This window comes from Somniosus microcephalus, chromosome 2 (genome assembly GCF_052327205.1).
Source record: "Somniosus microcephalus isolate GS21.2 chromosome 2, FLI_Smic_1.0, whole genome shotgun sequence".
Classification (NCBI taxonomy): Eukaryota; Metazoa; Chordata; class Chondrichthyes; order Squaliformes; family Somniosidae; genus Somniosus; species Somniosus microcephalus.
This window is the reverse complement of record NC_140988.1, coordinates 361,780,699-361,924,877: the sequence shown is the minus strand read 5'-3', so window position 1 is coordinate 361,924,877 and position 144,179 is coordinate 361,780,699. Positions and strand designations below refer to the sequence as shown.

Here is a 144,179-nt window from a genome sequence, read left to right as displayed (position 1 = left end):
TATTTTTTGTGCATTGCTCAGGATATTTCATTTCCCTGCTCATTGTAGTCGTTTGTTTTGTCTCAGGTAGATAACTTTTTTTCTCTTTTTTGTGTCGTGTTCCACCTTATCCCACTTTTAGGTCCAAAATTGAGAGTTTTTCAGGGGTTCATCTTTGATATAGCTGCTCTTAAAAGTTTCTCTCTCTCTCTCTCACAGGTTCCTGGTTCGGGTTGTTTATCGTTTCTCTCTGGTTTCTATTCCTTTCTTTTTTTCTTTTTTTTTTTTTTTTCTTTTTTTTCTTTTTTTTTCTTCGGGTTTGTTGTTCTTTTTCTAGGTTAACTAAATTTAGGTAGATCTAGGTATAGCTTTTTTCCTCCGGACCCGGAGTTTTCCTCTCTCTCCTCGCGTCGGTCTCAGGCTGTTTCTGCTCTGGTCCCAGCCCCTCGGCTCGGCTGTGCAGTCCCGTCCCGGCCCGGTGTTTGTCCGAGTTTCTCCGACCCCGGAGTTTCTCGGGTTTCGGGCCCCGGGCTTGCTCTCTCTCCGGGCTTCTGCCCTGGTCCCAGCCCCTCGGCTCGGCTGTGCAGTCCCCGCCCGGCCCGGTGTTTGTCCGAGTTTCTCCGATCCCGGAGTTTCTCGGTTTTCAGGCCCCGGGCTTGCTCGCTCTCCGGGCCTCTGCCCTGGTCCCAGCCCCTCGGCTCGGCTGTGCAGTCCCGGCCCGGCCGAGTCTCTCCGACCCCGGAGTTTCTCGGATTTCAGGCCCCGGGCTTGCTCGCTGTCCAGGCCCGACCCGATCCGGCACCCCTACCTCTCCACTCGCCTCCCTGACTGGCTCGGGCCGCTCCTCCCGGTCTGGGTCGACCCCTGCTGCCGCTCGCTCTCCCTCTCTCCGGTGCCTCGCTCGGCCCGGTTCCTCGGGCCTTTCTCCGGCTTCAGGCCCCGTGCTCCGGTTGACAGAGTCACACACCGTTCTCTCTGGTTCTCGCGGTCGCTCTCTCTCTCTCTGTCCCCGGGCCTCACTGTGTCTCTGGGCCGGTCTCTCGGTCTCGGTCTCGGTGAGCCGGGCTGTGTCCCGGGTGTCTCCGGGCTCTCGGTGTCCTGGTGACGGGTCGCTCGGTCTCTCGGTCTCTCTTTGCTCCTTTTCTCCTTTCAGCCGTTTCCCTTCGTTCAAATTTCGCGCTCTCAGCGCTCTCTCCGGGCTTCTGCCCTGGCCCCAGCCCCTCGGCTCGTCTGTGCTGTCCCGGCCCGGTCTTTGTCCGAGTTTCTCCGACCCCGGAGTTTCTCGGGTTTCAGGCCCCGGGCTTGCTCGCTCTCCAGGCCTCTCTCTCTCTCTCTCGCCCCCAGTCTCTCTCTCTCTCTCTCGCCCCCAGTCTCTCTCTCTCTCTCTCGCCCCCAGTCTCTCTCTCTCTCTCTCCAGTCTCTCTCAATTCAATTCAATTCAATTCAATTCAAATCGCTTTATTGGCATGACAAGGTACATCTTATGTTGCCAAAGCATCGAAAAACTTTCATGGTTGTACACAAAAATACAGATCTATCCATACAGTGTACAAACAGATATATCCCTGAGTGTATAAATATACATTCATATAATTTTTATATACTCTTTTCTTATATTTAGTGGTTGTCCCTCTGTTTATGGCAAGCTGTAACATAGTGTGCCGCTAAGGTTACACAATTTCTCTCTTCCCCTAGTAGGTATGGGAGTTTTTGGTCGTCATTCCAGTCTCTCTCTCTCCAGTCTCTCTCTCTCCAGTCTCTCTCTCTCTCTCTCCAGTCTCTCTCTCTCCAGTCAATTCAATTCAATTCAATTCAATTCAATTCAATTGCTTTATTGGCATGATGATAAGGTACATCTTATGTTGCCAAAGCATCAAAATACATTTATGGTTGAACACATAAACGCAGTTCTATTCATACAGTGTATAAACAGGTATATCCCTGAGTGTATAAATATACATTCGCATTATTTATATATACTCTTTTCTTAGGTTTACTGGTTGTCCCTCTGTTCATGGCAAGCTGTAACATAGTGTGCCGCCAGTGCTACACAGCTCTCTCTCTCTCTCCAGTCTCTCTCTCTCTCCAGTCTCTCTCTCTCTCCAGTCAATTCAATTCAATTCAATTCAAATCGTTTTATTGGCATGACAAGTTTGTAAGAGCCATAAAAGCTTAAGAAAATACTTTAAAATAGTGGCTAAATGGCATAATACAGTTAATTTACCTGACCGACTTATTGTATTAAGAAACCCCCTATCTTCTTGCTCCAGTAGTATAGTCTGACACCCCCTTCATTCTTGCCACAATGGAACAGTCCTTAAGCCACACATGGGTGCAGCCATTTTACAGTTTAAACTGCACGTGGTCGAAAGAGGCAGAAGCTGTGAGGTTTGGAGCAGTACAGTTTTTGACCGTGTTCGTTTATACGTGTTTGCTTTGTAATTCCGTTTGTTAAGTGTTATAGTAAACAGTTTAAAAGACAAAGCTACGTTTGGGAACGTTTTATTTCGACACGCGTCTACTCGTTGTTAAAGGCCCCACAGCTCAGTGGCCTGCCTGTTTGGAAACTAAGAAGCGCCACTACATTAGTCAAAAACTTGCCCCCTAAGAAGGACGGGACGGAATCGTCGGCGAACGTATACATGAATGGTCACGGAGCCAGACGACAATATAAGAAAGCGAAGGTACAGTGACTGTTACTTGCTTTGTTCATTCTATTGAGAAGCTAAATAAGAGCTGCGGGTAAAATGGCCGAGGCCTTGCGGAGCCAGGACCTTCCCTCAGCCAGAAGGATTGCTAGCCAAAAGAGGGAAATAAAGCTCACCCCAAAGGCAATGGAAGAGAGGTTACATAGAAGCATAGGTGCAAGGAAGGCTAAATTAGCTCAGATAACTGGAAAAATGAAGATAATTGATCGCCTCATGGAAGATAATGCTAATATTAAGAAAGCTGAAGACATAATGTATTACGATTTCTCCAAGCTGCATGAAGAATTTAATGTACTCAATGAAGATGTATTAGCACTTCTGTCTGAAGAAGAGGGAAACGATGATCAGCACAACTGGTTTGATCTTAAATCAACCAGCATTAAGGACTATATCAAGGCCACGGAACAGTGGATTTTAAAGATTCGTCAAGATGCTGATACAGCAGAGAAAGATAAAGTTGACGATGAAGTCGGACCAGACGATAGCATTTCAGAGACTTCCGCCAGACCGAGCAAAAATCGAAAAGAAGGTAGCTCTGTTTCTGGACGCAGGTCAGTCGCTTCCACCACAAACTCGTCGCGACGCATGAGAGCGGAGGCTGAACGGGCGGCGTTGATGGCGCGCACAGCATCTTTAGCGGAGAAGCAAGCTCTTGAATGGGAAGAGGCCCGACTGCAGGTCCAAGAGGCCCAACTGCAGGCCCAACAGGCCCAACAGGCCCAACTGCAGGCCCAAGTGCAGGCCCAACGGGCCCAGGTGCAGGCAAAGAAAGAACAGCTGGAGATAAAAACAGCTATCGAGGTCTCAGACGCCAGGTTGAGTGCGTACGAAGATTATGAAGGCTCACGGGATGGCGGGAGCCACTGCCAGTCAATGTTGTCACATAGAGTTGGATCCAGGGCACCTTCAAGAGTTACAACAGAGCCCGAAGGCAATCCCCTGGCATTACAGCGTGGAAGAGTGGCCTCTCCACTAACAGGAGCACGTGATGCTACCCCAGACGTCAGACGGTCTAGACTAGACCCTGCTGATGACCACCAGAGGCCTGAAGACACAGGGAGAAGCCTATACCGAGTGATGCAACGTCAGAACGAAATTACAGAGATGCTTGTAAAACAACAGAATCTGTTTCGACTCCCTCAAAGAGACATACCAGTGTTCCAAGGCGACCCACTCAAGTATAGGCCCTTCATCAGATCCTTTGAACAAGCCATTGACTCCAAAACAGAGAGCAGCAGTGATAAGTTGTACTACCTGGGACAGTACACCAGTGGTAAACCACAAGACCTGGTCAGAAGCTGTGAACACATGAGACCGGACCGGGGATACATAGAAGCCAGGAAGTTGCTGCAGGAGCACTATGGTAATGAGCTGAAGATAGCCACTGCATATATTGAAAAGGCTACCAAGTGGCCACAGATCAGATCGGAGGACGGAGAGGCATTGAACGCATACGTTCTTTTCCTCATAGGATGTCGCAACACCATGGAGGATGTTGAATTCATGGAAGAGATGGACAATCCTACGACTATGAGAATCATCATCTCTAAGCTTCCTTACAGGATGAGAGAACAATGGAGAAGAACAGCCTTTGAGATAATGGAGAGACGGAAAAGTAGAGCCAGGTTTGCAGACTTAGTGAATTTCATAGACAAACAGGCTAAAATTGCTAGGGACCCATTGTTTGGAAACATCCAGGATGTCAGCCCGACTACTGATGGAAGAGTGAAAGCCAAGCCTGTTGAATCAAAGACTCTCAGGAAAGGTGGTTCCAGGGGAAGCAGCTTTGCAACTATCGTCACTCAGGCCGAGGAAGAAAGGCCCCAGAACTCCTCTACCAAAAGGAGCAGCACAGGGACGTCTGCTGATGCCTTTCAGAAGCCATGCTTATTCTGCCAGAAGAATCATACATTGGACTTCTGCAGCGACATCAAAGCACAGCCACATAAGGACAGAATCGAATTCCTGAAGTGCAACGGCCTATGTTTTGGATGTCTCTCTCAGGGGCACCTGAGTAGAAACTGTAAGCAAAGAACAACATGCAGAGAGTGCACTCGGAAACATCCCAGTCTGCTGCATATCCATAAAGAAGAACAAGTCCCTAAGAAGAGTGAAGAAAACAATACCGACGAGACGGTTGTTTCAAGTGCTCTGGTGTCGCTAGAACCAGAGACTTGTGGACTTACTGGGGCTGGTGACAGTAATTGTATTCTTGCCATCGTACCAGTAAGGATCAAGTCTAAGAGGAGTGAGAAGGTTGTGGTGACTTACGCCTTCATGGATCCAGGTAGTTCAGCAACGTTCTGCACAGAATCACTCATGCGACAGCTGAACGTTAGAGGCAGAAGAACAGAAATCCTATTACGCACCATGGGTCATGAGAAGGCAATGCAAAGTTATATCCTGTCAGACCTAGAAGTGTGTGGACTTGAAGAGAAGGACTTCATAGACCTGCCTAATGTTTTCACACAGAGGGAGATTCCTGTTAGAATAGGGAACCTAGCCCTGCAGAAGGATGTGGATAGATGGCCTTACCTAGAAAAGGTGCGTCTCCCATACATTGAAGCAGAAATTGGCCTATTAATTGGAACCAATGCCTACAAAACTATGGAGCCATGGCAGGTGATAAACAGCAAGGATGACGGACCCTACGCCGTCAGGACAGCCCTTGGATGGGTAGTCAATGGACCGGTAAGGAGAGATGATGGCAACAAGTCGAACAAGGAGGAACGACAAAATGTCACAGTTAATCGCATCTCGATCGCAAGCATTGAAGAGCTGTTGATACAGCAGTTCAACGCAGACTTCTCAGAACGCAGCTGTGAGGAAAAGACAGAGATGTCACAAGAAGACCATCAGTTCATGGATTTGATGACAAGGTCTACACAGTTCATTGATGGCCACTATCACATTGGTTTGCCACTGAGAAGACAGACCGCGAAGATGCCGAACAATCGCTGCATAGCAGAGCAACACGCCATCAGTCTAAAGAGAAAGCTGAACAAGAACCCCGACTTTCACGAAGACTACAAAGACTTCATGAGAAACATCATAGCGAAAGGCTATGCTGTAAAAGTGCCTGAAGAACAGTTGAACAGAGACGATGGAAGGGTCTGGTACATTCCTCATCACGGGGTGTATCACCCAAAGAAGAAAAAGATCCGTGTAGTGTTTGACTGCGCCGCCTCATTCAGAGGAACTTCACTGAATGATCAGCTGCTTCAAGGTCCTGATCTTACTAATACCCTCATTGGCGTCTTGACTAGGTTTAGACAAGAGCTCGTTGCCATGATGGCAGACATAGAATCAATGTTCTACCAAGTCAGAATCCCTGATGAAGATGCTGATCTTCTGCGTTTCCTTTGGTGGCCAGATGGCGACGTTAGTCAAGCGATGGTGGAATGTAGAATGGCCGTACACTTGTTTGGAGCCACATCATCTCCCAGCTGTGCAAGCTACGCTCTCAGAAAAACTGCAGAAGATGGCAAAGGCAAAGCACCATCAGAGGCCGTGGAGACAATCTTCAGAAACTTTTATGTCGATGACTGTCTGAAGTCCGTGTCAACAGAAGACGATGCCATCGCACTGTCAAGAGACCTTAGAACTCTGTGTTCGAATGGAGGATTCCATCTGACTAAGTGGATAAGCAACAGCAGAGCAGTTCTAGCTTCTATCCCAGAAAAGGAAAGAGCCACTGAAGTCAAAGATCTGGACCTGAGCCACGATGTCCTTCCTATCGAGAAAGCTCTTGGTGTACAATGGTGCATCGAGTCAGACACGTTCAACTTCAGGATAATGGTGAACGAAAGACCATCCACAAGACGAGGGATTCTCTCCGTGGTCAGTTCCATCTACGACCCTCTCGGATTCCTGGCACCACTCATTCTGCCGGTGAAGCTGATGCTACGAGAGCTGTGTAGAGACAAGAGAGGATGGGATGAAGATATCCCAGAAGGTCAAGCTCAGAGATGGCACAGATGGCTGACAGATTTGCAACAACTTTCTAGCTTCAACGTCAGTAGATGCATCAAGCCCGCGAGTTTTGGAGTTACAAGGACGGCTCAACTACATCATTTCTCGGACGCCAGTGAGGACGGCTATGGCACGGCTACTTACCTCTTGCTGACAAATCAACAGGGCCAGAAACATTGTGCCTTCCTCATGGGGAAATCCAGGGTGGCTCCGCTGAAGCAGGTCACCATCCCGAGACTGGAATTGACGGCAGCGGTTGTTGCAGTTAAAGTTGACCAGGTGATGCGTAAAGAGTTACAGCTCCCATTAGAAGAATCTGTCTTCTGGACGGATAGCACGACGGTGCTGAAGTATATAGAGAATGAGAAGATACGCTTCAAGACCTTCGTAGCAAACAGAATCTCATCCATTAGAGAAGCTACACAATCATCTCAATGGAGGTATGTAAACACCTCATTAAACCCAGCAGATCAAGCCTCACGGGGATTGAAGGCTGAAAACTTCACGAGGAGCGAAACTTGGATACAAGGCCCAAGTTATCTGCTGGAAACAGAGAGATCATGGCCAGAAAGACCAGATATGCCAAGTCAGATTGCTGAAGACGACGTCGAAGTCAAGAGATCAGTCACAGTAAATCTCATAAATACGAAAGAGAACTTCGACACAGTGAACAAGCTTGTTAACCATTTCTCAGGATGGCACCAGTTGAGGAACGCAGTTGCATGGTTCCTAAGGTTGAAAGAGTTGCTGCTACACCGGAGCGGTAAGAGAAAAGAGTACCGAGCCACTATCAGTCAGTCTGAAAGTAACCCTGATAAGCAGAGAATGCTTCTACAGCAGTACATGCATCAGCACAAGACCACATTGGGCAAGAATTCACTGACCGTGGAGGATTTGGCCAAGGCTGAGAAGGAGATAGTTCGCTTCAGTCAAAGACAAAGATACCCAGAAGAAATCGAAGCTCTACAGCGAAATACTCCAATCAAGAAAGGCAGTCATATCTACAAGCTGGACCCTACACTTAAAGATGGAGTACTGAGGGTGGGAGGGAGACTAAACAAATCTGCTATGCCAGAGGAGGCCAAGCATCCTGCTATCCTTTCTAAGGACCTCCGGGTTGCTACTCTCATTCTTCAGCATATACACCAGAGTATTGGACACAGTGGGAGGAATCACGTGCTTGCGAAGCTAAGACAAAGATACTGGATTCCAGGAGCTAATTCCGTAATAAGAAAAATACTCTCTGAATGCATTGTTTGCAGACGGTTACACGCTAGAGCTGGGGAGCAGAAAATGGCAGACCTGCCTGAAGACCGTTTGTTACCAGACAAGCCCCCGTTTACAAACGTAGGGGTGGACTATTTCGGGCCTTTCGAGGTAAAGCGAGGACGGAGCCTTGTCAAGAGATATGGTGTGCTTTTCACCTGTTTGACCATCAGAGCAGTTCATATTGAGGTGGCACACACGCTTGACACTGATTCCTGTATTAACGCCTTGCGGCGCTTTGTCTGTAGAAGAGGACAGGTGTCCATTATGCGTTCTGATAATGGCACCAATTTCGTCGGAGCGGAGAGAGAACTACGGGAAGCGATTGAAGGTTGGAATCAGCTTAAAATACAGGAAGCCATGATGCAAACAGGAATTAAGTGGATCTTCAATCCTCCGGCTGCATCCCACCACGGAGGTGTCTGGGAAAGACAGATACGCACCGTAAGAAAACTACTCAGTTCTGTACTGAAGCAGCAAGCGCTTGACGACGAGGGACTCCAAACCGTTCTGTGCGAGGTCGAAGCCATCATTAATGACCGACCGATAACTAAGACATCAGATGATCCCAATGACCTCGAAGCCCTGACTCCGAACCACCTGTTGTTGTTGAAAACACAGCCAGCCATGCCCCCGGGAGTCTTCAAAAAGGAAGATCTGTATGCCCGTCGGAAGTGGAGGCAAGTTCAGTATATGTCAGACCTTTTCTGGACCAGATGGACAAGAGAATACTTACCTCTGCTACAGGAGCGTCAAAAATGGTCCAAAACAAAGAGGAACTTCATTGTCGGAGACATTGTCTTAATCGTGGATGATTCAGCCCCTAGAAATTCTTGGTTGATGGGAAAAATAATTAAGACCATGCCAGACTCCAGAGGCGTCGTTCGTCGCGTTTGTTTGCAAACCAAGACCAGTACCCTGGAAAGACCGATCACAAAGCTCTGCCTGCTACAAGAAGCAGCGTGAAAGGTTCCTGAACGAAAAAAGTGGACATTTATATTGTAAATACGTTGAACTCATTAGTTTATGACTCTTAAGAATGTTTGAGTAATTGATATGCTTCAGGTGCCTAGTCAATTAGGGGCCGGAATGTAAGAGCCATAAAAGCTTAAGAAAATACTTTAAAATAGTGGCTAAATGGCATAATACAGTTAATTTACCTGACCGACTTATTGTATTAAGAAACCCCCTATCTTCTTGCTCCAGTAGTATAGTCTGACACCCCCTTCATTCTTGCCACAATGGAACAGTCCTTAAGCCACACATGGGTGCAGCCATTTTACAGTTTAAACTGCACGTGGTCGAAAGAGGCAGAAGCTGTGAGGTTTGGAGCAGTACAGTTTTTGACCGTGTTCGTTTATACGTGTTTGCTTTGTAATTCCGTTTGTTAAGTGTTATAGTAAACAGTTTAAAAGACAAAGCTACGTTTGGGAACGTTTTATTTCGACACGCGTCTACTCGTTGTTAAAGGCCCCACAGCTCAGTGGCCTGCCTGTTTGGAAACTAAGAAGCGCCACTACAAAGTTACATCTTATGTTGCCAAAGCATCGAAAAACATTCATGTTTGTTCACAAAAATACAGATCTATCCATACAGTGTATAAACAGATATATCCCTGAGTGTATAAATATATTTTATATAATTTATATATACTCTTTTCTTATATTTAGTGGTTGTCCCTCTGTTTATGGCAAGCTGTAACATAGTGTGCCGCTAGTGTTACACAATTTCTCTCTTCCCCTAGTAGGTATGGGAGTTTTTGGTCATCATTCAAATTTCTGAATTCCGGGCATATCTTTGTGAATTTTGGGTAGAAATTCTCCCTTATGCCCTGATATTTTCCAAGTCTCTCTCTCTCTCTCTCCAGTCTCTCTCTCTCCAGCCTCTCTCTCTCTCTCTCTCCACTCTCTCTCTCTCCAGTCTCTCTCTCTCCAGCCTCTCTCTCTCTCTCTCCAGTCTCTCTCTCTCCACTCTCTCTCTCTCTCTCTCTCCACTCTCTCTCTCCAGTCTCTCTCTCTCTCTCTCTCCAGTCTCTCTCAATTCAATTCAATTCAATTCAATTCAAATCGCTTTATTGGCATGACAAGGTACATCTTATGTTGCCAAAGCATCGAAAAACTTTCATGGTTGTACACAAAAATACAGATCTATCCATACAGTGTACAAACAGATATATCCCTGAGTGTATAAATATACATTCATATAATTTTTATATACTCTTTTCTTATATTTAGTGGTTGTCCCTCTGTTTATGGCAAGCTGTAACATAGTGTGCCGCTAAGGTTACACAATTTCTCTTTTCCCCTAGTAGGTATGGGAGTTTTTGGTCGTCATTCCAGTCTCTCTCTCTCCAGTCTCTCTCTCTCCAGTCTCTCTCTCTCTCTCTCTCCAGTCTCTCTCTCTCCAGTCAATTCAATTCAATTCAATTCAATTCAATTCAATTGCTTTATTGGCATGATGATAAGGTACATCTTATGTTGCCAAAGCATCAAAATACATTTATGGTTGAACACATAAACGCAGTTCTATTCATACAGTGTATAAACAGGTATATCCCTGAGTGTATAAATATACATTCGCATTATTTATATATACTCTTTTCTTAGGTTTACTGGTTGTCCCTCTGTTCATGGCAAGCTGTAACATAGTGTGCCGCCAGTGCTACACAGCTCTCTCTCTCTCTCCAGTCTCTCTCTCTCTCTCCAGTCTCTCTCTCTCTCCAGTCAATTCAATTCAATTCAATTCAAATCGTTTTATTGGCATGACAAGTTACATCTTATGTTGCCAAAGCATCGAAAAACATTCATGTTTGTTCACAAAAATACAGATCTATCCATACAGTGTATAAACAGATATATCCCTGAGTGTATAAATATACTTTATATAATTTATATATACTCTTTTCTTATATTTAGTGCTTGTCCCTCTGTTTATGGCAAGCTGTAACATAGTGTGCCGCTAGTGTTACACAATTTCTCTCCTCCCCTAGTAGGTATGGGAGTTTTTGGTCGTCATTCAAATTTCTGAATTCCGGGCATATTTTTGTGAATTTTGGGTAGAAATTCTCCCTTATGCCCTGATATTTTCCAAGTCTCTCTCTCTCTCTCCAGCCTCTCTCTCTCCAGCCTCTCTCTCTCTCTCTCCACTCTCTCTCTCTCCAGTCTCTCTCTCTCCAGCCTCTCTCTCTCTCTCTCTCCAGTCTCTCTCTCTCTTTCCAGTCTCTCTCTCTCCACTCTCTCTCTCTCTCTCCAGTCTCTCTCTCTCCAGTCTCCCTCTCTCTCTCTCTAGTCTCTTTCTTTCCAGTTATTACATCTTGACCGAACAGTAATGAATAGAGGAGACGGAATGTACCTTTTGATGTGCCTCAATAATTCCGAGACTCGATGTTAGCGAAACAAATCAAGGCTTTTATTAACTTAGAAAGTAACACGTAAGAGATAGAGGTATCTTCCTTCTGGAGACTGAGGCCAGACTGAGCTAGCTTACAAAAGGGGCCAGGTATGGGCGGAGCCCTACACACACAGCACATTCCAGCACATTCCAATAAACAATACAATGAGGACTGGGGGAAGGGAAATGACACTGAAACCGACCACAGTCACAGGCAGTGATGAATGGAATATTTCATCACATTCACCCCTTCTATAGATTTAGTCTGTTCGGGGGTTTGATAGTCCTCTGCGACCGACGTGGCTGTTGTGGTGCCGCGGGTGTCGGCTGGGTGTCCCCGGTAGTCTCCTGGGTCTCTGCCGGGGGTGCCGCCAGGGTTGTTGAAGGGGTAGTTGGTGGGGGTGCCGTTGGTCGGTGTTCTTCCGGGGGTGTTGAAAGAGTAGTGGGTGGGTAAGAGTTGCGGTGATCGTTGTTGCTGCTATTGCCGTGGTTGTTGTCGATGCCGGCTGGGGCGACGTCTTTTATGGACACGGTGTCCTCCCTTCCGTCGGCGTGCCGGACATATGCGTATTGGGGGTTGGCGTGGAGTAGGTGTACTGGCTCCACGAGAGGGTCCGTCTTGTGGCCCCTCACATGCCTTCGCACGAGTACCGGACCTGGGGTGGAGAGCCATGATGGCATGGATACGCCTGAGGTGGATTTCCGGGGAAAGACAAACATTCGTTCGTGAGGCGGGGCATTTGTGGCCGTACACAATAGCGACCGTATCGAATGGAGCACATCCGAGAGGACTTCCTGCCAGCGGGAGATAGGGAGGCCCTTGGTCCTTAGAGCTAGAGTGACTGCTTTCCATACTGTCCCGTTCTCTCGCTCCACTTGGCCGTTACCCCGGGGGTTGTAGCTGGTGGTAAGGCTCGTGGCGATCCCCTTGGACAGCATGTACTGGCGTAGCTCTTCACTCATGAAGGACACCCCCCTATCCGTATGGATGTAGCTCGGCATACCGAACAGGCAGAACAGGCTGTTGAGGCATTTAATGACCGTGGCGCTGGTCATGTCTGGGCAGGGGAAGGCGAATGGGAACCGGGAGTATTCGTCCACAATGTTCAGGAAGTAAACATTGCGGTCGACGGACGGGAGGGGGCCCTTGAAATCTAAGCTGAGCCGCTCAAAGGGCCGTGTAGCTTTGATTAAGTGGGCTCTATCTGGGCAGTAGAACCGAGGCTTGCACTCAGCGCAAGTGCGGCAGTTCCTGGTCAGAGACCGAACTTCCTCAATCGAGTAGGTTAAGTTACGGGACTTTATGAAGTGGAACAGCCGCGTGACCCCTGGGTGGCAGAGGTCGTTGTGGAGGGTCTATAGCCGATCCCCGGTGGCGCTGGCACACATCCCTCGTGAGAGGGCGTCAGGGGATTCGTTAAGGGCCCCTGGCCGGTAAATGATGTCGTACTCGAAGGTGGAGAGCTCGATCCGCCACCTAAGAATCTTATCATTTTTAATCTTCCCCCTCTGTTTATTATTGAACATAAACGCTACCGACCGCTGGTCGGTAAGTAGGGTGAAGCGTTTGCTGGCTAGGTAGTGGCGCCAGTGGCGCACTGCCTCCACGATGGCTTGGGCCTCCTTTTCCACGGAGGAGTGTCTGATCTTGGGCCCTTGGAGGGTCCTCGAGAAGAAAGCTACGGGCCACCCCGCCTGGTTGAGGGTGGCCGCCAAGGCGAAGTCAGATGCATCACTTTCCACTTGAAATGGAGTGTTCTCGTCCACTGCCTGTAGCGTGGCCCGCTCAATATCCTGCTTAATGCTTTTGAAGGCGGCGTGGGCCTCAGCAGAGAGCGGAAAAGAGGATGCTTTCAAGAGGGGGCGGGCTTTGTCGGAGTAGTTGGGGACCCATTGGGAATAATAAGAAAATAACCCCAGGCACCTTTTCAGGGCTTTGGGAGTGTTGGGCAGGGGCAGCTCCCGTAGGGGGCGCAATCGGTCGGGGTCTGGTCCGATTTCCCCATTCTCCACCACGCTGCCTAGTATGCAGAGGCGCGTGGTGTTGAAAACGCACTTGTCCTCGTTGTAGGTGAGGTTGAGTTTTTGTGCGGTTTCCAGGAACCTCTCGAGGTTCGAGTCGTGATCCTGCTGATTGTGGCCGCAGATGGTGACGTTGTCGAGGTAGGGGAAGGTTGCCTGCAAGTGGTGGTCATCGACCATGCGGTCCATCTCCCTCTGAAAAACCGAGACCCCATTCGTCACCCCAAAGGGGACTCTGAGGAATTGGTAGAGGCGTCCGTTCGCCTCGAAGGCGGTGTACGGGCGGTCCTCTGGTCTGATAGGGAGCTGGTGGTACGCTGACTTGTGGTCGATGGTGGAGAACACCCGGTATTGGGCGATTTGGTTCACCATTTCTGATATGCGGGGTAGCGGGTAGGTGTCTAGTTGGGTGTACCTGTTGATCGTTTGACTATAGTCGATCACCATCCGTTTCTTCTCGCTACCCCTTACCAGTACCACTTGGGCGCGCCACGGGCTGTTGCTGCATTCAATAATGCGCTCTTTCAGGAGCCTGCCTACCTCGGTCGCGATAAACCGCCTGTCCTCCCAGCTGTACCTCCTGCTTTTGGTCGCTATTGGCCGGCAGTTAGGGGTAAGGTTCGCGAATAGCGAAGGCGGCTTTACCTTCAGGGTAGCCAGACCGCACACTGTGAGGGGCGGCTGGGACCCACCGTACTTGAGCGTGATGCTTTGGTGGTTGCACTGGAAATCCAGGCCCAAGATCACGCTCGCACATAGGTTCTTCATGATTAATACTTTAAAATTATCGTATACAGTTCCGTTAACGCCCAATTGTACCGTGCAGTAACCCATAATGGTCGATGTCTGGGTTTTATCAGCCATAGAGATGGTACCCTGAGCCGGGACCACCTTTAGGGAGAGTTGCTGTGCCAGTTCAGGGTGGATAAAACTCTCCGTGCTTCCACTGTCAATTAAACATTTAACCCGGCACCCGTTTACCTCGATGTCCACCATTGATTTGGATAGCGGGTGCGGCCTGGTCTGGTCCACTGTGACCGATGCCACTGTAGGGCCCTGATCGATACAAGATGGCGTCCACGCTGTCTGCTCATAAGATGGCGGACCCCACGAGGTCGGGCAAGATGGCGTCCAAGATGGCCGCTCCCACGGCGCACACGCAGCGGTGGCGGGTTTTCCGGCGGTTGGTTTTCCGGCGGGGTTCCCTCTGCACACCTTCCCGAAGTGCCCCTTCTTACCGCACTTAAAGCAGGTGGTGCCTTTCGCCGGGCACAGGTTTCTGGTGTGTTTTGGCTGCCCGCAGAAGTAGCAGTTGGGTCCCTGACGCGTCGCGGCTGTCGTAGGGCTTCTGGGGGGAGAGCGGGGCCCCGCCGGTGTCGGGCTGCCGGGCGGGGAAGATGCCTTCCAAGATGGCGGCGCCCTCGGTGCACACGTGGTGGCGTGGACGGCGCGGGCTGAAGAGTAGGCGTCCGAGTTTCTCTGGGCCACATCCAGGGATCGCGCGGTGTCCGCAGCCTGTTTCAGGTCCAACCCCGTTTTTTCCAGCAGTCTTTGCCGGATGTAAGTGGAGCTGAGGCCTGTGATAAAGGCATCGCGAAGAAGCTCGTCAGTGTACACTGCGGCTTTTACATCTCGGCACTTGCAGTCTTTGCCAAGCATTTTCAGGGTGCTTAGGAACTCCTCCACCGAACCCCAGGTCGCTGTGCGCGAGTAGCGAGCAGATGCCTAGCATACACCTCATTCGTAGGCTGCTGGTAATGCGCCTTTAAGATGTCGCAGGCGGCCAGGTACGTATCGGCGTCTTGGATGAGGGGGTAAACCCGGTGGCTTACCCAATTCCGCAGAATTCCGAGTCTCATCCTCGCAGCGTCCGTAGCGTCTTTGACGGCTGCGGAATTGTCCAGGGAGAATTCCATACACTCAAACCAGTGTCCGAAGCGTGCTGATGCGTCCAGAGCATGTTGATCCAAATCCAAACGTTCGGGTTTCAGGAGTTGATCCATAGTGTTGAAAAATAAGTTAATAAAATTGATGTGCCTCAATAATTCCGAGACTCGATGTTAGCGAAACAAAACAAGGCTTTTATTAACTTAGAAAGTAACACGTAAGAGAGAGAGGTATCTTCCTTCTGGAGACTGAGGCCAGACTGAGCTAGCTTACAAAAGGGGCCAGGTATGGGCGGAGCCCTACACACACCTACACACACAGCACATTCCAATAAACAATACAATGAGGACTGGGGGAAGGGAAATGACACTGAAACCGACCACAGTCACAGGCAGTGATGAATGGAATATTTCATCACACCTTTTACTATTTACTCAGTAAATGGGTGGACATTACAACACATTGCCTCATGGCATAACCCGAAACTGAAAGTGAAAGACAAAGTAAAACCGAGCCCCCCAGCACCCCCTTCAGGTAACACCCGGGAACTGGGACAAACTTAGCAAAACTCAAAACACAACACTCCTTTCCCCCAGATAAAACCCCTTAGTCCTCCAGGCATCTGGGACGGAACCTAACCCGACTTGAGCGCCATTGGACAGGCATAGTCGGGGTGCCACTGCTAGCCGCAGGAAAACCTTCCTCCGTGGCTGATGACTCCGTGACACCTTCTGTCGATGTGGCTTCCGTCGTTGTTGCAGGAAGCAGGCCGTCATTGCCTGGCAGAGGTGGCGGAGACAATGGCCTAGCCTGTGACGTCTCTGTTACTCTCACTGGAGTACGACCCCGTAGCTGGTCTATGTGGCGTCTGTGTAGCTGGCCATCAGGTGTACGGACGCTGTACAACAGGGGACCCGTGGTCTGCTCCACCACGGCAGGCATCCATTTGTCTCCTCCTGCATAGCAACGGGCAAACACAGTCTCTGACGGCTCAAACTGCCTGGCGGTGCCCTGGTGCTTCTTAGCCAGCTCCTCTTGCTTTATGTGCATCTCATCCCTGTAGTCCGGGTGTAGCCGGTCCAGTGCAGTCGCCAGCCGGCGACCCATCAGCATCTCGGCAGGACTCTTCCCCGTTGCTGAGTTTGGTGTGGTATGCTGTGATAACAGGAACCTGGCCAATCTGGTTTGTCAGTCCCCCACCGATATCCTCACCAGTGCCTCTTTTGTGGTTTGCACCATACTCTCTGCCTGCCCGTTAGAGGAGGGGTGATAGGGCGCTGTGGTCACGTGGCGCATCCCGTTTCTGCCTGCAAAAGCCTTGAACTCCGCTGACGTGAAGGCTGCTCCATTGTCCGAAACCAGCACGTCGGGGACCCCATGTGTGGCAAACAGCAAACGCAACGCACTGATCACTGCACTGGATGTCATGGAGCTCATGATAGCCACCTCCAGCCATTTCGAATGAGAATCCACCACTGTCAAAAAGACCTTCCCCTGAAATGGCCCTGCAAAGTCAATGTGGAGTCGTGACCATTTACGAGTGGTCCACTCCCAGGGGTGAAGGGGAGCCTTGGATGGGCTATGGCGAGTCAGCTGACATGTCTCACAACTCTTTACCACCTCCTCCACGTCTCGGTCCAACCACGGCCACCAGACGTAGCTTCTCGCCAATGCCTTCATGTGCACAATCCCAGGGTGTGAGTCATGCAGCATTTTCAGCACCTCCTCTCTTGCGGCGGCAGGAACCACCACACGGCTTCCCCAGAGCACGCAGTTCTTGTGTGCAGACATTTCATGGCGCCTCTGAACAAAGGGCTTGAAATGCTCCTCCTGGACCTCGGAGGGCCAGCCATGCAGCAGCCAGCGTAGCACCCGTGATAAGACTGGATCTTTCTGTGTGAGGCTGCCAATCTGCTGGGCATGGAGTGGGGCCTCCGGAACCTCCTCCAGTAGCAGCACCTCCAGGGATGGTGGCGTCTCAGCCATCGGCCGGTTCAAAGGCAAGCGACTCAGAGCATCAGCATTAGCCAGCATCTTCCCAGGCCTGTAGCAAAGTTCATAACTGTAGGCCCCCAACATCAGACTCCACCGAAGCATATGCGGTGATATGATCTGGGGCATGGGCTTGGAGTGATGCAGGAGCCCCAAGAGTGGCTTGTGGTCTGTGTAGATGATGAACTGTCTCCCTAACAGGTACTGGCTGAACTTCTTTACCCCAAATATGATGGCTAGGGCCTCCTTGTCAATCTGGGCATAATTACGTTCTGTTGTTGAGAGTGTTCTTGAGGCAAAACTGATAGGCGCTTCCCGGCCATCTGGTTCTATGTGACCCAACAGAGCTCCCAGCCCGTATGGTGAGGCATCACACACCAACACCAATGGCTTGTTTTCATCATAGTGTGCCAGAACCTTATCTGCTTGTAGCAGTTCCTTTGCCTGTCTGTAGGCTGTTTCATGAGCTGAGGTCCAGTTCCACACTGTTGCTTGGTCTAACAGCCTGTGCAGTGGCTCTAAGATTGTGGCTTTGCCCTTGAGAAAACAACTGTAGAAGTTTAACAGTCCGAGGAATGCCTGCAGTTCGGTCTTGTTCTTGGGGGTGGGAGCGCTCCTGATAGCCTCCACCTTCTCCGTAGTCGGATGCACACCGTCTTTGTCCACTTGGAATCCAAAGAACTCCACCCCATTGGCAGCGAACACACATTTCTCCTTCTGAAGGCGTAGTCCTACCTCAGTCAGCCAGCGTAGTACTTCCTGCAGCCGCTCATCATGGGCTTCCTGTGTCTTGCCTGTAATCAGTATGTCATCCAAGTAAGGCTGAACTCCCGGAACACCAGCCAACAGGGTGTCCATGAACCTCTGAAAGATTGCCACAGCCATAGACACCCCAAACTGCAGCCTTGTGGCTCGGAAAAGTCCTCTGTGGGTGTTGATTGTCAACAGCTCGGCTGACTCTTCATCCAGGACCAGTTGCTGGTATGCTTGCTTGAGATCCAGCTTGGTGAACAGAGTGCCTCCAGCCAGTGTTGAAAACAGCTCTGTAACTGTTGGTAAGGGATACACATCTGGTAATACAGCAGTATTAACCGTACATCTGTAATCTCCACAGATTCGCAGGCCCCCATCCTTCTTTGCAATGGGCACGATAGGGGTGGCCCAACGGGAGTTCTTCACTGGCAAGAGAACCCCTTGGTTCACCAGCTTATCCAGGGCCTCATCCACCTTCTTGCGCAACGCAAAAGGCACTGGTCGCGCCTTGAAGAACTTAGGCGCTACCCCTGGGTCCACTTCGATTGAGACTGGCAGTCCCCGACAGGCCCCGAACTCACCAAAAACCTCTTCCTAGTTCTCCAACATAGGCATTATGGGCTGTCGCTGTACCGTGTGTACTCCTGTCACTTCAATACCGAGGGCTCAAACCAATCTCTGCCCAGCAGGCTTGTGCCCTGCCCTGCCAGCACATAAAGTGGAAGTGTGTCCTTGACTGCCTGATACTTAACTTCCACATGAATCATACCCAGCACCTGGAGTTGAGCTTGGGACCACTGCCGTAGCACGCCACTGACCTGAGCCATCGCCGGGGGTTCACTTGGCCACAGCCTATTGTAAGTCTCTTCACTTATCAACGAACACGCTGAGCCTGAATCCACCTCCATGCAGAGTGGTGCCCCATTCATGATCACATTTGCCGTGTATCCCCACCGTCCGTGGGGTAGCTGCTCAGCTTTCGTGGTATACACTGTGTACTCATCGTTGTCCTCCAGTGTCAGGGTGTGTGTCTGCGATGCTTGTGTTGGCTCTGCTGCAGCAGCCTGAGCTTTCTTCATGCAGACACGAGCTATGTGTCCTCTTTTCTTATAGAAATGACATGCCGCTGACACAAATTTGCATGTAGTGGAACCATGGAGAGCCCCACAGCGGAAACATTTTCTTCCTGTCTCTTTAGTTGCCTCCATGTCTCTCACAGCAGCAGCTGCGTGTGTGGTCTTGTGCACCTCCTCGGCGGCCTGAGATGGTGCTGCCTCTGTACGGAGCATACGTGTGTTCATCGATGCAGCCTCTGCTGCTAAAGCCTTCTCCTCGGCCAGTCGGAACGTCAGGGCCTTCTCCGCTAACAGCTGTCTCTGCAATGCCGAGTCCAGCACTCCACACACAATCCGATCACGGAGCATATTGTCTAACTGGTCACCAAAATTACAATGTAATGAGCGTTTCCTCAACTCAGCAATGTAACTTGAAATAGATTGTCCAGGCTGTTGTTTACAATTGTGAAAATGGAAACGCTGCACAATCTCTGAGGGTATTGGGTTAAAATGTTTCTGCAGCTTCTCAATCAAATCAGCATAATCCACTTCACTAGGTTTACAAGGAGCCACCAATGAACGCAGGACGGAGTAAGTAGCAGCTCCGCATACACTTAGCAACACTGAGCGCTTCTCTTCTTTGTCAATATTATTGGCCTCAAGGAAACACCCCAGTCTTTCTGCGTATTCCTCCCATGAACTGTCCTTATCCCCAGAGAACTCTTCAATACATCCCAAGGTCGTCATAGTTTTAATGTGCACTGTCCCTTTAAGATCCACGGACTTTTTCTTTTTTTAAAAATTCTTTTTCTCCTCCGGCCAGAGTTACGGTAGCTACACTCACGGTAGTTGCCTGGCCCGCACAATACTCTGTCCGCCGTCTACGTCGCAGCTAGCCAACTATCAAAATGCCGTTGATGTTGCTAGCTGAGTGGCCCGCTCCTCGCAATTTCCAATATTACGGCTGTAGGTTCGCATGTCTATCTCCGTCCTTCTAGAGAGTTCAACAGCCGCCTCGTCGCCAGAATTACATCTTGACCGAACAGTAATGAATAGAGGAGACGGAATGTACCTTTTACTATTTACTGAGTAAATGGGTGGACATTACAGCACATTGTCTGCAAGGCAGAACCCGAAACTGAAAGTGAAAGACAAAGTAAAACCGAGCCCCCCAGCACCCCCTTCAGGTAACACCCGGGAACTGGGACAAACTTCATTGAAGCAAAACTCAAAACACAACACCAGTCTCTCTCTCTCTCTCTCTCCAGTCTCTCTCTCCAGTCTCTCTCTCTCTCCAGTCTCTCTCTCCAGTCTCTCTCTCTCTCTCTCTCCAGTCTCGCTCTCTGCAGTCTCTCTCTATCCAGTCTCTCTCTCTCTCTCTCTCCAGTCTCTCTTTCTCCAGTCTCTCTCTCCAGTCTCTCTGTCTCTGTCTCTCTCCAGTCTCTCTCTCTCTCTCTCTCTCTCCAGTCTCTCTCTCTCCAGTCTCTCGCTCCCTCTCTCCAGTCTCTCTCTCTCTCTCTCCAGCCTCTCTCTCTCTCTCCAGTCTCTGGCCTAGAAATTCAGTTTGGGCCCGCCAGCTGGTTTGCGCCCAAAAGTTAGCGCTGGGCGGGGCAGGCTGCGGTACTGCAGGCCTCCTCCTTCTCTTAAGGTGGAGGTGCCTGCAACGGGGAGATCGCCGCTGGATTGTGCCGGCAAATGAGCCCGGCACCACGGAGAAGTGCCGGGCTCGCGGAAAGCAGCCGGCAATGCCGCGGGGGGGGTGGTGGAGGAGGCCGGGGAAGGAGGTGCGGGCAGGCGGCCGCCGAAAAAGCGGCCGGCCGCACCTCCACCTTTATGCGCCCCACTAAGGCTGCAGTAAGGCCCTGGTCTCCGGATGTAAGTAGCAGCCGCCACGGAGGAGGCAGTGGCAACTGAATATGGGATTCGGGCCGGCATCGGGGCGGAACCGGGGCACTGCGCACACCGATGACGTCATCGGTGCCGGCGCAGCGCTACCGGCTACCGCCGCCATTACCACAGCGCTGAATATCAGCGCGAACTCCTCTATTGGCGCAAAAGCCCTCTTTGGGCGAAAACTGGGCGCAAAGCCAACCGAATTTCTAGGCCTCTCTCTCTCCAGTCTCTCTCTCTCCAGTCTCTCTCTCTCTCTCTCTCTCTCTCTCCCCAGTCTCTCTCTCTCCAGTCTCTCTTTCTCTCTCTCTCTCTCTCCAGGCTCTCTCGCTCTCTCCAGTCTCTCTCTCTCCAGTCTTTCTCTCTCCAGTCTCTCTCAATTCAATTCAATTCAATTCAATTCAAATCGCTTTATTGGCATGACAAGTTACATCTTATGTTGCCAAAGCATCGGAAAACATTCATGTTTGTACACAAAAATACAGATCTATCCATACAGTGTATAAACAGATATATCCCTGAGTGTATAAATATACTTTCATATAATTTATATATACTCTTTTCTTATATTTAGTGGTTGTCCCTCTGTTTATGGCAAGCTGTAACATAGTGTGCCGCTAGTGTTACGCAATTTCTCTCTTCCCCCAGTAGGTATGGGAGTTTTTGGTCATCATTCAAATTTCTGAATTCTGGGCATATTTTTGTGAATTTTGGGTAGAAATTCTCCCTTATGCCCTGATATTTTCTACCAGCTGTGAGGAAGTGCATCTCTGTCTCCACCACTCCCTGACTGCAGTGAGAGCATATCCTGTCCTCTCTTGGTAGCCGGGTCTGCCTGTGTCTACCTTTTTCGATCGCCAGGCTATGTTCACTAAGTCTGTACCTTGTCAAGGTTTTTCTCAGTTTGCTATCCTTTACCATGGTCAGGTAATCAGCCATGTTGTATTGTCTGTTTAGGGCCAAGTAGCAATTGAGTTTGCTTTGGGTTTTTGTTGTTTCTGCCCAATATGACAGCTATTTTTCCTTTTGCTTAGCGACGATTGTGTTGGGTCGAATTCTTTGTGTTACACTGTCACTGTCCTGGGGCTGGTTATTGTTAGTAGTGTTAGTAGTTACTTCACTGAGTCCCAGGACCAGTTGACTGAGGGTATTCTTCTTTATGGTCCTCTCTTGGCATTTCAGGGCTTTGTAATGATAGCATTGGGGGTTGCTCATTTCTAGGTGTTTCCAAAATTTGGTGGCTCTTTTTTGGATAGTGATTATTAATGGATATTGGCCTAGTTCTGCCCTGCATGCATTGTTTACGGTTTTCCTTTGAGTCCGGAGGATACTTTTACAGAATTCTGCATGTAGGACCTCAATTGGGTGTTTGTCCCATTTTGCAAATTCTTTTTGTGTTAGCGGTCCCCACACCTCACTGCCATAGAGTGCAATTGGTTCAATTACTGATTTGAAAATTTTGAGCCAAATGCTAATTGGGATTTCTATTTGGATTGATTTTTTAATGGCATAGAAAGCCCTTCTTGCTTTCTCTTTCAGTTCATTCACAGCCAGTTTGAAATTTCCCATAGAACTGATTTTTAAGCCCAAGTATGTGTAGTTAGTGGTTTGTTCAATTTTGGTTGTTCCTAGTGTGAAATTTATTTTGGGTCCCTGATGTCTGGATCTTTGCTGGAACACAAGGACTTTGGTTTTTTGGGGATTTATTGTCAGGGCCCAAGTCTGGCAGTATGACTCCAGCAGATCCAGGTTCTGCTGTAGACCCTCCTTAGTTGGTGACAGCAGAACCAGGTCGTCTGCATAGAGGAGGAATTTAACCTTGGATTCATATAGGGTGAGGCCGGGTGCTGTAGATTGTTCAAGTTGTTTTGCCAATTCATTTATGTAAATATTAAAGAGTGTCGGTGAGATTGGCGAGCCCTGTGTCACCCCCCGCCCCTGTGGGAAGTATTTTGTTTGTTTGTCTCCAATTTTAACTGCACATTTGTTGTTTGTATACATTGATTTAATTACATCATATGTTTTTCCCCCTACCCCGCTTTCGATAAGTTTCAGGAATAAACCGTCATGCCAGATGGAGTCGAAAGCCTTCTGGAAATCTATAAAGCATGCGTAGATTTTGCTTTTGTTTTGATGAACGTGTTTGTCAATTAGGGTCTGTAGGGTGAAGATATGATCTGATGTTCTATAGTTTGGCAGGAATCCAATTTGGCTTTTACTCAAGACATTGTGCTCCTCAAGGAAGTTTATAAGTCTTTTGTTTATGATGCTACAGAATACCTTCCCCAGGTTACTGTTTACACAGATGCCTCGATAATTATTTGGGTCGACTTTGTCCCCACTTTTGTATATGGGCGTTATGAGTCCTTTGTTCCAGATATCAGGGAAGTAACCGACACTCAGAGCCAAGTTGAAGAGTTTTAGGATAGCCAGTTTCATTTTATCGTCTGTGTGTTTAATCATCTCGCTTAGTATGCCGTCTGCCCCGCAAGCTTTTCCTGGTCGCAGGTTCTTGAGTTTTTCAAAAAGTTCTTTTTCTGTTATTATGGAGTCTAGCGGGTTTTGGTTATCTTTTATGGCCATTTCTAGCTTTTCCAGTTTTTTGCATATTTGGTGTTGCTCTGGCCTTAGTGTGTTTTTCTGGTATAATTTTTCAAAGTGGTCTTCCCATGTGTCTCCATTTTGAATGGCCAATTCGTCGTGTTGTTTTTTGTGTAATGTATTCCAGTTGTCCCAGAAACAATTAGAATCAATGGATTCCTCAATGGAGCTGAGTGTATTCTTAATATATTGCTCTTTTTTGGTTCTGAGTGTGTTTCTGTATTGTGTTAGTGTCTGACAATAAGTAAGGTGTAATTCCTCATTTTCTGGATGTCTGTGTTTTTGGTTTGATATTTTTCTAAGTTTTTTCCTCATGTTATGGCAATCTGGGTCAAACCATTTTTCATAGTTTTTTGTTTTGGGTTTGTTCTTGCGAGCTTTCAAGTTTGACCTTGTTGCCAAATTATCAAAAATATTGTTTAGGTTATTCACTGCCCGGTTTATGCCTTCTTTATTGTGAGTGTATATGTTATCCAGAAAGGTGTCCAAGAGAGCTTGAGTTGATTCATTGCTAATTGCTTTTTGGTATTTTTCCGTGTCGTTTTTGGCCCATCTGTACGATTTTTTGGTGTTGTACAGTTTACTGGGTTGTGTTTCTGTGTTGTTTGTTTCTGTCTTTTTAAGATACATAGTAATTTGACTGTGATCTGACAGTGTTGTTTGTGGTTTGACTGTGAATGCTCTGAAAGAGGATGGGTCCAAATCCGTAATCATATAGTCTACGGTGCTGCAGCCAAGAGGTGAGCAATAGGTCGATCTTCCTAGGAGGTCTCCTATGAACCTATCATTGACAATGTACAGTCTCTCTCCAGTCTCTCTCTCTCCAGTCTCTCTCTCCAGTCTCTCTCTCTCTCCAGTCTCTCTGTCTCTGTCTCTCTCTCTCCAGTCTCTCTCTCTCTCTCTCTCTCCAGTCTCTCTCTCTCCAGTCTCTCTCTCTCCAGTCTCTCTCTCCAGTCTCTCTCTCTCCAGTCTCTCCAGTCTCTCTCTCTCTCTCTCTCTCTCCAGTCTCTCTCTCTCTCTCTCGCCAGTCTCTCTCTCTCTCTCTCTCCGGTCTCTCTCTCTCTCCAGTCTCTCTCTCTCGCCAGTCTCTCTCTCTCTCTCTCCAGTCTCTCTCTCACTCTCTCTCCAGTCTCTCTCTCTCTCCAGTCTCTCTCTCTCCAGTCTCTCTCTCTCTCTCTCTCTCCAGTCTCTCTCTCTCCAGTCTCTCTCTCTCTCTCTCTCTCTCCAGTCTCTCTCTCTCTCTCTCTCCAGTCTCTCTCTCCAGTCTCTCTCTCTCTCTCTCCAGTCTCTCTCTCTCCAGTCTCTCTCTCTCTCGCTTCTCCCGCCAGCCACCAATGGATCCAGTTCTCCCCTGGAGCTGAAGAATATGTGACCATGCTGCAAAGCTGCAACTGTTGGGTAATGAGCATGTGCTGCTCTGGGAAAATGTGTGCCTGCGCATTAAGCCGCAGGAATGGCGGTGTGGATAATCAGCGTTCACAGGCAGCACCTCAGTGTCAGGGTCAGGCCTGGAGGAGGCTCTAGCGCCCAGGTACTGTTGTGTCTGTACCTGTGCCGTTATACTTAAACACAATTAGTGCTCAGAACCCCGAGATTGCAAACATGCTGCTTCTTTATTCAAAAGGAAAGTTCCAGAGAAAGTACAGAACAAAAGAGAACAAACCCAACCATTCATCTGCTGTGACAGCGCCACCGCAGGTGGGAGGAGAACACATAATACATAACATATTCCTCCCCTCTTAAATGAAATGTCCACATTATTCCTCAACAGGTAAATTACTTTCAATGCACTCAACTAACCAAGGGTAGAGGTAGACTGCCTCAAACCCTGACTTTACCCTGAGGTTTATTCTGCCCCAGTCTTGTGGGTAAGTCGCTAAGCCTACAGATCCAAGCGTCTTGGAGGCCGCCGCTCTCTGACAGGATACTGGCGGTCATCGCTGGCTTCCACAGCAGTAGGCATTGACACAGGCCTGGATGGAGAAGGTGCCTGTGTCAGTCGAAAGGCAGGAGTTTGCACAGGTGGAACAGTCTCTTTGACTTCCTGTGTTGGAGAAGAGCACTGTGGCGAAGGATGCTGGTTTGCGATATCATCCGGAAACAGTTCTGGCCAACCAGCTGTTGGAGCCTCTGTGGCTGTCTCTGCTCCTAGCAACAGTTGATCAGTGTGTCTTCTCCAGACGACGTCCTCAGCAGTCTCAACCGTGTAAGACACAGGGCCCGTCTGCGCAATCACTGTAGCAGGAACCCATTTCGGTCCAGTGTTGTAGTTTCGAGCTAGGACGTGCTCTCCAGGGTGAAACCGTCTCTCCTTAGCTCTTTTCTCTCTTCTTTCAATTTGAGCTTGTTGTTGACGTTGGACAACCTGCTCTGCCCTTGGAGGTTTGAGTAAGTCAAAACTTGTCCGCAACTGCCTCTTCATCATGAGCGAAGCGGGGGAAGTGTTGGTTGTGGCATGCGGCTCGTTCCTGTAGGACAACAGGAAGCTGTTCAGACGTTGGTGGATTGAGCCCTGACCTTGCGATGCCTTCAAGGCGTGCTTCAAAGTTTGCATGAACCTTTCTGCCAGGCCGTTAGTAGAGGGATGGTAGGGTGCAGGCCTGATGTGTTGGACACCATTCACTTGCAGGAAGGTTGCAAACTCCTGTGACACAAATTGTGGACCGTTGTCAATTACGAGTTGTTCCGGTGAGCTATAATGGCTGAACATCTCACCAAGTTTCTCAATTGTTTTCTCTGCCATGGTAGACCTCATCACAGCGACCTCTGGCCACTTGCTACGAGCGTCCACAACCACCATAAACATCTTCTCTTCGAAAGGACCGGCGAAGTCCACATGTACGTGCTGCCACACTTCTTCAGGCCAATCCCAGGGGTGTAGGGTTGCCAGCTGTGGAACATTCCGGACCCTTTGACACGGGGAACATGTTTTGGCTTTCTCCTCAATATTTCCATCGAGACCTGGCCACCAGAAGTAGCTTCATGCCATTTCCTTCATCCGAACCATCCCACTGTGGCCTGTATGAAGTTGTTGCAGTACAGGTTCCCTCAGAGGTGGTGGAATGATGACACGGCGTCCCCAGAGAAGACAACCTGCCTGGACGGAGAGCTCATTTCTTTTTGAAATGTAAGGTTTCAAACTAGGAGAATCTCCTGTAGCTCTCCCTCGAATGACATCGTCCATTACCTCAGACAGGACTGGATCGTTGCGGGTGTGCCTTCGCACCTGAACTGCAGTGACAGGTGCTCCCTCCACTTGTCTGAAGTAGAAGATGTCTATCTGAAGAGGCTCTGGGGGAGTAACAGGCAAGGGCAGCCTCGAGAGACCGTTTGCGTTGCTGTGCAAGTCTGATTTGCGATATTTGATGTCGTATGTGTGTCCCGGCAACAGTAAAGCCCACCTTTGCATCCTGCTTGCAGCAAGAGACGGAATTCCAGTGTGGGGCCCGAAGATTGAAGTCAATGGACGGTGGTCCGTCAGGAGTGTGAACCTTCTCCCAAACAGGTACTGCTGAAATTTTTCGAATTTCAAAAACGACTCCCAAGGCCTCGCGCTCGATCTGCGCATAGTTACTCTCGACCTTGTTCAAGGTGCGTGATGCGAAGGCGATAGGTTTCTCTTCACCAGAAGGCATGATGTGGGATATGACTGCTCCCACACCATATGGTGATGCATCACATGCTAGCTGCATGGGTAGCTTTGGGTCGAAGTGTGTCAGGACCTCACATAATACATAACAGGTACCGAAACCCGCTCCTGCGGACATGAAGAACGAGCCTGTGGGACGTGATTAAAAAGACCACCTGTGGACTGGAGCCCACGCCAGTGGGACTGGGCAGCCTGCAACACCTGGTGCGCGGCAGCCTCGAGGGAACTGTGTGGGTGCGCAGCCACACAGCTTAGGGGGAGCAGTGGGTAGCACCCTCACCTCTGAGTCAGAAGGTTGTGGGTTCAAGTCCTATTCCAGAGACTTGAGCATAGAATTCTCGGCTGACACCCGTAGTGCAAGTACTGAGGGAGTGCTGCACTGTCGGAGGTGCCGTCTTTCGGATGAGACGTTAAACCGAGGTCGCGCCTGCCCTCTCAGGTGGACGTAAAAGATCCCACGGCACTATTTCGAAGAGTTTAAATGAATGAGAGGTGATCTCATTGAAACATACAAGATTCTGAGGGGGATTGACAGGGTAGATGCTGAGAGGCTGTTTCCCCTGGCTTGAGTGCCTAGAACTAGGGGACATCATCTCAGGATAATGGGTTGGCCATTTAAAACTGAGATGGGGAGGAATTTCTCCACTCAGAGGGTTGTGAATCTTTGGAATTCTCTGCCCCAGAGGGCTGTGAATGCTGAGTCTTTGAGTATATTCAAGGCTAAGATAGATTTTTGGACTCTAGGGGAATCAAGGGATATGGAGATCGGCGGGAAAGTGGAGTTGAGGTCGATGATCAGCCATGATCTTATTGAATGGCAGAGCAGGCTCGAGGGGCAGTATGGCCTACTCCTGCTCTTACTTCTTATGTTCTTACGTTCTAAGAGCAGGGGAGTTAGCCCCGGTGTCCTGGCCAATATTTATCCCTCAATCAACATCACTAAAACAGATTATCTGGTCATTATCACCTTGCTGTTTGTGGGAGCTTGCAGTGTGCAAATTGGCTGCCATATTTCCTACATTACAATAGTGACTCCACTTCAAAAAGTACTTCATTGGCTGTAAAGCGCTCTGGGACGTCCGGTTGATGTGAAAGGCGCTCTAGAAATGCATGTCTTTCTTTCTTAGGTGGAATCAGAGCTGTGGGGTGTCTACAAATAAATGCGCCACTTGCCTGTTGAGTCTTCGATCTGCACCCACCAGGACTCCCGCAGAACCTCCAGTCAGTGAAGACCCAGGGCCAAGCCGTAGCACTAGCTTCTGACAATGCCCCGGCATCACTAGCGAGAGGCCCAGGAACTCCCGTAGGAGGCAGCATAGGCCGGGAGGGGCAGTGGACTCCATGCATTGGGTCACCACCTCCTTTTATCCCCTGCCTATACACCTCCAGGTTTTACTTGGCTACTCACTACCTTATGCTTGTTTATTTGCCTTCCTTGCACAATTTGGTTCAGTGAATTTTCCTCCCCCGCTTCCCGTCTTAATTCAGGCACAGGAAGGCCACCCGCCTCAGAGAAGGGGGGGACGGGACCTAATTTAAATGGTGACATCATCGGGATGCACACACCATTTTAACTGTGGGCCCTAACTGAGCGTCTCACAATCCCGAACCCACCAGCGAAAACTGGCTACAGGCAGCGTTCTGGCCACAAGGTGCCCAGATAAGTTGATGTAAAAAAAAACTTTTCCCACATTCCAACAGTGACCACACATCAAAAGTACTTCATTGGCTGTAAAGCACTTTGGGACGTCCTGCGGTCATGAAAGGCGCTATATAAATACAAGTCGTACTTTCTTTACTTTACTTTTATAGGTTCCTTGTGGACCTCCTGCCCCTGCTGGTCCCACAACGATACCTTGGGCCACTTGTGACCCGAGCTTCCACCTCTCCCCGCCCCCCCCCCCCGACCCCCAATTGTGAACCTTATGGATTTCCCGTCCTCCCACTTCCCATTTCTGTGGGTCTCCAGCAGCTGTCTGACCCTCCGCCCCCAAGAATTTTGACTTCCGCCCACCGGTGGTGAGGTCATTCCCACCGGGTTCGCGCGGGAGTCAGCATTTTGACGTGCAAATGATGCCCAGGAGTTAAAATGGGCCAGAGGGGCTCACACTGAACTCTTAAATCTGTGTCCTTTGGTTACTGACCCTCCTGCCACTGGAAACAGTTTCTTTCAATTTACTCTATCATAACCCTTTATAATTTTGAACACCTCTATCAAATCTCCCCTTAATCATCTCTGCTCTAAGGAGAACAATCTCAGCTTCTCCAGTCACTCCACATAACTGAGGGAGAGGAAAGATTAGATGCTTACCAACTCTCTACTATTTAAATTTTGCGAAGTTTGCCGGTGTCTGGTCCTGATTCTGTAAAGTACTTGAATTTGGCTTTGTTGTCTGAAAGACAAATGCCTACAAGATTATGTTTTGACCAACTTCTGAAATGTTACATATCTTCCTGTGTACACTGTAAATGGGTTTTATTCGCTACCACAGAAATGGAGAGTTAAACTTGAAGTAGAAATATAATTCATTGACCTACTGTTCTGTTTGGCCAAAGTGGTCCTTTCTTGCTTTGTAATGGTGCAGGTAACCTTTTTGTTGCTAGTGGAATAATTGATTTGAATTTATTTTTTTTAGGTTTATTTTATCTACTTCCCTTTTTCAGGCCCACCTTCTCCTCCAATGCTGTGTAATGTATTGTATATCAGTCCACTACCATAGAAAATCAGGGAATAAAGGGACTCTTGACTCGCTATACCTGAATAAAATAAGAATTTTCTATGGAAAGAAAAAAAATTAAGGCTAAAGGGATCAAGGGATATGGGGAGAAGGCAGGGACAGGGTACTGAATTTGGATGATCAGCCATTATCTCATTAAATGGTGGAACAGGCTCGAGGGGCCGAATGGCCTACTCCTGCTCCTATCTTCTATGTTACTCTATGAAGTCCCTCAACCTTGGTACCATTTTAGTAAATCTCTTCTGCACCCTCTCAAGGGCCTTGATATCTTGCCCAGATTTGTACACAACAGGCTGAGGCCTAACCACTGATTTATGAAGTTTCTTGCTTTTGTACTCTATGCTGCTATGTATAAAGCCAAGGATCTCGTCTGCTTTTTTAACAGCCTTCTCAACTTGTTCTGCCACCTTCAAAGATCTGTGTGTGTGAATCCCCAGTTCTCTCTGTTCCTTCACCCCCCTTTAAAATTGTACCATTTAATTTACATTGGCTCTCCTCATTTTTCCTTCCAAATTGTATCACTTCACTTAAATTTCATCAGCCATGTGTCTGCCTGTTTCACCAGTCTGTCTGCGTCCTGCTACAGTCAAATAGCAAAAAAGTTTCTCGTCTAACTCAGGTGAGCTTAACTTAAACATTTTTATGCCCCACAACAAATGGCTGCCTCTCTTCAGCTGCCACGCTTTGATGGACAGGGGCATCTGTTTTCCAAAAATAAATCCACTGGCTGCGGTCCCCTTTCCGAAGGGGGAAAGAGATAATATGTACGACATCACAGGATTAATAAAATACCTCAGGCAAATGCCTCTTCTGTCTTTTGAAAAGAGCTGATTCCTATTACCACGATTCTTTGTCAGCAGTTACAGGGATGCAGTTCTTATAAATGAATCTAGGCCTAACATTTCAGTGGGTTGTGTTTCCCCATCCTTCCCCGCCCCCTCTCTGATATGGTACAGGCTGGATGAGGCAGACCATTTATAGAGCTCGCTTTCAGGCATCTGAAGGTGTCAAGATAACTGGAGATTAGTGCCCAAGGTTAAAGCCCGTTCTGCTGTGCTCTCGCTCATTCCCTCAATGACAGCTGGCGATATGGAAAAAGTAGAAATCTTCAACACGGACGGCAAGGGCCGGGGGCTGAAGGCGAAGCAAGACTTTTTGAGCGGGGATGTGGTCTTCGCTGAGCCAGCATATGCTGCGGTCGTGTTTGACAAGTAAGTCAGTCTGTCTACTTATTGCGCAAGACAACCCAGTTCATGTTGCGCCATTTTAGGCAGCGGGAACAAGTTTAGGATCTTGTATGGGTAGTCCTTATTTAAACTTGGAGTTTAATACAACAGCACTTGTGCTATATTTCATTTATTATTGAATGCCTAATTGATTGAATTCATTGCGCTAATTCTTCCAGGATGTTCCCCTCCTAATTTTCTCTCCTGTTCTCTTGAAGCCTGGTTCTTTGTTCCATGGGAGTCCTCCAGTAAGGAACGACTTGCATTTATCCAGCGCCTTTCACGACCGCCGGGCCTCCCACTGCGCTTTACAGCCACTGAAGTACTTTTTGATGTGTAGTCACTGTAGGAAACGCGGCAGCCAATTTAAGCACCCATAAACAGCAATGCGATAATGATCAGATAATCGGTCTTTTTAGTGATGTTGATTGAAGGATAAATATTGGCCAGGATACCGAGGAGAACTCCTCTGCTCTTCTTTGAATATTGTCTTTTACGTCCACCTGAGAGGGCAGACGGGGCCTCGGTTTAACATCTCATCCGAAAGACGGCACCTCCGACAGTGCAGCACTCCCTCAGCACTGCGCTGGGAGTGTCAGCCTAGATTTTTGTGCTCAGTGTCTCTGGAGTGGGACTTCAACCCACAACCTTCTGCCTCAGAGGCGAGGGTGCTACCAACTGAGTCATCTTGCCCAAGTGACCTGTCTTCATGCGTGAGCTGGTGGGGGCAATCGTATGGGGCCATTCTATATTGCCTTGGGGAGCTACTGAGCTCAGTGACTGCTCTTAGCAGGTTTTCAAAGTGGAGATATTTCTTTAGGGACTAACTTTCAGAATTCTGTCCATTATTCTGTGGCAACCATAAATGAGTAGCTTCTTATAATTTTGCTAATTTGTTATTAGGATGCAGGCAACATTGACAAAGCCTCATTATTTATTTATTGCCCATCCCTTGTCGCCCTGAGAAGGTGGTGGTAGCTCTTCTCCTGTTGAAATGCTTGTGGTGATGAGATCCCTATAATGGTGTTTGATGGGGAATTCCAGGACTTTAACCTGGTGATGACGAAGGAACGGTGATATATATCCAAGTCAGGACTGTCGTGACTTCGAGGAGAACTTGGAGGTGATGATATTCCTCTGATTCTGCTGCCCTTATGTTTCTTGATGGTTGTAGAGGTTGTGGACTGGGACGTGCTGTTGAAATGAGGTGGGTGAGTTGTTGCAGTTAATCCCGTAGATTGTACATACTGCAGCCATAGTGTGCTGGTAATGGATGGGCTGGGCGTTGAGTCCAGTGGCAGGGCTTGCCAGTCAAGTGGACGGCTCTGTCCTAGATGGTGTCGAGCTTCAGATGCTGTTTCCACAGCGCCCATCCAGGCCAGTGGTGAGCATTACATCACACTCCTGACTTGAGCCATGTAAATTATGAGAGGCTTTGAGTGGTCAGGAGGTGAGCCATTTGTCACAGAGTACCCAACCTTTGCTTTGCTCTTGTAGCTGTGTTGTTGATGTGGCTGGTCCAGTTCAGCCTCTGGTCAATGGTGACTCCTCCGGGATGTTGATGGTGGGAGACCCGGTGATGATGGTGCTGGGGAAGACCAAGGGGGTGGGGGGGAAATGGTTAGGCCTTCTCTTAGTTCGAGATGACCATTACCTGTTGCGGTGTGAATATTATCTGCCACTTGTCAGCTCAAGCCTGGATGTTGTTCAGGGTCCTGCTGTAGGTTGGCGTGGACTGCTTCATTATCGGCGGGATTGTGAATGGAGCTGAACATCAGTGGAATCATCAGTGAACAGCCCCATTCCTGACCTTCTGCAGGAAAGGTCAGTGACGAAGCAGCTGAAGAAGACACAAAAAGCTTCCCAAAAATGGTGGGGAGGCAAGGGTCTAATGAGGGTGAGGAGCTTAACGTAATTAATATAAGTAGAGAAAAAGTACTAGAGAAACTAATGGCCGACAAATCCCTTGACCTGACGGCCTACATCCTAGGGTTCTAAAAGAGGTGGCTGCAGAGATGGTGGATGCCTTGGTTTTGATCTTCCTACTGCTGCTCGTATTTCTTATGTTCTTATGTTCTTATGTTCTTATGAGCTGAGGACACTTCCCTGAGAAACTGCTGCAGTGACATCTTATGATTGGCCTCCAACAATCTCAGCCATCTTCCTTTTTGTCAGGCTTTTTTTCCCCTGTTGGAGGGTTTTCCTTTAGTCTCCAGTTGACCTCAGTTTTTGCTCGGGCTCCTTGGTGCCCTCTGCAGTCGAATGCTATCTTGAGGGAAGCTGGCGTTGAGCTCTTGCATCCCTGTCTGGACCAAAGCTGTTACAAGATCTGGAGCCGAGAGGTTCTGGCAAAAGTTGAAGCAAGCGTGAGCAGGTTATTGATGAATGGACGCTGTTTGATGCCACTGTTGATGACTTCTTCCATTACTTTGCAGCTTCCTGAATTAAAAGTGCTTTAACCGGAGAATTTGGAGAAGCTACTTAAATAATGTGAAGTATGGAACACAAGAGTTAATAAATTAATGAAATGAATAGGTGGGATTCACAGATTCTCAGATGGTTGAAATTAAGTAAATAAAATAAGGTACAAAAGTTGGAAATATAATGAATGAATTAAATAAATGCGATTGACAAATTAAATATGGCCATACCATAGGATGGCTGAATTATGTTAATAAAGTGGGCACAGAACACAGCAATTAGTAGATTGATTAAACAGGCAGGTATCAACATTTAAAAGTAGACATACTTTAAATAACACCAATAAGTAAAGAAAATTTGAAATGGACCGAGTAAAGTCTATTACCCAGAATCAGGATTGGGGGAAATTAATTAAATAAAGTGGGATGACATCTCACTTTACCAAATGGAAGAACAACAGGTTCAATATCTTTATATTATTTTATAAAAATTCTTGAGCATACACTTGGGCAGGGTTAGGTTTGGAGGGGATTGGCACCCACTTTACTTACACCTGAGCTGGGCTGAGGATTTTCAGGCTTACATCTTTATCATTTACACAGAAATTTGAAGTAAAATTCTAAATATAAACTGAACTTACCTCAGAATCTGCCCGACGAGTGAAACCAATTGACAAAAAAAAATGTCAGATGGAATTGGGAAGAGACTCTTCAGAAATTCTTTCCACAGAGCCAACTAGTGTCAAGAGCTTGCAACTACATTGTGATTGCTGAAGGGGAACTTTTGATGTCGCAATTTCCAGTGGTAAATCTCCACACAGAGCTATAATCAAAAATTATGACAGCAGGAAGTAAGGATTTTAGACAGGAAGTGTACGCCCAAGAATTAAAAAAATAATAATTGATGCGCTATCAATTCTAATAAAAGGCTAGGCAGAGTTCAGAACAACAGGCTTTTATTAACTACTGAATTGCACTTCAGACAGATCAGGACTATGCCTCTAGTGGACGACCGAATGCCAGGAGCTGCCATGCGGCCGCTCTTATACTCGGTAGCCCAGGGGCGGAGTCAGCTGAGGCATAGTCAGGCACAACAGTGAAACAAGAGTGAACGACAACAACAACAACAACAACAGTGAACACAGTGAACTACAGTGGTTTACCACATTCACCCCTCGTTTAAAATTAAGTCCGGCGGGGTGAAGTGTATCAAAAGTTCGAGTAGGCGAGTCTGTCGGGCGGCCTCGTTTGCCGTCGAGATCTTCGTGGCGACGGTTGCGATGGTACAGCTTCCCACGACGCGTCTTGAGCGGGGTCCAGCACCGGCGTATCGTCCCCTTTGGTGTTGGGTGGGCGAGTGGGCTCCGGCTGGTCCTGGGGGCGCGGCATGCTGTCTACTGGGGTGGAATGGACAGGGGTGAGAATTGGGTCTACTGAATTTTGGGCTGTGTCGGAGGGGGTCGTGGTGGGGGGCAATGGTGGCGGGTCAGTGGACCCCGAGGGTGCCAGATCTCTAATGGAGACTGTGTCCTCCCGCCCGTCCGGGTATGCCACGTAGGCGTACTGGGGGTTGGCATGGAGGAGGTGAACCTTCTCTACCAGGGGAGCCGTTTTGTGGGACCTTACATGCTTCCTCAGCAGGACGGGCCCTGGGGACGTCAGCCAGTGTGGTAGTGAGTTACCGGATGTGGACCTCCGGGGAAAAACAAACATTCGCTCATGGGGGGTTGCGTTGGTGGCTGTACACAGCAGTGACCGGATGGAGTGGAGCGCATCGGGTAGGACATCCTGCCAACGGGAGGTCGGAAGGCCCCTAGATTTTAAGGCTAGGAGGGCCGCCTTCCAGACCGTCGCGTTCTCTCTTTCAACCTGTCCGTTCCCCCGGGGGTTGTAGCTGGTGGTCCGGCTTGGGGCAATACCTCTCATGAGCAGGTACTGACGGAGTTCGTCGCTCATGAAGGACGAGCCCCGGTCGCTATGAATATAGCTGGGAAAACCGAACAGAGCAAAGAGGTTGTGCAGGCATTTAATGACTGTAGCGGTGGTCGTGTCCGGGCAGGGGATGGCAAAAGGGAAACGGGAGTACTCATCAACTATGTTGAGGAAGTACACATTGCGGTCAGAGGAGGGGAGGGGCCCTTTAAAGTCGATACTCAGGCGCTCAAAAGGGCGGGTGGCCTTGATCAGGTTTGCTCTGTCAGGCCTATAGAAGCGCGGCTTGCACTCTGCACAGACTGGGCAGCTCCTGGTCATGGTCCTGACCTCCTCGATGGAGTAAGGCAGGTTGCGGCCCTTCATGAAATGGAAGAACCTGGTGACCCCCGGGTGGCAGAGGTCGTTGTGGAGGCCCCGTAGTCTATCGATCTGCGCGGTGGCGCATGTGCCTCGCGATAGAGCGTCTGAGGGTTCGTTGAGTTTCCCTGGCCGGTACAAGATGTCGTAATTGTAGGTGGAAAGTTCGATTCTCCACCTCAAAATCTTGTCATTTTTGATTTTACCCCTCTGCTTGTTGTTGAACATGAAAGCAACTGAACGCTGGTCAGTAAGCAGGGTAAATCGTTTTCCAGCCAGGTAGTGCCGCCAGTGGCGCACCGCCTCCACAATGGCCTGTGCCTCTTTTTCCACAGAGGAGTGTCTGAGTTCGGAGCCCTGGAGGGTTCGTGAAAAGAAGGCCACGGGTCTTCCCGCCTGGTTAAGGGTAGCGGCCAGGGCGAAGTCGGATGCATCGCTCTCCACCTGGAAGGGGATGGACTCGTCTACCGAGTGCATGGTGGCCTTGGCAATGTCATCTTTTATACGGTGAAAGGCTAAGTGGGCCTCCGCCGTCAGGGGGAAGGAAGTGGACTTGATAAGTGGACGGGCTTTGTCCGCATAATGAGGGACCCACTGGGCGTAATAGGAAAAGAAGCCCAGGCACCTTTTGAGGGCCTTGAGACAGTGGGGCAGGGGAAGTTCCATCAACGGGCGCATCCGGTCAGGGTCAGGACTGATGACTCCGTGTTTCACCACGCAACCAAGGATAGCGAGGCGGGCTGTGCGGAATATGCACTTTTCCTTGTTGTACGTGAGGTTTAGGAGTTGGGCCGTGCGGAGGAACTTATCAAGATTGGCGTCATGGTCCTGCAGGTCATGGCCGCAGATGGTCACGTTGTCTAGGTAGGGAAACGTGGCCTGTAACGCATTCTCGTCGACCATCCGGTCCATCTCCCTCTGGAAGACGGAGACACCGTTGGTGACGCCAAAAGGAACCCTGAGGAAGTGAAAAAGGCGGCCGTTTGCCTCGAAAGCTGTGTACTGGCGGTCCTCAGGGCGGATAGGGATTTGGTGGTATGCTGCCTTGAGGTCAATGGTCGAGAAAACGCGGTATTGCGCTATCTTATTAACCATGTCGGCTATGCGGGGGAGGGGGTATGCGTCCAACTGGGTGTACTTGTTGATAGTCTGGCTGTAGTCGATGACTAGGCGCTGCTTGTTGCCAGTCTTAACGACTACCACCTGGGCTCGCCAGGGGCTGGTACTATCCTCAATAATCCCCTCTTTCAGGAGCCGCGTCACCTCAGATCTTATGAAGGATCTGTGCCCGGTGCTGTATCGCCTGCTCTTTGTGGCGATAGGCTTGCAGTCGCGGGTGAGGTTGGCGAACAGGGGGGGGGGGGTGATTTTGAGGGTGGAGAGACTACAGGTGGGGCGTGGCGGGCAATTTAAAAACTGCTGGTTGCAGACAGTGAGCGGGGGAAGAGGTCCACCGTATGTCAAGGTGACACTCTTAAAGTGACAATGAAAGTCCAACCCCAGTAGAACGGCAGCGCAGAGATGTGGCAGGACGAATAGCTTTACATTTTTATATACGGAGCCCTTCACCGAGAGGGTCACTACGCAGTAGCCGCCGACGTCTGCTGAGTGGGATTTCGAGGCCATGGAGATCCGATGGCGCGTTGGCCGGACCGAGAGAGAATAGCGCCGTACTGTATCAGGGTGTATGAAGCTCTCCGTGCTCCCGGAATCAAAAAGGCAAGTTGTGGCGCGGCCATTTACCTGGATGTCCATCGTGGACCTGGCTAGCTGATGGGGTCTGGATTGATCCAGCGTGATGGAGGCCGCTGTGGAGTCGGTAGCGTCGCTGTAGAACCCCGGTGAGGCGGCGGTGGGTGAGTCGGGGGCCCGTTGGCAGAATGGCAGACAAGATGGCGGCGTCGGAGAGGAAGGACAAAATGGCGGCGCCCATGACGATCCCGATCCCCACGAGGCTGGAGGGAGGCAAGATGGCCGCTCCCACGAATCGCACGCGGCGCTGCTGGAGGTAGGGGTCTTCTGGCTTCTGCAGACGCCAGCGTAGTGTCCCTTCTTACCGCAGGCAGAGCAGACTGCGTTTTTCGCCGGGCAGCGCGCCCTGGGGTGTTTGGTTTGGCCACAGAAATAACATTTCTGGCTCGGGCGGGACATCGCTGCAGCAGTTGAGGCCAGGGCCCGTGGCGGCGCTGCGTCCCAAGGTGGCGGCGGCTGCGGCATCCATGAGGCGGCCGCGCGGTCCGGGGAGTAGGCCTCCATGTTCCGGTGGGCTACGTCCAACGAGAGGGTGAGTGAAATCGCCTTCTTCAGGTCGAGCTCGCTACTTTCCAGCAGTCGCTGCCGTGTGTGAGTGGACCTGAGGCCCGCCACGAGGGCGTCCCGGATGAGCTCCTCCGTATGTTCCGTGGCTGTTACTTGCTTGCATTCGCAGGCTCGGCCGAGTTCCTTCAGCGCCCGTATGTATGCTTCTGTGGGTTCCCCGGGCTGTTGTTTGCGAGACCCCAGGAGATGTCTTGCGTAAACATAGTTGACCGGGCGTGCGTATTGCTCCTTCAAGATGTCGATAGCCCCCTGGTAGCTCGTAGCGTCCCGGATAAGGGCAAAAGCTCGGTGGTTTACTTTAGAGTTCAGCACCCTGAGCTTGTCGGCATCGGCGGCGACGGTCTCGCCGGATGCAGTCAGAAAGGACTCAAAACAGTGCAGCCAGTGCGAGAACTTAGCAGTTGAGTCCGGTTCTTGCGGGTCGAGTTCCAGGCACTTGATCTTAAAAATCTGCAGCATCGTTTTTTTTTTCAGTAGTTAATAAAATTGATGCGCTATCAATTCTAATAAAAGGCTAGGCAGAGTTCAGAACAACAGGCTTTTATTAACTACTGAATTGCACTTCAGACAGATCAGGACTATGCCTCTAGTGGACGACCGAATGCCAGGAGCTGCCATGCGGCCGCTCTTATACTCGGTAGCCCAGGGGCGGAGTCAGCTGAGGCATAGTCAGGCACAACAGTGAAACAAGAGTGAATGACAACAACAACAACAACAACAGTGAACACAGTGAACTACAGTGGTTTACCACAATAATATAGGCTAGCAATTCATTATAGCCCAGGAATGGGCGGTATCTTTAGAAAAGTTTGAAAATTAGCGCCAGACGCTAATGCTTTAGGCTGCATGCAAAATTCATTCTCACAGCTCAAAGAAATGATTGGGGTGCTAAATCAAGTCTTAAAGGCCTAGCTCAGTGGCGTTACACTCAAAGGATGGACCAATATTGGGTGCAGTCTAATCTCAACTCATCATTGCCACAGGCTTTTCCCAGTACTTAAAAGGGAGATTCATTGATACTGCAGCACCTCATTCTCAGCATTGCTGGCTGTGCAGCTGCCTCAGCAAGGAGAAGCACAACAAGGAGAAGGAGCCGGAGGACTGAAGCAGGTGTGCTCATGGCAGATCCACCTCAGTCAGGTGGTCAGGGTGATTGAATGCTTCACCAAATGCTACATACCACCATCTGTACTATAAGCTTCACACACTGCCCAAAGCACCAGACCCCCAGCGCTCACCCACCAACAATCTCTACCGGCCGACACTCACACCCACATCTCACGCCTTGCACACAAATGACAGCTATTCAACTATGGCAGGCACAAGAGTCATTAGTTATTAGAATGAATGTGATGTGTGTGATATGTTTATGCTTAAATTTATTAATGGAGTTTGCAATATTTTGTGGTCTCTCTCATTTCACCTTTGTGTCCAGGAGGACGCTGTGCTATGGCATGACACAGGGATGGTATGATGGGCATGTGGTGAGCAAAAGGGATCTGGTGTTTAAGTCATCCTGGTGTGAGACTGGAGGTCTGTTTGGAGGAGGTGGCAGAGTTCTGTGACCACCACCTTGGTGATGCGGAGCCATCTAATACACTGCTCCTCGCTTAATTGAAGGTAGGAGAAGTGCTGCCAGAATACCCTCGGAGAGTAAGGCCTCCTGGTGAGAGCCCTGATGTCCCTCCTCATCCCTCTGTGCACATGTTCCCGTATTTCTCGCTGCCTACGCTCCCTCCGCCGTAGATCCTGGAGGGCGACGTGGCACCAGTACGGCCCCCATTAATGTTGCCAAGTGTAGCAGTTTGAATCTTTGAACAATAGATGCAGCTACTTTGCACTTGCCAGAAGACTGCTGATACAAAAGAAGCTTGAAATTACTCATACAAACTGCTCCACTGGGTGAAACTGGCAAGAAACCATTGAAACTAACCTGCCCTGACAGCTGCGAGTGATTAATTAACGTCGCTGGAGCCAGCTTCCTGCAGCTGCACGCCAGCTCTCCCTGGTGCTGTCTGGTCGAGGCGCTAAGGTAAGTGGCGACAATTAATTTTCCAGATCGGGTGCTCAGTGAGCGTCACTAACGTCACGATCTGCCTGGTGTTGAAGTCCCCGGCGGTACCTCATACCGGCGGTGCAACGGGGGAGGGGGTGGCCAGATTTGCCGTGCGGGACTGGATTCGCTTCGTCCCGGCGCTACTGCAGCAACGCCCCGTTACCGCCATCTGCAGGCGCTAACGGGAGGTGCTAAGCTACCGAATTTTTGCCCCATTGAACCTGTTGTCCTTCCATATGGTAAAGTGAGGCCTCTGCAGGCTCCAAGTTTTCCTCCCACGAGATATATGGCAGCCTAGAAAATTAGCAAAGACTGGCCCTCTGCTTCCAAAAGTTGCACAGCCATAAAAAAGCCAGCAGCTCAAAAGCATCTCTGAATATCGGCCTTAATTCAGTGGGTAGCACTCTCGCCTCTAAGTCGGAAGGTTGTGGGGTCAAGCCTCACTCCAGAGACTTGAGCATATAATCTAGGCGAATACTTCAGTGCAGTACTGATGGAGTGCTGCACAGTTGAAGGTTTTTTGGATGAGACGTTAAACCGAGGAGGATGTAAAAGATCCCATGGTGCTAATTGAGAAGAGCATGAGAGTTCTCCTGGTGTCCTGACCAACATTTATCTCTCAATTTCAACACCGCCAAGAACAAATGATCTGGTCATTTGTCTCACTGCTGTGTGTAGGACCTTGCTGCGCACAAACTGGCTGTCATGTTTGCCTACAGTGACTATACCTCAAAAGTAGGTCACTGGCTGTAAAGTGCTTGGGGCATACTGAGGACCTGAAAAGCACTTTAAAAACATAAGTTCTTTCCTTCTTTATATGTCAAAACAACAGGGATTTGAGGAATAGTTTGAGATCACCAAGCATGGAGAGTTGCTCAGTGTTGAGGCTGAGGGAAGTGAGAAGGGAGGACGTTGACATAGGGTTGGGGGGGGGGCAGTAAACGACGAGGGTTTTTAAAGGGATGTGTGAGGGATGGAAGAGAATGAAGCGCTCCAAGGAGGAGACTCAATAGGGGATATACGGTATTGATATACAGTGGGTTGGATGGGCTGGGGTTGGAAAGTCTAGTGAGGTAATTGGGTTCTGTTTGGGACAAAGGAGAAAACTGGCAAGTAGAAGGAAATAAAGACATTATAAACCATTTAAGAGTAGCTTAAATTAGACTTTTGATGTCAATTTTGTAATAGTATGAACGCTGGTGATTGTGGTAATTTTAATTCAATTCTGGTTTTTTTTTCTGTTGAGGCAAGTGTCATCATTTAGACCAATAACTGGAGTGCTCCACACATGATGCTGCTCACATTAAAGGATTCTCCTACGTAACAACAGTTGAAAGCTATCAATGGTATGAAAAGCAGTTTGGCACGTTTTAGTTGACCTGAGAGCATTGTCAACCGCTGTAACTACGTGTTGGCCAGATCAGGGAATGGTGGCAGGTTCACTTGCCGGAAGGACATTGGTGAACTATGTTGGCTTTTCACAACCATCCATCAGTTTTCTAGTGCTACAGTTTGTAACATTTGCATATTGAATTATCATTGGCCCGCAGGCATCTGTAAGGAATACCTATTATATTCACATGTGATCACATGCTGAGTTGTCATTGGCCTGCAGGCATCTGTAAGGGGTCCTAACTCCATCTTGTCCCCACTGTGCTGTATGATTGAGATCACAGACCTGATGCTTCATAAAAGAGTTTAAACTGTAATACTCCATTGTCCTGCAATTTATTATTTTTGTACAAGGTGCGCAAAACAAGACACAGTTTACCAGATTTAGCAAACGACTTGCCATGGTGGGATTTGAACTCACCTGCTCTGAGTTGCGAGTCCAGGGCCATAATCACTGCCCTACTGCGCCCGTGGGTAAATATGCCACGCAGACTGGCACTGAGCCAAGCGGATCAGGAAGATCCTGGTGTTGCTCTCCGTTCTGTGCCGGGTTGGCTGATGTGTGAAGGGCGGGTCTTGGGTGAGGACAGGACTGGGCAGAGCAGTGGAAGCTCCACCTTCAAACACACTGCTGACGCTGACTGTCTGTGCTCCCATATGGACAGGACACTTGACTGAGGTACCGGGAGGTGGGGGTGGGGTTACCGGACCCGTGGAATTAAAACCCAGCCAGAGTCAGCACCTTCAGGAGAGGAAGGAAGACATTTGGAGGGTGGGGGGTTCAATTGAAGGTGGAAAAAAAGGACCGTGTCATTAAATGCGTTTAGCATGTGGCGAAACTGAAGGGTAACATTGCACAGAGAAATTTTAAACTTTCTTTGCTAAGAGCTGATAGATGATATTTTGATGGAAGGTCAAGATGAAATGTCGAATGGAGTTCATGGAGTTGCTGCCATAAGGGAATGCCATCATCTTGTATAACTATTTAATGCTAATTGGCCACTTGTCATTGAAACCCCCTGCCTCAGTGTCCTCTGTTCAGGAGCCGTGTTAGTGCCCTTTAGTGTCAGCCGTGGCTTAGTGGTAGCATTCTCGCCTCTGAGTCTGAAGGTTATGGGTTCAAGTCCCCCTTCAGAGACTTGAGTGTGTAATCTAGGCTGGCACTTCAGGGCAGCTCTGAGGACGTGCTGCACTGTCGGAGGTGCCGTCTTTCAGATCAGACGTTAAACTGAGGCCCCGTCTGCCCTTTCGGGTGGACATAAAAGATCAGATGGCCCAATTCGAAGATGAGCAGGGGACAGCTGAGAATCAGGCTAAATATAGAAAGTTCTGAGCAGAAGTGAAAAAGAAAATAAGAGGGACAAACAGAGGGTATGAGAATAGAATGGCAGCCAACATAAAAGGTAATCCAAAAGTCTTCTGTAGGCATATAAAGAGTAAACGGGTAGCAAGAGGAGGTGTGGGGCCAATTAGGGATCAAAAAGGAGACCTACGCATGGAGGCAGAGGGTATGCCCGAGGTGCTAAATGAGTACTTTGCATCTGTCTTCACCAAGGAAGAAGATGCTGCCATAGACATAGTGAAGGAGAAGGTAGAGGAGATACTGGATAAAAATTGATAAAGACGAGGTATTAGAAAGGCTGGCTGTACTTAAAGAAAGAAAGACTTGGATATCTATAGCGCCTTTCATGACCACCGGACGTCTGAAAGCGCTTTACAGCCAATGAAGAACTTTTGAAGTGGAGTCACTGTTGTAATGTGGGAAACGCGGCAGCCAATTTGTGCACAGCAAGGTCCCACAAACAGCAAGCAGATAAGTGTCCAGGACCAGATGGGATGCATCCTAGGATGCTGAGGGAAGTGAAGGAAGAAATCGTGGAGGTACTGGCCATAATCTTCCAATCTTCCTTCGAAACAGGGGTGTTGCCAGAGGACTGAAGAATTGCAAATGTTACACCCTTGTTCAAAAAAGGGTGTAAAGATAAACCCAGCAACTACAGGCCTGTCAGTTTAACCTCGGTAGTGGGGAAGCTTTTAGAAATAATAATCAGGGACAAAATTAACAGTCACTTGGACAAGTGTGGATTAATTAAGGAAAGCCAGCACAGATTTGTTAAAGGCAAATCTAGTTTAACCAACTTGATTGAGTTTTTTGATGAGGTAACAGAGGGTTGATGAGGGCAATGCGACTGACGTGGTGTACATGGATTCCCAAAAGGTGTTCGACAAAATGCCATATAATAGGCTTGCCAGCAAAGTTGAAGCCCATGGAATAAAAGGGACAGTGGCAGCATGGATACAGAATTGGCTAAGTGACTGGAAACAGAGAGTAGTGGTGAATGGTTGTTTTTCGGACTGGAGGAAGATACACAGTGGTGTTCCCCAGGGGACGGTACTAGGACCGCTGCTTTTCTTGATATATATCAATGACTTGGATGTGGGTGTACAGGGCACAATTTCAAAATTTGCAGATGACACAAAACTTGGAAGTATAGTGAATAGTGAGGAAGATAGTGATAGACTTCAAAAGGACTTGACAGGCTGGTGAAATGGGCGAACACGTGGCAGATGAAATTTAATGCAGAAAAGTGCGAAGTGATACATTTTGGTAGAAAGAATGAGGAGAGGAAATATAAACTAAAGGGTACAATCCTAAAGGGGGTGCATGAACAGAGAGACCTGGGGGTGTATGTGCACAAATCATTGAAGGTGGCAGGGCAGGTTGAGAAAGCATTTAAAGAAGCTTACGGGATCCTGGGCTTCATGAATAGAGGCATAGAGTGCAAAAGCGTAGAAATTATGATGAACCTTTATAAAACACTGATTTGGCCCCAACTGGAGTATTGTGTCCAATTCTGGGCACCACACTTTAGGAAGGATGTGAAGGCCTTAGAGAGGGTGCAGAAAAGATTTACGAGAATGATTCCAGGAATGAGAGACTTCAGTTATGTGGATAGACTGGAGAAGCTGGGGTTGTCCTCCTTAGAGCAGAGAAGGTTGAGAGGAGATTTGATAGAGGTGTTCAAAATCATGAGGGGTCTGGACAGAGTAGATAGAGAGAAACTGTTCCCATTAGCAGAAGGGTCGAGAACCAGAGAACACAGATTTAAGGTGATTGGCAAAAGAACCAAAGGCGACATAAAAAAAATTTTTACGCAGCAAGTGGTTAGGATCTGGAATGCACTGCCTGAAAGGATGGTGGAGGCAGACTCAATCACGGCTTTCAAAAGGGAGTTGGATAAGTACCTGAAAGAAAATAATTTGCAGGGCTGCAGGGAAAGGGCGGGGGAGTGGGACTAGCTGAGGTGCTCTTGCAGAGAGCCGGCACGGGCTCGACAGGCCGAATGGCACCAAAGATGTGCGGGTTAGGTTGATTGGCTATGATAAATTGACCCTTAGTGTTAGGGGGATTAAATACATGGGGTTGCAGGGATAGGGTGGGATATGTGTTGGCGTAGGGGTTACGGGGATCGGGTGGGATATGTGTCGGTGCAGGCTCGATGGGCCGAAATGGCCTCTATCTGCACTGTGGGGTTTCTGTGATTCTGTGACTCTGTGCAGTAACCATTCTGTGATTCTATGAATTCACCCTAGTGTCCTGGCCAATATGTTACGTTTCCTACATTACAACAGTGACAATACTCCAAAAGTACTTCATTGGCTGTAAAGCGCTTTGGGATGTCCTGAGGTCGTGAAAGGCGCTATATAAATGCAAACTTTCTTTCTTTCTCAATCAACATCACTAAAACAGAAACAAATCTGGTCATTATCACATTGCTGTTTCTGGGAGCTTGCTGTGCGCAAATTGGCTGCCGCGTTTCCTACATTACAACAGTGACTACATTTCAAAAGTACTTCATCATTGGATATAAAGCGCTTTGGGAGGTCCTGAGGTCGGGAAAGGCGCTATATAAATGCATGTTCTTTCTTTCCGACTGTTTTACCTGCCAGTCTTTGTTTCCAATCCACCTGGGTCAGATCTCTTTTCAACTCACCGAAATTAGCCCTCCTCCAGTGGAGTACCTTCACTGAAACATGCTCCGCTTGGCCTACTTCATTCCCCAAAACTAGATCCAGCACTGCTTCCTTCTTCTGGGCTGGAAACATACGGCTCAAGAAAGTCCTACTGGACATATTTCAGGAAATTCCTTCCCCTCCTAACCCTTTACACTCTTCTTTCCCAGTCTATATTAGGAGAATTGAAGTCCCTGATTCTCACTACTCTATTTTTACATCTTTCTGAAATTTGCTTGCAGGTTTGCTCCTCCATCTCCTTCCTACTATTTATTGGTCTATAGCAAACACCCAGCAGCGTAACTGTTCCTCTTCTGTTCCTTAACTCGAATCAAATAGATTCTGGCTTTGAACGCTCAAGCACATCATCCCTTTCCAGAGCTGTAACAGCAATTCAATTCAATTCAATTCAATTCAATTCACATCGCTTTATTGGCATGACAAGGTACATCTTATGTTGCCAAAGCATCGAAAAACATTTATGGTTGAACACATAAATGCAGACCTATCCATACAGTGTATAAACAGATATATCCCTGAGTGTATAAATATACATTCATATAATTTGTATATACTCTTTTCTTAGATTTAATGGTTGTCCCTCTGTTTATGGCAAGCTGTAACATAGTGTGTCGCTAAGGTTACACAATTTCTCTGTTCCCCTAGTAGGTATGGGAGTTTTTGGTCGTCATTCAAATTTCTGAATTCAGGGCATATTTTTGTGAATTTTGGGTAGAAATTCTCCCTTATGCCCTGATATTTTCCACAAGCTGTGAGGAAGTGCATCTCTGTCTCCACCACTCCCTGACTGCAGTGAGAGCATATCCTGTCCTCTCTTGTCAGCCAGGTCTGTCTGTGTCTGCCTTTTTCGATAGCCAGGCTATGCTCACTAAGTCTGTACATAGTCAAGGTTTTTCTCAATTTGCTATCTTTTACCGTGGTCAGGTATTCAGCCATGTTGTATTGTCTGTTTAGGGCCAAGTAGCAATTGAGTTTGTTTTGGGTTTTTGTTGTTTCTGCCCAATATGACAGGTATTTTTCCTTTTGCTTAGTGACTATTGTGTTGGGTCGAATTCTCTGTGCTACGATGTCACTGTCCTGGGGCTGGTTATTGTTAGTAGTGTTAATAGTTAATTCACTGAGTCCCAGGACTAGTTGACTGAGGGTATTCTTCTTTATGATCCTCTCTTGGCATTTCAGGGCTTCGTAATGATAGCAGTGGGGGTTGCTCATTTTTAGGTGTTTCCAAAATTTGGTGGCTCTTTTTTGGATAGTAATTATTAATGGATATCGGCCTAGTTCTGCCCTGCATGCATTGTTTATGGTTTTCCTTTGAGTCCGGAGGATACTTTTACAGAATTCTGCATGTAGGATCTCAATTGGGTGTTTGTCCCATTTTGCAAATTCTTGTTGTGTTAGCGGTCCCCACACCTCACTGCCATAGAGTGCAATTTCTTCAATTACTGATTTAAAAATTTTGAGCCAAATGCTAATTGGGATTTCTATTTGGATTGATTTTTTAATGGCATAGAAAGCCCTTCTTGCTTTCTCTTTCAGTTCATTCACAGCCAGATGAAAATTTCCCGTAGAACTGATTTTTAAGCCCAAGTATGTGTAGTTAGTGGTTTGTTCAATTTTAGTTGTTCCTAGTGTGAAATTTATTCTGGGTCCCTGATGTCTGGATCTTTGCTGGAACACAAGGACTTGGTTTTTTGGGGGTTTATTGTCAGGGCCCAGGTCTGACAGAATGACTCCAGCAGATCCAGGTTCTGCTGCAGACCCTCCTTAGTTGGTGACAGCAGAACCAGGTCATCTGCATAGAGGAGGAATTTAACCTTGGATTCATATAGGGTGAGGCCGGGTGCTGTAGATTGTTCGAGTAGTTTTGCCAATTCATTTATATAAATATTAAAGAGTGTCAGTGAGATGGGCGAGCCCTGCATCACACCACGCCCCTGTGGGAAGTATTTTGTTTGTTTGTCTCCAATTTTAACTGCACATTTATTGTTTGTATACATTGATTTAATTACATCATATGTTTTTCCCCCTACACCACTTTCAATAAGTTTCAAGAATAGACCATCGTGCCAGATGGAATCGAAAGCCTTCTGGAAATCTATAAAGCAGGCAAAAATTTTGCTTTTGTTTTGATGAACATGTTTGTCAATTAGGGTCTGTAGGGTGAAGATATGATCTGATGTTCTATAGTTTGGTAGGAATCCAATTTGGCTTTTACTCAAGACATTGTGCTCCTCAAGGAAGTTTATAAGTCTTTTGTTTATGATACTACAGAATACCTTCCCCAGGTTACTGTTTACACAGATGCCTCGATAGTTATTTGGGTCAACTTTGTCTCCACTTTTGTATATGGGCGTTATGAGTCCTTTGTTCCAGATATCAGGGAAGTAACCGACACTCAGAACCAAGTTGAAGAGTTTTAGGATAGCCAATTTCATTTTATCGTCCGTGTGTTTAATCATCTCGCTTAGGATGCCATCTGCACCGCAAGCTTTTCCTGGTCGCAGGTCCTTGAGTTTTTCAAATTATTATGGGGTCTAGCGGGTTTTGGTTATCTTTTATGGCCAATTCGAGCTTTTCCAGTTTTTTGCATATTTGGTATTGCTCTGGGCTTAGTGTGTTTTTCTGGTATAATTTTTCAAAATGGTTTTCCCATGTGTCTCCGTTTTGAATGGACAATTCGTCATGTTGTTTTTTGTGTAATGTATTCCAGTTGTCCCAGAAACAATTGGAGTCAATGGATTCCTCAATGGAGCTGAGTGTATTCTTAATATACTGCTCTTTTTTGGTTCTGAGTGTGTTTTTGTATTGTGTTAGTGCCTGACAATAAGTAATGCGTAATTCCTCGTTTTCTGGCTGTCTGTGTTTTTGGTTTGATATTTTTCTGAGTTTTTTCCTCATGTTATGGCAATCTGGGTCAAACCATTTTTCATAGTTTTTTGTTTTGGGTTTATTCTTGCAAACTTTCAAGTTTGACATTGTTGCTAAATTATCAAAAATATTATTTAGGTTATTCACTGCCCGGTTTACGCCTTCTTTATTGTGAGTGTATATGTTTTCCAGAAAGGTGCCCAAGAGAGCTTGAGTTGATTGATTGCTAATTGCTTTCTGGTATTTTTCCGTGCTGTTTTTGGCCCATCTATAGGATTTTTTGATGTTGTACAGCTTACTGGGTTGTGTTTCTGTGTTGGTTGTTTCTGTCCTTTTAAGATACACAGTAATTTGACTGTGGTCTGACAGTGTTGTTTGTGGTTTGACTGTGAATGCTCTGAAAGAGGATGGGTCCAAATCCGTAATCATATAGTCTACGGTGCTGCAGCCAAGAGGTGAGCAATAGGTCGATCTTCCTTGGGAGTCTCCCATGAACCTACCATTGACAATGTACAGACCCAGGCTTCGACAGAGCTGCAGGAGCTGTTTTCCGTTAGCATTTGTCTGTTTGTCGCAGTTATGCCTATATGGATGGGAAGGGATATCGAAGTGGTTATTCCCGAATATGTAATTGTTCCCCTGATTATTGGTGAAGTCTGGTTCTTCGCCAGTTCTTGAATTGAGGTCACCACAGATCAACACGTTCCCCTGGGCCTGGAATTGGATAATCTCCCTCTCAATGTTGGAGAAGGTGTCCTCTTTAAAGTACGGGGATTCCATCGGGGGGATATAGAGTATCTTTGATCAATACGGCCACCTCCTGCCTCCCCCCCCCCACCCACCCACCCACCCACTTTTATTCCTTCCCTACCCCTTCTGATTACATTATAGCCAGAAATGTTACGTTCCCTTTCCTATCCTTAGAGTGTCAGCCGTGGCTCAGTGGATAGCACCCTCGCCTATAGCAGTCCGAAGGTTGTGGGTTCAAGTCCCACTCCAGGGGCTTGAGCGCAAAAATCTAGGCTGACACCCCCAGTGCAGTGCTGAGGGAGTGCTGCACTGTCAGAGGTGCCGTCTTTCAGATGAGACGTTAAACTGAGGTCCCGTCTGCCCTCTCAGGTGGATGTAAAAGATCACATGATACTATTTTGAAGAAGAGCAGGGGGGGGTTATCCCTGTTGCTCTGACCAATATTTATCTCTCAACCAACATAACAAAAACAGATTATCTGGTCATTATCACATTGCTGTTTGTGGGAGACTGCAGTGGGCAAATTAGCTGCCGTGTTTCCTACATTGCCACAGTGACAACACTTCAAAAAGTGCTTAATTGGCTGTAAAGTGCTTTGGAACATCCGGCACTTGCTTCTATGTATTTCTGCCTTCCAGGGTTAATATACTCCATTTGAGTGCTGCATCTATCCAGTGGAGTGCTTACACAATAGCTTTCAAAATTGAGAGACTCTGAGCCTTGGCAGGACAGGTAATTCCAGTCACATTAATGCTGAAACTTGAAACCATTTTTGACAACATGTGAACTATAATTAGGAACATAAGAACATAAGTGGGCCATGTAGCCCCTGGGGCCTGTTCGCCATTCAATGAGATCATGGCTGATCTGTGACCTAACTCCATCCACTCGCCTTTTCCCCATATCTCTTAATGCCTTTGGTTAACAAAAAGCTATCAATCTCAGATTTAAAATTAACAATTGACCTAGCATCAATTGCCGTTTGAGGAAGAGAGTTCCAAACTTCTATCACCTTTTGTGTGTAGAAGTGTTTCCTAACTGCACTCCGAAAGGTCTGGCTCTAATTGTTAACTATGCCCCCCAGTCCTAGAATCCCCAACCAGCGGAAATAGTTTCTCTCTATCCACCCTTTCTGTTCCCCTTAATATCTTGAAAACTTCAATCAAACCACCCCTTAACTTTCTAAATTCCAGGGAATATAACCCTAGTTTGTGTAATCTTTCCTCGTAATTCAATCCTCGGAAGCCAGAGGGCAATTAGGGATGGACAATAAATGCTGGCCTTGCCAGCGACGCCCACATCCTAGGAATGAATATTAAAAAAATATCATTCTAGTAAATCTATGCTCCATGCCCTTCAATTATGTGCATGCCTAATTTACAGAGAGGGATCAGCGATAGACAATGGTATTTCACATTTCACATTGCTGACCACCTGCTGAGATACATTAAACTAACCACTAAACATTCCACTACCGGTTGCTAAGTGATTGGAATAGTAAACGCAGAGTGTACTGCAATCATTACTCAGGAACAATGCCCAGACTGCAAATACTACCGTTGAATTTTATGTCCTAAAACTTGATTTGTACACTTTCCACGTGTGAATAAAGGGGGCTGAAGGGATACAGGAATGGGCTGGATGAAGTTGATGAGGACAATTTGCTCACACGGATGGTAAATGTCAGCTGTGGCTCAGTGGGTAGCACTCTCGCCTCTGAATCCGAAGGTTGTGGGTTCAGGTCCCACTCCAGGGTACTTGAGCCCATAAAGCTAGGCTGACACTCCACTGTAGTGTTGAGGGAGTGCTGCACTGTCGGCAGATGCTGTCTTTCAGATGAGACGTTAAACCAAGGCCCCGTCTGCTCTCTCAGGTGGACGTAAAAGACCCCAGGGCACTATTCCGAAGAAGAGCAGCGGAGTTCTCCCCAGTGTCCTGGCTAATATTTATCCCTTAATCAACATCACAAAAACTGTTTATCTGGTCACTATCACATTGCTGTTTGTGGGAGCTTGCGGTGCGCAAATTGCCTGCCGTGTTTCCCACATTACAACAGTTACGACACTTCAAAAAGTACTTCATTGGCTGTAAAGCGCTTTGGGATACCCGTGGTCGTGAAAGGCGCTATATAAATGCAAATCTTTCTTTCAAACTTATAAAGGAGATAGGCGGATGACTAAAAGCTGGATCAAAGAGATGGATTTTAAGGAGGGTCTTAAAAGAGGTGAAAGGCGGAGAGGTTTAGGAAGGGAATTCTAGAACTCAAGGCTTAAACGGCTGAAGGCACGGCCGCAAATGGCGGGATAATGGGAGTGGGGATGTAGAAGAGGCCAGAGTTGGAGGAATGCAGAGTCCTTGAAGGGTTGTAGGGCTGGAGGAGGGAGAGGCAATGCCATGGAAGGATTTGAACATGAGTTGTGGGCACTGAATCTCAGGAAAGAGATATTGGCCTTGGAGTGGTAGATCGTAGATTCACCAGCATGGTTCCCAGCCCACCAATGCCTCGCTTTTAAAATTCTCATCCTCCTGCTCAAATTCCTCCAATCCAAGTCTGACCACGTTACTCCTAATACTTGCACAGCATTGCCAGCTCAGGCACAGAGCAATCTGACACACACAACCCTCACAACTTCCATTCAACAAAATCTAATTCAATGATACACTGTTGAGACAATTTAGTGAGGCTCTGCTGCCAGTGTGAAGCCTCGCTAGTTGCTAGCGTGGGTCGGAGATGGGGTTCTAACACTATAGCCCCAACTGTCCAACCCGTGCTAGCTGCTGGATCACAGTCCAGCATCGACTCGATTTTTAAAATTCTAATCCTTCTAGGCTGGCACTCTAGTGCAGTACTGAGGGAGTGCTCTACTGTCGAAGGTGCCGTCTTTCGAATGAGACGTAAAACCGAGGCCTCATCTGCCCTCTCGGGTCGACATAAAAGATATCATGCGATTATTTCAAAGAAGAGCAGGGTAATCCTGGCCAGTTTTATCCCTCAATCAACATTAAAAAAAACAGATTATCTGATCATTATCACATTGCTGCTTGTGGGAGCTTGCTGTGTGCAGATTGGCGGCCGGGTTTCCCCACATTATGACAGTGACTATGCTTCGAAAGTGCTTCACTGTCAGGAAACACTTCTTCACTCAAAGTGGAAATCTGGAACTCTCCCTCCAGAAAAGCTGTTGAGGCTGGGGGTCAATTGAAAATTTCAAAATTGAGAGTAATAGATTTTGCTTTTCCCCACATTATAACCGACTACACTTCAAAAAGTACGTCACTGGCTGCAAGGCGCTTTGGGAGCCCCTGAGGCCATGACAGGCGTTACATAAATACAAGTCATTCTTCTTATTAGAACGTAAGAAGTCACACAACACCAAGTTATAGTCCAACAGCTTTATTTGAAATCACAAGCTTTCGGAGCGCTGCTCCTTCGTCAGGTGAAGTGGAGAAATGCATAAAGACACAGCTTATATAGTCAGAGAATAATGTCAGATGTTTACAGGTAATCTTTCCAACTGCCATTTATCACACCTCGGCAGAGAGATAATCACAGCAATCAAAGGTGTGAATGGTGTCCCAACAGGTCAGTCAGGAAAACATTACATCAAAGAACAATGAGGTGGGGTCACAAGGGGTCAAATGTTGCAGATGCTGGGGTCTGTATGAAAAACAAAAAAACAGACAAAAAACATTTTTTTTCTGGAATTCACAGCAGGTCCGGCCGCATCTGTGTAGAGAGAACAAGCCAATGTCGACTCGAGTCTGGATGACCCTGCGTCAGGTGGGGTTACATGTAGCATGACATGAACCCAAGATCTCGGTTGAGGCCATCCTCATGGGTGCGGAACTTGGCTATCAGTTTCTGCTCAACGATTTTGTGTTGTCGTGTGTCTCGAAGGCCGCCTTGGAGAATGCTTACCCGAAGATCGGAGGCTGAATCTCCTTGACTGCTGAAGTGTTCCCCGTCTGGAAGGGAACACTCCTGCCTGGTGATTGTTGCGCGGTGTCCGTTCATCCGTTGTCGCAGTGTCTGCATGGTCTCGCCGATGTACCATGCTCCGGGGCATCCTTTCCTGCAATGTATGAGGTAGACAACGTTGGCCGAGTCACATGAGTATGTACCATGTACCTGGTGGGTGGTGTCCTCACGTGTGATGATGACATCTGTGTTGATGATCTGGCATGTCTTGCAGAGGTTGCTGTGGCAGGGTTGTGTGGTGTCGTGGTCGCTGTTCTCCTGAAAGCTGGGTAATTTGCTGCGAACAATGGTCTGTTTGAGGTTAGGCGGCTGTTTGAAAGCGAGTAGTGGAGGCGTGGGGATGGCCTTAGCAAGGTGTTCGTTGTCATCGATGACATGTTGAAGGCTGCGAAGAACATGGCATAGTTTCTCCGCTCCGGGGAAGTACTGGACGATGAAGGGTACTCTGTTGGTTGTGTCCCGTGTTTGTCTTCTGAGGAGGTCTATGCGATTTTTCGCTGTGGCCCGTCGGAACTGTCGATCGACGAGTTGAGCGTCATATCCCATTCTTACAAGGGCGTCTTTCAGTGTCTGTAGGTGTCCATCGCGTTCCTCCTCGTCTGAGCAGATCCTGTGTATTCGCAGGGCTTGTCCATAGGGAATGGTTTCTTTAATGTGGTTAGGGTGGAAGCTGGAGAAGTGAAGCATCGTGAGGTTGTCCGTGGGCTTGCGGTAGAGTGAAGTGCTGAGGTGTCCGTCTTTGATGGAGATTCGTGTGTCCAAGAATGAAACCGATTCTGAGGAGTAGTCCATGGTGAGTTTGATAGTGGAATGGAACTTGTTGATGTTATCCTGTAGTCTTTTCAGTGATTCTTCGCCGTGGGTCCATAGGAAGAAAATGTCGTCGATGTATCTGGTGTATAGCGTTGGTTGGAGATCCTGTGCAGCGAAGAAGTCTTGCTCGAACTTGTGCATGAAGATGTTTGCGTATTGGGGTGCGAATTTGGTCCCCATGGCTGTTCCGTGTGTTTGGGTAAAGAACTGGTTGTCGAAGGTGAAGACATTGTGGTCAAGGATGAAGTGGATGAGTTGTAGGATGGCGTCTGGAGATTGGCTGTTGTTGGTGTTGAGTACTGAGGCTGTCGCAGCGATGCCGTCATCGTGGGGGATACTGGTGTAGAGTGCCGAGACGTCCATCGTGGCGAGGAGTGTTCCTGATTCAACTGGTCCGTGGGTGCTGAGTTTCTGTAAGAAGTCTGTAGTGTCGCGACAGAAGCTGGGGGTTCCCTGTACGATGGGTTTCAGGATGCCCTCGACATATCCAGAGAGGTTCTCACACAGGGTTCCGTTGCCTGATGCGATAGGACGACCGGGTGTGTTGGCTTTGTGTATCTTTGGGAGGCAGTAGAAGTCTCCCACGTGGGGAGTACGTGGGATGAGAGCGTGTAGGATGCTTTGAAGGTCTGGATCAAAGGTCTTGATCAGTCTGTTGAGTTGGCGGGTGTGTTCTTTGGTCGGATCTGCGGGTAACTGTCTGTAGTGTTCCTGGTTGTCCAGTTGTCGGTATACTTCTTTGCAATAGTCCGTTCTGTTCTGTATGACGATGGCGCCTCCTTTGTCTGCTGGTTTGATGATGATGTTGCGGTTGGTCTTGAGAGCGTGGATGGCGTTGTGTTGTGCTCGGGTGACATTCTGGACTGTCTTGTGAGTGCGGCTGATGAATCTGGCGTTGTTGCATCTCCTGACAGCTTGAGCATACATGTCAAGCTTAGGGCAGTGACCCTCCGGAGGGGTCCAATTTGACTTCTTCGGTTGCTGCACTGCGGATCCCTCTGTCTGCTGTTCCGGATCATTGATTGTCTCATTGGGTTCGCTGCTGACATCTTGGGATTTGTGGAAGAATTCCCGGAGCCTCATTCTCCTGATGAATTCCTCTGTGTCTGCCGTGAGACCGATGGGGTCCATTTTGGTGGTGGGGCAGAAATTGAGCCCTCGGCTGAGAACTTCAATTTCGTCTGGTTGAAGGGTGTGGTCGGACAGGTTGATGATGGATTTCCCTGTGGTTTCAACCATGGTACCGGGGGAGGCTTGGTTGCTGCTGCTGGTGATACCGAGTTTCTCAAGCTTCCTGTTTTGGTGTGCATGTAGGTAGCGTAGTTCCGTTGCCTTGTTTGTTTGGCGGTGTCTCGTAGCTGGTCTGCTGCGTCCTGAGCACAGGCTGAGAACATGGACTCCATCTCGGTTTTGAGGCTGCAGCGTCTGCTGTAGAGCTGGTGTACGAGATGGTTGAGGAGTGTGCGAGAGGTACGACGGCAGAGTCTCTCAGCGTAGTGTGTGTTGTAGGTCGACTTGAGTGGGTTCGTGATCTGTAGTCCTTTCGGAACCCTGTGTGAGAACCTCTCTGGATATGTCGAGGGCATCCTGAAACCCATCTTACAGGGAACCCCCAGCTTCTGTCGCGACACTACAGACTTCTTACAGAAACTCAGCACCCACGGACCAGTTGAACCAGGAACACTCCTCGCCACGATGGACGTCTCGGCACTCTACACCAGTATCCCCCACGATGACGGCATCGCTGCGACAGCCTCAGTACTCAACACCAACAACAGCCAATCTCCAGACACCATCCTACAACTCATCCGCTTCATCCTTGACCACAATGTCTTCACCTTCGACAACCAGTTTTTTACCCAAACACACGGAACAGCCATGGGGACCAAATTCGCACCCCAATACGCAAACATCTTCATGCACAAGTTCGAGCAAGACTTCTTCGCTGCACAGGATCTCCAACCAACGCTATGCACCAGATACATCGACGACATTTTCTTCCTATGGACCCACGGCGAAGAATCACTGAAAAGACTACACGATAACATCAACAAGTTCCATCCCACTATCAAACTCACCATGGACTACTCCTCAGAATCGGTTTCATTCTTGGACACACGAATCTCCATCAAAGACGGACACTTCAGCACTTCACTCTACCGCAAGCCCACGGACAACCTCACGATGCTTCACTTCTCCAGCTTCCACCCTAACCACGTTAAAGAAGCCATTCCCTATGGACAAGCCCTGCGAATACACAGGATCTGCTCAGACAAGGAGGAACGCGATGGACACCTACAGACACTGAAAGACGCCCTTGTAAGAATGGGATATGACGCTCGACTCGTCGATCGACAGTTCCGACGGGCCACAGCGAAAAATCGCATAGACCTCCTCAGAAGACAAACACGGGACACAACCAACAGAGTACCCTTCGTCGTCCAGTACTTCCCCGGAGCGGAGAAACTATGCCATGTTCTTCGCAGCCTTCAACATGTCATCGATGACGACGAACACCTCGCTAAGGCCATCCCCATGCCTCCACTACTCGCTTTCAAACAGCCGCCTAACCTCAAACAGACCATTGTTCGCAGCAAATTACCCAGCTTTCAGGAGAACAGCGACCACGACACCACACAACCCTGCCACAGCAACCTCTGCAAGACATGCCAGATCATCAACACAGATACCATCATCACACGTGAGGACACCACCCACCAGGTACATGGTACATACTCATGTGACTCGGCCAACGTTGTCTACCTCATACGTTGCAGGAAAGGATGCCCCAGAGCATGGTACATCGGCGAGACCATGCAGACACTGCGACAACGGATGAACGGACACCGCGCAACAATCACCAGGCAGGAGTGTTCCCTCCCAGTCGGGGAACACTTCAGCAGTCAAGGACATTCAGCCTCCGATCTTCGGGTAAGCATTCTCCAAGGCGGCCTTTGAGACACACGACAATGCAAAATTGTCGAGCAGAAACTGATAACCAAGTTCCGCACCCATGAGGACGGCCTCAACCGAGATCTTGGGTTCATGTCACGCTACATGTAACCCCACCTGACGCAGGGTCATCCAGATTCGAGTCGACATTGGCTTGTTCTCTCTGCACAGATGCGGCCGGACCTGCTGTGATTTCCAGCAAAAAAAATGTTTTTTGTCTGTTTTTTTGTTTTTCATACAGACCCCAGCATCTGCAACATTTGACCCCTTGTGACCCCACCTCATTGTTCTTTGATGTAATGTTTTCCTGACTGACCTGCTGGGACACCATTCACACCTTTGATTGCTGTGATTATCTCTCTGCCGAGGTGTGATAAATGGCAGTGTGAAAGATTACCTGTAAACATCTGACATTATTCTCTGACTATATAAGCTGTGTCTTTATGCATTTCTCCACTTCACCTGAAGAAGGAGCAGCACTCTGAAAGCTTGTGATTTCAAATAAAGCTGTTGGACTATAACCTGGTGTTGTGTGACTTCTTACATTTGTCCACCCCAGTCCAACTCCGGCATCTCCACACCATTCTTATTAGAAGAGCTACACCTTTATTTGTAAGCCTCAAGACATGTTTCCCCATCACCTCTAAGTGTAGGAAGTGTACCTTGACTGGGCCTACCCAGAATAGCCTTTTAAAAAAAAATAATATATAATGAATAGTGTAGTGTACATGGTAATTTAAAATTCTCAAGCCTTGTTTTCAAATCCCTCCATGGCCTTGGCCCTCCCTATCTCCCCAGCCCTGCAACCCACTGAGATCTCTGCGCTCCCCCAATTCTGCCCTCTTGTGCATCCCTGATTTTCATCGCTTCACCATTGGTGGCCGTGCCTTCAGCTGCCTAGGCACTAAGCTCTGGAATTTCCTCCCTAAACCTCTCCAGCTCTCCACCTCTCTCTCTCCTCCTTTAAGATGCTCCATAAACCTACCTCTGACCAAACTTTTGGTCACCTGTCCTAATATCGCCGTATATAAAAACAGAAAATGCTGGAAATGCTCAGCGGGTCAGGCAGCATCTGTGGAGAGAGAAACAGAGTAAACGTTTCAAGTCGATGGCCTTTTGTCAGAACTGGAAAATGTTAGAGATGTAACAGGTTTTAAGCAAGTCCAGAGGCAGAGACAGGGGGGGGAGGGAGGAAAGAACAAAATGGAAGGTCTGTGGGTGGAGAGTCTAGAACTAGGGGCCATAGTTTCAAGATAAGGGGTCGGCCTTTTAAGACTGAGATGAGGAGGAATTTCTTCACTCAGTGGGTTGTGAATCTTTGGAATTCTCTACCCCAGAGGGCTGTGGATGCTGGGTCATTGAGTATATTCAAGGCTGAGATCGATAGATTTTTGGACTGCAGAGGAATTAAGGGACATGGGGATAGAGCAGGAAAGTGGAGTTGAGGTCAAAGATCAGCCACGAGGTTGAAGATCTTATTGAATGGCGGAGCAGACTCGAGCGGCCTTATGGCCTGCTCCTGCTCCTAATTCTTATGTTCTTATGATAGGGTGGAAGGCAGGAGAAATTAAATAACAGAAGGGATGATAGTGGAAAGAGAAAGGAAATATCCTTATGTGAAATAACAACAGAAAATGCTGGAAAAACTCAGCAGGCCAGGCAACATCCATGGAGAGAGAAATAGAGTCAACGTTTCGGGTTGAAACCCTTCTACAGAACCTGTAGAATTCCAGGTTCTGTAGAAGGGTTTCGACCCGAAACGTTGACTCTCTTTCTCTCTCCACGGATGCTGCCTGGCCTGCTGAGTTTTTCCAGCATTTTCTGTTGTTATTTCAGATTTCCAGCATCCGCAGTATTTTGCTATAATATCCTTATGTGGTTTGGTGCCAATTTTTCTCTGATAATCGCTCCTGTGAAGCGCCTTGCGACATTTGACTTTGTTAAAGGTGCTATATAAATGCAAGTTGCTGTTGTTGTGAAGAAGGCAAATGGTATGTTGGCCTTCGTAGCGAGAGGGTTTGAGTACAGGAACAAGGATATCTTGCTGCAGTTGTACAGGGCCTTGGTGAGACCACACCTTCAGTATTGTGTGCAGTTTTGGTTGCCTTATCTGAGGAAGGATGTTCTTGCCATGGAAGGAGTTCAGCGAAGATTCACCAGACTGATACCTGGGATGGCAGGAAAGACGTATGAGGAGAGATTGGGTCGATTGGGCTTATACTCGCTAGAGTTTAGAAGAATGAAACATAAAATTCTAACAGGACTAGACAGACTAGATGCAGGAAGGATGTTCCCGATGGCCAGGGAGTCCAGAACCAGGGGTCACAGTCTAAGGATCAGGGGTAAGCCATTTAGGACTGAGATGAGGAGGAATTTCTTCACCCAGAGAGTGGTGAACCTGTGGAATTCTCTACCACAGAAGGCAGTGGAGGCCAATTCATTAAATATATTTAAGAAGGAGTGGATATATTTCTTAAGGCTAAAGGGATCAAGGGATATGGGGAGAAAGCAGGGACAGGGTACTGAATTTGGATGATCAGCCATGATCTCATTGAATGGCGGAGCAGGCTCGAGGGGCCGAATGGCCTACTCCTGCTCCTATCTTCTATGTTTCTATGAAGCTTCATCAAATGTCCTCTTTCGAATCAAAATGAAAATACTAAGTGAATCCGCCTGTTGGTGCCTGTGGAATCTCTAGTAAGGGTCCATTAGACACAACTGTGCATTCCCTTGCTAAAAATGAACAACGTCTACTTGTCTGCCAGTCTGTCTCCATATATAGAGACAAGTCAGACCCACATCACTCAGCAAGCAGCAGTGTGTGGCTGGTGTGAAATTCTCTTTCTTGTGCAGTTGACACTGGCTGATGGATAAAAGCTGGAAGGAGACAGATAACAAAGGTTGCGCTAGGGAATGTGTCACTGCTTAAACCATCATCAGTGCTTATATTACAGCCTGGGGCACACACGTAGCTTGCAGAGGATTTGCTGCTCCATGAGACCCTGGACCTCAGTTCTTGGCCTGTTCAGTAGTGAGGTGGTTGAGCGAGGGTGGGAGGCAAAATGTTGCGTGCTCTTCTCCTTCTCCAGTTGGAGAGGACATGCAGGTACAGCAAGTCATTAGGAAGGCAAATGGAGTGTTGGTCTTTATTGCAAAGGGAACGGAGTATAAAAGTAGGGAAGTCCTGTTATAAATGTACAGGGCTCTGGTGAGACCACACCTGGAGTACTGCATGCAGTTTTGGTTTCCTCATTTAAGGAGGTATATACTTGCATTGGAGGAAGTTCAGAGAAGGTTCACGAGGTTGATTCCGGAGATGAAGGGGTTGTCTTATGAGGAAAGGTTGAGCAGGTTGGGCCTATACTCATTGGAGTTTAGAAGAATGAGAGGGGATCTTATTGAAACATATAAGATTCTGAAGGGGCTTGACAGGGTAGATGCAGAGAGGATGTTTCCCCTAGTGGGGGAATCTAGAACTAGGGGGCATAATTTCAGAATAAGGGGTCGCCCATTTAAAACGGAGATGAGGAGGATTTTCTTCTCTCAGAGGGTCGTGAATCTTTGGAATTCTCTTCCCCAGAGAGCTGTGGAGGCTGGGTCATTGAATATATTGAAGGTGGAGATAGACAGATTTTTGAATGGTAAGGGAGTCAAGGGTTATGGGGAGCGGGCAGGGAAGTGGAGTTGAGGCCAAGATCAGATCAGCCATGATCTTATTGAATGGTGGAGCAGGCTCGAGGGGCCGAATGACCTACTCCTGCTGCTACGTCTTATGTTCTTATGTGGGCAGAAATCCAGTGACGTTCTCTCTAGGCTGCGCAGTGTGAAAAGTTTCCAATCCGCTTCACCTATTCTGGACTTTAGAACATCCCCAATTTTAAATGCTCCACCATTGGCGGCCGTGCCTTCAGCTGCCTGGGCCCTACGCTCTGGAATTCCCTCTGTAAACCTCTCCGCCTCTCCACCTCTCTTTTCTCCTTTAAGACTCTCCTTAAAACCTACCTCTTCGACCAAGCTTTTGGCTATCTGCCCATACATCTCCTTATATGGCTCGGTGTCAAATTTTGTTTTTCTTTGATAACACACCTGTGAAGCGCTTTGGAACTTTTTATTACGTTAAAGGCGCTATATAAATATAAGTTGTTGTTGTTGAAATTTCGCGCACGCTTTGAATCTTTGAACGGGCCGCGCAGCCTCTTAAAGCGTCCGCCCACCCAAAAAAAATTAAGGGGGACATTGAAATCCAGTTGTTTTTGCTCATTCAAGGCTAAAAAAAAAAGAGATATAATGTTAACAACAACTTGCATTTATATAGCGCCTTTAACGTTGTAAAACTTCGCAGCGCAGTTCACAGGATGTCAGTCAAAAATTTACAAAAAGCTTGACACTGAGACAAAAAAGGCGACATTACGGCATGTGATCCAAAGCTTGGTCGAAGAGGTAGGTTGCAAGGACTGTCCTAAAGGAGGAGAGAGTGGTGGAGAGGCGGCAAGCTTTAGGGAGGAAACTACAGACCTTAGGGCCTGGGCAGCCGAAGGCAAATGTCTGGAAATAATTAAAAGGCAGTTAAATGCTTTGGAGAATCATAGGCTTGCACAAGGTACTTTATCCAATGCCTTTTCAAAGTGCTTATATACAACATCTCGGAGAACCATTTCCAGAAAAGGGTCTCTTTGAGCGCCACGTTGTAGCCGACCCATTGAACCACGTGCTCCTCTCTCTCGTGGTTCACCAGGGCCTGCGAATTGACTCGCTCTGTGATTCCCTCCCTAAACCGCTCCGCCTCTCTTTCCTCCTTTTAAAACGCTCCTTAAAACCCACCTCTTTGACGTTTTACTATGCCAAAGGTGCTATGTAAATACAAGTTGTTGTCATTGTATCAGTGCAGCAACAACAAAAGGTTTAGGTAGTCAGCATGGGAGCCTCCAGGGAACGTTACAAACAGCTGGTAGTGTAATCTAACTGTTTGAACTTTCAAGCAGACATAAGCACTAAAGTCAGTGGAATTTTGACAGGTCAAAACTTTAAAGAGATCAAAGTGGAAGTTGAGGCTTTTTAAATAACTTGGATTGATAAAGATATTTCAAGACTCTGGAATATTCTTGGTTAGAAAAGCTGATCTACTGCCGACTATTCTTGAACCTCACTGAAGTGTGGCGTGACTCTTGAGTTGACAGTTTGAACGCGAGTCAGACTGTCAGGGGTAGGAATCCAGGCCCAGGCTCGGGAATAATTGGAAGCAGTGGTTATGATCTGAAGCTCAGTTGAACTCAATGTCGAGTCCAGGAGGCTGTAAAGTGCCTAATGGAAAGATGAGGTGCTGTTCCTCGAGCTTGCGTTGAGCTCCATTGGAACAGTGTAGGAGGCGGAGGTTGGAATGGAAGTGGGACGGAGAGTTAAAGTGGCAAGTGGCCGGAAGCTCGGGGTCACACATGCGGACTGAATGGAGGTGTTCCGCACAGCGGTCACCCAATCTGCGTTTGGTCACCCCCCAGTATAGAGGAGATCGCATCGTGAGCAGCGAATACAGTGTACTAAATTGAAAGAAGTACAAGTAAATCGCTGTTTCACCTGGAAGGAGTGTTTGGGGCCCTGGACAGTGGGAAGCGAGGAGGTGAAAGGGCATACTTGCACTTTCGCAATCAGGAGCGGGAACTTTGGCTGATTTTCTTCCCCTCCAGGGGTGCGGAAGCCAATTGTGCTACCGCCACTGCAGTCCTGGCTAAAATCAGTTAACACAGCACAGACCAGTTACGGGCCTTAAGAAGTTTTGGTCAGTATGACTCAGGTACATTCTGCCTTTATCATCTGAACCTTTCAAGGTTCTATTACTTAATCCGTTTTGAACTGTTAACTTTTAATACAAGATGCAAATACATAAAGAGCTACATTTATAGAGTGCTCTACTATTTCTCTCAGAAATGTCCTGCAGCACAAGGCATGACCTTAATAATTCACTTATCTCTGGCAAAGTTCAATGGCTGACTAGCTATTATTCTGGTATATTCGATATTATCTCACTGCCACTATTTTTCAGTGTACCCATTTTGGCCCCAATATTTGTCGCTTCCATCCCTCCCCCCTCTTTTCCCAGGTGCAGGACAAGCATAGTAACGTCGTAACATTAGAAACAGGAGTAGGCCATTTAGCCCCTCGGCCTGCTCCGACATTCAATTAGATTGTGGCTGATCTGCACCTTGATAGGTATATCAATTTTATTGGCTAAATAACAGAGCCCACCCTCGTGGGTGATCGGATCCAACAAGGAGGAATACCAGCCAGTCGACCACCTTTATACCTGGGCAGGTAGGTGGAGCCATGGGCGGAGTCAGCAGTGTTCAGCCCAGGTATAACAGCGTGACAAGAGGCGACCTCGTATAGTGATACAACAGTGTGAACAGTGATAACGATATAACAGTGATAACTATAGTGTAACGATAGTGAACGACAAAAGTGGTTTACCACACACCTCAACTCCATTGTCCTGCCTTTGCTCAGTATCCGCTGCCTGACTGGGACTCAGACACCTGAATTTGATGGGTCAGGTCATTAGCTTGGCTGAGGCTCCCCGCCCCCTCCCCCACCCCGCCCCCGAGTAGGGCCTTGCAACCGACCGGGAAAGGGGGCATGAGCCACATGCCTGAGAAGCTTCCGGGTCCGAGGATCAGAGGGGAGGAGGTTATAACTACCATTCTGGCCTCCCCCTTTTCTTGCTGTCTGACCTCCTCGGGCTCTCCAATCTTGAGGGAGTGCCGGGCATAAGGCACCCTCAATGAAGAAGAAGGCAAGGAAGGAGGGCCAGGAATGCCACCTCTTGCTTCATTTCCATGGCAACAGCTTCACCTGCATCTTTTTTTTTATTCGTTTATGGGATGTGGCCGTCGCTGGCAAGGCCAGCATTTATTGCCCATCCCTAATTGTCCTCGAGAAGGTGGTGCTGAGCCCGCCTTCTTGAACCGCTGCAGTCCGTGTGGTGAAGGTACTCCCACAGTGCTGTTAGGGAGGGAGTCCCAGGAATAATGTAAATAGAGATTTCCTCTTAAACGTTTAGTGGAGTGTTAATAGAAACAAGAGTTATGCAATGATGTATAAAAATTGCAGGAAGCTACTTTAGAAGAAACCACTCTTTGTTATTGAGAAAGACACAGAAAATACTTCGATTAAACTGATAATGTACAATTTCGATTTGGTATAAATGTTTGAAATAGGAGATTAAAAATTGAGAGTACAATGAGGTTTATTTCCCGCTATTTAATTGCGCAATACCTAAAATAATTCAACACTTTTCGTGATAAGAGCAGGGATTAATATTGTGGAGAATGTTTGGGAGAAAAATATTAGAAGCGAAATTCGTAAATTATCATCTTTACGTCACCATATTAATAAACATTTCCAAGTCAGTCTGATTGGTTCGCCTGTCCTGGAAGAAAGATGAATGTTTATTTCTGTTAAATCATAGCTTTTCCTGCTTTTTGTTTTTCATTCGGTGATGCAAATTGTGTGTGTGTTTTTCTGCACTTGTGAAGAAGTGCTGCATTTCTGACATGTTACATGGGGGGGTGTGCTGGTTCAAGAAGACCACGTTTATTAATGGAAGTGATTGAAGTTGGAAATACGGGTACTCGTTCTTGTTCAATTGTTCAATTCTTTTTAATACTGTGAGCTAAAGAACTACAGCACTTTATATTTGTTGGTTGTCTGGCTGCATTGTGATTAATATTCTGATCACTTGTGTGGACGTACAGCACGTCAGCGCCATAGGAAAGCTGCTCCTGCTGCTTGTGCAGCCACTGCTATAGTGACATGAGGGATGGGCTAATACGTTGAAACTTTAAAATTAATACTAGTTGCACAAATAGATATGCCTCTTTCAGCTCACCTTGGGCTTTTGGATTGTTTGTTGATGCATAACCGTGTAACCAAGTGACGTTTCTGAAGAGTTAATGCATTATTATGCAGTTCTTTTATATCCCAGTCATTTCTGACAAGTAATTAAAAAAAAATAGAGTTTGTACATGACAAACTAAAAGCTTTTAATTAATTCTACCATAAACAACCTTGCAGAATGGGCATGTAAATGACAAATGAATTTCAATATAGGTAAGTGTGAGGTGGTGCATTTTGGTAGGAAGAATAAGGAGGCGACCTACTCCTTGGAAAATAAGATTCTAATGGGGTAGAGGTGCAAAGGGATCCAGGGATTTAGATTCACAAATCATTAAAAAGTAGCAACACAGGTTAAAAGAGTCATAAAAGTACAAATAAAGCAGAATTCAAAAGCAGAGAAGTTATGTTAAACCTGTATCGAACCTTATCTGATTGTGTCATGATTTGAAACAGTGGTGTGGCAATATGGCATTACTGTATATATGCTTTTAAGTGGTTGCTGTTACTGTTGTTGTTGTAGAAGTTGTTGTTGTAAAACTTGCCCACGGATGAAAAGGTCGCACTCAAAGGAGTTCATGGCCCGCTCAGTACAAAAAAAATTAGAGGGAACATTGGAAGGAGTTCCAGGATTTTCACCCAGCGCCGATGAAGGATCGGCAATATATATCCAAGTCAGGATGGTGTATGACTTGGAGGGGAACTTGCAGGTGGTGGTGTTCCCATGCGCCTGCTGCCCTTGTCCTTCTAGGTGGAAGAAGCCGTGGGTTTGGGAGGCGCTGCCGAAGAAGCCTTGGCGAGTTGCTGCAGTGTAGATGGTGCACACTGCAGCCACGGTACGCCGGTGATGGAGGGAGTGGATGTTTAAGGTGGTGGATGGGCTGCCAATCAAGCAGGCTGCTTTGTCCTGAATGGTGTCGAGCTTCTTGAGCCTTGTTGGAGCTGCACTGCTACTGCAGACACGGGCTCAGGTACAACCATTTTGGGGAAGGCCTGAAAATCCTGAGATAACAGAAATGGGGCGGAAACCTGAGATGATGAATCTCTGCTTCCTTTTCCTCTCTGTCGCACCTGGGAAATGAATGGCCATCCATCAGTGCAAAGAGCAATATTGCGGGCCATTCGTTCCCCGTGACATTAATCTTGTTGGTGTCAACTTGTTGGGCTTGAAAGTGAATCGAGGGATATGGGGAACAGGCGGGAAAGTAGAGTTGAGGTAGAAGATCAGCCATGATCTTATTGGATGGCAGAGCGGGCTCGAGGGGCCGAATGGCCTACCCCTGCTTCTATTTCTTATGTTCTTATGTTATGTTTTTACCACCCTTGTCCTGCCACCTTCTAAAGTAATGCACTGTGTTGAGCGTCTCACAGTTTCAATGGCGCAAGAAGCTGCCATCTAAGTACGAGCTTTTCTTTTCTTTTCCTCATTCTAGCCTCACGCAGCAAGTGTGCCACAGCTGTTTTAAGAAGCAAGCTAAACTCCAGCGCTGCGGGCAGTGCAAGTTTGCCCACTACTGCGACCGCACCTGCCAGAGAGCAGCATGGACGGAGCACAAGAACGAGTGCGCCGCCATCAGGAGCTACGGCAAGCCCCCCAGTGAGAGCATCAGGTGAGTCCAAACTGCTGCCCCTTGTCACTTTGCGGGACCTACCCACTCCTTGAATGCACAAAGTTAATAAAGCAAACTGGATGGGTTATTTGAGAGGGATGGGGATGGAAGAAGGGATGAGTACATGCATAAAATACATGGCCAGAGACTTAGCTTAGTTGTTCGGAAGTATTACTTTTCACAGAGAATGATCGCCCTCTGGAACAGGCCCTATAAACAGAGCTGGCCAAATCCCTGAGAGAGGTGGACCTTTTCAGTTATAGTGGATAAATTGCAGATAGTGAGACTTATGAGATACCACTGTCTCCCGGAGCTTGCTTGATTGCCTTAGATGGTTGGAAAGGAACTTCCCAGGGTTTTCCCTAAGCTGGCCGTGATTTTGCTCCTCTGTTTTTTTATTTATTTTGCCACTCCCAGGAGGTTGCGTGAGTGGGTTGATGGTGCACTGTGTAAATGGGGCAAGGTGGAAGCACCAGATGATTTTTTTTTCCTGGCCTTTTATATGTTCATATCAAAAACCCGAGGGGGGTGGGGGCCGGGGATGGAAATTGTCTTCACCGGTAACGTGAAACGGACTCGGAGTGAAACAGCATCCCTGCTTTGCACAATACTCGAATTACTTTTCCATTGAAAACATAGAAAAATGAACTCGATCGCAGTGTAAAACGAGATTCTGCCTAATCACTATGAGCCTGTTTCGTGCTACTGTGATGGCTATATTTTGGAACTCAACTTCTTAAATTCCCACCAAATTCCCAGCAGTGATATGAAAACTTATGAGAGCAACTAATCTTATATTGGCCTCACGTCTTGGGAGAAATGAACATTGACGTATTTTGCCGCCCCCCCTCCCCTGACAGTTCCAGAAGGGCACCCTTATAGATCCAGCCATCTTTCCATCCACTGTGAATGCCATTCTTTAGCTTCTAGGAACTTGTAGAGGGTGGTGAATAAACCTGATCCATTTTTCAATCCCTGGCAGGTGGCGGGACCATAGAGGGGTGAGGCGGGAGTAAGAGTGAGGCGGGAATCTTCTGCCTCAGTATGAAGGTATCCTCACCTATCAGAATAACTGAGGATTTATGGCCTAGTTATCTGGCAGTTTTTTGGGTTATTATAACGTGATGCAAGAGCTGCAGTACAATGGAGGGATGAAGATAAGAATATAAGAAATAGGAGCAGGAGTAGGCCATTCGGCATCTCGAGCCTGCTCCGCCATTCAATAAGATCATGGCTGATCTTCTACCTCATCTCCACAATCCTGCACTATCCCCATATCCCTTGATTCCCTTAATATCCACAAATCTATCAATTTCTGTCATAAAGTCATAGAGTTATACAGCACAGAAAGAGGCCCTTCGGCCCATCGTGTCTGCGCCAGCCATCAAGCCCTGTCTATTCTAATCCCATTTTCCAGCACTTGGTCCGTAGCCTTGTATGCTATGGCGTTTCAAGTGCTCATCTAAATGCTTCTTGAATGTTGTGAGGGTTCCTGCCTCTACCACCCTTTCAGGCAGTGAGTTCCAAATTCCAACCACCCTCTGGGTGAAAAAGTTTTTCCTCAAATCCCCTCTAAACCTCCTGCCCCTTACCTTGAAACTATGCCCCCTGGTTATTGACCCATCTACTAAGGGAAAAGTTCCTTTCTATCTACCCTATCTATGCCCCTCATAATTTTGTACACCTCAATCAGGTCCCCCCTCAGCCTTCTCTGCTCTAAGGAAAACAACCCCAGCCTGCCCAGTCTCTCTTCATAGCTGAAGCGCTCCAGCCCAGGTAACATCCTGGTGAATCTCCTCTGCACACTCTCCAATGCAATCACATCCTTCCTATAGTGTGGCGACCAGAACTGCACACAGTATTCCAGCTGTGGCCTAACTAGTGTTTTGTACAGCTCCATCATAACTTCCCTGCTCTTATATTCTATGCCTCGGCTAATGAAGGCAAGTATCCCATATGCTTTCTTAATCACCTTATCTACCTGTCCTGCATGCCTTCAGGGATCTATGTACATGCACACCAAGGTCCCTCTGATCCTCTGTCCTTCCTAGGGTCCTACCATTCATTATGTATTTCCTTGCCTTGTTAGTCCTCCCAAAATGCATCACCTCACACTTTTCAGGGTTAAATTCCTCGTCTTGAATATACTCAACGATTGAGCCGCCACTGCCCTCTGGGGTAGAGAATTCCAAAGATTCACCGCCCTCTGAGCGGGCAGTTCAAGAAGATGGCTCACCGCCACCTTCTCAAGGGCAATTATGTGCAATAAATGCCGGCCTTGCCAGCGATGCCCACATCCTGTAAATGGATAAATTAAAAAAAAGGTGGTACCAGCTCACACAAAGAGGGTAGCTGTGCAGTAGAGCCAGTCGTGACGTCACTGCTATTAAAAAGATTGCCAACATCCTTTCAATTTTCAATTCAATTCAATTCAAATCGCTTTATTGGCATGACAAGTTACATCTTATGTTGCCAAAGCATCGAAAAACATTCATGTTTGTACACAAAAATACAGATCTATCCATACAGTGTATAAACAGATATATCCCTGAGTGTATAAATATACTTTCATATAATTTATATATACTCTTTTCTTATATTTAGTGGTTGTCCCTCTGTTTATGGCAAGCTGTAACATAGTGTGCCGCTAGTGTTACACAATTTCTCTCTTCCCCTAGTAGGTATGGAAGTTTTTGGTCGTCATTCAATTTTCTGAATTCCGGGCATATTTTTGTGAATTTTGGGTAGAAATTCTCCCTTATGCCCTGATATTTTCTACAAGCTGTGAGGAAGTCTCCACCACTCCCTGACTGCAGTGAGAGCATATCCTGTCCTCTCTTGGTAGCCGGGTCTGCCTGTGTCTACCTTTTTCGATCGCCAGGCTATGTTCACTAAGTCTGTACATTGTCAAGGTTTTTCTCAGTTTGCTATCCTTTACCATGGTCAGGTAATCAGCCATGTTATAGAGTCATAGAGTTTTTACAGCGCAGAAAAAGGCCCTTCGGCCCATCGTGTCTGCGCCGTCCATCAATCCCTGTCCAGTCTAATCCCATTTTCCAGCATTTGGTCCATAGCCTTGTATGCAATGGCATTTCAAGTGCCCATCCAAATGCTTCTTGAATGTTGTGAGGGTTCCTGCCTCTACCACCCTTTCAGGCAGTGAGTTCCAGCTTCCAACCACCCTCTGGGTGAAAAAGTTCCTCCTCAAATCCCCTCTAAATCTCCTGCCCCTTACCCTGAATCTATGCCCCTTTGTTATTGACCCCCCTACTAAGGGGAAAAGTTCCTCTTTATCTACCCTATCTATGCCGCTCATCATTTTGTACACCTCAATCAGGTCCCCCCTCAGCCTCCTTTGCTCCAAGGAAAACAACCCCAGCCTGTTTAGTCTTTCTTCATAGCTGAGGCGCTCCATCCCAGGTAACATCCTGGTGAATCTTCTCTGCACCCTCTCCAAAGCAATCACATCCTTCCTATAGTGAGGCGACCAGAACTGCACACAGTACTCCAGCTGTGGCCTCACCAGCGTTTTGTACAGCTCCATCATAACCTCCCTGCTCTTATATTCTATGCCTCTGCTAATGAAGGCAAGTATCCCATATGCCTTTTTAACCACCTTATCTACCTGTTCCGCTGCCTTCAGGGATCTATGTACATGTACACCAAGGTCCCTCTGACCCTCTGTACTTCCTAGGGTCCTACCACTCATTGTGTATTCCCTTGCCTTATTTGTCCGTCCAAAATGCATCACCTCGCACTTTTCAGGGTTAAATTCCATTTGCCACTTTTCCGCCCATCTGACCAACCCGTTAATATCATCCTGTAGCCTGAGGCTTTCCTCCTCGCAATTTACCACCCCACCAATTTTCGTGTCATCCGCGAACTTACTGATCATACCCTTTACATTCTCATCCAAATCATTAATGTAGATCACAAACAGCAAGGGACCCAGCACCGATCCCTGAGGTACCCCACTGGACACAGGCTTCCAGTCACAAAAGCAACCTTCGACCATCACCCTCTGCCTCCTGCCACTCAGCCAGTTTAGGATCCAACGCGCCAAGGCCCCCTGGATCCCATGGGCTCTTACCTTCTTGACCAGTCTCCTATGCGGGACTTTGTCAAAAGCTTTACTGAAGTCCATGTAAACCACATCCACAGCATTTCCCTCATCCACACACCTAGTCACCCCCTCGAAAAATTCAATCAGATTGGTCAGACATGATTTACCCTTGACAAAGCCATGCTGACTATCCCGGATTAATCCTTGCCTCTCCAAGTGGAGACTAATTTTGTCCCTCAGAATCTTTTCCAATAATTTCCCTACCACAGATGTTAGGCTCACTGGCCTGTAATTCCCTGGTTTATCCCTGCTACCCTTCTTGAATAATGGTACTACGTTAGCTGTTCTCCAGTCCTCTGGTACATCCGCTGTGGCCAGAGAGGTTCTGAAAATTTGTGTCAGAGCCCCTGCAATCTCCTCCTTTGCCTCACACAACAGCCTGGGATACATCTCGTCCGGGCCTGGGGATTTATCCACTTTTTGGCCTGCTAAAACCGCTAGTACCTCCTCCCTCTCGATGCTAATATGTTCAAGTATGTCACAGTCCCCTTGCCCGACTTCTATGTCTGCATCGTCTTTCTCCATAGTGAACACAGAGGCAAAAAATTCATTTAAAACCCCACCTACTTTATCTGGCTCTACACACAGCTTGCCACTTTGGTCCCTAATGGGCCCTACCCTTTCCCTGGTTATCCTCTTGCCCTTAATATACTTATAAAACATCTTAGGATTTTCCTTTATTCTGCTCGCCAGTGTTATTTCATGGCCCCTCCTCGCCCTCCTAATTTCCTTTTTAAGTATGCTTCTGCACCTTTTATACTCCTCTAGGGCTTCCTCCGTCTTTTGTCTTTTGTAACTGCCAAAAGCCCCCCTTTTTTTCCTAATGCATTTTTGTATATCCCTTGTCATCCAAGGTTCCCTTTGCTTGTTGGTCCCACCCTTGACCTTTACAGGAACATGTTGGTGTTGTACTCTCTCTATTTCCCTTCTGAAAGCCTCCCACTGTTTTGATGTGGATTTTCCTATAAGTAGCTGCTCCCAGTCCACTTTGGCCAGATCCTGCCTTATCTTATTAAAATCGGCCTTCCCCCAATTTAGAACCCTTATTTCCGGGCCGTCTTTGTCTTTTTCCATGACCACCTTAAATCTCACCGAATTATGGTCACTATCACCAAAATGCTCTCCTACAGACACTTCCACCACCTGCCCGGCTACATTCCCTAGAATGAGGTCCAGTACCGCCCCCTCTCTTGTAGGACTTTCTACATGTTGGCTCAAAAAGCTCTCCTGGATGCACTTTAAGAATTCTGCACCCTCTAAGCCTTTCACACTCTGACTATCCCAATTTATATTGGGGAAGTTGAAATCCCCCACTATTATTACCCTATTATTTTCACACTTTTCTGAGATTTGCCTACATATCTGTTCCTCTATCTTCCCCTGACTGTTTGGGGGCCTATAGTACATTCCCAGCAAAGTGCTTGACCCCTTTTTGTTTTTAAGTTCTACCCATATGGCCTCATTAGAGGAACCCGCTAATATATCATCCCTCCTTACAGCAGTAATTGACTCCTTAATTAATATTGCAACACCCCCTCCCCTTTTACACCCCCCTCTGCCTCGCCTGAAGATTCTATACACCGGAATATTCAGCTGCCAGTCCTGACCCTCCCTCAACCATGTCTCCGTGATAGCAACAATATCGTACTCCCATGTGTTCAACAACAACTTCAGTTCATCCACCTTATTTGCAAGACTCCTTGCATTAAAATAAATGCCTTCCAGCCCTGCCATATTCCCTTTTGCCTTCACATCTTTGCTCTGCCTTCCCTGCTGACTTGTTTTTTCCTCCGTATTTGGCTGTACATCACCCCCTACTATAGCTCCACTCTGTATCCCATCCCCCTGCCGAGTTAGTTTAAACCCCCCCCAGCAGTGCTAGCAAACCTCCCCGCAAGGATATTGGTTCCCCTCTGGTTCAGGTGTAAACCGTCCGACTTGTACAAGTCCCACCTGTCCCAGAAGCAGACCCAGTGATCCAGGAAACTAAAGCCCTCCCTCCTGCACCATCCCTTTAGCCACGCATTCATCTGTTCTATCCTCCCATTCCTATACTCACTAGCACGTGGCACCGGGAGTAATCCAGAGATTACAACCTTTGAGGTCCTGCTCCTTAATCTTGCCCCTAGCTCCCTAAATTCTTGCTGCAGGACCTCATCCCTCTTTTTACCTATGTCGTTGGTACCAATGTGGACCACGACCTCTGGCTGTTCACCCTCCCCCTCTAGAATGCCCTGCAGCCGCTCAGTGACATCCTTGACCCTGGCACCAGGGAGGCAACAAGCCATCCTGGATTCACGTGTACGGCCACAGAAATGCCTATCTGTTCCCCTTACTATAGAATCCCCTACCACTATTGCTCTCCCACTCTTTTTCCTCCCTTCCTGGGCAGCAGGAGCACCCCCAGTGCCAGGAAGCTGGCTGCTGCTGCCTTCCCCTGGTGAGTCCTCCCCCCCAACAGTATCCAAAGCGGTATACTTGTTTGAGAGGGGAATGGTCACAGGGGTTTTCTGCACTACCTGCCTACTTCTATTGCTCCGCTTGATGGTCACCCCTTTCCTTTCTTCCTGTGCAGCCCTTCCCTGCGGTGTGACCAACTCACTAAATGTGCTATCCACGAACTTCTCAGCATCGTGAATGCTCCACAACCCATCCACCTGCAGCTCCAGCTCCTCAATGCGGTCTGCTAGTAGCTGCAGATGGATGCATTTCCTGCACACGTAGTCACCAGGGGCAGTGTCCCTGAATTCCCACATGGAGCAGGAGGAGCACATCATGGGGCTGGGCTCTCCTGGCATGACTTACCCTTTATTAATTAATTTAAATTAATTTACTATCACCAATTAAAGATATCTCTAAGGCGCTTGTATAGTCTACCAACAGTACCTGCTACACCAGAAAAGACCCTAGTAACTATAAACTACAGAGTTAAAGTTTAAAAAAGAGAAATACTCACCAACCAATCACTTACCTGCTCCCTGATGACGTCACACACTGATTTCTTTTTACCTCTCTCCCTGCTGCTGAGCTGGTAAGCCTCGCTGGTCGCCGGTATTTGTACCCGGCTCCTCCTCTGCTGCTCCCGCTGCTCCGAGTGCTCTCGGGCCTCGCTGGTCGCTGGTATTTGTACCCGGCTCCTCCTCCGCTGCTCCCGCTGCTCCGAGTGCTCTCGGGCCTCGCTGGTCGCCGGTATTTGTACCCGGCTCCTCCTCCGCTGCTCCCGCTGCTCCGAGTGCTCTCGGGCCTCGCTGGTCGCCAGTTTTTATACCCGGCTCCTCCTCCACTGCTCCCGCTGCTCCGAGTGCTCTCGGGCCTCGATAGTCGCCGGTTTTTGTACCCGACTCCTCCTCCGCTGCTCCCGCTGCTCCGAGTGCTCTCGGGCCTCGCTGGTCGCCGGTATTTGTACCCGGCTCCTCCTCCGCTGCTCCCGCTGCTCTGAATGTTGTATTGTCTGTTTAAGGCCAAGTAGCAATTGAGTTTGCTTTGGGTTTTTGTTGTTTCTGCCCAATATGACAGATATTTTTCCTTTTGCTTGGCGACGATTGTGTTGGGTCGAATTCTTTGTGTTACGCTGTCACTGTCCTGGGGCTGGTTATTGTTAGTAGTGTTAGTAGTTACTTCACTGAGTCCCAGGACTAGTTTACTGAGGGTATTTTTCTTTATGGTCCTCTCTTGGCATTTCATGGCTTCGTAATGATAGCATTGGGGGTTGCTCATTTCTAGGTGTTTCCAGAATTTGGTGGCTCTTTTTTGGATAGTGATTATTAATGGATATTGGCCTAGTTCTGCCCTGCATGCATTGTTTACGGTTTTCCTTTGAGTCCGGAGGATACTTTTACAGAATTCTGCATGTAGGATCTCAATTGAGTGTTTGTCCCATTTTGCAAATTCTTGTTGTGTTAGCGGTCCCCACACCTCACTGCCATAGAGTGCAATTGGTTCAATTACTGATTTGAAAATTTTGAGCCAAATGCTAATTGGGATTTCTATTTGGATTGATTTTTTAATGGCATAGAAAGCCCTTCTTGCTTTCTCTTTCAGTTCATTCACAGCCAGTTTGAAATTTCCCGTAGAACTGATTTTTAAGCCCAAGTATGTGTAGCTAGTGGTTTGTTCAATTTTGGTTGTTCCTAGTGTGAAATTTATTTTGGGTCCCTGATGTCTGGATCTTTGCTGGAACACAAGGACTTTGGTTTTTTGGGGATTTATTGTCCGGGCCCAAGTCTGGCAGTACGACTCCAGCAGATCCAGGTTCTGCTGTAGACCCTCCTTAATTGGTGACAGCAGAACCAGGTCATCTGCATAGAGGAGGAATTTAACCTTGGATTCGTATAGGGTGAGGCCGGGTGCTGTAGATTGTTCAAGTAGTTTTGCCAATTCATTTATGTAAATATTAATGAGTGTCGGTGAGATTGGCAAGCCCTGCGTCACCCCCTGCTCCTGTGGGAAGTATTTTGTTTGTTTGTCTCCAATTTTAACTGCACATTTGTTGTTTGTATACATTGATTTAATTACATCATATGTTTTTCCCCCTACCCCGATTTCGATAAGTTTCAGGAATAAACCGTCGTGCCAGATGGAATCGAAAGCCTTCTGGAAATCTATAAAGCATGCGTAGATTTTGCTCTTGTTTTGATGAACGTGTTTGTCGATTAGGGTCTGCAGGGTGAAGATATGATCTAATGTTCTATAGTTTGGCAGGAATCCAATTTGGCTTTTACTCAAGACATTGTGCTCCTCAAGGAAGTTTATAAGTCTTTTGTTTATGATACTACAGAATACCTTCCCCAGGTTACTGTTTACACAGATGCCTTTCAACTGCCTCTGCTACTTCCCTCCCTTCCCCCAGCCCTAAACCAAAATTTGCATATTTCTCTAACAGGTTGGTACAATCGCTGATTTGCAAGTGTCTAAAGTCAACAACCAAGCGAAGGGAGGAAACGTTTAGTAGCCATGTGTTGGAGAAGATGCTCTTCTGGTTTCGTTATTAGTACGGGAGCTATGCCAGGGAGATTCATCTGATAGAGCAGCCTGGCACTCAAATATATAACTTTATTACTATATTTCATCTAAGGTTTTTTTCCTCTGATTTTTTTTGCCTCTCCCAGGTGATCACATGGTTGTGTTTGCGGGGGGGTGGGGGCTATGGGGTGGAATAAGGGTGGAAGAGTTCCGAAGTTACACCATGCCATGATGGGACAGGCTTGATGGACCAGCTGGTCTTTAATTGTCCTTTTTCATATTTTTGTATCTCTTACATGTAATGGATGGAACTGGAAGGTGACTGCCGCCATGTGGAATCATAGAACCACAGGAGTTCACAGTATATTACTTACAATTCTCATCCTCCTGTTTAAATCCCTTCATGGCTTTGTCTCTCACTATCTCTCTAACCTTCTGCAGCCCTACAACTGACCAACATAGAAACATAGAAATATAGAAGATAGGAGCAGGAGTAGGCCATTCGGCCCCTCGAACGTGCTCCGCCATTCAATGCGATCATGGCTGATCATCCAAATTCAGTACCCGGTCCCTGCTTTCTCCCCATATCCCTTGATCACTTTAGCCTTAAGAAATATATCCAACTCCTTCTTGAATATATTTAATGAATTGGCCTCTGCTGCCTTCTGTGGTAGAGAATTCCACAAGTTCACCACTCTCTGGGTGAAGAAATTCCTCCCCATTTCTGTCCTAAATGGCTTACCCCTTATCCTTAGACTGTGACCCCTGGTTCTGGACTTCCCGACCATTGGGAACATCCTTCCTGCATCTAGTCTGTCCAGTCCTGTCAGAATTTTATAAGTTTCAATGAGATCCCCTCTCATTCTTCTAAACTCCAGCGAGTATAAGCCCAATCGACCCAATCTCTCCTCATACGTCATTCCTGCCATCCCAGGTATCAGCCTGGTGAATCTTCGCTGAACTCCTTCCATGGCAAGAACATCCTTCCTCAGATAAGGCGACCAAAACTGCACACAATATTCAAGATGTGGTCTCACCAAGATCTGTGAGTTGTGCCAACTCAGGCCTCTTGCACATCTTCCACCCGCTTTTGGTGGCCATGCCTTCAGCTGCCAAGGCCCAGAGCTCTGGAATTCTCTTCCTAAACCTCGCTGCCTCTTCACCGCTCTCTCCTCCTTTAAGACCCTCCACCTCTCTGACCAAGCTCTAGGTCACCTGTCCCCATATCTCCCTCTTTGGCTCGGCAGTGAGTTTTGACTGGTTACACTTCTGTGAATTGCCCTGGGATATTTTTCTGATTTTAAAAGCAATATAAATGCACATTTACTTTTGCTGTTGTACAGGAGAATGTCATTTAGCCTATCGTGTCTGTGCTAGGGCAATCCGAAACTGATCAGCTGGAGTATTGTGCCCAATTCTGGGCACCACACTTTAGGAAGAATGCTAAGGCCTTGGAGAGGGTGCAGAGGAGATTTACTAGAATGGCATCAGGGATGAGGGGCTTTAGTTATGTGGAGAGACTAGAGAAGCTGGGATTGTTCGCTTTAGAACAGAGAAGGTTACGAAGAGATTTGATAAACATGTTCAAAATTATGAGGGGTTTTGATAGAGTAAATAAGGAGAAATTGTTTCCACTGGCAGGAGGGTTGGTAACCAGAGGACACAACAATAACAACAACTTGTACTTATATAGCAGCTTGAATGTAAAACATCCCAAGGCGCTTCACAGGAGTTTATAAGAGAAAACAAATTTGACACAGAATTAAGGTAATTGGCAAAAGAATCAGAGGAGAGTTGAGAAGATTTTTTTTTAACACAGTGAGCTGTTGTGATCTTGATCGGGCTGCCTCAAAGGGTGGTGGAAACAGATTCAATGGTAACTTTAAAAAGTGAATTGGATAAATACTTGAAGAGGAAAAATCTTCAGGGCTATGGGGAAAGTGGGACTAATTGGATCGTTCCTTCAAGGAGCTGGCACAGGCACAATGGTCCATAGGCCTATACTCATTGGAATTTAGAAGAATGAGAGGTGATCTTATTGAAACATATAAGAAACTGAGGGGGCTCGACAGGGTAGATGCAGAGAGGATGTTTCCCCTCATGGGGAAATCTAGAACTCGGGGGCACAGTCTCAGAATAAAGAGTCGCCCTTTTAGAACTGAGATGCGGAAGAACTTCTTCTCTCAGAGGGTCGTAAATTTGTGGAATTCTCTGCCCCAGAGCGCTGTGGAGGCTGGGTCATTAAATGCATTTAAAGTGGAGATAGACAAATTTTTGCAAGATAAGGGAGTGAAGGGTTATGGGGAGTGGGCTGGGAAGTGGTTTTGAGCCCAAGATCAGCCAAGATCTTATTGAATGGCGGAGCAGGCTCGAGGGGCCAAGTGGCCTATTCCTGCTCCTATTTCTTATGTTCTTATGTTCCCGTGCTGTGTGATTCTAGGATTATAGGCACGGCAGAGGTAGGTGACCGTGAAAATTTGCTGGGCTCTGGGGAAAGAGCGGGTGGGGGGGGGGGAGGTGAGTGGGACTAATTGGATCGCTCTTTCAAAGAGCCGGCACGGGCACGATGGTCGGAATGGCCTCCTCCTGCGCTGTGTGATTCTGTGATTCTATAATTCTGTGTTGCTCTTAGACTGGCTTCCCGTATCTTGTGGCGGATGGCGAGAGAGGGCGACGTTGTCTCTGAAGACCACATCTCATCCCTCGAGGAACTCCAGGACCACGTGGATGACCTTAGCGAGGAAGAGAAGGAACAGCTAACATTGGACGTTGACATTTTCCGCAGTTGCTGGCACTCAAACAACCAGCACTTTGACACGCAGTCCATATCCCACATATTTGGAGTGGTAAGTTGTGTGGAATCAGTGACCTCAGCCTACTAAATGAAGAACCTTCTAGAAATAACTTTCAAGGACAAAGGCAGTGCTGGGAGCTAATTCTTGTTATGCTGGGTTATTTGGTATTACAAATAGTCAGGTAAATTAATAGAAACATAGAAACATAGAAAAATAGGAGCAGGAGTTGGCCATTTGGCCCTTCGAGCCTGCTCCGCCATTCAATATGATCATGGCTGATCCTCTATCTCAATACCATATTCCCGCTCTCTCCCCATACCCTTTGATGCCCCTTGTGTCTAGAAACCTATCTATCTCCTTCTTAAATATATTCAGTGACTTGGCCTCCACAGCCTTCTGTGGTAGAGAATTCCACAGGTTCATCACCCTCTGAGTGAAGAAATTTCTCCTCATCTCAGTCCTAAATGTCCAACCCCGTATCCTGCGACTGTGACCCCTCGTTCTAAACCCCCCCCACAGCCAGGGGAAACATCCTCCCTGTATCCAGTCTGTCTAGCCCTGTCAGAATTTTATATGTTTCAATGAGATCCCCCCTCATTCTTCTAAACTCTAGTGAATACAGGCCTAGTTGACCAAATCTCTCCTCATACGACAGTCCTGCCATCCCAGGAATCAGTCTGGTGAACCTTCGCTGCACTCCCTCTATGGCAAGTATATCCTTTCTTAGGTAAGGAGACCAAAACTGCACACCGTACTTCAGGTGTGGTCTCACCAAGGCCCTGTATAACTGTAGTAATTTGAAATTCCAATCACTGTGGCGCAATGGGTTAGCACCTCCCACCTTTCACCACTGGGATCTGTGCTCGAACCCAGCCCAAACTGATGGGATGATTAGAATGTTTGGATGCAAATGAATTTGGGCATTCTGAGCCAAGTCTCGAGTGGGAGTGGGCCACACCACACATTGGCTTGATTTGGCACAAGGTAATCTCATTTAGAGAGACCACGGTGACTGGTGTGGGAGATTGAAATGGCAATCTGATGCAAGAGGGGCCCTTCTGAAGTTGGGCTAAAATTCCTTGTAATGAGAACTGAATTTCCACTTCCACTTCCTTTTGACGGCGCTTTATGTAGTCTCGTAGGTGTAGAATTTCCTGGAGACATAAGTGAGTTGCACCATTATTCACGGTGAGGCATAATTTTGTGGGACTTTTGCGCCGCTCCGCCAATACATGCAAAGCTGATTATCCTAGCTCCGACCCCCCTCCCCCAAACCCACCCCCACTCGGCCCCAGTTAAATGAATATCTAAAGCAGTTTTATCTGGTCATTATCACATTGCTGTGTGTGGGACCTTGCTGTGTGCAAATTGGCTGCTGCGTTTCCTACATTACAACAGTGACTCCACTTCAAAAAGTACTTCATTGGCTGTAAAGCACTTTGCGAAATCCAGTGGTCGTGAAAGGCGCTGTGTAAATGCAAGTCTTTCTTTATTTTTTATTAAGTCACTGGCGATCGCAGCTTCCTTGAGAAGGTGGTGGTGAGCCGCCTTCTTGAACCACTGCAGTCCATGTGGTGAAGGTACTCCCACGGTGCTGTTAGGGAGGGAGTTCCAGGGTTTTGACCCAGCAACAACAACAGCAACAACAACTTGTATTTATATAGCACCTTTAAAGTAGTAAAACGTCCCAAGGCGCTGCACAGGAGCATTTTAAGACAAAAAATTTGACACCGAGCCACAGAAGGATAAATTAGGGCAGGTGACCAAAAGCTTGGTCAAAGAGGTAGGTTTTAAGGAGCGTCTTAAAGGAGGAAAGAGAGGTAGCGAGGCGGAGAGGTTTAGGCAGGGAATTCCAGATCTTAGGGCCTAGGCAACAGAAGGCACGGCCACCAAAGGTTGAGTGATTATAATCAGGGATGCTCAAGAGGGCAGAATTAGAGGAGCGCAGATATCTCGGGGGGGGGGGGGGTGGGGCTGAAGGAGATTACAGAGATAGGAAGGGGCGAGGCCATGGAGGGATTTGAAAACAAGGATGAAAATTTTGAAATCGAGGCGCTGCTTAACTGGGAGCTAGTGTAGGTCAGTGAGCACAGGGGAGATGGGCGAACGGGACTTGGTGCGAGTTAAGACATGGGCAGCCGAGTTTTGGATGACCTCAAGTTCACGTAGGGTGGAAGATGGGAGGCCGGCCAGGAGTGCATTTGAATAGTCAAGTCTAGAGGTAACAAAGGCATGGATGAGGGTTTCAGCAGCAGATGAGCTGAGGCAGGGGCGGAGACGGGCGATGTTACGGAGAAGGAAGTAGGCGGTCTTTGTTATGCTGTGGATATGTGGTCGGAAGCTAATTTCAGGGTCAAATATGACACCAAGGTTGCGAACCGTGTGGTTCGGCCTCAGTCAGATGTTAGGGAGAGGGATGGAGTCAGTGGCTAGGGAACAGAGTTTGTGGCGGGGACCGAAAACAATGGCTTCGGTCTTCCCAATATTTAACTGGACAAAACTTTTGCTCATCCAGAACTGGATGTCGGACAAGCAGTCTGAGAATTTATATACCGTGGAGGGGTCGAGAGAAGAGGTAGTGAGGTAGAGCTGGGTGTCGTCAGTGTACATGTGGAAACTGATGCTGTGTTTTTGGATGATGTCACCAAGAGGCAACATGTAGATGAGAAATAGGAGGGGGCCAAGGATAGATCCCTGGGGGACACCAGAGGTAACGATGCGGGAGCGGGAAGAGAAGCCGTTGCAGGTGATTCTCTGGCTATGATTAGATAGATAAGAATGGAACCAGGTGAGTGCAATCCCACCTAGCTTGACGACGGTGGGGAGGTGTTGGAGAAGGATGGAGTGGTCAACCGTGTCAAAGGCCGCAGACAAGTCAAGAAGTACAAGGAGGGATAGTTTACCTTTGTCACAGTCACAAAGGATATCATTTGTGACTTTGATGAGAGCCGTTTCGGTACTGTGGCAAGGGCGGAAACCTGATTGGAGGGATTCAAACATGGAATTGTGGGAAAGATGGGCACGGATTTAATAGGTGACAATATGTTCAAGGAATTTGGAGAGGAAAGGGAGGCTGGAGATGGGGCGGTAGTTACAAGGATGGAGGGGTCAAGGGTTGGTTTTTTTGAGGAGCGGGTGATGACGGCAGATTTGAGGGAGAGGGGGACAGTACCTGGCGATGAAGGAACGGCGATATATTTCCAAGTCAGGATTGTGTGTGACTTGGAGGGGAACTTGCAGGTTGAATTGGGGTAAGTATATCTGGAAAATGTCAATAAGATGCCTCCTCAGCTGCCTTTTCTCCAGTGTAGACATTTCCAGCTTCACTAGTGTCTCCTCGTGATTCACCATGTCATGTAAGGACCCAAACGTATTCGATAAATGAATCAGAACTGACTATTGAGCTGTCCCGATGGGTCAGCTGGTGAGTAACCAGGAAAATCACCAGTCTATGCGACAACTGACAGAGGCACTCCTGGGTTAGGGAGTCCCAGCTCCTGATCATTATGCACTGCCTCTTGCTGGAAGTGCGCAGTGTGTGAGGAGAGGATCAGACGCGTTTGTGATTCCCCTCCACCTGGGTTGAATAGCCTGCTGATACTTCCTGTCTAGGCTTATAGATGAGGGATGACCATTTAGGCTAGGCACTGATGGAGCTGTAGAACTGTACTCCAACAAATTTGAGTGGCACCAGAAAATTGTTTCTGAATGCTGGCCAATAACAAGACATCCTTAATCCCGCTGTACTCGATAGGCATTTTTACACTGGAGTAGGGTAACCAACCCCAACACCGTTCTCCCTCTGTTGGCTGCTGTCCATAGTGAAAATAACCCAACATTCTAGGAATCAACCTGTAAACAAGCATAGCACAGATGCCTTTAAGGCTAAGCTAGATAAATACACGAGGGAGAAACAAAAGAAAAAATCAAAGAAAGAAAGACAGAACGAAAGAGAGAAAGAGAGAATGACAGGCAGACAGACAGACAGACAGGCAGACAGGCAGGCAGACAGACAGACAGAGAGTTGAATTTATAATGCTCATTTCACGACCTCAGGAAGTCCCAAAGTGAATGAAGTACATTTGAAGTGTAGTCACTGTTGTAATATAAGAAACACGGCAGCCAATTTGCACACAGCAAGCTCCCACAAACAGCAATGTGATAATAACCAGATACCCTGCTTTTTTTTGTGATGTTGAATAGAAGGATATGTAGATAGGGCAAGATCACATAAGGTGGGAGGAGGCTCGGGTGAGCATATATATCAGCATAGACCTGTTGGGCTGAATGGCCTGTACCTGTGCTGTAAATATTATGTAATACTGTGTAATATTGCTGGTGTTCTGTTCAATTGGAGTGGAGGGGGAGAATTCTGAGTCATTTCATGCCATAGACTTGCGCCCAGTCGAAGCTTGGCTCAGACTGCTGCCGTTCAATTCACACAGGACCGTTACAGCTGGTAGGGACAGGTGGCTTTCACCCCATTCATTTTGGGGCTGGATGAAAGGACAATGCTCTTAAATGTTTGCACAAGTCATCTCCTGAACAGGCGTTCATCCAGTGGAATCAGAGCAGAGCCATGCAGAGTGATTTCAGTGGCGCCAGAATATTGTTCCTGAATGCTGGCCAATAACAAGACATCCCTAATCCCGCGGTACTTGATAGGCATTTTTACACTGGAGTAGGGTAACCAACAGCTGGTTCACCGTTCTCCCTCTGTTGGCTGCTGTCCATAGTGAAAATAACCCGACATTCTGGGAATCAATGGCATTGTAGACCAAAAGAAAGAAAGAAAGAACTTGCATTTATATAGCGCCTTTCACAACCTCAGGACATCCCAAAGCAGGTTACAGCCAGTGAAGTACTTTTGAAGTCTCGCTTTTGTTGTCATGTAGGAGACGCAGCAGCCAATTTGCGCACAGCAAGCTCCTAAAAACAGCACTGTGAAAATGACCAGTTCATCTGTCTTTTGGTGTGTTGGTTGAGAGATAAATATTGGCCAGGACACCAGGGAGAACTCCCCTGCTCCTCTTCGAATAGTGTTATGGGATCTTTTACATCTGCCCGAGAGGGCTGACGGGGGCCTCGGTTTAACATCTCATCTGAAAGTCGGCGCCTCTGAGAGTGCAGCGCCCCCTCAGTGCTGCCACTGGGAGTGTCAGCCTAGATTTTGTGCTGAAGTCTCTGGAGTGGGGACTCTGAACTCACAACCGTCTGACTCAGAGGCGAGAGTGCTGCCCACTGAGCCACAGCTGACACACACAAAAATGTGGATCTACAAATCTGCCGCTGGGTTGAGGTCGTCTGTTCAGGGAAAGTTAATTGATGGGACTGGTCTCATGCATTTACACTCTGGGTTTCCCAGATTACACAGCAAGTCCCAGAACATCTACAGAGACTGGCCCTTGACACTGAATGTGAAAAGGGGAAGGGGCACAAGGCACCGCGCTCGCTCTGCCCAAACAGGAACAGAAACCATCAATCACTTCCTTATTAAAATCATTACAACTGACCACCCTGTGACCGCCACCGCCAAAAAGCACTAGAGCAGCAATGTTGTGGGGACACCATCACATAGAAACACCTCTGACTTCTCCTCCAAGTCACACACCATCCTGACTTGGACATTGCTGTCGCTTCATCGTCACTGAGCCAGAATCCTGGTATTCTCTGCCGAGCACCATTGTGGGAAATGGTGTTAGGAAAATTGATGGGACTGAAGGCCGATAAATCCCCAGGGCCTGATGGTCTACATCCCAGGGTACTTAAGGAAGTGGCCCTAGAAATAGTAGATGCATTGCTGGTCATCTTCCAGAACTCGATAGATTCTGGAACGGTACCCATGGATTGGAGGGTAGCTAATGTTACCCCACTATTCAAAAAAGGTGGTAGAGAAAAAGCGGGGAATTATAGACCGGTAAGCCTGACATCGGTAGTGGGGAAAATGCTAGAGTCTATTATAAAAGATGTAATAGCAGAGCACTTGGAAAGCAGTGACTGGATCGGACAAAGTCAACATGGATTTACAAAAGGTAAATCATGCTTGACTAATCTACTGGAATTTTTTGACGATGTAACTAGTAAAATAGATAAGGGAGAACAAGTGGATGTGGTGTATTTGGACTTTCAGAAGGCTTTCGATAAGGTCCCACATAAGAGATTAGCGTGCAAAATTAAGGCACATGGGATTGGGGGCAAGGTATTGACTTGGATAGAGAACTGGTTGGCGGACAGAAAGCAAAGAGTTGGAATAAACGGGTCATTTTCCGAGTGGCAGGCAGTGACTAGTGGGGTACCACAAGGATCGGTCCTAGGGCCCCAGCTGTTCACAATATATATTAATGATCTGGACGAGGGAATTGGATGTAATATCTCCAAATTTGCAGACGACACAAAGCTGGGTGGGAGGGTAAGCTGTGAGGAGGATGTCGTGAAACTCCAGTATGATTTGGATAGGTTGGGTGATTGGGCAGAAACATGGCAAATGCACTATAATGTGGATAAATGTGAGGTTATCCACTTTGGTGGCAAAAACAGGAAGGCAGATTATTATTTGAATGGCAATAGATTGAGAGAAGGGGAAGTGCAAAGAGACCTGGGTGTTATTGTGCACCAGTCGCTGAAGGTAAGCATACAGGTGCAGCAGGCGGTTAAGAAGGCAAATAGTATATTGGCCTTCGTAGCAAGAAGGTTCGAGTACAGGAACAAGGATGTCTTGCTACAGTTGTACAGGGCCTTGGTGAGACCGCACCTTGAGTATTGTGTGCAGTTTTGGTCACCTTACCTGAGGAAGGACGTTCTTGCCATGGAAGGAGTGCAGCGACGATTCACCAGGCTGATACCTGGGATGGCAGGAATGACGTATGAGGAGAGATTGTGTCGATTTGGCTTATACTCACTGGAGTTTAGAAGATTGAGAGGGGATCTCATCGAAACCTATAAAATTCTGGCAGGTCTGGACAGACTAGATGCAGGAAGGATGTTTCTGATGGCCGGGGAGTCCAGAACCAGGGGTCATAGTCTAAGGATAAGGGGTAAGCCATTTAGGACTGAAATGAGGAGGAATTTCTTCACCCAGAGAGCGGTGAACCTGTGGAATTCTCTGCCACAGAGGGCGGTGGAGGCCAGTTCATTAAATATATTCAAGAAGGAGTTGGATATATTTCTTGAGGCTAAAGGGATCAAGGGATATGGGGAGAAGGCAGGGACAGGGTCCTGAAATTGGACGATCAGCCATGATCTCATTGAATGGCGGAGCAGGTTCGAAGGGCTGAATGGCCTACTCCTGCTCCTATCTTCGATGAATCTATGAATCACCACAAAGACTGCAGAGGCTCACAGAGAAGGCCCAACCACCCCCCGCCATCACCACCTCTGGGCAACTGGGGATGAGCAATAAAAGGCACTATATAAATACAAGTCTTTGCTTTTTTATATATATACACACATATATAATTTTGACACTTTGAAATGTGCTGGGTACAAGCTAGGCCCAAGAATTTTTAGAAAATTAATACACAGCAGTTCCTGTAGCTGTGGCTCAGTGGGTAGCACATCTCGCCTCCGAGTCAGAAGGTTGTGGGTTCAAATCCCACTCCAGGAACTTGAACACATAAAGCTAGGCTGACACTCCAGTGCAGTGCTGAGGGAGCGCTGCATTGTCAGAGGTGCCGTCTTTTGGATGAGATGTTAAACCGAGGCCCCGTCTGCTCTCTCGGGTGGACATAAAAGATCCCATGGCACTATTTCAAAGAAGAGCAGGGGAGTTCTTCCCGGTGTCCTGGCCAATATTTATCCCTCAATCAACATAACAAAAACAGATGATCTGGTCATTATCACATTGCTGTTTGTGGGATCTTGCTGTGCGCAACTTGACTGCCGCATTTCCCACATTACAACAGTGACTGCACTTCAAAAGTACTTCATTGGCTGTAAAGCACTTTGGGACGTCCTGAGGTCGTGAAAGGCGCTATAGAAATGCAAGTTCTTTATTTAAGGAGGAGGAAAAATAATCAACAATCTAGAAAAGAGAGGCAGCGCAGGATTTCATATTTTTTTTAAACTTATGTTTTTAATTCTCCAGATAAACTGCAACGGTTTTACAATCAGCGACCAACGTGGATTGCAGGCTGTGGGAGTCGGATTATTTCCAAACCTCTGCCTTGTCAATCACGACTGCTGGCCAAACTGCACTGTTATATTGAACAATGGCAAGTAAGTGAACAGGATAAGTCATTCATTAGAATAAAGAGGTAAAAATAGATGCATGAACATTATTTTTCTGGGGAGGGTGAAATCTATCTGAATGTAAGCAATTGAGCCAAAGGCAACGTGATTTGTACGTGTGATGAAATATGCCGTTCATCAGGCACTGTATTCTCTGTGTTTAGTTTAGTTTCAGTTTCATTTCCCCTCCGGTACTGTATTGTGTGTAGGGCTCCGCCCATACCTGGCCACTACTTAAGCAGGCTGCACTGTCTCACAGACAGTGCAGCAGATCTTTGGATGGGAACTGTGTGTTACTTTCTTAGTTAATAAAAGCCTTGCTTTGCTCCGTTAACGTCGAGTCTTGGATTCATTGAGGCACATCAGTACGTACTGGTACATATTAGGCTGCTATTGCATTATATTGTAACTTGGTGTTGACAAAGGGTAGTTAGTGAATTATAGGAGCAGGAGTAGGCCATTCAGCCCATCCAGCCTGTTCTGCCATTCAATTAAATCTTGGCTGATCTGCACCGCAACACCATCTACCCGCCTTGATTCCGTAACCCCTAATAGCTTTGCCTAACAAAAATCTATCAAAAATTATATAAGAACATAAGAACATAAGAAATAAGAGCAGGAGTCGGCCATTTGGTCCTTCGAGCCTGCTCCGCCGTTCAATAAGATCATGGCTGATCTTCTATCTCATCTCCACTTTCCTGCACTATCCCCATATCCCTCGATTTCCTTAATGTTCAAAAGTCTATCAATCCCTGTCTTGAATATACTCAATGACTGAGCCTCCACAGCCCTCTGGGGTAGAGAATTCCAAAGATTCACCACCCTCTGAGTGAAGACATTTCTTCTCATCTCAGTCCTAAATGGCTGACCTCCTATTCTGAGACTGTGACCCCTGGTTCTAGACTCCCCAGCCAGGGGAAACATCCTCCCTGCATCTACACTGTCAAGCCCTGTAAGAATGTTGTATGTTTCCATGAGCTCACCTCTCATTCTTCTAAACTCTAGAGAATATAGGCCTAGTCTACTCAATCTCTCCTCATAGGACAATCCCCCCATCCCAGGGATCAGTCTGGTGAACCTTCGTTGCATTCCCTCTATGGCAAGTATATCCTTCCTTAGGTAAGGAGACCAAAACTGTACACAGTACTCCAGGTGTGGTCTCGCCAGGGCCTTATATAATATGGGGTCCACACACGGCCCGTGTGAAACATTTGCCTGCTTCCGACACACAGGCATACTGCTGGCGGTAACAGTGGCTCACCTTGCAGGATTCCCAGAGTCCCTCGCCCCAGTCACATCCCACAAACCATTGGGATGGTGCAAGGGGGGGAGGGGGGAAACTGGCGATGGGGGGAGGTGGGTGGAAGAGGCGCCCACCAGCCCCTCACCCCCCTGCTCCATTAGAGGTTGCCATGCAACCAAAGGATGAATTTCACACCAAATTTCAGGCTCTCTGCTCCCGGGATGCCTGACTGTCGCCGCGAGAACCAGCAGATGTTCTAGACTTTATTGCGGCCTTCGAAGATCGTACTCCGTGTACTCCTACAAGTAAAAAAGATCACGAACTTGCAATCAATTGCCCTCTGTGAATAAGGAAACTCAGCTTCCCGCCCATCAGTTTTTCTCCGACCTCCTGTGAAGGTGCTGACTCACAAATTCAAGGTCATTGTCAGACCCACAGTGTCTGTCTAACGTGATTATCCTTTATGTGTGAGCCCAGACTGAGTGTGGTGACCAGCTATTCGCCTGTGGGGGGCTTCACAATCCCTACCTCCATCCTGTCCTGATGTCCGCACTCAGCATTTTCCCGCAGGGAAAGTCACCGGGAATACTGAGGCCCAATTCTGGTTGCTATACTGCTGTCCCAGCTAACTTAGCAATGAGCAGCGATCAGTCCTGGGGCTCTCATGACTTAGGGGGGTTCAGTAACACACTATTGGATGGCTCAATTACCCACATAGCCTACAGTGAAGCCCCGGTAAATTAAAACGCTTTCGCTGATTCCGTGTGACATTCAACAGGGGAAATTTACCGCATAAATAGTTCTTTTTTTTTACCTGCAGATTTTGAAAACTTGTGAGGGGGTGGAATGTCTTTCAGCTCCCAAAACGTCATGTTTGACATCTCCTGGGTGGCTAAGAACACTTTAATTTATTACAGGGAAATGTGGGTAGCTCAGTTGCGTAAGAGTGCTGGATTGGGGCCCAGCAGGCCCGAGTTTCAAATACTAACAGGGATCACTTATTCCTCTGAGGTAATGTGGGGAGAAAACAGGCATCTTTTGCAGTACTTGTCACCTTGTTGCTGTCTCTGGATACCAAGCCCGATGGCAAAGAAACATAGGTGACGAGTCATCTTTGGGTGAAGGCTAGATAAACCTTTCGCTAGGTGGCTCAATGGGGCAGGTGTTGGAGAGAAGCCAAGAAAAACCTACTTTTCATATCACCTACTTTTCATATCCTCAGTTCCAGGCATTCATAGTTGTCATTAATCAGGGTGTTGATGTTTAGTATTCCAATGCTCCCCTGGCCGGCCTGCCATCTTCCACCCTACATCAACTTGAGCTCATCCATAATCCTGCTGCCCGTATCCTAACTCACACCAAGTCCCGATCGCCCATCATCCCTGTGCTCGCTGTGGCCCACCTTGGCTCCCGGTCCGGCAACGCCTCGATTTTAAAATTCTCATCCTAGCGGTCAAATCCCTCCATGGCCTCGCCACCCACCCCCCCTCCCTATCTCTGTAACCTCCTCCAACACTCACAACCCACCGAGATCGCTGCGTTGCTCTAATTCGGGCCTCTTGAGCATCCCCGATTTTAATCGCTCCACCATTGGTGGACGTGCATTCAGCTGCCTGGGCCCTAGACTCTGGAATTCACTCCCTAAACCTCTCCGCCTCTCTACCGATATTCCCTATAAGGTGCATGGCGACGCGGCCGCACATCTCTCTGCCGGTCCCACACAGCACGGGACCGGCTTTTTCAATGTAAAGTTTGGGCGCACGCGTGAAACTTTGAATGGGCCACGCAGAACCTTAAAGGGGCCGCACACCCCAAAAAAAATATAAGAGGGAACATTGCTGTCTACCTCTCTCTGCTCCTTTAAGACGCTCCGTAAAACCTGCAAGTCACCTGTCATAATATCTCTTTATGTGGCTCGGTGTTTGATAGCGCTGCTGTGAAGCACCTTGGGACGTTTTACTGCGTTAAAGGCGCTATATAATTACAAGTTGTTGTTGTTGTGTGTGATTTATTTATTTTTCTTTTGGTTGTGAAATGTAGATTTTGATTTTGTTTTCCAGTCATGATGCGGTTAATTCAATGTTTCACACACAGATGAGGTGGGTTGTGCTGCTGTTGACGTCAGTTTTTTTTTCTCCCTCTCCCTGTTTGACATTAACTCCGCACAGTGTTCATTGTCCGGGAGGTGTAACGATTTCTACTTCTTCTGACTTTAACCCTTCCAATAAAGGCTGCAAAACGAAACCCCTAAATAAAAACGACAAAGAATGAACAGACGATAAAAGCGAATCAGTAGAGATCAAAAGAAAACCCCCCCCCCCCCCACAACATTCCTCGAAATGGCGAATTAAAAACATAAAATGGTGACGTTGGACATCAGGGCAGCCAGCATCTGAAGCAGAAGAAGAGGTTAATGCTTGAGGTGGGACCTGTCAACAGTCTGGAGGAGCTCCTTGACAGGACTGACTGAAACACGGGAGGGTGGGGTAATTTTTAACCCCCAAAAACGGGTAGGTTTGGGGGTCAGGTGGGAAGTTGGCCTAGAAATTCGTCTTGTGGCGCAAAACGGGCGGAATCGGATTGGCCGCCCCTTGTACGCAGCGTCTGATATTCAGTTCCACAGCAGTGAATGGATGGAATATCAGGCGCTGCGGATAACAGACGGCTGATCCGGTACCGCCCGTTTTTTGTGCCACCGACCAAGACGAATTTCTCGGCCAACATCTTTCACAGGCTGGTGAAATGGGCAGACATGTGGCAGATGAAATTTAACGCAGAGAAGTGTGAAGTGATACATTTTGGTAGGAAGAATGAGGAGAGGCAATATTCAATAACTGGTACAATTTTAAAGGGGGTGCAGGAACAGAGGGACCTGGGGGGGGGGGCTGGGTGCGCAAATCTTTGAAAGTGACAGGATAAGTTGAGAAGGCTGTTAATAAAGCATATGGGATCTTTGGCTTTATTAATAGAGGCATAGAGCACAAAAGCAAGGAAATTATGCTAAACCTTTGAAAAAAAACACTGGTTAGGCCCCAGCTGGAGTATTGTGTCCAACTCTGGGCACCGCACTTTAGGAAGGATGTCAGGGCCTTGGCGAGGGTGCAGAGGAGATTTACTAGAATGGTACCAGGGATGAGGGACTTCAGTTATGTGGAGAGACTGGAGAAGCTGGGGTTGTTCCCCTTAGAGCAGAGAAGACTAAGAGGAGATTTGATTGAGAGGTTCAAAATCATCAAGGGTTTTGACCGAGTAAATGAAGAGAAACTGTTTCCAGGCTCGGTAACCAGTTTTAAGGTGATTGGCAAAAGAACCAGGGGCGACATGAGGAAACATATTTTTTACGCAGTGAGTGGTTATGATCTGGAATGCACTGCCTGAAAGGGTGGTAGAAGCAGATTCAATGGTAACTTTCAAAAGAGGATTGGATACATACTTAAAGGTAATACATTTGCAGGGCTATGGGTTAAGAGCAGGGGAGTGGGACTAATTGGAGCACCTTACCAAAGAGCCAGCACAGGCACGATGGGCCGAATGGCCTCCTTCTGCGCTGTATCATTCTATGATTCTATGATTAGGGGAGACTTGAGATACTCTCCCGGAGGGGACTGATGGGACCAGGTCGGATGCGTGTTTCACATCCCCATTTTACTGTGCATGGGAGTCAACAGAATGCAACGTTGGGCGGGTGTGTCAAGGAGTCGGCCAGTCCGATCCCGTCAGGTTCCTGCCAGGTGGGTGAGCTTCACACTACCCCTTGGGACTATGTCCACCGCAGCAGAGAAGGCTAAGAGGAGTTTTGATAGAGGTGTTAAAAATTATGGAGGGTTTTGTTTGAGTGAATAGGGTAAGACTATTTCCTTTGGTCCAGTGATTGTTGGAGCAGGGGATGTTTTGCAACAGGGAATGGTTGAGCCAGACAATGATGTAGCAAAGAGCTAGCACAGGCACAATGGGCCGAATGACCTCTTTGCTGCAAACGTCTGTGGTAACACATTATCATACAAGGTAGATGACTGTTTTACTAGTATTTAAAGAGTGTTTTCGTACTACCTTTCTCGTTCAGATGCTGACTGTCCTGCTCTGCGTTTTTTGTTCTTTATGCTTTGTTTTTAAACCCCCGCCCCCCAATGCCCCGAGAGAGAGAACATTGGGGTTAGCATTTTGTGTGGGACCAAAATATTAACTCCCCAAACCATTAACCTGTCTTACTCTTTTTTAGATGCTAACTGACCTGTCTGTAGCAATTTCTATTCCTTCATGGAAAAATAAAAGAATCGTTGCATCCCGGTTGCAAAATAAACCCACATTGTCTCACCTTTCACCCATCTTCACTGCTGACAAACTTCTCAACTTATCAGGATAATGGGGTGCTCTGGACTACACCCGTGATCTGGTCGCTGCAGCATTGGTTGTTTGTGTCAGCATGCAGGCAGCATCATATCTGCTTTGGTACGTGGCATGGTACATGAAAAGTCCGCTATAAATGCAAGTTCTCTTTACCTTAAAGGCACTATATAAGTGGAACTTGTGCATATAATCTAGATGGACGCTTCATTTTATGAAGATAACGCATTGTTTGGGAAAAGTGGCTGCCTTCGGATGAGCTACTAAAACTTGGGTTCTGTCTCAGGTATCTGAGAAGAAGCTCTAGACCAGATCGGTGGAGATCAGTTCAGACCAGCCGATTGGCTGAAAGGATTGGAATATTGAAATTAAGTCCCATTTTAGGGAGATCAGCTCAACCCAAACTCAAATGTACCTTTCCACAGTAAATCCTTATTCACTTCTCTCCTCAGCTGTTTTGACCTCTGCGTGTGCGTATTTGGAGGGAACCAGTACGACCGGTTTTCCTACAAAAGCAAAATACTGCAGATGCTGGAAATCTGAAATAAAAACAGAAAATGCTGGAAATACTCAGCAGGTCAGGCAACATCTGTGGACAGAGAAACAGAGTTAACGTTTCAGGTCGATGACCCTTCGTCAAAACTGGAAAAAGCTGGAGATGGAACAGGGTCATCGACCTGAGACGTTAACTCTGTTTCTCTCTCCACGGATGCTGTCTGACCTGCTGAGTGTTTCCAGCATTTTCTGTTTCTATTATCTGTTTTTCTATTGGTTGACAGTCGCAAAAATGATCTTTATCGTTTCTAGTCTGCACATGCCTGAGCAACTTAATCCAATGCCATTGTTAACTATTTTCTAACGCCATTAGCATTTTTTTTAATGAACAAACTTTTTTTTTACTTTTAAAAGGTAAAAGGAAGGAAAAGCTGAACAACATAGGTGACCTCAGAATGGAAATCTCTAGTTTTTAAAATTGGCAATTGCCCAGGAAGGTGCACTATTACTGTGAAAATCTGAACACTGCGTTCAACAGTTCCTTTCCTCACTTTTAGAATCATAGAATCATAGAATGGTTACAGCACAGAAGGAGGCCATTTGGCCCGTCGAGCCCGTGCCGGCTCTCTGCAAGAGCACTTCAGCCAGTCCCACTCCCCCGCCCTTTCCCCCTAGCCCTGCAGTTCTTTTCCTTCAGGTACTTATCCAACTCCCTTTTGAAAGCCACGATTGAATCTGCCTCCCACCACCCTCTCAGGAAGTGAATTCCAGATCATAACCACTCGCTGTGTAAAAAAAGTTTTTCCTCATGTCGCTTTTGGATCTTCTGCCAATCACCTTGAATCTGTGTCCTCTGGTTCTCGACCCTTTCTTTTTATCTACCCTGTCTAGACTCCTCATGATTTTGTTGTTTTTTGATGATTTCTTTTAAGTGTGTCCCCCAAGGTGAGGCCTGTCAGACAACAACAACCACAACAACTTGCATTTATATAGCACCGCTGACCACAAATTCCGGGCCCAAATATTGTAGATTCAACCCAGTGTCTGCCGTGGCTCAGTGGGTAGCACTCTCGCCTCTGAGTCAGAAGATTGTGAGTCCCACTCTAGAGACTTGAGCACAAAATCTAAGCACACTCCAGTGCAATATCGAGAGAGAGGTAAAAGATCCCACGGCACTATTTGCCGAAGAGACCTCCTGGCCAACATTTACCTCTCAATCAGCACCTAAAACGCAAATCATTTCATTGCTGTTTGTGGGAGCTTGCTGTGCGCAAATTGGCTGCTACGTTCCCTACATTGACAACAGTGACTACACTTCAAAAGTACTTCATTGGCTGTAAAGTGCTTTGGGACGTCCTGAGGTCATGAAAGCTGCTATAGAAATGCAAGTGACCAACATTTAACTCCTTCCAGTATTTTGTCGATTGACTTTCCCTTTGATTTTCCAAAATGCTTGTATTATATTGGGAGTGCACGTATGACCCCATAACACACATCAGATTGAATTTTGAGTGCACCTATTGTCAGCGACTGCCAGCATTGACATCAGTACAGTGGTCCTTTCTGTAGAGATTACTGAATGTATTTTTTTTATCAAGCATGACTTTGCCTCACCCCAAAGTGGACTGAGGTTTGTAGTGTCACGGTATCATTTTGCAAAAACGCATGACAATTGCCAACCTTTCCCGTGAAAACGCAACTCCTTCTCTGGGAAATCAAACGCTTTTAATTAGATATCGGGTCAAGGGCCCTGTGTGTACAAAGCCTTCAGTCGAAGTCATTTGAAAATTTCAGTCTACAAATTACACTGTGCCGATGTTTTAATCCATTCGTATGAAGTTACTGCGCTCGCTGCCTTAACAGAAGTGTTAACCTGTTTAAAGTGAATGAGCTCACACCTCCATTAGATTAGCCAGCACAGTCATGCCCATACTTTAATGTAGCGCAAACATATTGAATTCTATTCTGCAACGTCACAGGTAGAATACTAAGTTCAGCCTTGCAAAGAGTGACTTCTTTGTTAACAGAATTGAACTTCGGGCAATCCGCCAAATCAAGACAGGCGAGGAGCTGACGGTGTCATACGTGGACTTCCTGAACCTAAGTGCGGACAGGCGTATGCAGCTCAAGAAGCAGTATTACTTTGACTGTACCTGCGAGCACTGCACAAAAGGAATCAAAGATGACCTGATGCAGGCCGTGAAAGAAGAAGATGGCAAAAAGGTAAGTCAGCAGGAATGTGGCTCCCCCCTGTGGCACAGGATGGCAGTGCAGCATCCAGTTTAAGAAAAGAAGCAGGTATCAGTAATAGTGGCCATGAACCTATCAGATTATCATAAAGACCCAACCACTTCACCAAGGCACTTTAGAGAAGGAAACCTGCCGTCCTCACTTGGTTTGGCTGACATGTGAGTCTGGTTCCACACCAAAGTGGTTGACTCTTAATTACCTTCTGAAGTGGCCGAGCAAACCAGTCAGATGTATCAAACTGCGACGAACAATAACAAGAATTACAGAGGTTCAAGAAGAAGGACCACCACCACGTTCTCAGAGCAATGAGGGATAGGCAATCAATGCCAATCTTGCCAGTAACGCCCTCATCCCAAGAAAAAAGAAAAATAATAGCATCCCCATATTTTGGTGTTTTTAAGGTGCCTAGCACATTCAACCCTTCCAATCCCAGCTCATTCAACACTCCCAATCCCAGCTCTTTCAACACTCCCAATCCCAGCTCATTCAACCCTTCCAATCCCAGCTCATTCAACTCCCAATCCCAGCTCATTCAACACCCCCAATCCCAGCTCATTCAACACTCCCAATCCCAGCTCATTCAACACCCCCAATCCCAGCTCATTCAACACTCCCAATCCCAGCTCATTCAACACCCCCAATCCCAGCTCATACAACTCTCCCAATCCCAGCTCATACAACACTCCCAATCCCAGCACATTCAACTCTCCCAATCCCAGCTCATACAACACTCCCAATCCCAGCACATTCAACTCTCCCAATCCCAGCTCATTCAACTCCCAATCCCAGCTCATTCAACTCTCCCAATCCCAGCTCATTCAACACTCCCAATCCCAGCTCATTCAACACCCAATCCCAGCTCATTCAACTCTCCCAATCCCAGCTCATTCAACTCCCAATCCCAGCTCATTCAACTCTCCCAATCCCAGCTCACTCAACACTCCCAATCCCAGCTCATTCAACTCTCCCAATCCCAGCTCATTCAACACTCCCAATCCCAGCTCATTCAACTCTCCCAATCCCAGCTCATTCAACTCTCCCAATCCCAGCTCATTCAACTCTCCTAATCCCAGCTCATTCAGTTCTCCCAATCCCAGCTCATTCAACACTCCCAATCGCAGCTCATTCAACTCTCCCAATCCCAGCTCACTCAACACTCCCAATCCCAGCTCATTCAACTCTCCCAATCCCAGCTCATTCAACTCTCCCAATCACAGCTCATTCAACTCTCCCAATCCCAGCTCATTCAACACTCCCAATCCCAGCTCTTTCAACACTCCCAATCCCAGCTCATTCAACCCTGCCAATCCCAGCTCATTCAACACTCCCAATCCCAGCTCATTCAACACCCCCAATCCCAGCTCATTCAACACTCCCAATCCCAGCTCATTCAACACCCCCAATCCCAGCTCATTCAACACTCCCAATCCCAGCTCATTCAACACTCCCAATCCCAGCTCATTCAACACCCAATCCCAGCTCATTCAACTCTCCCAATCCCAGCTCATTCAACACTCCCAATCCCAGCTCATTCAACACCCCCAATCCCAGCTCATTCAACTCTCCCAATCCCAGCTCATACAACACACCCAATCCCAGCACATTCAACTCTCCCAATCCCAGCTCGTACAACACTCCCAATCCCAGCACATTCAACTCTCCCAATCCCAGCTCATTCAACTCCCAATCCCAGCTCATTCAACTCTCCCAATCCCAGCTCATTCAACACTCCCAATCCCAGCTCATTCAACACCCAATCCCAGCTCATTCAACTCTCCCAATCCCAGCTCATTCAACACCCCCAATCCCAGCTCATACAACTCTCCCAATCCCAGCTCATACAACACTCCCAATCCCAGCACATTCAACTCTCCCAATCCCAGCTCATACAACACTCCCAATCCCAGCACATTCAACTCTCCCAATCCCAGCTCATTCAACTCCCAATCCCAGCTCATTCAACTCTCCCAATCCCAGCTCATTCAACACTCCCAATCCCAGCTCATTCAACACCCAATCCCAGCTCATTCAACTCTCCCAATCCCAGCTCATTCAACTCCCAATCCCAGCTCATTCAACTCTCCCAATCCCAGCTCACTCAACACTCCCAATCCCAGCTCATTCAACTCTCCCAATCCCAGCTCATTCAACACTCCCAATCCCAGCTCATTCAACTCTCCCAATCCCAGCTCATTCAACTCTCCCAATCCCAGCTCATTCAACTCTCCTAATCCCAGCTCATTCAGTTCTCCCAATCCCAGCTCATTCAACACTCCCAATCGCAGCTCATTCAACTCTCCCAATCCCAGCTCACTCAACACTCCCAATCCCAGCTCATTCAACTCTCCCAATCACAGCTCATTCAACTCTCCCAATCCCAGCTCATTCAACACTCCCAATCCCAGCTCTTTCAACACTCCCAATCCCAGCTCATTCAACCCTGCCAATCCCAGCTCATTCAACACTCCTAATCCCAGCTCATTCAACACCCCCAATCCCAGCTCATTCAACACTCCCAATCCCAGCTCATTCAACACCCCCAATCCCAGCTCATTCAACACTCCCAATCCCAGCTCATTCAACACTCCCAATCCCAGCTCATTCAACACCCAATCCCAGCTCATTCAACTCTCCCAATCCCAGCTCATTCAACACTCCCAATCCCAGCTCATTCAACTCTCCCAATCCCAGCTCATACAACACTCCCAATCCCAGCACATTCAACTCTCCCAATCCCAGCTCGTACAACACTCCCAATCCCAGCACATTCAACTCTCCCAATCCCAGCTCATTTAACTCCCAATCCCAGCTCATTCAACTCTCCCAATCCCAGCTCATTCAACACTCCCAATCCCAGCTCATTCAACACCCAATCCCAGCTCATTCAACTCTCCCAATCCCAGCTCATTCAACTCCCAATCCCAGCTCATTCAACTCTCCCAATCCCAGCTCACTCAACACTCCCAATCCCAGCTCATTCAACTCTCCCAATCCCAGCTCATTCAACACTCCCAATCCCAGCTCATTCAACTCTCCCAATCCCAGCTCATTCAACTCTCCCAATCCCAGCTCATTCAACTCTCCTAATCCCAGCTCATTCAGTTCTCCCAATCCCAGCTCATTCAACACTCCCAATCTCAGCTCATTCAACTCTCCCAATCCCAGCTCACTCAACACTCCCAATCCCAGCTCATTCAACTCTCCCAATCCCAGCTCATTCAACTCTCCCAATCCCAGCTCATTCAACTCTCCCAATCCCAGCTCATTCAACACTCCCAATCCCAGCTCATTCAACTCCCAATCCCAGCTCACTCAACTCTCCCAATCCCAGCTCATTCAACTCTAACAATCCCAGCTCATTCAACTCTCCCAATCCCAGCTCATTCAACTCTCCCAATCCCAGCTCATTCAACTCCCCCAATCCCAGCTCATTCAACACTCCCAATCCCAGCTCATTCAACTCCCAATCCCAGCTCACTCAACTCTCCCAATCCCAGCTCATTCAACTCTAACAATCCCAGCTCATTGAACTCTCCCAATCCCAGCTCATTCAACTCTCCCAATCCCAGCTCATTCAACTCCCCCAATTCCAGCTCATTCAACACTCCCAATCCCAGCACATTCAACACTCCCAATCCCAGCTCATTCAACACTCCCAATCCCAGCTCACTCAACACTTCCAATCCCAGCTCACTCAACACTCCCAATCCCAGCTCATTCAACTCTCCCAATCCCAGCTCATTCAACTCCCAATCCCAGCTCATTCAACTCTCCCAATCCCAGCTCATTCAACACTCCCAATCCCAGCTCATTCAACTCCCAATCCTAGCTCATTCAACTGTCCCAATCCCAGCTCATTCAACTCTCCCAATCCCAGCTCATTCAAATCTCCCAATCCCAGTTCATTCAACTCTCCCAATCCCAGCTCATTCAACACTCCCAAACCCAGCTCATTCAACCCTTCCAATCACAGCTCATTCAACACTCCCAATCCCAGCTCACCCAACACTCCCAATCCCAGCTCATTCAACCCTTCCAATCCCAGCTCATTCAACACTCCCAATCCCAGCTCATTCAACTCTCCCAATCCCAGCTCATTCAACTCTCCCAATCCCAGCTCATTCAACTCTCCCAATCCCAGCTCATTCAACTCTCCCAATCCCAGCTCACTCAACTCTCCCAATCCCAGCTCACTCAACACTCCCAATCCCAGCTCACACAACACTCCCAATCCCAGCTCATTCAACCCTTCCAATCCCAGCTCATTCAACTCCCAATCCCAGCTCTTTCAACTCTCCCAATCCCAGCTCATTCAACTCTCCCAATCCCAGCTCATACAATACTCCCAATCCCAGCTCATTCAACTCTCCCAATCCCAGCTCATTCAACTCCCAATCCCAGCTCACTCAACACTCCCAATCCCAGCTCATTCAACCCTTCCAATCCCAGCTCATTCAACACTCCCAATCCCAGCTCACTCAACACTCCCAATCCCAGCTCATTCAACTCTCCCAATCCCAGCTCATTCAACACTCCCAATCACAGCTCATTCAACACTCCCAATCCCAGCTCATTCAACTCTCCCAATCCCAGCTCATTCAACCCTTCCAATCCCAGCTCACTCAACACTCCCAATCCCAGCTCATTCAACTCTCCCAATCCCAGCTCATTCAATACTCCCAATCACAGTTCATTCAACTCTCCCAATCCCAGCTCATTCAACTCTCCCAATCCCAGCTCACTCAACACTCCCAATTCCAGCCCATTCAACTCTCCCAATCCCAGCTCATTCAAATCTCCCAATCCCAGTTCTTTCAACTCTCCCAATCCCAGCTCATTCAACTCTACCAATCCCAGCTCACTCAACTCTCCCAATCCCAGCTCATTCAACTCTACCAATCCCAGCTTACTCTACTCTCCCAATCCCAGCTCATTCAACATTCCCAATCCCAGCTCATTCAACTCCCCCAATCCCAGCTCATTCAACACTCCCAATCCCAGCCCAGTCAACTCTCCGAATCCCAGCTGATTTATCTCCCAATTCCAGCTCATTCAACACTCCCAATCCCAGCACATTCAACACTCCCAACACCAGCTCATTCAACACTCCCAATCCCAGCTCACTCAACACTTCCAATCCCAGCTCATTCAACTCTCCCAGTCCCAGCTCATTCAACTCTCCCAATCCCAGCTCACTCAACACTCCCAATCCCAGCTCATTCAACTCTCCCAATCCCAGCTCATTCAACCCTTCCAATCCCAGCTCACTCAACACTCCCAATCCCAGCTCATTCAACTCTCCCAATCCCAGCTCATTCAATACTCCCAATCACAGCTCATTCAACACTCCCAATCCCAGCTCATTCAACTCTCCCAATCCCAGCTCATTCAACTCTCCCAATCCCAGCTCACTCAACACTCCCAATCCCAGCCCATTCAACTCTCCCAATCCCAGCTCATTCAAATCTCCCAATCCCAGTTCATTCAACTCTCCCAATCCCAGCTCATTCAACTCTACCAATCCCAGCTCACTCAACTCTCCCAATCCCAGCTCATTCAACATTCCCAATCCCAGCTCATTCAACTCCCCCAATCCCAGCTCATTCAACAATCCCACTCCCAGCTCATTCAACACTCCCAATCCCAGCTCATTCAACCCCTCCAATCCCAGGACATTCAACACTCCCAATCACAGCTCATTCAACTCTCCCAATCCCAGCTCATTCAACTCTCCCAATCCCAGCATCCTTCAACTCTCCCAATCCCAGCTCACTCAACACTCCCAATCCCAGCTCATTCAACCCTTCAAATCCCAGCTCATTCAACACTCCCAATCCCAGCTCACTCAACACTCCCAATCCCAGCTCATTCAACTCTCCCAATCCCAGCTCATTCAACACTCCCAATCACAGCTCATTCAACACTCCCAATCCCAGCTCATTCAACTCTCCCAATCCCAGCTCATTCAACACTCCCAATCACAGCTCATTCAACACTCCCAATCCCAGCTCATTCAACTCTCCCAATCCCAGCTCATTCAACCCTTCCAATCCCAGCTCACTCAACACTCCCAGTCCCAGCTCATTCAACTCTCCCAATCCCAGCTCATTCAATACTCCCAATCCCAGCTCACTCAACACTCCCAATCCCAGCCCATTCAACTCTCCCAATCCCAGCTCATTCAACTCTCCCAATCCCAGCTCACTCAACACTCCCAATCCCAGCCCATTCAACTCTCCCAATCCCAGCACATTCAACACTCCCAATCCCAGCTCATTCAACACTCCCAATCCCAGCTCACTCAACACTTCCAATCCCAGCTCATTCAACTCTCCCAATCCCAGCTCATTCAACTCTCCCAATCCCAGCTCACTCAACACTCCCAATCCCAGCTCATTCAACTCTCCCAATCCCAGCTCACTCAACACTTCCAATTCCAGCTCACTCAACTCTCCCAATCCCAGCTCATTCAACTCCCAATCCCAGCTCATTCAACTCTCCCAATCCCAGCTCATTCAACACTCCCAATCCCAGCTCATACAACTCCCAATCCTAGCTCATTCAACTCTCCCAATCCCAGCTCATTCAACTCTCCCAATCCCAGCTCATTCAAATCTCCCAATCCCAGTTCATTCAACTCTCCCAATCCCAGCTCATTCAACACTCCCAAACCCAGCTCATTCAACCCTTCCAATCACAGCTCATTCAACACTCCCAATCCCAGCTCACTCAACACTCCCAATCCCAGCTCATTCAACCCCTCCAATCCCAGCTCATTCAACACTCCCAATCCCAGCTCATTCAACCCTTCCAATCCCAGCTCATTCAACACTCCCAATCCCAGCTCATTCAACTCTCCCAATCCCAGCTCATTCAACTCTCCCAATCCCAGCTCATTCAACTCTCCCAATCCCAGCTCATTCAACTCTCCCAATCCCAGCTCATTCAACTCTACCAATCCCAGCTCACTCAACTCTCCCAATCCCAGCTCATTCAACATTCCCAATCCCAGCTCATTCAACTCCCCCAATCCCAGCTCATTCAACACTCCCAATCCCAGCTCAGTCAACTCTCCGAATCCCAGCTGATTTATCTCCCAATTCCAGCTCATTCAACACTCCCAATCCCAGCACATTCAACACTCCCAATCCCAGCTCATTCAACACTCCCAATCCCAGCTCACTCAACACTTCCAATCCCAGCTCATTCAACTCTCCCAATCCCAGCTCATTCAACTCTCCCAATCCCAGCTCACTCAACACTCCCAATCCCAGCTCATTCAACTCTCCCAATCCCAGCTCACTCAACACTTCCAATCCCAGCTCACTCAACTCTCCCAATCCCAGCTCATTCAACTCCCAATCGCAGCTCATTCAACTCTCCCAATCCCAGCTCATTCAACACTCCCAATCCCAGCTCATTCAACTCCCAATCCTAGCTCATTCAACTCTCTCAATCCCAGCTCATTCAACTCTCCCAATCCCAGCTCATTCAAATCTCCCAATCCCAGTTCATTCAACTCTCCCAATCCCAGCTCATTCAACACTCCCAAACCCAGCTCATTCAACCCTTCCAATCACAGCTCATTCAACACTCCCAATCCCAGCTCACTCAACACTCCCAATCCCAGCTCATTCAACCCCTCCAATCCCAGCTCATTCAACACTCCCAATCCCAGCTCATTCAACCCTTCCAATCCCAGCTCATTCAACACTCCCAATCCCAGCTCATTCAACTCTCCTAATCCCAGCTCATTCAGTTCCCCCAATCCCAGCTCATTCAACACTCCCAATCTCAGCTCATTCAACTCTCCCAATCCCAGCTCACTCAACACTCCCAATCCCAGCTCATTCAACTCTCCCAATCCCAGCTCATTCAACTCTCCCAATCCCAGCTCATTCAACTCTCCCAATCCCAGCTCATTCAACACTCCCAATCCCAGCTCTTTCAACACTCCCAATCCCAGCTCATTCAACCCTTCCAATCCCAGCTCATTCAACTCCCAATCCCAGCTCATTCAACACCCCCAATCCCAGCTCATTCAACACTCCCAATCCCAGCTCATTCAACACCCCCAATCCCAGCTCATTCAACACTCCCAATCCCAGCTCATTCAACACTCCCAATCCCAACTCATTCAACACCCAATCCCAGCTCATTCAACTCTCCCAATCCCAGCTCATTCAACACTCCCAATCCCAGCTCATTCAACACCCCCAATCCCAGCTCATTCAACCCTTCCAATCCCAGCTCATTCAACTCCCAATCCCAGCTCATTCAACACCCCCAATCCCAGCTCATTCAACACTCCCAATCCCAGCTCATTCAACACCCCCAATCCCAGCTCATTCAACACTCCCAATCCCAGCTCATTCAACACTCCCAATCCCAACTCATTCAACACCCAATCCCAGCTCATTCAACTCTCCCAATCCCAGCTCATTCAACACTCCCAATCCCAGCTCATTCAACACCCCCAATCCCAGCTCATTCAACTCTCCCAATCCCAGCTCATTCAACACTCCCAATCCCAGCACATTCAACTCTCCCAATCCCAGCTCTTACAACACTCCCAATGCCAGCACATTCAACTCTCCCAATCCCAGCTCATTCAACTCCCAATCCCAGCTCATTCAACTCTCCCAATCCCAGCTCATTCAACACTCCCAATCCCAGCTCATTCAACACCCAATCCCAGCTCATTCAACTCTCCCAATCCCAGCTCATTCAACTCCCAATCCCAGCTCATTCAACTCTCCCACTCCCAGCTCACTCAAAACTCCCAATCCCAGCTCATTCAACTCTCCCAATCCCAGCTCATTCAACACTCCCAATCCCAGCTCATTCAACTCTCCCAATCCCAGCTCATTCAACTCTCCCAATCCCAGCTCATTCAACTCTCCTAATCCCAGCTCATTCAGTTCTCCCAATCCCAGCTCATTCAACACTCCCAATCTCAGCTCATTCAACTCTCCCAATCCCAGCTCACTCAACACTTCCAATCCCAGCTCATTCAACTCTCCCAATCCCAGCTCATTCAACTCTCCCAATCCCAGCTCATTCAACTCTCCCAATCCCAGCTCATTCAACACTCCCAATCCCAGCTCATTCAACTCCCAATCCCAACTCACTCAACTCTCCCAATCCCAGCTCATTCAACTCTAACAATCCCAGCTCATTCAACTCTCCCAATCCCAGCTCATTCAACTCTCCCAATCCCAGCTCATTCAACTCCCCCAAGCCCAGCTCATTCAACACTCCCAATCCCAGCTCAGTCAACTCTCCGAATCCAAGCTGATTTATCTCCCAATTCCAGCTCATTCAACACTCCCAATCCCAGCACATTCAACACTCCCAATCCCAGCTCATTCAACACTCCCAATCCCAGCTCACTCAACACTTCCAATCCCAGCTCATTCAACTCTCCCAATCCCAGCTCATTCAACTCTCCCAATCCCAGCTCACTCAACACTCCCAATCCCAGCTCATTCAACTCTCCCAATCCCAGCTCACTCAACACTTCCAATCCCAGCTCACTCAACTCTCCCAATCCCAGCTCATTCAACTCCCAATCCCAGCTCATTCAACTCTCCCAATCCCAGCACATTCAACACTCCCAATACCAGCTCATTCAACTCCCAATCCTAGCTCATTCAACTGTCCCAATCCCAGCTCATTCAACTCTCCCAATCCCAGCTCATTCAAATCTCCCAATCCCAGTTCATTCAACTCTCCCAATCCCAGCTCATTCAACGCTCCCAAACCCAGCTCATTCAACCCTTCCAATCACAGCTCATTCAACACTCCCAATCCCAGCTCACTCAACACTCCCAATCCCAGCTCATTCAACCCCTCCAATCCCAGCTCATTCAACACTCCCAATCCCAGCTCATTCAACCCTTCCAATCCCAGCTCATTCAACACTCCCAATCCCAGCTCATTCAACTCTCCCAATCCCAGCTCATTCAACTCTCCCAATCCCAGCTCATTCAACTCTCCCAATCCCAGCTCATTCAACTCTCCCAATCCCAGCTCATTCAACTCTCCCAATCCCAGCTCACTCAACACTCCCAATCCCAGCTCACTCAACACTCCCAATCCCAGCTCATTCAACCCTTCCAATCCCAGCTCATTCAACTCCCAATCCCAGCTCTTTCAACTCTCCCAATCCCAGCTCATTCAACTCTCCCAATCCCAGATAATACAATACTCCCAATCCCAGCTCATTCAACTCTCCCAATCCCAGCTCATTCAACAATCCCAATCCCAGCTCATTCAACACTCCCAATCCCAGCTGATTCAACCCCTCCAATCCCAGCTCATTCAACACTCCCCATCCCAGCTCATTCAACTCTCCCAATCCCAGCTCATTCAACTCTCCCAATCCCAGCTCATTCAACTCTCCCAATCCCAGCTCATTCAACTCCCAATCCCAGCTCACTCAACACTCACAATCCCAGCTCATTCAAGCCTTCCAATCCCAGCTCATTCAACACTCCCAATCCCAGCTCACTCAACACTCCCAATCCCAGCTCATTCAACTCTCCCAATCCCAGCTCATTCAAAACTCCCAATCACAGCTCATTCAACACTCCCAATCCCAGCTCATTCAACTCTCCCAATCCCAGCTCATTCAACCCTTCCAATCCCAGCTCACTCAACACTCCCAATCCCAGCTCATTCAACTCTCCCAATCCCAGCTCATTCAATACTCCCAATCACAGCTCATTCAACACTCCCAATCCCAGCTCATTCAACTCTCCCAATCCCAGCTCATTCAACTCTCCCAATCCCAGCTCACTCAACACTCCCAATCCCAGCCCATTCAACACTCCCAATCGCAGCTCATTCAAATCTCCCAATCCCAGTTCATTCAACTCTCCCAATCCCAGCTCATTCAACTCTACCAATCCCAGCTCACTCAACTCTCCCAATCCCAGCTCATTCAACTCTCCCAATCCCAGCTCATTCAACATTCCAAATCCCAGCTCATTGAACTACCCCAATCCCAGCTCATTCAACACTCCCAATCCCAGCCCAGTCAACTCTCCAAATCCCAGCTGATTATCTCCCAATTCCAGCTCATTCAACACTCCCAATCCCAGCACATTCAACACTCCCAATCCCAGCTCATTCAACACTCCCAATCCCAGCTCACTCAACACTTCCAATCCCAGCTCATTCCACTCTCCCAATCCCAGCTCATTCAACTCTCCCAATCCCAGCTCACTCAACACTCCCAATCCCAGCTCATTCAACTCTCCCAATCCCAGCTCATTCAACCCTTCCAATCCCAGCTCACTCAACACTCCCAATCCCAGCTCATTTAACTCTCCCAATCCCAGCTCATTCAATACTCCCAATCACAGCTCATTCAACACTCCCAATCCCAGCTCATTCAACTCTCCCAATCCCAGCTCATTCAACTCTCCCAATCCCAGCTCACTCAACTCTCCCAATCCCAGCTCATTCAAATCTCCCAATCCCAGTTCATTCAACTCTCCCAATCCCAGCTCATTCAACTCTACCAATCCCAGCTCACTCAACTCTCCCAATCCCAGCTCATTCAACATTCCCAATCCCAGCTCATTCAACTCCCCCAATCCCAGCTCATTCAACAATCCCAATCCCAGCTCATTCAACACTCCCAATCCCAGCTCATTCAACCCCTCCAATCCCAACTCATTCAACACTCCCAATCACAGCTCATTCAACTCTCCCAATCCCCGCTCATTCAACTCTCCCAATCCCAGCTCATTCAACTCTCCCAATCCCAGCTCATTCAACTCCCAATCCCAGCTCACTCAACACTCCCAATCCAAGCTCATTCAACCCTTCCAATCCCAGCTCATTCAACACTCCCAATCCCAGCTCACTCAACACTCCCAATCCCAGCTCATTCAACTCTCCCAATCCCAGCTCATTCAACACTCCCAATCCCAGCCCAGTCAACTCTCCAAATCCCAGCTCATTCAACCCTTCCAATCCCAGCTCACTCAACACTCCCAATCCCAGCTCATTCAACTCTCCCAATCCCAGCTCATTCAATACTCCCAATCACAGCTCATTCAACACTCCCAATCCCAGCTCATTCAACTCTCCCAATCCCAGCTCATTCAACTCTCCCAATCCCAGCTCACTCAACACTCCCAATCCCAGCCCATTCAACTCTCCCAATCCCAGCTCATTCAAATCTCCCAATCCCAGTTCATTCAACTCTCCCAATCCCAGCTCATTCAACTCTACCAATCCCAGCTCACTCAACTCTCCCAATCCCAGCTCATTCAACATTCCCAATCCCAGCTCATTCAACTCCCCCAATCCCAGCTCATTCAACAATCCCAATCCCAGCTCATTCAACACTCCCAATCCCAGCTCATTCAACCCCTCCAATCCCAGCTCATTCAACACTCCCAATCACAGCTCATTCAACTCTCCCAATCCCAGCTCATTCAACTCTCCCAATCCCAGCTCATTCAACTCTCCCAATCCCAGCTCATTCAACTCCCAATCCCAGCTCACTCAACACTCCCAATCCCAGCTCATTCAACCCTTCCAATCCCAGCTCATTCAACACTCCCAATCCCAGCTCACTCAACACTCCCAATCCCAGCTCATTCAACTCTCCCAATCCCAGCTCATTCAACACTGCCAATCACAGCTCATTCAACACTCCCAATCCCAGCTCATTCAACTCTCCCAATCCCAGCTCATTCAACCCTTCCAATCCCAGCTCACTCAACACTCCCAATCCCCAGCTCATTCAACTCTCCCAATCCCAGCTCATTCAATACTCCCAATCCCAGCTCACTCAACACTCCCAATCCCAGCCCATTCAACTCTCCCAATCCCAGCTCATTCAACTCTCCCAATCCCAGCTCACTCAACACTCCCAATCCCAGCCCATTCAACTCTCCCAATCCCGGCTCATTCAAATCTCCCAATCCCAGTTCATTCCACTCTCCCAATCCCAGCTCATTCAACTCTACCAATCCCAGCTCACTCAACTCTCCCAATCCCAGCATATTCAACTCTACCAATCCCAGCTCACTCAACTCTCCCAATCCCAGCTCATTCAACATTCCCAATCCCAGCTCATTCAACTCCCCCAATCCCAGCTCATTCAACACTCCCTATCCCAGCTCAGTCAACTCTCCGAATCCCAGCTGATTTATCTCCCAATTCCAGCTCATTCAACACTCCCAATCCCAGCACATTCAACACTCCCAACACCAGCTCATTCAACACTCCCAATCCCAGCTCACTCAACACTTCCAATCCCAGCTCATTCAACTCTCCCAATCCCAGCTCATTCAACTCTCCCAATCCCAGCTCACTCAACACTCCCAATCCCAGCTCATTCAACTCTCCCAATACCAGCTCACTCAACACTTCCAATCCCAGCTCACTCAACTCTCCCAATCCCAGCTCATTCAACTCCCAATCCCAGTTCATTCAACTCTCCCAATCCCAGCTCATTCAACACTCCCAAACCCAGCTCATTCAACCCTTCCAATCACAGCTCATTCAACACTCCCAATCCCAGCTCACTCAACACTCCCAATCCCAGCTCATTGATCCCCTCCAATCCCAGCTCATTCAACACTCCCAATCCCAGCTCATTCAACCCTTCCAATCCCAGCTCACTCTACACTCCCAATCCCAGCCCATTCAACTCTCCCAATCCCAGCTCATTCAACTCTCCCAATCCCAGCTCACTCAACACTCCCAATCCCAGCCCATTCAACTCTCCCAATCCCAACTCATTCAAATCTCCCAATCCCAGTTCATTCAACTCTCCCAATCCCAGCTCATTCAACTCTCCCAATCCCAGCTCATTCAAATCTCCCAATCCCAGTTCATTCAACTCTCCCAATCCCAGCTCACTCAACTCTCCCAATCCCAGCTCATTCAACTCTACCAATCCCAGCCCTCTCTACTCTCCCAATCCCAGCTCATTCAACATTCCCAATCCCAGCTCATTCAACTCCCCCAATCCCAGCTCATTCAACACTCCCAATCCCAGCTCAGTCAACTCTCCGAATCCCAGCTGATTTATCTCCCAATCCCAGCTCATTCAACACTCCCAATCCCAGCTCACTCAACACTTCCAATCCCAGCTCATTCAACTCTCCCAATCCCAGCTCATTCAACTCTCCCAATCCCAGCTCATTCAACTCTCCCAATTCCAGCTCACGCAACACTCCCAATCCCAGCTCATTCAACTCTCCCAATACCAGCTCACTCAACACTTCCAATCCCAGCTCACTCAACTCTCCCAATCCCAGCTCATTCAACTCCCAATCCCAGCTCATTCAACTCTCCCAATCCCAGCTCATTCAACACTCCCAATCCCAGCTCATTCAACTCCCAATCCTAGCTCATTCAACTCTCCCAATCCCAGCTCATTCAACTCTCCCAATCCCAGCTCATTCAAATCTCCCAATCCCAGTTCATTCAACTCTCCCAATCCCAGCTCATTCAACACTCCCAAACCCAGCTCATTCAACGCTTCCAATCACAGCTCATTCAACACTCCCAATCCCAGCTCACTCAACACTCCCAATCCCAGCTCATTCAACCCCTCCAATCCCAGCTCATTCAACACTCCCAATCCCAGCTCATTCAACTCTCCCAATCCCAGCTCATTCAACTCTCCCAATCCCAGCTCATTCAACTCTCCCAATCCCAGCTCATTCAACTCTCCCAATCCCAGCTCATTCAACTCTCCCAATCCCAGCTCATTCAACTCTACCAATCCCAGCTCACTCAACTCTCCCAATCCCAGCTCATTCAACATTCCCAATCCCAGCTCATTCAGCTCCCCCAATCCCAGCTCATTCAACACTCCCAATCCCAGCTCAGTCAACTCTCCGAATCCCAGCTGATTTATCTCCCAATTCCAGCTCATTCAACACTCCCAATCCCAGCACATTCAACACTCCCAATCCCAGCTCATTCAACTCTCCCAATCCCAGCTCATTCAACACTCCCAATCACAGCTCATTCAACACTCCCAATCCCAGCTCATTCAACTCCCCCAATCCCAGCTCATTCAACCCTTCCAATCCCAGCTCACTCAACACTCCCAATCCCCAGCTCATTCAACTCTCCCAATCCCAGCTCATTCAATACTCCCAATCCCAGCTCACTCAACACTCCCAATCCCAGCCCATTCAACTCTCCCAATCCCAGCTCATTCAACTCTCCCAATCCCAGCTCACTCAACACTCCCAATCCCAGCCCATTCAACTCTCCCAATCCCGGCTCATTCAAATCTCCCAATCCCAGTTCATTCCTCTCTCCCAATCCCAGCTCATTCAACTCTACCAATCCCAGCTCACTCAACTCTCCCAATCCCAGCTCATGCAACTCTACCAATCCCAGCTCACTCAACTCTCCCAATCCCAGCTCATTCAACAGTCCCAATCCCAGCTCATTCAACTCCCCCAATCCCAGCTCATTCAACACTCCCTATCCCAGCTCAGTCAACTCTCCGAATCCCAGCTGATTTATCTCCCAATTCCAGCTCATTCAACACTCCCAATCCCAGCACATTCAACACTCCCAATCCCAGCTCATTCAACACTCCCAATCCCAGCTCACTCAACACTTCCAATCCCAGCTCATTCAACTCTCCCAATCCCAGCTCATTCAACTCTCCCAATACCAGCTCACTCAACACTTCCAATCCCAGCTCACTCAACTCTCCCAATCCCAGCTCATTCAACTCCCAATCCCAGCTCATTCAACTCTCCCAATCCCAGCTCATTCAACACTCCCAATCCCAGCTCATTCAACTCCCAATCCTAGCTCATTCAACTCTCCCAATCCCAGCTCATTCAACTCTCCCAATCCCAGCTCATTCAAATCTCCCAATCCCAGTTCATTCAACTCTCCCAATCCCAGCTCATTCAACACTCCCAAACCCAGCTCATTCAACCCTTCCAATCACAGCTCATTCAACACTCCCAATCCCAGCTCACTCAACACTCCCAATCCCAGCTCATTCATCCCCTCCAATCCCAGCTCATTCAACACTCCCAATCCCAGCTCATTCAACCCTTCCAATCCCAGCTCACTCAACACTCCCAATCCCAGCCCATTCAACTCTCCCAATCCTAGCTCATTCAACTCTCCCAATCCCAGCTCACTCAACACTCCCAATCCCAGCCCATTCAACTCTCCCAATCCCAACTCATTCAACTCTCCCAATCCCAGTTCATTCAACTCTCCCAATCCCAGCTCATTCAACTCTCCCAATCCCAGCTCATTCAAATCTCCCAATCCCAGTTCATTCAACTCTCCCAATCCCAGCTCACTCAACTCTCCCAATCCCAGCTCATTCAACTCTACCAATCCCAGCCCTCTCAACTCTCCCAATCCCAGCTCATTCAACATTCCCAATCCCAGCTCATTCAACTCCCCCAATCCCAGCTCATTCAACACTCCCAATCCCAGCTCAGTCAACTCTCCGAATCCCAGCTGATTTATCTCCCAATTCCAGCTCATTCAACACTCCCAATCCCAGCACATTCAACACTCCCAATCCCAGCTCATTCAACACTCCCAATCCCAGCTCACTCAACACTTCCAATCCCAGCTGATTCAACTCTCCCAATCCCAGCTCATTCAACTCTCCCAATCCCAGCTCATTCAACTCTCCCAATTCCAGCTCACTCAACACTCCCAATCCCAGCTCATTCAACTCTCCCAATACCAGCTCACTCAACACTTCCAATCCCAGCTCACTCAACTCTCCCAATCCCAGCTCATTCAACTCCCAATCCCAGCTCATTCAACTCTCCCAATCCCAGCTCATTCAACACTCCCAATCCCAGCTCATTCAACTCCCAATCCTAGCTCATTCAACTCTCCCAATCCCAGCTCATTCAACTCTCCCAATCCCAGCTCATTCAAATCTCCCAATCCCAGTTCATTCAACTCTCCCAATCCCAGCTCATTCAACACTCCCAAACCCAGCTCATTCAACGCTTCCAATCACAGCTCATTCAACACTCCCAATCCCAGCTCACTCAACACTCCCAATCCCAGCTCATTCAACCCCTCCAATCCCAGCTCATTCAACACTCCCAATCCCAGCTCATTCAACTCTCCCAATCCCAGCTCATTCAACTCTCCCAATCCCAGCTCATTCAACTCTCCCAATCCCAGCTCATTCAACTCTCCCAATCCCAGCTCATTCAACTCTCCCAATCCCAGCTCATTCAACTCTACCAATCCCAGCTCACTCAACTCTCCCAATCCCAGCTCATTCAACATTCCCAATCCCAGCTCATTCAGCTCCCCCAATCCCAGCTCATTCAACACTCCCAATCCCAGCACATTCAACACTCCCAATCCCAGCTCATTCAACACTCCCAATCCCAGCTCACTCAACACTTCCAATCGCAGCTCATTCAACTCTCCCAATCCCAGCTCACTCAACACTCCCAATCCCAGCTCATTCAACTCTCCCAATCCCAGCTCACTCAACACTTCCAATCCCAGCTCACTCAACTCTCCCAATCCCAGCTCATTCAACTCCCAATCCCAGCTCATTCAACTCTCCCAATCCCAGCTCATTCAACACTCCCAATCCCAGCTCATTCAACTCCCAATCCTAGCTCATTCAACTCTCCCAATCCCAGCTCATTCAACTCTCCCAATCCCAGCTCATTCAAATCTCCCAATCCCAGTTCATTCAACTCTCCCAATCCCAGCTCATTCAACACTCCCAAACCCAGCTCATTCAACCCTTCCAATCTCAGCTCATTCAACACTCCCAATCCCAGCTCACTCTACACTCCCAATCCCAGCTCATTCAACCCCTCCAATCCCAGCTCATTCAACACTCCCAATCCCAGCTCATTAGCCCTTCCAATCCCAGCTCATTCAACACTCCCAATCCCAGCTCATTCAACTCTCCCAATCCCAGCTCATTCAACTCTCCCAATCCCAGCTCATTCAACTCTCCCAATCCCAGCTCATTCAACTCTCCCAATCCCAGCTCATTCAACTCTCCCAATCCCAGCTCACTCAACACTCCCAATCCCAGCTCAGTCAACACTCCCAATCCCAGCTCATTCAACCCTTCCAATCCCAGCTCATTCAACTCCCAATCCCAGCTCATTCAACTCTCCCAATCCCAGCTCATTCAACTCTCCCAATCCCAGCTCATTCAACAATCCCAATCCCAGCTCATTCAACACTCCCAATCCCAGCTCATTCAACCCCTCCAATCCCAGCTCATTCAACACTCCCAATCACAGCTCATTCAACTCTCCCAATCCCAGCTCATTCAACTCTCCCAATCCCAGCTCATTCAACTCTCCCAATCCCAGCTCATTCAACTCCCAATCCCAGCTCACTCAACTCTCCCAATCCCAGCTCATTCAACCCTTCCAATCCCAGCTCATTCAACACTCCCAATCCCAGCTCACTCAACACTCCCAATCCCAGCTCGTTCAACTCTCCCAATCCCAGCTCATTCAACACTCCCAATCACAGCTCATTCAACACTCCCAATCCCAGCTCATTCAACTCTCCCAATCCCAGCTCATTCAACCCTTCCAATCCCAGCTCACTCAACACTCCCAATCCCAGCTCATTCAACTCTCCCAATCCCAGCTCATTCAATACTCCCAATCACAGGTCATTCAACACTCCCAATCCCAGCCCATTCAACTCTCCCAATCCCAGCTCATTCAAATCTCCCAATCCCAGTTCATTCAACTCTCCCAATCCCAGCTCATTCAACTCTCCCAATCCCAGCTCACTCAACTCTCCCAAACCCAGCTCATTCAACCCTACCAATCCCAGCTCACTCAACTCTCCCAATCCCAGCTCATTCAACATTCCCAATCACAGCTCATTCAACACTCCCAATCCCAGCTCATTCAACTCTCCCAATCCCAGCTCATTCAACTCTCCCAATCCCAGCTCATTCAACTCTCCCAATCCCAGCTCATTCAACTCTCCCAATCCCAGCTCATTCAACTCTCCCAATCCCAGCTCATTCAACTCTCCCAATGCCAGCTCACTCAACACTCCCAATCCCAGCTCACTCAACACTCCCAATCCCAGCTCATTCAACTCTCCCAAACCCAGCTCATTCAACCCTTCCAATCCCAGCTCATTCAACACTCCCAATCCCAGCTCATTCAACAATCCCAATCCCAGCTCATTCAACACTCCCAATCCCAGCTCATTCAACAATCCCAATCCCAGCTCATTCAACTCCCAATCCCAGCTCATTCAACTCTCCCAATCCCAGCTCATTCAACTCTCTCAATCCCAGCTCATTCAACTCCCAATCCCAGCTGATTCAACTCTCCCAATCCCAGCTCATTCAACAGTCCCAATCCCAGCTGATTCAGTTCTCCCAAATCCATGATGGTAATATGGTGGATTGTAACGAAATTGGGCGGGTCTCATAATAGGCACCAATCTGCTCTGCCCAATTACAATCCAGATCTATCCTGGTGAGAGTGCCGACAGGAACAGCAAGAAAGACCCCTCTGAAACAACGGGACAAAAATCAATATTCCCTCGAATTATTTTTTCCCTGCTCGGTCCCTTTAAATTTGCTACGCGGCAGTGCCTGCACAGAATCTCTTCCAGCGGCAGCGCTGGTGAGTGGCCCACGTGGGACCTCCAGCCGTGGACCTTAGTGGGACATTGACAGTAATTCTGCTGACACAATATTATAAACGTGTGCTGCATTAACTAACTTACTTGTCACATTACAGCCATCAGACGAGACAGTGAAGGAGGTGATTGAATTTTCAAAGAAAGAATTGGAGAAAATTGATAGACACCGATCTGAGGGACTTTGGATTAATGTAAGTGAAAGCCTACATTTACTGAAGCCCAACTAACCCTCAGCAAAGAAATCTTGATATTTGGACACATTATAAGGACACAGAGTGGTTTTATTTCCTTTAACTATTTAGCTTTGCTCCATATCTTCACCTACAGTGGTTGGGTTAGTACCGATGAGAAAATCTCTTCAATATTATCAACAGCTCCTATCCAACCAAGTTTATTTTAGATACTTATGATTCATTATTGTAAATTATGGAGTATAATGTAGCTATAGAGAAGGGGGGCTGGTAAAAATATAGTGCTAGACATTTGCTTATCTTCTACCCCTCGAACTATCCCACTGTTAGTTCTTCCACTCTCTTTCCAAGTGTGTGCAATGGTGGAGGGTGAGTCCACCACAAAGGGAAGCAAAGATCAACATGGAGACCAAAACCCTTCCCTATGTCTCCTTTGGCCATCACAGAGAAGATTTAATGTTGCCGATTCTACTTTGTTACATTTTGACCCAGAATATGTTGACAAATTAATTGCGTGTGAACAGCACTCGGCGCTATTAATGCGCAAATCAGTCAGCAACTTGTGGCGAGGAAGAGATACCCCGTGAACTGCGAATCGCCACACGCTTCTGGACGATTTGCGGCGCTCCGCCGTTAGCTTCGCCAACATGGCGTCTCAATCTTAACTTCCCCGTGAGTTGCTGCACTTGCACATTAGTTGTCCATTAAACTCGCCGCAGAAAGTTAAGTCTAGTACATACCCTTTAAAATCGTGATAATTGTTGTTAACATAGAAACATAGAAGATAGGAGCAGGAGTAGGCCATTCGGCCCCTCGAGCCTGCTCCGCCATTCAATGTGATCATGGCTGATCATCCAATTTCAGTACCCGGTCCCTGCTTTCTCCCCATACCCCTTGATCCCTTTAGCCTTAAGAAATATATCCAACTCCTTCTTGAATATATTTAATGTATTGGCCTCTACTGCCTTCTGTGGTAGAGAATTCCACAGGTTCACCACTCTTTGGGTGAAGAAATTCCTCCTCATTTCTGTCCTAAATGGCTTACCCCTTATCCTTAGACTGTGACCCCTGGTTCTGGACTCCCCGACCATCGGGAACATCCTTCCTGCATCTAGTCTGTCCAGTCCTGTCAGAATTTTGTAAGTTTCAATGAGATCCCCTCTCATTCTTCTAAACTCCAGTGAGTACAAGCCCAATTGACCCACTCTCTCCTCATATGTCATTCCTGCCATCCCAGGTATCAGCCTGGTGAATCTTGGCTGAACTCCTTCCATGGCAAGAACACCCTTCCTCAGATAAGGCGACCAAAACTGCACACAATACCCAAGATGTGGTCTTACCAAGGCCCTGTACAACTGCAGCAAGGCATCCTTGTTCCTGTACTCGAATCCTCTCACTACGGAGGCCAACATACCATTTGCCTTCTTAACCGCCTGCTGCACCTGCATGCTGACCTTCAGCGACTGGTGCACAAGGACACCCAGGTCTCGTTGCACTTCTCCTTCTCCCAATCTATTACCATTCAGATAATAATCTGCCTTCCTGTTTTGGCCACCAAAGTGGATAACCTTGCATTTATCCACATTATATTGCATCTGCCATGCTTTTGCGCAATCACCCAACCTGTCCAAATCATACTGGAGTTTCTCGGCATCCTCCTCACAGCACACACGCCCACCCAGCTTTGTGTCATCTGCAAATTTGGAGATATTACATCTAGTTCCCTTGTCTAGATCATTAATATATATTGTGAAATAGCTGGGGTCCAAGGACCGATCCCTGCGGTACCCCACTAGTCACTGCCTGCCACTCAGAAAAAGACCCATTTATTCCAACTCTTTGCTTTCTGTCTGCCAACCAGTTCTCTGTCCAAGTCAATACCTTGCCCCCAATCCCATGTGCCTTAACTTTACATGCTAATCTCTTATGCGGGACCTTATAAAAAGCCTTCTGAAAGTCCAAATACACCACAATAACTGCCAGTCAAACTCTCTTGCCCAGAAAGTGAACAATTAAAAGTGTGGAGACTCATTCCTTCAGGTAGTGAATTGTCATTGGATATTTTAAAAATGTCAAAGTTTCAACAACAAAATTTTTTTTTCTTACTTTTCCTTTCTGTCTTTTTTACTCCCTCTCTTAATCCAGTCTTTCTTTCCCTCTCTTTACTTCTCTCTCTCTACCTGATTTGACGTTGAATTCACCCCCCTCTAATTCAGCCTCCTTTTCAGTCCTTCCTCTGTTTATTAGTCAATCCTTTAATCTCATTGGTTAAGGAAGCTCCCAGATGGCCCGTTGCCCGTTATCAGCTCGCACTTCCAGCAACTTAGTGGGCAAAATAATTTAAAACCTTAAAGAGCATGAACAGGACATGCTGCAAGATGCCCCCCTCCAGCAAAATCTGGGCCTTAGAGTCTGAGCTCTCACTAAAAGAAACCATTATGAAGATGGAAAGGAAAAAATAGGACAACATTAAGAGCTGTTTTTTAATTAATCGATACAATGAAAAACTGAGTAGATTATTGTAAAAATATATTTCTGAAATATTAAGAATCACACATCTACATGCACTTCCTATCTATAAAACCATACTTCCTGTTCTTGTGTTTCTTGTGCAAAGTTTCACCTGTTATAAATTCCAACATTCACCTTTAGAATGGATAAACTCGCCAGGCTGTAATTACACCTTTTTTCGAGTGGTGGCGCTGTAGTGCTTCAAATTTGTTTTCTCCCAACTCCCAGCTCAACATCTCTGCTTCCCAAATTACTGTAAGTTTTCCTACTTCACTATAAATTAGAACATAGAATGAAACTATTATATATAAATACGCCCGATCCAATTGTGCCCCCCCTTCACCTGAAGACTAGGCTCAGGAGGAGAGTGGGTCATAGAGTCATAGGGGGAGAAATTCGGTTGCTAGCGCCAGCGATTAGCGCCTAAAGAGGCCAAGAATTGGGGCGTAACCCAATTTTCGGACGGGCGCAGTGAACCCAGCGCCTCTTGCCATATTGAGTGGGCTTTTAGCGCCGGCGCTAAATCTTAGTGCCCGCTTGCGGGCGCAGGCAGATCATGACGTCATTTCAGTGTGCAACGCCTTTTTGGCGCCCCGGACCGGAAATTCAGTGGCGCCCCCCTCTGTTCCGCCCGGCGCTAATAAGGACAGCTTCCTGGAACGTTCCCCATTGGCTCTCGGGCTTAGGGGGGCGCTATTTAAAGGGGACTGCACTGGTATAAAAGCGGCAGCCATTTTGGGAGCACAACTTATTTGAGATTTACACAGAGTTGCAAAGTTGAACTCTGAGCCATTTCACGAGTAACCCAGCGCTGCCAGAGGACCTTCAGCCTTCATACCATCACCCTGCTGCTGGTGAGCGTTTACACCCTATTTAATTTCTGCTGACCTATTATTATGGGGGCTGCTTTGGAGGGGAACGTCCTGCTGCTCGACCATCTGGAAAGGGCACAGGGACGGAGGGAGAGAGGGCCAGGAATGGCCAGACGGAGGAGGGCCAACAGACGTCGCCACACCAGACCTTACGCTGCCAGGGTATTCAGGCAGCAGTTCTCTTACCTCAACATGTCGGAGGAGCAGTGTGTTAGGAGGCTGCGATTCAGAAAGGAGGTGGTAACTGAGCTGTGCCACCTTCTTCAGGCAGATCTGCAGCCGCAGATAAGGTGTAGGACCTCTCTGTCGGTGGCTGTGAAGATAACAGTGGCATTGAATTTCTATGCGACCGGCTCCTTCCAGTCAGCAACTGGGGACATTGCCAACATCTCCCAGTTTGCGGTGCATAGCTGCATTCAGCAGGTTACAGATGCCCTGTTTAAAAGGCGGCGTCAGTACGTCTCCTTCAATGTGACACCGGAGAAGCAGCGGGAGCGTGCAGAGGGCTTCGCGGCAATAGCGGACTTCCCCATGGTGCAGGGCGCCATTGACTGCACGCACGTGGCTTTGCGGGCGCCTGTACAGAATCCTGAGGAGTTCTGCAACCGCAAGGGGTTCCACTCCTTGAATGTGCAGCTGGTCTGTGACCACCGGCAGCTGATCCTCGCGGTCAATGCTCAGTTCCCAGGCAGCAGCCACGACGCATTCATCCTGCGCCAGACTTCAGTCGCTGACCTTGTCGAGGCCCAGGCTCACCCAGAAGGCTGGCTTCTCGGCGACAAGGGCTATCCACTGTGCCCATGGCTGATGACCCCGCTCCGTACGCCCAGCACCCCTGCTGAGGAGCACTACAACGTCAGCCATCAGGCAACGAGGAACATTGTGGAGCACACAATCGGCGTGCTGAAGCAACGGTTCCGCTGTTTGGACCATTCGGGAGGAGCCTTGCAGTACTCACCAGAGCGAGTCTCCCACTTCGTCGTTGTCTGCTGCATGCTCCATAACCTCGCCACCCTGCGCACCCAGCCAATGCCAGCAGACATTGAAGGACCAGCAGAGGAGGAGCAGGAGGAGGAGTAGGAGGAGCAGGAGGAGGAGGAGGAGGAGGAGGACCAAGACGGGAGGGTCTGAGAAACTGGAAGGGCCGTCCGTCTGAGGATGATAAGGAGTCGGTTCTAGGTCCCTCTCACGGACTGCTTGGTGCCATTCGAAGACCACGAATGGAACCATTTGGATAACCCAAAGCCTATGAAGGCCACAATGATTGTAAATAGCAGACATGGCCAATGACAATAAAATTCTTTGTTTATTTTGAAAACTGTGCTTCCTTCCAGCATGACAAAGCAATGGCAACTGAAAGCTTAACTAACAAACTAACACATCCGTGCCTCACACACCCGGGAGACTATCCAAAACATGACTAACATTCAGAACACGTGGCTCGCACACCCGGGAGACTATCCAAAACATGACTAACATTCAGACCAGCATCCACGGCCTTGATTTCTAGAAATAGGACGTCTCAGCAGCACCTTCTACTCTTTCCCCTTTGATGGTGATCTACTTCTCTTGCGAGAACGGCCCCTTCCCTCCCTGCAGCTCCTCCGTAATGGGACCCCAGTGGCTGCATGAAGGCTGGTGGACGCCTGCTGACTGTCCGAAAGCGCTGATGCCCCTGAGGGATGGCCTGGACGGACTCTGGGCTTGGAGGGGCCGGATGCTGACTGCTCCAATTGGGCATGGGTGGAAGCAGTCTGTCCTGCAGGTGATGGCAGCTGCAGTGGAGACGTGCCAGCGGTGGCATCAGGAATGCTGACATCCTGAGAGCGGACACCTGCTCCGTGGTCGGCCGACACACTGGCACTCTGACGGGGCAGCACCGCAGCATGTGAACCAATCGGCTGGTCCACAGATTGCTGGCCTGCTGTGGTGCTGCAAGGGCCCCGGGTAATCCTGCCTGATCCATGGAGGATGGCAGCAGTCAGTACTTCTGTGGCCTCAATATGAGGCCAGCGAGAGACTGCGTGGCAGCACTCAGCACTTGCGTGGCAGGTGCCAGTGCATCGGTGAAGCCCTGGACAGTCCTTTCCAGTGATGTCGCGATGCCCTGCACAGTCCTTTCCAGTGATGTCCCCACGCCCTGGGCACTCCTTTCCTGTGCTGCCCCGAAGTCTTGCACACTCCTTGCCAGTGTCTCGATGGCTTCAGGCATCCTTGCAACTGCAGCCATCAGCTCACTGTGCCTGAGTCGAGCCTGGGCGCTCATTTCTGCGAGGGAACGCACCTCTTCTGCGCTCTGTGCAGCAGTCATCGTGGCCTGATGCGCCCTCCGGGGAGATAGCTCCCGAACTTCCCTACCCCCCTTGCGCTGCTGGAGGCCGCTGGTTCCTGCAACTGGTTCCTCCTCAGATCCATCCCCCCCGCTCCCTTCCAGAGAAGCACTATCCCCAGTCTGCAGATGGGCTGGCTCACCTGAGGGTGGCACGGATGGTCCGGCTTCCTCCTGCTCCTCGCCTCCGGAGTCAGTGGCAGTGGCAGCTTGATGGCCCGGCTCCCGAGCTGGTGATGCAGCATCTGAAAGCAGGGAGGTTGAAGAGTCGATTTAGCGAAAGGCCAGGGTGGCAGCAAGGGATGCAAGAGTGCTGCAATGCTCTGACATGAGTCCAGACTGAAAAAGCATGCTGGTGGGGGGAACAAGTGGAAGGAGACAATTCAAAAAGGTGATGACCTTACCATCGCTGTGCACAATGGGGTCGGCAGCTCCATGGTGACAGGACCAATCATCCGGCCTCCAACAATCTGGTGGACTCTTTCCTTCAGGTCCGTCAGTTCCTGCAGCTGAGGAGGGCCCCCGCCAGTACGAATCTGTTCCCTCCGGTTCCTGGCCAGCTTGGCCTGCAGGAGAAAGGACGGGAAGTTCTGAAACATGCTGCCCTGAGTTGTCATCTCATGCCCCCCCATGGTGGATCAGCCCTTACATTATGCCCTGAGTTGTCATCTCATGCCCCCCCATGGTGGATCAGCTCTTACATGATGCACTGAGTTGAATGTGCGTGTACGTTCCCAGAAAGGGCCATGGGTGCTGGCTGACAGATGGCCATTGGGGCATCGCGCACCTTCTGGCCATAAAGTCAGGTGCAGTTGGAGGGATGAAGAAGATTGCCAATAAGCCACTCACCCTAACGACCCGAGTGAGATCGTTGAACTTCTTCCTGCATTGCACAGGAGTCCTGGGCGCCACACTGCTGGAGTTGACTCTTCGACAAACTTCCCTCCAAGCTCTGCAGTACTCGTTCTGATGAGGCCTCCTGCCATTGTCAGGGTACAGCACTGCTCGCCGGCGCTCCACTGCGCCAACCAAAGCATCCAATGCCCCATCGGTAAAGCGCTCCGCTCTCTGCCTCGCCCTCTCCATCTGGTCAAAGTTTGTAACGCCTCAGATTGCACAGCGCCGATTTTGAGGCCTACAGGGCGATGAGTGTGGCTCCTGAACCTAAATGACCCACCCCTTTAAGAGCTGGCCAGCGCCAGCATGTCTCGTGGTCATCGATTATTGACAGCACCTGCGCTGCGCCCGTCCGCCCAGATATTGAGTAGCGCCGCCAGGTTAGCGCCTTAGGAGTCCCGTGCAGCGCCTGATTTAACGCCGCAATCTCCTTCAGGGGCGATGAAACCCAATATCGCTGGAGGTGGCGATAAGTTGCGCCTGGCGATAAAATTTGCGCTTCGCCAATTCTAGTGCCCCGAGCGGGGCTATACCCAATTTCTCCCCCATAGAGTTATACAGCACAGAAAGAGGCCCTTCGGCCCATCGCGTCCGCGCCAGCCATCAAGCCCTGTCTAATCTAATCCCATTTTCCAGCATTTGGTCCGTAGCCTTGTATGCAATGGCATTTCAAGTGCTCATCTAAATGCTTCTTGAATGTTGTGAGGGTTCCTGCCTCTACCACCCTTTCAGGCAGTGAGTTCCAGATTCCAACCACCCTCCGGGTGAAAAAGTTCTTCCTCAAATCCCCTCTAAACCTCCTGCCCCTTACCTTGAATCTATGCCCCCTTGTTATTGACCCCTCTACGAAGGGGAAGAGTTCCTTTCTATCTACCCTATCTATGCCCCTCATAATTTTGTACACCTCAATCAGGTCCCCCCTCAGCCTCCTCTGCTCCAAGGAAAACAACCCCAGCCTGTCCAGTCTTTCTTCATAGCTGAAGCGCTCCAGCCCAGGTAACATCCTGGTGAATCTCCTCTGCACCCTCTCCAAAGCAATCACATCCTTCCTATAGTGTGGTGACCAGAACTGCACACAGTATTCCAGCAGTGGCCTAACTAGTGTTTTGTACAGCTCCATCATAACCTCCCTGTTCTTATATTCTATGCCTCGGCTAATGAAGGCAAGTATCCCATATGCCTTTTTAACCACCTTATCCACCTGTTCTGCTGCCTTCAGGGATCTATGTACCTGCACACCAAGGTCCCTCTGATCCTCTGTCTTTCCTAGGGTCTTACCATTCATTGTGTATTCCCTTGCCTTGTTAGTCCCTCCAAAATGCATCACCTCACACTTTTCAGGGTTATATTCCATTTGCCACTGTTCCGCCCATTTATATTGTCCTGTAGCCTGAGGCTTCCCTCCTCGCTATTTACCACCCCACCAATTTTCGTGTCATCTGCGAACTTACTGATCATACCTTTTACATTCACATCCAAATCATTACTGTAGACCACAAACAGCAAGGGACCCAGCACTGATCCCTGGTGTCAATTTCCACTGGGGTTTCTCCCAGACTTTTGCTGTAACTTCAGCAGAAACAAAGTAAATAATGGTGTAAACACCGAACACTGGACGAGCGAGAGGACCCCGCAGATATCGCCCCACCCGCCCCACACACCTCCACCTGATCTTCACTCCCCAGTGTAGCCCCAGAGATGATTGTCTAACATAGATATAGATCTGGGACACCTGGAGGGGTCAATACATAAAGGGGTGAATACATAAAGGGGTCAATACATAATGGGGTCAATACATAAAGGGGTCAATACATAATGGGGTCAATACATAAAGGGGTAAATACATAAAGGGGTAAATACATAAAGGGGTAAATGCATAAAGGGGTCAATACATGATGGGGTAAATACATGATGGGGTAAATACATAAAGGGGTGAATACATAAAGGGGTGAATACATAACGGGGGTAAATACATTAAGGGGTGAATACATAAAGGGGTCAATACATAAAGGGTTCAATATATAAAGGGACCAATACATAAAGGGGTAAATACATAAAGGGTTGAATACATAAAGGGGTGAATACATAAAGGGGTGAATACACAAAGGGTTAAATACATAAAGGGTAAATACATAAAGGGGTCAATACATAAAGGGGTAAATATATAAAGTGGTAAATAAATAAAGGGGTGAATACATAAAGGGGTGAATACATAAAGGGGTAAATACATAAAGGGGTAAATACATAAAGGGGTCAATACATAAAGGGGTCAATACATAAAGGGGTAAATGCATGATGGGGTCAATACATAAAGGGGTAAATACACAAAGGGTTAAGTACATAAAGGGTAAATACATAAAGGGGTCAATACATAGAGGGGTAAATATATAAAGTTGTAAATAAATAAAGGGGGAATACATAAAGGGGTGAATACATAAAGGGTTAAATACATGATGGGGTCAATACATGAAGGGGTAAATACATAAAGGGATAAATACATAAAGGGGTAAATGCATGATGGGGTCAATACATGAAGGGGTAAATACATAATGGGGTCAATACATAAAGGGGTAAATACATAAAGGGGTGAATACATAAAGGGGTCAATACATAATGGGGTCAATACATAAAGGGGTAAATACATAAAGGGGTAAATACATAAAGGGGTAAATGCATAAAGGGGTCAATACATGATGGGTCAATATATAAAGGGGTAAATACATAAAGGGGTAAATGGATAAAGGGGTAAATGCATAAAGGGGTCAATAAATGATGGGGTCAATACATGAAGGGGTAAATACATAAAGGGGCCAATACATAAAGGGGTCAATACATAAAGGGGTCAATACATAAAGGGGTCAATACATAACGGGGTAAATACATTAAGGGGTAAATACATAAAGGGGTCAATACATAAAGGGGTAAATACATAAAGGGGTAAATAAATAAAGGCGTGAATACATAAAGGAGTGAATACATGAAGGGGTAAATACATAAAGGGGTGAATACATAAAGGGGTGAATACACAAAGGGTTAAATACATAAAGGGTAAATACAAAAAGGGGTCAATACATAAAGGGGTAAATATATAAAGTGGTAAATACATAAAGGGGTGAATACATAAAGGGTTAAATACATAAAGGGGTAAATACATAAAGGGGTCAATACATAAAGGGGTCAATAAAAAATGTGGTAATAAATAAAGGGTGAATACATAAAGGGGTGAATACATAAAGGGGTATATACATAAAGGGGTGAATACATAAAGGGGTAAATACATAAAGGGGTCAATACATAAAGGGGTCAATACATAAAGGGGTCAATATATAAAGTGGTCAATACATAAAGGGGTCAGTACATAAAGGGGTAAATAAATAAAGGGGTCAATACATAAAGCGTTCAATACATAAAGGGGCAAATACATAAAGGGGTAAATACATAAAGGAGTCAATACATAAAGGGGTAAATACATAAAGGGGTAAATATATAAAGGGGTAAATACATAAAGGGGTAAATAAATAAAGGGGTAAATAAATAAAGAGGTGAATACATAAAGGAGTAAATACATAAAGGGGTAAACAACTAAAGGGGTAAATAAATAAAGGGGTAAATACATAAAGGGGTGAATACATAAAGGGGTAAATACATAAAGGTGCGAATACATAAAGGGGTGAATACATAAAGGGGTAAATACATAAAGGGGTAAATTAATAAAGGGGTGAATACATAAAGGGGTGAATACATAAAGGGGTGAATAAATAAAGGGGTAAATACATAAAGGGGTAAATAAATAAAGGGATGAATACATAAAGGGGTGAATACATAAAGGGGTAAATACATGGAGGGGTTATTACATAAAGGGGTAAATATGTAAAGGGGTAAATACATGGAGGGGTAAATACATAAAGGGGTAAATACATAATGGGGTCAATACATGGAGGGGTGCATACATAAATGTGTAAATACATAAATGTGTAAATACATAAAGGGGTCAATACATAAAGGGGTAAATACATAAAGGGGTAAATACATAAGGGGGTAAATACATGGAGGGGTAAATACATAATGCGGTAAATACATAAAAGGGTAAATACATGGAGGGATAAATACATAATGGGGTAAATAGACGGAGGGGTAAATACATAAATGGGTCAAGACATGGAGGGGTAAATACATAAAGGGGTCAATACATAAAGGGGTCAATACATAAAGGGGTGAATACATGAAGCGGTAAATATATAAAGGGTTGAATACATAAAGGGGTAAATAAATAAAGGGGTAAATGCATAAAGCGGTAAATACATAAAGGGGTAAATACATAAAGGTGTCAATACATAAAGGGGTGAATACATAAAGGGTAAATATATAAAGGGGTGAATACATAAAGGGGTAAATAAACGAAGGGGTAAATACATAAAGGGGTAAATACATAAAGGGGTCAATACATAAAGGGGTAAATAAATAAAGGGGTGAATACATAAAGGGGTAAATACATAAAGGGGTAAATACATAAAGGGGTAAATACATAAAGGGGTAAATATATAAAGGGGTAAATATATAAAGGTGTGAATACATAAAGGGGTAAATACATAAAGGGGTAAATACATAAAGGGGTAAATAAATAAAGGGGTAAATACATAAAGGGGTCAGTACATAAAGGGGTAAATACATAAAGGGGTAAATAAATAAAGGGGTGAATACATAAAGGTGTAAATACATAAAGGGGTAAATACATAAAGGGGTAAATAAATAAAGGGGTAAATACATAAAGGGGTCAGTACATAAAGGGGTAAATACATAAAGGGGTAAATAAATAAAGGGGTGAATACATAAAGGTGTAAATACATAAAGGGGTAAATAAATAAAGGGGTAAATACATAAAGGTGTGAATACATAAAGGGGTAAATACATAAAGGGGTAAATATATAAAGGTGTGAATACATAAAGGGGTAAATATATGGATGAGTACATACATAAAGCGGTAGATACATGGCAGGGTAAATGCCATTCAGAGTTATCTTTTCTGCTTCATAGAGAAACATTAAAGGAAAAATATAAATTTATCTAATCTGTGATATCATCATAATTATAATCATGTCTGATATAAGCAGAGCTGATTTTTTTGCGGGGGCAGCGGGTGTAGGGGGGGGGTTTGCTATGACGTGGTATATCCTGATTAGAGCAGCGGGTGTGTGGGGGGGGGTTTGCTATGACGTGGTATATCCTGATTAGAGCAGCGGGTGTGGGGGGGGGGGGTTGCTATGACGTGGTATATCCTGATTAGAGCAGCGGGTGTGGGGGGGGGCGGTTTGCTATGACGTGGTATATCCTGATTAGAGCAGCGGGTGTGGGGGGGGGGGTTTGCTATGACGTGGTATATCCTGATTAGAGCAGCGGGTGTGGGGGGGGGGCGGTTGTTATGACGTGGTATATCCTGATTAGAGCAGCGGGTGTGTGGGGGGGGGTTTGCTATGATGTGGTATATCCTGATTAGAGCAGCGGGTGTGTGGGGGGGGGTTTGCTATGATGTGGTATATCCTGATTAGAGCAGCGGGTGTGGGGGGGGGTTTTGCTATGACGTGGTATATCCTGATTAGAGCAGCGGGTGTGGGGGGGGGGTGGTTTGCTATGACGTGTTATATCCTGATTAGAGCAGCGGGTGTGGGGGGGGGGGGTGGTTTGCTATGACGTGGTATATCCTGATTAGAGCAGCGGGTGTGGGGGGGGGGGTTGCTATGACGTGGTATATCCTGATTAGAGCAGCGGGTGTGTGGGGGGGGGGTTTGCTATGACGTGGTATATCCTGATTAGAGCAGCGGGTGTGGGGGGCGGGGTTTGCTATGACGTGGTATATCCTGATTAGAGCAGCGGGTGTTGGGGGGGGGGTTGCTATGACGTGGTATATCCTGATTAGAGCAGCGGGTGTGGGGGGGGGGGTTTGCTATGACGTGGTATATCCTGATTAGAGCAGCGGGTGTGGGGGGGGGGGTTTGCTATGACGTGGTATATCCTGATTAGAGCAGCGGGTGTGGGGGGGGGGGTTTGCTATGACGTGGTATATCCTGATTAGAGCAGCGGGTGTCGGGGGGGGGTTTGCTATGACGTGGTATATCCTGATTAGAGCAGCGGGTGTGGGGGGGGGGTTTGCTATGACGTGGTATATCCTGATTAGAGCAGCGGGTGTGGGGGGGGGGGTTGCTATGACGTGGTATATCCTGATTAGAGCAGCGGGTGTGGGGGGGGGGTTTGCTATGACGTGGTATATCCTGATTAGAGCAGCGGGTGTGGGGGGGGGGGTTTGCTATGACGTGGTATATCCTGATTAGAGCAGTGGGTGTGGTGGGGGGGGGTTTGCTATGACGTGGTATATCCTGATTAGAGCAGCGGGTGTGGGGGGGGTTTGCTATGACGTGGTATATCCTGATTAGAGCAGCGGGTGTGCGGGGGGGGCGGTTTGCTATGACGTGGTATATCCTGATTAGAGCAGCGGGTGTGGGGGGGGTTTGCTATGACGTGGTATATCCTGATTAGAGCAGCGGGTGTGGGGGGGGGGGGTTTGGTATGACGTGGTATATCCTGATTAGAGCAGCGGGTGTCGGGGGGGGGTGGTTTGCTATGACGTGGTATATCCTGATTAGAGAACACATTGCCGCTAGCAGTTGTCACACTGGTCATTTCCAGAAGCAGATTACACCAGCTGATTGGGTGGTTCGCCCGATACAGCAGAAGGTGTTTTATGGTTCCCATAATGCATCTATGGGGGGCACCCACACCCACCGGACTCTAGTACCCGGTTGCATGTCAATCCAGAATTTAGAGGTGGATCTCCAGACTCTACTTGCTGGGGCTGTCCAGGGCAGAGCTTGAACATCAGAACATAAGAATTAAAAGCAGGAGTAGGCCATACGACCCCTTGAGCCTGCTCCGTCATTCAATAAGATCACGGCTGATCTTTGACCTCAACTCCACTTTCATACTCGATTCCCATATCCCTTGATTTCAAAAATCTATCGATCTCAGCCTTGAATATGCTCAAGGGGCTGGATTTTCAGTGAGGAGTCGGGTAGGAGGCGGGACTACAACTTTCGGAGTTGTAGTCCCGCCTCCATCGAGTTCTAGCCCCAACCCACGCGATTTTGACTTGATTGACCTTGTTGAGCCCATCCAGCCGACTCAGCAGGCCAATTAAGGGCCACCCGGCAACAGGTGACATCACAGATTGATATTTCATCTGTCAAGACCTTTTGACAGATGAAATATCAGCGTTTCACAGCTGTTTGAAGCTGTCAAACACTGACAATCTGTACACGAAGTTAATTCTTTCCTCTCAGGATGATTTAGAGATCTCCCCGGAACAGAAAGCTGAATGCTGCAATTTTTGACAGCTCACAGCCATTCTGCTTTCTGTGCCGGTGAGATGAGGGACTCCCGAGACCTGAAGGAAGGAAGGCTGTAAAGGTAAGTACATGTAAGTAAAACTTCTTTAAACACTTTACACACACCAAACACACTTACCTCTGCACTCATGCACCCATCACTCACCTGAACACCGGACATCTCGACCCCTCCAACCCCTTCATCCCGACGGCCCGCCTCGCTAACTTGGCGTGGTTTGGAGCCGTCGGGAATCCCACACTTCAACATTAAAAATAGGGATTAGGCTAAAAACTGCCTGTTAACTAGCTGTTAACTGCCAGTTAATTGGCACTAATCCCCTTCCCGCCTCGGGGAGGCGGGTCCCAGTGTAGGTCGGGTACCCGCCTCCTTTGAAACTGGCATGGAGGCGGGTTGGAGGCGGGATGGGTTCGGGACCCCCGATTTCGGGATTTTAACCCCCCACATGCCTCCAATCCCGCCTCAACGGCCCAATGAAAATCCTGCCCAAGGTCCCAGCATTCACAGCCCTCTGGGGCAGAGAATTCCAAAGATTCACAAGCCTCTGAGTGAAGAAATTCCTCCTCATCTCAGTCTTAATGGCCGACCCCTTATCCTGAGACTGTGCCCCTTAGTTCTAGACACTCCAGCCAGGGGAAACAACCTCTCAGCATTTACCCTGTCAATCCCCCTCAGAATCTTGTATGTTTCAATGAGATCACCTCTCATTCTTCTAAACTCCAGAGAGTTTAGGCTCATTCTACACAATCTCTCATCATAGGGCAGCCCTCTCATCCCAGGAATCAATCTAATGAACCTTGGGCTAGATTTTCAGTATAGACAGTTTTGGGGCGCTAACCTTAGCGCCCGCCCGAAGTTAGCGCCCGCCCCAAAGTAGCGCCCCGTTGCCGGAAATTCAGTGGCTTCGCCCTAAGAGGTTGGTGGAGCGCTAAAAGAGGCGTTCCACTACTATCTTTAGGCGCTAAGCCGGCGGTGCAGAGCGCAGCGCCCGAGCTCGGGCGCAGCGCACGGCAGACACTCTGGTGCCAGTGAGCTCTTAAAGGGGAAGGGTGCATGTGTTTTTTTAGGAGGAGGAGGAGGAGGAGGAGGAGGAGGAGGAGGAGGAGGCCGGAAACATAAATACACCGTTCACAACAACACACTGGATCCTTCCACACAACACATGCAGACTGCCGTTTATAGTGCAGGAGGAGTGCCCTTTAATTTGCGCTCCCCAGGGTGTGTTGCGTTCCATTTTACAAACGCTCTGGACGCCAGCCGCACAATGGGGCGGTCCGACTGAAGTTTGGAATCGGGGCGGCCAAAGGGCGTTGCACGAGGATGTGACGTCATTTTCTGCGCGCGCATCCGGGCGGCCGCTAAACTTTGCGCCGGCGCTAACGGCCAACTTAATTTGGGGCGGGGCGCAAACTGCGCTGCGCCCGGGCGCTACACGAATAGCGCCCAAAAATCACTTCTCTTAAGGCGCTAACTGCTGGCGCAAGCAACTGAAAATCTAGCCCCTTACACCTAGTGACTCAAGAGGCTGGAATACCAACCACTAATCCAAAGGCTAATGACAGGGTTAAATTAAATGGATAGGTAGGCACCTGGACTATTGAGATGAAATACTGCACCTGAGTGAATAGATACTATTAACTGATATCTTTCCTTCTCTCTGCTGTTGCATTTTGCTCTCTGTCTCTGTCTTTATCTGTGTTTCTGTTTCCTTTTTCTGCATGTTTAGGTGGTGAAGTCGTGTCGGGAATGCTTGAAAAAGCAGGAGCCTGTTCTGGCTGACACAAACCTTTATTTGCTAAAGTTTCTCAGCCTTGCTTCCGAAGTGCTTTCCTACCTGCAGTATTTTGAGGAGGCGGCAGGATATGCCAGGAAGATGGTGGAGGGATATCAGTAAGTGTCAACAATTAGATATTACAAACTGCATTACACGCACTAAAGGACGTTTTTGTCGATCAGAAGGTCCACACCAGTAACGTGGTAACATTGGGCGACAGGCTTACCATTTTTCCGCCCATTATAATTTCTTCCTGTTTTCAGTGTCAGCTGTGGCTCAGTGGGCTGCACTCTCTCCTCTGAGTCAGAAGGTTGTGGGTTCAAGTCCCGCTCCAGAGGCTCGAGCTAATAATCCAGGCTGACTCTCCGGCGCAGTATCGAGGAAGTGCAGCACTGTCGGAGGTGCCGTCTTTCAGATGAGACGTTAAACCAAGGCCCCATCCGCCCTCTCAGGTGGACGTAGTGAAAGATCCCATGCCGTTATTTTGCAGAAGAGCAGGGGAGTTCTCCCCGGTGTCCTGGCCAACATTTATTCCTCAACCAGCATCATTAAAACAGATTATCTGGTCATTCTCTCATTGCTGTTTGTGGGACCTTGCTGAGCGCAAAATGGCTGCCGCATTTCCTACATTACAACAGTGACTACACTTCATAAGTACTTCATTGGTTGTAAAGTGTTTTGGGATGTCCTGAGGTCATGAAAGGTGCTATAGAAATGGAGGGGGAATTTAATCTACATATAGACTGGGCAAACCAAATTTGCAGTAATAGTGTGGAGGACGAGTTCATGGAATGTACATAAGATAGTTTTCTAGATCAGTATGTTGAGGAACCAACTAGGGAACAAGCTATTTTAGATCTAGTATCATGCAATGAGAAAGGGTTCATTAATAACCTTGTAGTAAAGGGGCCCTTAGGGAAGAATGACCATAATATGATAGAATTTTATATTAAGTTTGAAAGTGATTTAGTTAAATCCGAAACTAAGGTCTTAAATCTAAACAAAGCAAACTACGTAGGTATGAGAGGCGAGTTGGCTAAGGTAGATTGGGAAACTACAGTAAAAGGTATGACGGTAGACAAGCAATAGCTAGCATTTTAAGAATGAATACATAATTTACAACAAATATACATTCCTTTAAAGCACAAAAACCCCACAGGAAAAGTGGTGCAACCGTGGCTAACAAGAGAAGTTAAAGATAGTATTAGACCAAAGGAAGGGCGTGCAATGAAGGTTCACCAGACTGATTCCTGGGATTGGGGGATTGTCCTATGAGGAGAGATTGAGTAGACTAGGCCTATATTCTCTAGAGTTTAGAAGAACGAGAGGTGATCTCATTGAAACATACAAAATTCTTACAGGGCTTGACAGGGTAGATGCAGGGAGGATGTTTCCCCTGGCTGGGGAGTCTAAAACCAGGGGTCACAGTCTCAGAATAAGGGGTCGGCCATTTAGGACTGAGATGAGGAGAAATCTCTTCACTCAGAGGGTGGTGAATCTTTGGAATTCTCTACCCCAGAGGGCTGTGGAGGCTCAGTCATTGAGTATATTCAAGTCAGAGATCGATAGATTTTTGGATGTTATGGGAATCAAGGGATATGGGGATAGTGCGGGAAGGTGGAGATGAGGTAGAAGATCAGCCATGATCTTATTGAATGGCGGAGCAGGCTCGAGGGGCCGAGTGGCCTACTCCTGCTCCTATTTCTTATGTTCTTATGTCCTTAAGTTCTTTCTTCCTTCCCTCTCCTGGAGTCACTCATTTGCTGGAGCACCCGTTTCACAGGTGCTGACTGCCCTCGGGTAACTTGGCCAAATGACCATTTGTCACACATGAGGCTAGACAATGAAAGTCAATCGGCTATTTGCCCATGTTTGGACATCAAGGCCTAGCCCAACCCCGCCCTCACCCAATATCACACACACTCGCCTTTCCCAGCAAGGATCACTGAGTAACATTCGGGCTGGGAACTCGGGCAGATTTTTTTGTACCTCCCTCCTTAGCTCAGTGGCATTGAAGCTAACTCATAAGCTGCAAGCCTGGGTGCAAGCTGCTGCTAATGGGCTCCCTGATGATCTGAATCAGAAAGCATTTGGAAGAGGAAGGCTTGATCGATGAGCGCATCATGTGGCACTATCATGTTCAATTCTGGGCACCACACTTTAGGAAGGGTGTCAAGGCCTTGGAGAGGGTGCAGAAAAGATTTACTGGAACGGTACCAAGGGTGAGGAACTTCAGTTAAGTGGAGAGACAGGAGAAGCTGGGATTGTTCTCTTTCGAACACAGAAAGTTAAGAAGAGATTGGACACAGGTGTTCAAAATCATGAATAGTTTTAATAGAGTAAATAAGGAGAAACTGTTCCCAGTGGCAGAATCATCGGTAACCAGAGAGGAAGATTTAAGGTGACGGGCAAAAGAATCAGAGGCGACGTGAGGAAACATTTTTTACGCAGCGAGTTGTTGTGACCTGGAACGTGCTGCCTGAAAGGGCGGTGGAAGCAAATTCAATAGTAACCTTCAAAAGGGAATTGGATAAATACTTGAAAAGGAAATATTTGCAGGGCTATGGGGAAAGAGCGGGGGAGAGGGACTAATTGGATCGCTCTTTCAACAGCCAGCACAGGCACGATGGGCCGAATGGCCTTCTTCTATCATTCTATGATTCAACGAACTAGTGCTCTGATTGCAGCCTGCTTGAGCCCAGTTAACTCAGTGCAAACCAAGTAGCGAATCCAGGGTTTCCCTGCTCAGTTTGACTCAGTACCACGTGGTGCATTTACTTATCAAGCCCTTCCTCTTATAATTGCTTTCTGATTCAGTGCATCAATTGTGCTGTCAATTGTTGGTTAAGTGCAATAATTACAGGCTTGGTATGAGAGTCCTGGGTCATCGTTCTGGATTAATGGCCCTTGATTAAGTTTGTATCACATAGCAATGGTTTTTAATAAATCATTTTAACTGTTAATAGGAAACTCTACCATCACAACAATGCCCAGCTGGGTATGTCTCTGATGAGGGCTGGTGTGACACACTGGCATGCTGGGCTCATAGAAGCAGGTCATGCCATGATTTGCCAAGCCAATGGGATTCTCCTGGTGACGCATGGTCCCACCCATCCAATCACCAAGGATCTTGAGGTTAGTCCTAAATGTAGCATTGTAATTGGAGCTCAAGGTTTGTAACGTGACAATGTTGGCATCTTGCGTTCTACACATTCCTGTTTAGTGGTGCCTGAGAGCCTCAGGGTTGAGATTGTCAAACCGCCAGCCTTCTCTGGTTGAATCAGGCGGTACAAAACCCTCGGCTTTTTGTTTGAGTCTGAGCCAACCTTTCTACACGGCATCCGGTCCATCACCAATACTCGTATGGGTCACCTGCTTGCCATTCGGATGGAGCGATCGGATTCTGCGAGCCGGAACCTATTTACATTAAAACCTGCGCATTTTCCGTCGGTGATACTGATCAGTTTGTGCTGGAAATCCAGATCTGAGGAGACCCATTTTGGGAAAGGGGATTGGTAATCTTAAAATGCCCTGCAGGGCAGCTGCCAAACTGACGTCGTCACTTTGAGTGCTGCTCAGCGGCTTAAAGTGCCGGTTAACTGTGTTAAAATCTGTACAGCACGTGAAGGAGGTTTTTCAGCCCATTCTGTCAGTGCTGTCTCTTTGCTGGAGCACAGCGCCATTCAGCAGCTGAGTAACAGAGGAGGAACTCTCATTGATCGGTAAATGAACTGTTAGAGCCGAGGCTGCCACCAGCACACAGAAGAGCACAAGATTCATACTTGCTTCATTCAAACTTGCCACGAGTTCCACTCTTGCTCCATTCGCCAACTTGCCGTCCTTTAGGCAGAATGTTGAACCAGGGCCATGTTCTGTAGTTCTGATGCGCATTAAAGATTCTATGGTGCAATCTGAAGACAAGCAGGGAGTTCTCCTGGTAACCTGGCCAAAGTTTGTCCCTCAACCAACACCACAAAACAGATTAATTAGTTGTTTATCAGCTGGCTGTGCATAAGATGGTTGCTGTGTTTGTTTACATAACGCTTGACAGCACTTCCAAGTAACTAATAGGAGCTGAAGTGATTTGGGCCATTTTTGAGAAACGTGATAAGGTGCTATTTCAAGCATGAATGTAAAGTATGACAATCTGCTGTAACCAAAGACAAATCGCAGTATTAATGTAAGATGTGCTTCAAGTACAACTAGTTGAGAAGGTGTCTGTACGTCAATTCCTAACCACTGCATGTGATTAATAACTCCAATGTTCTTGCTCATTATTGTTAATGTGAATCTACTCACAATGTTTAACTAGAAGAGTGCGGTCAGTGAGAAAATTCCCCACAAGATTTTTATGATTCAGTTTCAACAGATCACATAGGATTACATAGGATATACGGCACAGAAACAGGCCATTCGGCCCAACCAGTCCGTGCCGGCGTTTATGCTCCACTCGAGCCTCCTCCCGTCTTTCCTCATCTAAGTCTATCAGCGTAACCCTCTATCCCCTTTTCCCTCATATGATTGTCCAGCCTCCCCTTAAATGCATCTATACTATTCGCTTCAACCACTCCCTGTGGTAGCGAGTTCCACATTCTCACCACTCTCTGGGTAAAGAAGTTTCTTCTGAATTCCCTATTGGATTTCTTGATGACTATCTTATATTGATGGCCTCTAGTTTTGCTCTTCCCCACAAGTGAAAACATTCTCTCTGTATCCACTCTATCAAAACCTTTCATAATTTTAAAGACCTCCATTAGGTCACCCCTCAGCCTTTTTTCAAGAGAAAAGAGACCCAGCCTGTTCATCCTTTCCTGATATGTATACCCTCGCATTTCTGGTATCATCCTTGTAAATCTTCTCTGCACCCTCTCCAGTGCCTCTATATCCTTTTTATAATATGGCGACCAGAAATGTACGCAGTACTCCAAGTGTGGTCTAACCAAGGTTCAATACAGGTTTAGCATAACATCCCTACTTTTCAGTTCTATCCCTCTAGAAATAAATCCTAGTGCTTGGTTTGCTTTTTTTGTGGCCTTGCTAACCTGCGTCACTACTTTTAGTGATTTGTGTATTTGTACTCCGAGATCCCTTTGTTCCTCTGCCCCACCTAGACTCACACCCTCCATGTAATAAGTGACCTCCCTATTCTTCATACCAAAATTTAATACCTCACATTTATCACAGCAATGATATCAGTCACACTGATTAATAATTAACTCCCACAACCCATTATAAATCGGACTTTGCCATTTCAAACAATTGCCACCATTTAAGTCAAACACAGGCGTGATTTCCAACTTATACGTCTTCACTGTTGCTATATCAGAATATTATCCACTGTCTTTCACCTTTACCAAATACATGAAACAAGGGGAGAGGATGATTTTTATCTTTTGGCTTCTAGTTAGCCCTGCTTTAAGAGCTGCCTGAATCCCCAGTGCTAATAACTCGCAATTTTCGTGTCTAACCTTATTTGCGCAATGATTCACAATTCCCGCACAAACCGCACTGGTTCTAGTGATAACAAGCACTGGTAGGAGACAAAAATCGTCCTCAAGTCAAATTTAAAGGGATGGAGGCAATTAAAGGGGAGTGTAGCAAGGAGGAGGGCAAAATTTAGAAAGATCCTAGAGATCATTAAAAAGCATCTCAACCCGTCAGAAACCTTTGCCAAGGCTGAAGGTGCAAGGGATTAAGAAGTGGCAGGCCAGACCAAAGGGAAGGGGATCCTGTAGGTGCAGGCATGAGTTTGTGGACAAGCGATGATGCAGCCTCGCACTTGGCCTACTCTTCAATGGCTGCTGAAGTTGAGGTGGCGCTGCACCAGATGTTTACAGGGACGATTTTCCTCTGTGCCACTCAATGGCACCACCCCATAGGTCACCACTGCAGCATGCCAGCAAGAAGGTGCAGCCAAGTTCCAGGCCACAGTTGACCATTAACTGTCCCACACAGCTCCCGTGCTGCATGGTCACCACTGGTGCCCATGCAGCAGTTGGCAGAGCTCGGCGTCTTCCTCTCTGCTGGTACAGACTCTGAGATGGCAGGTTACCGCAGTCATTCTCAGGTGGGTTTTGCCAGGACCTGCAGCATTGGCTGGTGGCACCTGGGCAGGTGTGGCCATAACAGGCAGCACTGGTTCTTGATCACCCTGCCATGCCTTCTATCATACAACACCTTATAAACAACAACAATTTGCATTTATACAGCACCTTTAATGTAGTAAAACATCCCAAGGTGATTCACAGGAGCGTTATTAAACAAAAATTGACACCGAGCCACATAAGGAGATATTAGGACAGGTGACCAAAAGCTTGATCAAAGAGGTAGGTTTTAAGGATTGTCTTAAAGGAGGAGAGCACGGTGGAGAGGCCGAGAGGTTTAGACAGTGAATTCCAGAGCTTAGGGCCTAGGCAGCTGAAGGCACGGCCGCCAATGGTGGAGCGATTAAAATCAGGGATGCTGAAGAGACTAGAATTGGAGGGATTGGGAGGCTTCTGAAGAACCTTGCAGCATAAGGGTTAGACATGTCATTGTGTGGTCACTGAGGGTCAGCTGGTGCTGCCATGATTGGGTAGAGGAGCCGCCAGCAGCAACGCCCACCAAGCTTTGCTACCTCTCTCTGCAGATGTTGAGCATGCAGGCGCGGGCAGGGAGGGTAGCCTGATTCCCCTTTAACTCTGGACACATTATCCCAAAGAATTCCTGGTGGCAAAACTCTCTGGTGCCAGCAAACAACTATAAGAAGGGGTTTCAAAAGGACCTGACACACTTAATCCTGAAAGTATGTGGGCCTCTTAAATATCCACCAGCATGCAGATCTGCCTGAGGCCTTGTCCCCTGACAGGTTCAACTGGTTTGCAGGAGACTCGACGTCCACCCAAGATAGTTCAGTGTCCTTCCACGTACAGGAAACTCTTTTTTATCTGGCACCAACGGGACCGGCGTGGTGCCGGTTTATCAAAAAGTCCGGATTACAGAGAGGTATAGTAAAAGGTACGAGAGCTCCGTACACAGCAACAAATCCAGGCATCCCTGTTGCTTAGCAACAGGTGCAGGAACCCCGGCTACAAGATCCAGGCATCCCTGTTGCTTAGCAACAGGTGCAGGAACACTGGTTACACAGCCACAGATCCAGGAACGGCCACTAATATGAAGTAAAACTTACCTGAACCTACACCTGAATTTTGCCAGTTAACAGAGATTTCCGGTTATTTAGGTGCCGGTAAATCGAGAGTTTCCTGTAATATGGAAATGAAGGCCCCCATCTGCTTCCAGTGTCAGATGCCCGCCCCAGTCCCAACTCAAATATTGAGTGCGCTGTAACTGTGCGAGAAACCAACTGAGTGAATTCACACTGGGTTTTTGTTTATCTTCCATCTCACTGGCCCGCGCCCCCCCCCCCCCCTCAAATTAGGCAGTAAACATAGAAACATAGAAGATAGGAGCAGGAGTAGGCCATTCGGCCCCTCAAGCCCGCTCCGCCATTTAATGAGATCATGGCTCATTACCCAAATTCAGTACCCTGTCCCTGCTTTCTCCCCATATCCCTTGATCCCTTTAGCCTTAAGAAATATATCTAACACCTTCTTGAATATATTTAATGAATTGGCCTCAACTGCCCTGTGTGGCAGAGAATTCCACAAGTTCACCACTCTCTGGGTGAAGAAATTCCTCCTCATCTCAGTCCTAAATGGCTTACCCCTTATCTTTAGACTGTGACCCCTGGTTCTGGACTCCCCCGCCATCGGGAACATCCTTCCTGCATCTAGTCTGTCTAGTCCTGTTAGAATTTTATAAGTTTCAATGAGATCCCCTCTCATTCTTCTAAACTCTAGCGAATATAAGCCTAATCGACCCAATCTCTCCTCATACGTCATTCCTGCCATCCCAGTAGCGATAGAAAAATCGGCACCAAAATGTCCTTAACTAAATGCTATAGTCAAAGATCATAGCAGTTGAAAAATCACATAGAGGAGCCCCGTGCCCTGATGGTTTAATACGCCAGCTGACGTGGCAGCGAAGGTCCCAGTTTCAATCCCTGGTCTGGGCTGAGTTTACTGAGTGGCTTCAATGGTCCTCAGCATTCCTGGGGTATGGAGAGGAAACAAGAATCATGACCTTCCAGCAAACCCTTGCTGGAAGGTGCATCTGTATGATGAGGACAATATTCTAGATCAGCTGTGATGCACTCTTATGGATGAAAAGCCCAGCAAACCTCACTGTTTAGCTCAGACATGCGGAATGCCCATTTGGGAGAGGTGGGTGGAGTGGCCAATCACCGGGGCGGCCTCCACAAATGCTCGCTTTCCGCCAGTAATCACTGGACCGAGGCACTGAGACCAACTGGAGCAGGCTCCCTGGCTATGATCAGCTGACTGTTAATCAAACCTGAGATCTTCTGCAATGTATATCTTAGTGCAACACTGGGTGCTGCCTTTAGCCACTGGGACTGCCTTTGCCCAACATTGGCGGTCGTGCCTTCAGCCACCTTGGCCCTAAGCTCTGGAAATCACTCCACAAACCTCTGTGCCTCCTTTAAGATGCTCCTTAAAACCTAGCTCTTTGACCAAAGACTTTGGGTCACCTGTCGTCATGGCTCCTTCTTTGACTCTGTGTCAATTTTTATCTGATTTATGCTCCTGTGAAGTGCCTTGGGAGATTTTATTACATTAAAATGCACTATACAAATGTTATTGTTGTTGCATCCTAAGAGGAGCTTCTGACCACATGTCCGCTCCATCACTGATTCCACCTACTTCCATTTCCACCTCTGTAAAATCGCCTGACTCCGCCCCTGCCTCAGCTCATCTGTTGATGAAACCCTCATCCATGCCTTTGTTACCTTTAGACTTGACGATTCCAACGCTGTCCTGGCCGACCGCCCATCTTCCACCCTCCATTAACTTGAGCTCATTCAAACTCTGCTGCCCGTATCCCAACGTGCTCCAAGTTTCATTCACCCATCACCCCTGTGCTCGCTGACCTACATTGGCTCCCGATCCAGCAAAGCCTCATTTTAAAAATTCTCATCCTGGTTTTCAAATCCCTCCATGGCCTCACCCCTCCCTATCTCTGTTATCTCCTCCCGCCCTAAAACCCTCCGAGATCTCTGCGCTCCTCCAATTCTGGCCTCCTGCGCATCCTCGATTTTAATCGTTCCACCATTGACGGCCGTGCCTTCGGCTGCCTAGGCCCTAAGCTCTGGAATTCCCCCCCTGAACCTCGCTGCCTCTCTCTCCTCCTTTAAGACGCTCCTTGAAACCTACCTCTTTGATCAAGGCTTTGGTCACCTGTCCTAATATCTCCTTATGTGGCTCGGTGTCAAACTGAGTCTGAATTACACTCCCGTGAAGCTCCTTGGGACGTTTTACTACAGTAAAGGCGATATCTAAATGCGAGTTGTTGTTGTAGCTTTTTGCCAGGTAGTTACTCTCTTATCTAAAGCAGCGTTGATGAATTGAATTGTGTCTGTCTCACAGACCATGCGGTGCCAGACAGAAATGGAGCTGCGAATGTTCAATGAAAATGAATTTATTTACTACCAGATGAGAGAGGCAGCGTTGAAGAATCAGAAGATGCACACGATGGCGGAACCAACTGGCGAGTACATCAAGGAGCTTTTCCACAGGCGGAAATAAAACTCTAGATGTTTGATCATTTGCTGCAGGAATTCTGAATTTATTAGTGCTGTTGAAGGTGGGCGGGGGGGGAAACTTGGACGCAAGTGAAGAGCATCCAGTTGTAATCAGAACCCGTTAGCTTGAGTCTTCACAAACAGTGATAAAAAAAGAATCGAGCAGCAGTTTTCCCTCACAATGGCATTTTGCGCAATCATGCATTTCCACATCACTCGGGTGCTTGTAAAGTAGCCACGTACTGTTTGTCAAACATACTTCTCACAAAGGTGGTGCCCCTTTTCAAAGGAACATTGCACATCCTACCAGCTTGTTGGGGTGGGGGTGGGGGTGTGTGGAGAACCAGGGGTCAACACTGATTTTACACCCCGCCCAATATAGCTCTCTGCTGACTTCAGTGGGGTGTAAAATCGGACGGGGTGTAATTAACCAGCACTGCGCCTGATTTGCTCAATCTCCCGATGGGTGGCTTGGGTTAAAATGACCCTCATAAGATCACGTATTCCTCTCTGCTATCATGGTGCTTAATGATCTGCATGAGCCGCTCTCCTTGCTTTTTCTTTCAGTGTGCTGCCAATCCAGACCCGCCCCCCCCGCTCCCTCTCCCCCCTCCCCCTCCCCCCCCCCGCTCCCTCTCCCCCCTTCCCCCCCCCAATCAGAGACCCAATACAGATGGAGGCCTAAGGTTTCCTTGCTTCCAACGGCTAGTTATGGGGCAGAGGAAAAGTCCTGGTTCGAGGTGTGGCACTTGCCTCCCTCCTTTAGATTGATAGCATGCTCTTGGTTGCAGGACTACTGTGTGGCTACCAATGGCACACCTTCAATCTAAAAGCACCAGCATTAGATCACAAGTTCTTCCTGTGCTGATGACTTATGGCTGGTTCATCTGCTGTATGCACACTTGGATTGTCCTATCTACCAATAGCATTTCAAAGAATCTTACAGCACTGAAGGAGGTCATTCGGCCCATCGTGCCTGTGCCGGCTCTTTGAAAGAGCTACCCAACCAGTCCCACTCCCCTACTGTTTCCCCACAGCCCTGCAATTTTAGTGTAAGCAATTCAGTTCAAATTGGTCTTCCGATTTCATTATTTCACACTGGACAGGCTTATGAAGAAGTATTTTAACAATGCTTTTCTGTTTCCTTGTGCTATAGGCTCCCCCACTCTACCAAATGTCTGAGCACACGTTATAATAGTTTTAAGTACTAAGCTACTGAAAGTGATGATTGTGTAATGTGGTTTATGCATATTAATCAAGTCAAATATGCTATGTTATGTACTTGATTGTTTCCTATATGCAAGGATCTTAAATAAAATCAATTTGGGGAGTCTCTTACTCTTTTCTCCGGCTCCACTGTCTAATTGAAATAACCAGATTTACTATTTGTATTTTTAAACATTAATATGACTATCAGTGCTGTCTCATATGTTGTGATTACTCCTTTCCACCCTCTTCCATTCTGATGGTACAGAGAAAGCTTTTTGGCTCATTTCTCTCTTCTAACTCATATCTCAATGCTCATGGTAAAGACGCTCTCTCCACTGCTCCATTCTGTTGACTAATATCAAGATTTATCCCTGCCTGGTTGGCCAGATCCTCTGATCATCCAATAAGACCTCTAATTTCTGATGGTATCTCTCCTAATGGCCTCAACCCACATCCTTTGCGCTCCCCTTCTCTAACTCCTGGTGCACCTTTCCATCTTCAATATTTGCTTCTGTTCGTACTATCTCCAAACTCACTATAACTCTATTGACCAATTGGATGAAGGCACTACAACAGACGTAGGTTATCTGGTATTTCAGAGACCATTCAATAAAACCCTCCAGTGGTTGGAGTCATTCCTAGCACGAAGGATGGTTGTGATCACTGGAGGCTAATCGTATCAACCCCAAGATATCGCTGCATGAATTCTTCAGGGCAGCGTCCGAGGCCCAATTATCTTCAGCTGCTTCATCAATGACCTTCCCTCCATAAGGGCAGCACGGTGGCATAGTGGTTAGCACTGTTGCCTCACAGCGCCAGGGACCCGGGTTCGAATCCAGCCTCGGGCGACTGTCTGTGTGGAGTTTGCACATTCTCCCCGTGTTTGCGTGGGTTTCCTCCGGGTGCTCCGGTTTCCTCCCACAGTCCAAAGATGTGCGGGTTAGGTTGATTGGCTATGATAAATTGACCCTTAGTGTTAGGAGGATTAAATACGTGGGGTTACGGGGATAGGGTGGGATATGTGTTGGTGTAGGGGTTATGGGGATCGGGTGGGATATGTGTCGGTGCAGGCTCGATGGGCCGAAATGGCCTCTATCTGCACTGTGGGGTTTCTGTGATTTCTGTGAAGGTCAGAAGTAGGGCTGTTCACTGATGATTGCACATGTTTAGCTCCATGCGCAGTTCCTCAGATAATGAAGCAGTCCATGCCCGCCTGCATCAAGACCTGAACAACATCCAGGTTTGTGCTGGTAAGTGGCAAGTAACATTCATGCTATTCAAAACCCAACCACCTCCCCATGACATTCAATGGCATTGCAATTGCCAAATCCCCCACCATCAATATCCTAAGAGTCAACATTGACTAGAAACTCAACTGGATGAACTATATAAATGCCATGGTTATTAGAGCTGCCCTGAGGCTGGGAATTATGCCCAAGACTTGATTAATACTCTCATATCCAACAGGCTCATGTAACAGCTCCAAGACTTTGGGATGGAATCTAGAAAAAAAGTTATGATAAGCGAGCCCTCTCACCTGTAGTCAATCTTTCTTATGCCTCTTGATCTGAAAGTATAGCTTTGCTTTTGTGACTTCTAAATTGCAGATATAGGGAAATGAATTGCCACAGGGGTTCATTTGCTCATCCATCATAACTTGGGCAAAAGAGCCACAGAAAGCTAAAAAAACAGCATTTGTGCTATTTTTCTTCTCATGGCTCCTTCACCAAAGTTACAGCAGAGCAACAGGAGGAGCTCCATGAATGTCACCATACTCTTCTTTCTACATCACAACAGTGACTACAGCCAATGAAGTACTTTTGAAGTGTAAAGTGCTTTGTGTGTTTGGAGGTTGTGAAAGGTGCTATATAAATGCAAGTCATTCTTCAACTTAAAATCTAGTCTCATCTCAGTCTCCAACTCATTCTTTCCCAGAACCTCAAAACTCAAATTCCTTACATTCATCTACTTTTTCTTCCTACAGAATGCAAGCTATAAAACCAAAGCAGATCACATCACCTAATCACAGCTTCTTGATTTACTCCTTTATTTTTTCCAATCTTAATGTAAGAAATCACACAACACCAGGTTATAGTCCAACAGCTTTATTTGAAATCACAAGCTTTCGGCGCGCTGCTCCTTCGTCAGGTGAAGTGGAGAGATGCATAAAAACACAGCTTATATAGTCAGAGAATAATGTCAGATATTTACAGGTAATCTTTCTAACTGCCATTTATCACACCTCGGCAGAGAGATAATCACAGCAATCAAATGTGTAAATGGTGTCCAAACAGGTCAGTCAGGAAAACATTACATCAAAGAGCAATGAGGTGGGGTCACAAGGGGTCAAATGTTGCAGATGCTGGGATCTGTATGAAAAACAAAAAAACAGACAACAAACATTTTTTTTGCTGGAAATCACAGCAGGTCCGGCCGCATCTATGTGGAGAGAACAAGCCAACGACGACTCGAGTCTGGATGACCCTACGTCAGGTGGGGTTACATGTAGCGTGACATGAACCCAAGATCCCGGTTCAGGCCGTCCTCATGGGTGCAGAACTTGGCTATCAGTTTCTGCTCGATGATTTTGCGTTGTCGTGTGTCTCGAAGGCCGCCTTGGAGAATGCTTACCCGAAGATCGGAGGCTGAATGTCCTTGACTGCTGAAGTGTTCCCCGACTGGGAGGGAACACTCCTGCCTGCCGATTGTTGCGCGGCGTCCGTTCATCCGTTGTCGCAGTGTCTGCATGGTCTCGCCGATGTACCATGCTCCAGG

General features: G+C 47.7%; 1 protein-coding gene across 2 annotated transcripts; it reads left to right on the top strand.

Annotated features, from left to right (window-relative positions):
• The first annotated feature begins 30,740 nt into the window (after positions 1 to 30,740).
• On the top strand, positions 30,741 to 141,539 carry LOC147123730 (histone-lysine N-methyltransferase Smyd1-like). Of its 2 annotated transcripts, XM_085975551.1 has the most exons (10): positions 30,741 to 31,113; positions 66,322 to 66,498; positions 78,216 to 78,429; positions 86,462 to 86,592; positions 89,908 to 89,946; positions 94,714 to 94,909; positions 114,688 to 114,780; positions 130,511 to 130,674; positions 133,525 to 133,693; positions 140,041 to 141,539. In XM_085975551.1, the coding sequence occupies exons 1-10, from the start codon at positions 30,977 to 30,979 to the stop codon at positions 140,197 to 140,199; spliced, it is 1,479 nt and encodes a 492-aa protein (XP_085831677.1). In that variant the 5' UTR covers positions 30,741 to 30,976; the 3' UTR covers positions 140,200 to 141,539. The 2 variants fall into 2 exon arrangements, with proteins under 2 accessions (XP_085831677.1, XP_085831678.1); XM_085975552.1 differs by lacking the exon at positions 89,908 to 89,946.
• The last annotated feature ends 2,640 nt before the right edge of the window (positions 141,540 to 144,179 follow it).

Excerpts from the sequence above, each read along its gene's own strand:
- LOC147123730 (XM_085975551.1), top strand. The coding sequence starts at position 30,977 with ATGACAGCTGGCGATATGGAAAAAGTAGAAATCTTCAACACGGACGGC. Across the intron at positions 86,593-89,907 it reads GTTATATTGAACAATGGCAA|TCATGATGCGGTTAATTCAA; the intron begins GTAAGTGAACAG and ends TTTGTTTTCCAG. Across the intron at positions 130,675-133,524 it reads AAGATGGTGGAGGGATATCA|GAAACTCTACCATCACAACA; the intron begins GTAAGTGTCAAC and ends AACTGTTAATAG.